The sequence below is a fragment of the Mercenaria mercenaria genome, chromosome 1, assembly GCF_021730395.1.
Source record: "Mercenaria mercenaria strain notata chromosome 1, MADL_Memer_1, whole genome shotgun sequence".
In the NCBI taxonomy this organism is placed as follows: domain Eukaryota; kingdom Metazoa; phylum Mollusca; class Bivalvia; order Venerida; family Veneridae; genus Mercenaria; species Mercenaria mercenaria.
Genome location: NC_069361.1, coordinates 53,706,492 through 53,850,670, shown reverse-complemented (window position 1 = coordinate 53,850,670; position 144,179 = coordinate 53,706,492). Strand labels below are relative to the sequence as shown.

The 144,179-nt window shown below is 34.7% G+C and overlaps 5 protein-coding genes and 2 long non-coding RNA genes across 8 annotated transcripts in view; 4 read left to right on the top strand and 3 right to left on the bottom strand.

Moving 5' to 3' along the window:
• LOC123537329 (signal recognition particle 54 kDa protein) overlaps positions 1-10,930 on the bottom strand; it is a gene marked incomplete at its 5' end in the record, with an annotated part of 17,150 nt that extends 6,220 nt beyond the window's left edge. The window contains 9 exons of the mRNA XM_053548018.1: positions 2,081-2,154; positions 2,863-2,949; positions 4,249-4,349; positions 5,204-5,352; positions 6,986-7,136; positions 7,575-7,699; positions 8,332-8,436; positions 9,448-9,532; positions 10,830-10,930. Of these exons, the coding sequence (XP_053403993.1) occupies positions 2,081-2,154; positions 2,863-2,949; positions 4,249-4,349; positions 5,204-5,352; positions 6,986-7,136; positions 7,575-7,699; positions 8,332-8,436; positions 9,448-9,532; positions 10,830-10,930 (978 nt within the window). The remainder of the gene's footprint in view (positions 1-2,080; positions 2,155-2,862; positions 2,950-4,248; positions 4,350-5,203; positions 5,353-6,985; positions 7,137-7,574; positions 7,700-8,331; positions 8,437-9,447; positions 9,533-10,829) is intronic.
• An 18,347-nt stretch (positions 10,931-29,277) lies between these two features.
• On the top strand, positions 29,278-33,360 carry LOC123537347 (cAMP-inducible prespore protein D7-like). Its single transcript, XM_045321036.2, has 3 exons — positions 29,278-29,782; positions 32,068-32,117; positions 32,473-33,360. The coding sequence occupies exon 3, from the start codon at positions 32,512-32,514 to the stop codon at positions 33,358-33,360; it is 849 nt and encodes a 282-aa protein (XP_045176971.2). The 5' UTR covers positions 29,278-29,782; positions 32,068-32,117; positions 32,473-32,511.
• A 6,773-nt stretch (positions 33,361-40,133) lies between these two features.
• Positions 40,134-74,185, top strand: LOC123537356 (heterogeneous nuclear ribonucleoprotein L-like). Of its 2 annotated transcripts, XM_053547991.1 has the most exons (19): positions 40,134-40,239; positions 44,541-44,701; positions 46,273-46,321; positions 48,514-48,552; positions 49,328-49,401; positions 49,811-49,898; positions 50,590-50,675; positions 51,304-51,400; positions 52,077-52,131; positions 58,333-58,410; positions 58,825-58,860; positions 64,403-64,578; positions 66,226-66,453; positions 67,127-67,248; positions 67,665-67,795; positions 68,325-68,398; positions 69,252-69,309; positions 71,081-71,179; positions 72,393-74,185. In XM_053547991.1, exons 1-19 carry the CDS (start codon positions 40,177-40,179, stop codon positions 72,452-72,454), a joined length of 1,776 nt encoding a protein of 591 aa, XP_053403966.1. In that variant the 5' UTR covers positions 40,134-40,176; the 3' UTR covers positions 72,455-74,185. The 2 variants fall into 2 exon arrangements, with proteins under 2 accessions (XP_053403966.1, XP_053403977.1); XM_053548002.1 differs by lacking the exon at positions 58,825-58,860.
• A 6,344-nt stretch (positions 74,186-80,529) lies between these two features.
• Positions 80,530-94,114, bottom strand: LOC123529030 (uncharacterized). The gene is made up of 2 exons (XR_006682071.2): positions 93,882-94,114; positions 80,530-89,520 (listed from the first exon to the last, which is right to left on the bottom strand). It is a non-coding gene; the product is annotated as an uncharacterized LOC123529030 (long non-coding RNA).
• Positions 94,115-103,124: 9,010 nt separating this feature from the next.
• On the top strand, positions 103,125-107,735 carry LOC128555223 (uncharacterized). Its single transcript, XR_008369889.1, has 3 exons — positions 103,125-103,220; positions 105,988-106,133; positions 107,502-107,735. It is a non-coding gene; the product is annotated as an uncharacterized LOC128555223 (long non-coding RNA).
• A 7,772-nt stretch (positions 107,736-115,507) lies between these two features.
• Positions 115,508-132,442, top strand: LOC123537380 (glia maturation factor beta-like). Its single transcript, XM_045321081.2, has 6 exons — positions 115,508-115,566; positions 116,852-116,948; positions 118,131-118,180; positions 124,143-124,275; positions 125,071-125,144; positions 126,365-132,442. The coding sequence occupies exons 1-6, from the start codon at positions 115,564-115,566 to the stop codon at positions 126,434-126,436; spliced, it is 429 nt and encodes a 142-aa protein (XP_045177016.2). The 5' UTR covers positions 115,508-115,563; the 3' UTR covers positions 126,437-132,442.
• Positions 132,443-141,542: 9,100 nt separating this feature from the next.
• LOC123537390 (uncharacterized) overlaps positions 141,543-144,179 on the bottom strand; it is a 7,892-nt gene continuing 5,255 nt past the window's right edge. Inside the window, exons 5-7 of the mRNA XM_045321091.2 lie at positions 143,926-144,179; positions 143,182-143,506; positions 141,543-142,943 (exon numbers count right to left, since the gene is read on the bottom strand). The exon at positions 143,926-144,179 is cut by the window's right edge and continues 1,020 nt beyond it. Coding sequence (XP_045177026.2) covers positions 142,639-142,943; positions 143,182-143,506; positions 143,926-144,179 — 884 coding nt within the window. The 3' untranslated portion in view covers positions 141,543-142,638. The remainder of the gene's footprint in view (positions 142,944-143,181; positions 143,507-143,925) is intronic.

Below are 144,179 nucleotides of genomic sequence, written 5' to 3'. Positions count from 1 at the left end.
CAAGTGTCTAAAGTTTCAAAGCCATATGTCAAATAGTCTTGACAAAACATGGATATATACGAAAACAGAACCAATTTCCAAGTTCAAAAAGGGCCATAATTCTGCCAAAAAAGATGACAGAGTTATGTACTCTTGCCTATTGATAGAGACTATAATACTGAACAAGATATAAAAGTTTCCAAGCCATATGTCAAACACTTTACACAAAATATAAACTGGTATGAAAAAATTAACCAAGATTTCTAAGTCAAAAAGGGGCAATAATTCAACCAAAATGCTTGATGGAGTTATGTACTCTTGCCTACAACTGGACATGGTGATGGTAAACAAGTGTTGAAAGTTTCAAAGCTTTATCTCAAAAGACTTTGTCAAAATATGAACTGGTACGAAAAACTTAACCAAGATTTCTAAGTCAAAAGGGGCCATAATTCAGTCAAAATGCTTGACAGAGTTATGTTCTCTTGCCTATAACTGGACATGGTGATGGTAAACAAGTGTTGAAAGTTTCAAAGCTTTATCTCAAAAGACTTTGTCAAAATGTGGACTGGTACGAAAAACTTAACCAGGGTGTGACGCCGACGCCGACGCCAACGCCGACGCCGTGGTGAGTAGGATAGCTCTACTTATTCTTCGAATAGTCGAGCTAAAAATTAGAGGTGTGCAAGTTTATATCATGATAAAGACTTATGCGAGTTTTCAACCATTTATATTAAATACTTTTTGAGCTAGGTGTGTCACAAGGTGAAAATGTACATTTTTGACTATTTCAGGGGCCATAACTCTAAAAATAGGGGGCGGACCCAAATGAAAAATAGGAGGTGCACAAGTTCATATCATGATTAAGACTCATGCAAGGTTTCATGAATCTATATCAAATACTTTTTGAGCTAGGCATGTCAGAAGGTGAAAATGTGCATTTTTGACTACTTCAGGGGCCATAACTCTGAAATTGGGGGCAGACCCAAATGAAAAATAGGAGGTGCGCATGTTCATATCATGATTAAGACTCATGCAAGGTTTCATGAATCTATATCAAATACTTTTTGAGCTAGGCGTGTCACAAGATGAAAATGTGTATTTTTGACTATTTCAGGGGCCATAACTCTGAAAATAGGGGTTGGAGCCAGATGAAAATTAGGAGGTGCGCAAGTTCATATCATGATTAAGACTCATGCAAGGTTTCATGAATCTATATCAAATACTTTTTGAGCTAGGCATGTCACAAGGTGAAAATGTGCATTTTTGACTATTTCAGGGGCCATAACTCTGAAAATAGAGGGCGGAGCCAGATGAAAAATAGGAGGTGCGCAAGTTCATATCATGATAAAGACTCATGCAAGGTTTCATGAATCTATATCAAATACTTTTTGAGCTAGGCGTGTCACAAGGTCAAAATGTGCATTTTTGACTATTTCAGGGGCCATAACTCTGAAAATAGGGGGTGGAGCCAGACGAAAAATAGGAGGTGCGCAAGTTCATATCATGATAAAGACTCATGCAAGGTTTCATCAATTTATATCAAATACTTTTTGAGCTAGGCGCGTCACGAACTTCGGACGGACGGACGGACGGACGGACGGACAGACGGACGGACGCACGGACAAGAGCAAATCTATATGCCCCCACCACTCATGGGGGGGCACAAAAATAGAGAAAATCTGTTTGTTTTAGTGAAAAATCAAATGTCAGATTACATCAATACTCAATTTGATGTTGTGTGTCAATGATATAAACTGTATGTTCTTTTCCATAACCTTGTCTTGCGACACAGATGAAAGAAGCAATAATACCAAGAAGTATTCATGCCTTAACAAGGAGCAGCATTTTCAAAAGAAAAATCATTCTCCTGAGTGTACGACTAAAGGTGTTGTTTATTAAGGTTTTAAGTTTGAATGTGAAGGTAATGAGGATAAAATTCATTTATACATAGGTCAGTTGTAGGTCTTGCCACAAGAATTGTTGAGTGTGCATATTAATTCAAATGTACCTGAAACGGCAAGATATCTTGTACAGACTGACAGACATTTCAATCCCTATATGCCCAGAGGCATAAAAATGAAGATGTCTTTAAAAAAATTACCATTATCTGACCGAATGGTCCCATCTTCATAATATTCTGGAACTGTTCATACATGTCTCTTAATGTGAAATGACCTGAAATATACATGTAATCCTTAGTAAAATAATAATGCACAACTACAAATTATATTTATAGTTTTCAAACACTCACATTTCAACCTGGAAAATTTTAAAGTGTAGCATATTTGAAGTTACATGAATCTATCCTACAACAAGCTTTTGAGTGATTACTGTGTAGTTGAAAAAGTTTAAGATTAAACATTTGCAAATTTTGTGACTTCAAAAATTCATAAAAAAATACAAGCCAGCCTTAATTTCACTGTTTGCCAAAACAAGGCAGCATAGATTTGGCTTTGGCAGTTCAATCTTCAGCAGTACATGAATATTTCCACTCGCAAAATGTCTTGATTCAACAGTTCACAGACTTTTTGACCAGCAAAATTGTCCATTTATACAGTACTGTCTTAGTTTATAAAGCAAAGCTCAAATAGCAACTTTCTAGCTATTAAAATAATGGAGGAAGACATGAAGGACACGCACTCAGTATAAACCATAGCCTTTCCTCATTCTAGCTGGATGACTTCCTCAAATGACATCAGAAGCAAGGCATGAACCTTACAGGTTAGGTGCAAGTGATTCAAACTCAGTGACTTGATCTTCTCTGGGAGTTCAAAGGCATTAAAAATCAGTGTTTGAGGCATACATTCTAAATAATGTGTAACCAAAGACAACACTATTACAGGAATTATGATTTACAGTACCTATCATTATAATGTTTCTCACCTTGTTTGATTTTCTTCATTAACTCTTCATTATCATCTAGTTTAAGTTCATTGACTTTGTCTATCAGCCCTTCTATATCTCCCATACCTGTAAAAACACAGAATTAAACAGTTTTACCTGAAATGATCAGAAACAATATACAGAAGTACTCCATTAAGGATTACTAGAAATTTCATAGCACATAGCCTGAGGTTTAAAGCAGCAAGGTAGAACTTGATATGGAATTCCATGGCATACTTTCCCTTTCAGGTAAGCAATTTGATTGTATCTGACATACTGAAGTGGTAAGAAAAGTATCAAGAAACACTTTTTTACAGTTAAGGTCTTCTAGAATCTTACAGCTTTGCATAAAATTTCTTTTATTCCATTAATATAATAGCACTTAGCATATTATGCTCTGAAGATCTGGATATAGACCAAAAACATTCCTACTGAAATCACTGCAACTGTCTATACCAAGAAGATTTAAACACAAGATAAAAATAAAATCTGCTTTCACATCAACAAACTTGGCAAAAACATGTAAAACTTCAATGATTCATGAAGAGACAGACATCAAACATATTGATTTCTTCAAAATAAAATTCTTTGACGTATACCGGTATATGAAAATATATTTTTAGAAAATTGAATTTTATTTTTTTTTATGGGTTTTATGTCAACACCAACACAATATAACATCATACTGCAACTTTTCAGCTATAATGGTTGAGGGAGGTTCCAAGTGCCTTTTTCTGCATGATTTCAGACACAGACACAAGGTTTGGACCTCCAACCTTCCACAAGTCGACTGGGAAGCTTCATCGTGTTAATAGATTCTGAAATCTATTCAATGTTTGGAACCAAACAGCAGCGAGGGGCAAGTGATTCAAAATCAGTGACATTAACCACTTGGCAGTAATTGTATTAGCGAAAATAAAATCATTTATTTACGATTTTTCTTGAAACAATGACTTGAAATTTTAGTCTATACAACTTTAATAAACTATTTCTCAAAATGGTGTTACAGTAGAAATTGCACTCATTTTCAACTGTATAACAATATAGCTAAAGACTGGTACTTATGACCACTACCCGTGCATTCCAAAATCAGTATGTGACAAAATACCATATTTTCTTTTAGATAATACTCATTGTTTTCCAATTCTTTGACAATTTTATTCTTTCCACATTTAGCAAATGGCTGACAAAACATTTTCAACGAGTTTTCGGTGAAATTCAAGCAGTGTCTTCTTCAAAATTCAGCATTTTAAGCTTTGTTATGATTTTACACATTTTCAAAGAGTTTTCAAAGACAATCATATTTTTCAAGGACTAAGGTTTGTGTGAACCCACTCCCAGTGCAAAGACTATGATGAAAAATAAAAACAAGCCTATGATTCATACCTAGAAGTTTGCTGACAAAAGGCTGCACTTTGAAAGGTTCAAAATCATCTGTATGTTCTCCTGTACCAATAAATATCACAGGGCTCTTTGTTGCTGCAACTCTGAAAAATATAATAATGAGTCGCGCCATGAGAAAATCAACATAGTGACTGCGACCAGCATGGATCCTGACCAGTCTGCGCATCTGCGCAGTCTGGTCAGGATCCATGCTGATCGCCAACGGTTTCTCTAATTGTAATTGGCTCTGAAAGCAAACAGCATGGATCCTGACCAGACTGCGCGGATGTTCTGGCTGGTCTGGATCCATGCTGGTCGCAAACGCACTATGTTGGTTTTCTCATGGTATGGCTCAATTATACAAATTATCAGTTACAGTAAACTGGAAATTTATTGCTTCGCTTTTATTCTGCACTTTAATGAACATTATAACATGGCTTGATTTTTTTGTCTGTTAAAGAAGGATGTCAAGGGTCAAGTATTATGTGAAGTACAATGGTTGACATACACATCTGTGAGAGACCATTATGTAGTGACATGGCTTACAACATAAAATAGACTCGTGACGTCCAATTCATTATTGCAAGGATGAATAAAGTTTGGAACATTTTTTTCTCACCTTGTTTTATATTTAACCTTCAGGCTAAAAAAGCTTTTGGTTCATTTCCTGCACATCTGAACAATGGCAAACGAGACAATAAACAACATATAGGCCTTGGTTATTTGGTAAGCAGCCTTACTGGCATGACTGGTAGCTGAATGTAAACCACAGGAAGGTCACAACTACAAACTTCCTCATGTAACGGCTATCCCAAAACACTGACTCAAGAGAGATTCAATTTTTTTAATTAATCACATATTATTTTCTTCAGGAACTTTTTACCTATGTAATACAGTGCTACAAAAGCATTTTCTACTGGTGATTTTTCTGTCATAAGAAAAATACAATTTAACTTACGCACTAAGCGCTCCACCACCTTTAGCATGACTGTCTAACTTTGTGATGATAACTGAACCAACATCTACTTTCTCCTTAAAGGCCTTAGCCTGAGCTTCACAAGCCTGTCCTATAGAGGCATCCATAACGAATATAACATTGTCTGGAGACTGAAATCAAAAATAAATTTTGATTAAAAGTTGATTTATTGGGATTTCATGCCATATTTACACATTTTTTTCAGTCCAGTAGTTGCTGTCAAGTAACCTAGTCAGAGTTCAATACCCTCTCCTCATACCCACACAGTCCACATAAAAGTAAAAGGTGGAAGACCAAACACTTCAAATGTACTATTTTTTGTCAAAGTGTTATCCAGAAAAACTTCTAATGTATTGTCTTCAGTCATATCATAGCAGACAACATCCACTTCAGACAACAGGAATGACCTCTAATTATAGAGTATTAACTGTTAATGTATAATGGCAGTGTTATAAATGAAACACTGGCATCAATGAGCATCCAATCCTTGACTTTTAGAAGAAATATGTGACTAAAAATGCTCATACTGTATGTTACAAGGTAGGTTGGATATTAAGTCATTCAGAAGTTGCTTCCCTTTGACCAATTCTTACATTTAGTAACCAGTCAAGCATTGCAATAAGTTCTCGCTGTTTTATGATTTTAGTCACATGACACCGCTTTTTCTTCAGTTGTCCGACATGTTTTCAAGGGGACAGGTTGATTTGTGTTATCAGGAATAATATATTGATTATGGAGGCCTTGAGGATTTTTTTAAGGTCAGGAAATGTTTTTGTTGTCTTGCAATTTATTTCTAAGACAAGTTGCAAATGAGCTGTGTTTACTTGCATTGTGTTTTTAATACTTTATTCATGTACAGGCATTGTTTACATGACTGATAAATTCTAAAATGGTGGCATATTTTAGCTTGTTTGCAGTAATTCTAAGAAATCACTGTTTCTATCCTATTGTACACCTTGTTTTGCAGCCTAATAAAACATGGTGGCAGTTGTCAGTAACAGTAACCATCTCACTGAAGGAGTGTATTTGTGTGTGTGTGTGTTTGACGCAAGAGCCCAATCCACAACTGGTATGTATTTTTGTATGTCAACTATGTGATATTGTTATCTTTTTCTTATTTCATGGGTTCTACTTATTTTATGTTAAATAACCATTGAGCCGGCCACTTGACAGGAAATACCAACATCCATTTGTTCTACATTGCTTGATGATTATTATGTTGAAGATGTTATGTATAATTATGATTGTATAGTTTTAAATTTATACATGTATGTAAATGATCTCTATGCAAAAGTATTTAGTGCATTTGTACTTATTTGATTTCAGAGCTTGAGAACAGAGAGATTAGCAGATCTACGATTATGAGTGAGATACGAAGTGAACTTGAGTACATGATCAGATGTCTACAGAACTTTACAATATGTGTTATTTATCAACTTATTTAGGCAGCCGCACCGAGATCATTTAATGATGGACATTAAATCATACAGTCGAACCCACCTCGCCTTTTACTTATTCCTTCAAGTTATATTTTAAAAGGCATTAAGAAGGCCAGGTAACATGTATCTAATCATTATTGATAACTGTGTGCAACTGTAACAATTATCCGACATGCTTATAACTTTCAACTTTTTCAAGAATGATTCAAAAGAGTTGACAAGTTCTGCTGACCGACTTCAATTGTTTTTTTTTTTCCAAATCCAAATGCTAACACATCACAATACAGACTGTGTAATTTCCAATTTACATAAATATGCTACATACTACTGTTGTATACACTTGTAACATTTCTTCAAAGAGAGAATCCTCCTGTTTGTGACGACCACTGGTGTCCACTATGATGATCTCAAAATTCTCCGACTTAAATTTGTCAACACCATCTTTAGCAATCTCAACTGGATCTATTTCAGTGTAACTGTAACAGAATGTAAAATGAACCTGTAGAAATTTGTAATATATCAAGGCATATTTGCTTCAATAATCAATTTTACAAATAAAATTTTACACAGAATTACACTGTACACATCTTAGCACATCCTATTTTTAAGTCCTGTTATTTTTTTCACATTTTATGTGCTGTTTTTCCCCCTGAGAATGTTTAACAAGCATATATTCACCAGAATTTCAATAATGTAGAAATTTTTATTGGCCAGGGCCTTAATGCATCTTTACAAAGGAACTTCCATTTCGAAAAAGTCCCCTCTTGCCCTCAATACACTGATGCTGATAATTTTTAATCAATCTACCATGTCTCTTTAGTAGTCAGAAAATAAATTACTTTGCAGTTTACAGCTGTAAGGCTGATAAATAGTTTGTAACAATTCAAGTGATAATATCACATATTCAATATTACCTTCCGTAATATGGTATTCTAGCCTTTGTTGCATTCTGTTTGAGCTGATCAAAGGCTCCGGCACGGAATGTATCGGCACAAATCAAACACGTCTTCCATCCTTTCTTCTGATAGTAATATGCAAGCTATAATATGATAAAATTTTGTTGTGAATATTTCAACATATCATACATATAATTTTGAAACAAGTATGCAATCACAAGCAACCACATTTTATATAGTATTTTGAACTGAAAAAAGCAGAAATTGAATGAAATTTATTTCCTTCTTTGTTAGGTCAAAAGTACACAATTCAAGTCTGAAGGCAAATTTCCAAAATGGAGGAGGACACTCAAAGGAACTCCTCCGACCACTTTTTCAGGAACAGGCCTTTCCAGATTACAGTACTGAATTACTAACTAGTATTAACTCAATATTTACTCAATAAATTGCATTCTGTTTGTTTGTTTTGGTTAAACGCCATTTTTCAACAGCATTTCAATTTAAGCAATGGCAGAAAGTTAACCTAACCAGTGTTCCTGGATTCTGTACCAGTATAAACCTTTTCTCCACAAGAAACTGTCAACTTCCCCACATGAATAAGATTGTAGACGAATGATTTCAGACACTATGTCTACGGAGAACACACGCCCCACCCAAGGATCGAACTCACAATCCGTATATCTGCGTTCTCCATATTGAGCTTAGCCAATAGGCAGCATTCTGTATCAACATTTCAAGAACATCAATAAACAACTATACCAACTGTCTGCAATACCTTTGTACATGTGGTAGTTTTACCGCTTCCTTGCAGACCCACAAACATGATAACATTGTTTCTACCTTTTGTTGGCTGCCATGCTTTTACCCCTGGATCAACAAGCTTAAAATGGACAAAGAACAGCATTAAATAAATCAGTTGCATAAAATGAATTAGTTTAAATGATGAAAACTACAAATTTACATAGAAATACATTGCAACTTTTAAAACTCTTTTTTTTTTCAAAATGAGGAATTATTATAAAAGTCATATTAATCAAATAAAATGGCATTTCAATTGTAAATTTTTAAGTGTCTACAACACATGTACGTCTCTGTAAAGGGTTAGACAGAATTGGAAGATAAGATTATAAGATGTAATGAAAGTCCACTGAACAGATCAGCTACTCACTCACATCTCTTTCAACAAAACGTAACAGTCATACTCTCAAAGTTTGTTAAACATGTATTTTAATAATTCAACAATGGCATTTGCCATTTGATGCATAACACACACCATAGTTCGACGCTCCAGAATAAGAAGAGCATAAGTGTTAGTTACGCCCTTTTATGAATTATACATTTTTTGAAACTACACACCAAGGGGCATAATTCTGTAAAAAAAAATGTTTGTGACAAACTGCTGTGTTGACCAAATTCACCAATAATAAAAGGGCATAAGTGAAAGGTTTTTCAGAATCACAGTAATAGAAGGGCGTATCTGCACTTAACTGTTTTACCAGGAAAGTCCACTTACGCCCTTAGAATTAGAAGGGCGTATCTGTCATAGAGAGTTTTTTCTTTTTGCCAAAAACTACGACTTTCCAGTTACGCCCTTCTATTCTGAGGCGTCGAGTTGTAAGAAAATGTTTCAAAGTAAATAATGTGTCTGGGATGTGTTATAAATGCTTTACACATTTATTTAAAGCCAGTTCTCACTTCTTGCATAATTTGTCATTATTTTATCATGCAAAGGTATTCAAACTTTTTGGTGAGTGCCTATCCATAACCTTTACCCTGCTAAATTTCCAAAATGGACTGGTTTATTATTCAACCTGATCTTGGTCTGCACTGGTCGTAAAGGCAAAATCACTTGCCGCTAACAGACTAAAGGTTCAGAAACATTGTATCATACCTTGACAAGTTCCTTGTAAACTGCTGACTGTATCATCCTCCTCTTGTTGAGACCCCCTGCCATCTCATCAAAGTCAATGATAGACCTTGAAAAAAAACAAAAACTAAACTTAGTATGCTTAGTGGACAGAAAACATTAAAACTCTGTAGTAATCAGAACTAGACAGCAGTGTGAACAGGAAAACTTTATGGCCATAACAATTTTCTTAGGCTTTTGCAAAATATTAGCAACAAGTTGAATTGTGATGCTAATAATCTCATTCTGGCGAATCCATGTCATTTTTTAAAGAGACAAGAGCTGTTTGTAAACAAATATGTCCCCCACCCAACCATGGCCTGGCGTAAGAATCTGAGTGTGGAATTTTCCGTCTTAGGCATTTTGTGACCTTGATAGGGATCATCTTCTATATTGCCCATAAACAACCATGCTATAAAGTTGATGACCATAATATCAACGAGTTAAAGATAATGATCAGAAACCATTTTAAGTTTCAAAGTCAATGTGACCATGACCTTCTACGTAATCTACCTACTGACCAACAAAACAATAGAGGTCATCCAGTGACCACAGACACTCGTCCTACAGTTCTACAGTCCTTAAGGTCAAAGCATTCTCCATTAATTGATCAGAAACTATTTTCAGTCTCACACACAGTTAATGTGACCTTTGACCTACTGTAACCCAAAACTATATAGGTCATGTACTACCACAGGAAATCATCATATATGATAATGAGTTTGACAACTATAGGTCATAGTGTCTGTTGTAATTAAATGGAAACTGAATGATGGACTGACAGAAGGACAGATCAATCAGCATAATATTTGCCCTATAAGACTGGAGACATGAGTCTGCTGGACATACAATATCACTAAACATATGAGCTGTCATTATTACAAACAACTATTACAAGCTAATTTAAACATAAACGCTTGAATTCCTGGGGAGAAATGGACAATCAGTTATGAAACAAGGCGGATAAACTAAGTTCTATTTGACCCTTGATACATCGAACACAACATTACCCAACTGATAAGACTAATCTCATCCACTTTAGTTAATACATAATTTATTTTAGGTTGATTGTGTAGGAAGTTCTACAACTTATATTAATCACTCTTGACACCTCATTCCTGATGGAATCCATCGCCACAAGGGTATGAGAGATGAGGCCAGTTTCCCTTTTAATGCTGAGCGCCAAGCAAGGGAGCTAATGGTACCATTTTTCAAGTCTTTGGTATTTTTTAAACAAAAAAATAGTCTCTAGTCCTGAACTTTTTCTGTGTATATACAAATAAATAAAACCTAAAATGCCATTCTTTAGTAACTTCGTGATCGTTGGGGACTTTAATTCTAAATTAGAGACACATTCAAAGATTTACCTGACATTTTCCCTCAATTGTTTAACAAGACGTACATTGACATCAGCTTCAAGCAATGCTGAACATATTTCTTTCAGCATGCCATTCAACACCTGAAAACATATAATATTAAATTATAACGAATATTTACAGTGCATCATCTGCTGCTGATTTAAGGTAACTTGACATGAACAACCAAGATGGCGTCACGAAATTGAGGTTGGTCACATTATTTACTTGTATAGACTATATACTGCTACAGAGGTCTAAAAATGCATTAAAATCATTTAATACACACATATACAATTGTAAAAATGCATTTAATTTATAAAATTATAAAATCAAATGTTCTGGAACTAACCATGAAAACTAGTCAATTTTTGTGCACATTTTGCAGAAAAGTTGTGTATCTAAACTGAAAAAAAATTATATCCTCATAACTTTGAATATGTCCTTCAGGTGTTCCACCTATAAACAAAAGAACTTATCCACTGAGTTTTATGCTATTTGCTCTGTAATTTCATCAGTAAATTATAAATTTCTATATTTTACACCCTAAAAAGTTGAAACCTGCCTGCAGTATGAGGGTCGTTAAAAAAATTTGAAGTACATGTAAGTTTACTTTGTCCGTATTTCTGAGACTTTACATCCTCACATATTAAGAGTTTTGAGTGATGTGTTCATTTCTTAGTAATTTTGCATTGTTTTTATTTTAATTTTATAAAATGTTTACAATATTTTCAATCGTGTCCTAGTTCAAATATGTTTGCTACTGTTTGAATAACCCTCAATGTCAAATCTTCACTGACTTGCATGGAAATCTCATGGAAAGTGTGGATCTTAGGCCATACTAAATTAATGTATGTTTAATGTAATTGATAAAGTACATTTTCTTGATTTTCTGTTGCCTCCCAAGAAATATAGAGCCAGTTTAGATGAGGATTTCTGCATTTGAACATGCAAGGGTCATAAAACATAATGTAATATACCCAAAATCAGCTATGTTTGGGTTCACTTTCCATTCATAGGACTGGGAGCGTTTTATGATAAACATATTTTTGGAATTGCATAGCCCCTTGTTACTGAATTTATTTGCAACAAAATATTGAAATTTATAATTTACTGATGAAATTACAGAGCAAATAGCATAAAACTCAGTGGATAAGTTCTTTTGTTAGGCCTAAATTAAAATTAAGTTTGTTTGACCTTTACCGACCCAGTATTTTTACAGTGGGTAGGTAGGTAGGTAAATAATTTTATTATTTTTTAGTTTTTTAAATGTTTGTTGTCTCAGTAATAAAGTCTATTTATTAATACCTATTGCTTGTAGATAATCTCTATGCTCTGTTAAATGTATGCTTGCAATATATAAACCCCTAGCCCTATTCATGCACACACAATATGGGCACAGACTTAATTTGCACATAAGGCAAAGTTCACCAAGTATCTTTCATGTCTACACTTTTTCTTTATATATATATCAAAAGTGTTTTCATGGTTGTTTTCACTACATCTTAAATGTACAAGCCCCATGTGGTTCTGAGACGATCTGTGTATGAAAAGAATTGGAACCACTGCCTTACCTTTGCATGATCTAATAGGGTCTTAACACTTGGTTTTGCAGTAACTCTGTGATTCCAGCAGGTATGCAAATTTTGATTCCATACCTCATGTTTTTATTTCCATGTAAATGAGATGTGGAACCAAAATTTGTAGTCCTGTTTGGCGCCATATAACCTATACTGTGTTGGTGCGCCGTAAAACCCAAATAAATAAATTAATTAAAAGTACAAAACAATATAGTCGTGAAACTATTGAATTACAGCTTATTTTCATCAAGTGTTTGATGCTTAATTCAATAGATAATAATTTTTTATGAGTTTTAGAAGGTTTTTACAATGGTTATGGCAGTATGCCAGTGATGATTTTTTAGCTTCAAGTTACTTGCACATTTTGGTCATGTTACTAAGAACAGAAACAAGATCGGGTTTTCCGACATCAGACATTTATTATGCCATTGTCCTGGCAAAAGAAGTATAAGATTTTTATAGCTCTTTGTTCTGGCATAACAAAATTAAAATATTTAAACTATCTAGCCTATAATATTTCAACACATTTACGCTCTTGTCAATTTCTTGAAATTCGAAAACTGAGATTTTCTCACTTCGAACAAATGCATTTCAAAACGATATCTGATTAAAGACATTTTGAAATCAACAATTAAGTCAGTTTATATTATATTTTCACAGATAATTAAATTTCCCACCACCCGCCTGTCAATTGCCGCAATATTGTCACTGTTATGAAAGCAGTTTTATGTACAAGCAAATTTCAAATATAATTTAACACATAATAGACAAATAATATTCTCATGTACACTATGTTTCCTTTGTTATCAATAATATTTGTTCTTCTTAAATTTCCTTTTCACAGCAGACCTTCTTTTTCACTGTATTTTTGTAATCTCAACCATCTAGTTGCTCTCTATAATGACTGCATCGATAGTATTAATAATCAAAGTCTAGCCCCTACCGTATTTTCCAAAAGTGTTAGGACTAGTTATTTTCACTTTCTCAAGACTTATTTCCCGAAAAATGATTATTTTGTAAAGGGTCCCAAAAATATGGACACAATAATCATAATCCACCCAATGTTGAAAGCGAAATAAAAGGCGTAAACGATTATCGGTAATTATTCTGTTGATAAACTTAGCCATTGTCCTTGTTTTCATCATCAATTAACATCCCCTTCGAAGAGCTAAAAGAAGTATGTCGGTATCATCTGAAGTGGAGATCAAAGCGGCGGTATAGTTGCCCGAGATTGTCATGGAATTACGTCATGTTTTCGCGCCATATGACACATCACTGTTTGATCGTACCGCTTCGGTTCTTTAAATTAATCAATAAAAAAGTTTCTTCTTTAATTTGTTAAAGCGAATTCAATATCCTGTATAAATTCACAGGTTAATGTGTCAAACGATAATTGTGGATATCCTACCTCTGTGAGCTATTTTGCCGCACTAACATAAATCTGTTTGCCAAAAATCGTTTTACGCCATGTTTTTAAAATTGCCATGGAGGTAATATAGAGATGGAGTGCGGACGAGATAATTGGTGATAATTTTTTATTATACCACATGTTGTTCCTTGCTGAGCTCCTTTCAGAATCCTATGAGATATATCACCACAGTCACTTAATTATCACCATTTCACATGTAATTAACATAATCCTTTGAACACACTGTGCGGCACCGCGGTTTTATCGTAAATCAGCAGATGCATCAAAATTTCAACAAAACGGAAGTTGTGGGTGACATATGCGCACGTGTCATATTTTGAAACTAATTAATACAAACAATGCGCACTGCTGGGGATTCATCGGTAGAGTAAATGTACTACTTCTTACAGCATGCGTTTCTGTGATATTATAACTCTTCAGATAACAGTGACTCATTAAAGTAAGCAATTACAGTTTTCTATGCAATCATTTTAAACTAAATTCTTTTAGATTTCCTAAAATTTCCTAAAAATTGTAGACATGCTAAATTAAAGTTAAGGTATCAAGTTTTCATTTACTGGGTATCAGAAACTTGAGCAGTTGTGAGCATTTTAAATAATGACCATGTTTTAGGCTGCATATTTTATATAACTGGTCTTGATTACAAGTTTATGTAAATCGTTCATATAACTTAAATTTTATTTATTTAAGTAGTTATTCAGTTACCAAACGCCTTCTTCGTGTATTTATCTCTACATCTATTTATTTATTCAAATTTAATTTATTTCGCAGATTTGAAGCTGGTGTAAAATCTCACGGTTAAAGTGGAACATTTTTCCGCAATTTTGTCGCACGATCTCGAGGTCAGTGCCTGTAAAGATGGACATGATTTTTTATTATTATTATTTTTTAAATATGTGCCTTGCATTTCACTTATTCGCCTAGAATGTACAAGCATATTGACAAGACCTGTTTTAATATCCATATACGCTCTGTACAGCTAAAATTGGATTTGTAGGTCAGTAATATTACGTTATAATCTCATTTATTATAAAGTGAATGTTCGTATTCATCTCTTTCTTGTCTTTACATTCTGGACATATCCAGGGACCCTCCGGTAAAGTTTCTGCTTTCAAATTGGCAAACGAATAGTGCCACCATTCAAATCCGCAGTTTACATGTTCGCAATTAATCATTTCTCTATCATTCGGGTGTTCACGTGGACAATATGGCTAGTCATTGTCAGAATCACTCCACAGTCCTGTTACTTGAATTAATGGAAAAGAAAATCCCTTCAAAATCTTAGTTTTCGTAATCATTATTTGCCACAAGTAACACTTACAATAAAGTCTTTCCAAAAAGATCAAATTCGATGTAAATCAATTATAATTGCAAGACCATGGGTGACATGAAAATGCGTGTATTTCGTCAACTTTAATTGCCAAGATGTCAATATTTCCAAAACAACGTCAGAATGTGTATTTGAAGCGTCAGGTAGTTACTAAACGGAAAATATCGGAACATCCTGATCTCATTATCGGACTATTACGACTGTTCATCGGGTCTCACTCGATAAACTCCGCAAGGAACAACATGATATACGATTAACATCTAGTTGCTACTGATTGACAGGTACTTATCAGAGGATAACAAAACCGCGGTGCCGCACAGTGTACCTTTGAAGTGCCTTCGTCCGCACTCCATCTCTATATTACCTCCATGAAATTGCTGACGCTTTTTCATTATTTAAGATTTTTTTATTCTGTTTTTTTTTTGTACTTTCTGGTCAAAAGTCTGAACTTTATGCCTATAGAATTTATCCTTTATTTACCCTTAGAAAGAAATAAATAATTAAGATCGCACTGTTTGAAATTTTACAAAGAACTAAATTTAAAATTGACCGTTTTTATAGAATTTTGCCTACATTCCTGTCGATATCTTATTAAAATCGTTATAGAATTCAAACTATATTACATCTTAAGCGGTGCTAAAAATATTGATGCGATAATAACAAAAAATGAATGCACTACGCGCGTTTTTTGTGTATGTGTAAACAAAAGTAACGTCGAGCGATGGAAATTAGATATTACGATAGGTCGCACGTGCTCGTGGAATGGAAAATTACCGGCATGACGTTTTGGTATACTTTACGTTTCGCGGGTAAATTAGATACTAGATTTGTAAAATTATGTCCTTTTGTCAGATTGCCTTCCGGTTATAAGCGGTTTGATGTCGTCTGCATCCTATGGCATTAGGCAACGATATCGGCAAAGTTGACACATTTTCGGAATACACAAGATAATAAACAGTCCGCTTTATCGATTTTCTACTAGCTGACCGCGGGTTACTTTCTCACTTGCCATAATTATCTATGCATTTGTTAAATAAAATAATCGCCAGTTTCAAGCACCAAAATCAGTTTTTCCCTCTCAGTGATAAGAAAATAAAAATATTTTTTTCTCTGGAATGCAATAAAATTATTTGAGTCGGGGCAATTTTATCGGGTCGGTAGGTAAAGGTCAAACAAACTTAATTTTATTTTAAGCCTTAATAGGTGGAGCACCTGAAGAACATATTCAAAGATATAAGGGTATAAATTATTTTCAGTTTGGATACACAACTTTTCTACAAAATATGCACAAAAAATGACTAGTTTTAGTGGTGAGTTTCAGAACATTTGATTTTTTAATTTTATTAAATTAAATTGCTTTTTTACAATTGTATAGTGTGTATTAAGATTTTAAGGCATCTTAGACGTATGCTAGCACGTATATCGGTCTATACGAGTAAATAATGTGACCAACCCTCAAGTGGCGTGACTCCTCGTGGTTGTTCCAAGTCAAGTGACCTTAAGAAAAAACCACAAAAGAACAGTGTTTTAGAATTTCCATATATGTTAAAAAGATTTGCTTTGTTGAATAACTTGTTTTGAAACTATGGTGTCTGATCATTCACCCTTATAATTAAATATATAAAATTTCCAGGTTTACTCATTATTTCTTAATAAGTCGGTCACTAGCTATAATAGCTTATGCTGTCCTTTATATGTACATCGACTTATTAAATTTGTACCTTGAGATAAAGGTTTTGATTTAACGCCTAGCATTTGCTTATAGGTACACTTGCCAGTAGGCAAGTAAAATTGAGTGAAATTATTTCATTCACCAGTCACTGCTCATGAACAAGTGATTACCCAGATGCCCAGAAAAAAAACCCTAGAGAATTGGCTAGGCTTACTGCGCGACCAGACCGCAGCTAGGGCATCATGTTACCAGACAGCTACGCTCTGCCTTAGATAGTCCTTGCATAGCAAAATGGCACAAAAATTCCGGGATGTAAGCAAGTCTGTTAAATGTTACCTCTTCTTATAATGGTTGCAATTGCTGAGTCCTGAGTGCTGAGGTGTTTTTCATACCTAGTCCGCTAAAACCATCTAGGTGTCTTTGAAACAAACGCGTTGAAACGAATGACCAGATGGTGGGTACTTCCACCTTTCTAAAAATAAATGTTGACAAGAACCAACGTGGAAATCGTTCAATTTCGAATTCTTATCGTATATACTACAAACTATTAGCATAAAATAATAAAAATATGTTTATATTTAGGAAATGTCAACAATTATACACATTTTTGTGAAAAAGTTGACAGCTGGCACATTAGGCGGTGTGGTGTTAAATTATACCAATTCAAAATCGTCCATATTAACCCAACGATCGTATTTACGATATTTGGTTCCAAAGAGTCTAAAATACCACAAAGAAAGCTGACCGCTATTATTATTTATTTTATTTTTTCATTTTATAAATGTCACATTATCTGAAATCGTAAATCTTATTTTTAATGGAAAATGTTTGAATATTATGCATAATATGTACGATAAAGCAAAATCGTGTGTAAAATATGAAAATAAGCCTTCAGATTTTTTGTAGGTATTTTATTACTCGGGCACGTTACTTTAAGGTGAAAATCTTTCACCTGTATTGTTCTCATCACTTAATGATCTTACACAGTTTATTTCCAACAAATATGGTGGTTTATATACATTTGCTGATGATGTGAAAAACCTATTAAATAACGAAAAATTTGGAAGTGTTTTTTTTTTTAGACTCGTTACTGCGCATTTATGCCGACGATACTGTCATTTCTGATGAGCTTCAGACTGCATTAAATACAATGCTTAAATACTGCAATAATTGGAATTTAAAAGAAAACTCTGCTAAAACAAAAGTTGTAATATTTGCTAGAGTCAGGTCCGGAGTCGTCTGGAATATACAACGCACTTTTCTTATTTATAATGAAAACTTAGAATAAGTACATGAGTTTTATTATCTTGGTATTCAATATGCGGATCAAGCAAAGTACTCCTAATTGTATGTTATATGGTGAACTTGAGATCACTCCAATATCTTTGCAAATAAAAAGTAGAATGGTTAACTACGTACTGGTGTAAACTGTTGAACAGTAAAGATGACAAGATTTGTAATGTTTTATATATATTCAATATATGTTAAATATAAATCTGAATTACAATGGCTATCTTTTGTTAAGAATACTTTAAAGTTGGAATGGCGATGTTCAGACTTTAAGCAAATGTTTAAGCTATCATATATTTAAGTCAAAATTTGTATTTGAAGAATATTTTAACATACTGCCATGGCAACTTTCTTCTGTTTGCTAAAGTTTTCTTAAATAAAATCATTAAGATGCCAATTGAGAAAGATCGTATTCTTTAAATTTAGATAGAAAACTTACGAGTATGTTTTTGCTGTGATGCATTGGGCCGGGCGTGATGTATTTCCAATACCTCTTTATATTAGCATAATTTTGTAAAAAACAGCTGACGTAAATTTATTAAACCAGTTTATTATAGGTTCCTAATAATTGAATTTTGTCGACTTATGAACAGTAGAAATAAAACATGTTTTAAGATTTTTTACATTATTTTGTAAAGAAATAAATACAACCTGCAAATAGTTTTGATAATGTTCTATCATTAGTTTTCTTCTCTAATGATGCATACATTTGTTGTTGTTGTTTTCATTGGTCAAGTTGTGGCTGTTTAGATGCTAGTCATTCTTCCAGGGATTTTGAACCTTTGCTAATTGCCTTGGTCCGAAATCCTTGAATATGGGAGAAAATATTATGATAACTTTGTAATTGTCACTCATTCTCCTGTTACTTTGTATAATTTTGTGTGTTCCGGTTACATGTTCACATTTTATATTATTTTGTATTTTGTATTTTATGTCACATGTTCTTATGAACCATGACAGTAGTAAATAAATCTGGATCTAAATTTTCTGTTCCGCCCCCCCCCTTTGTTACATTTCACATGGTTTTTCCTATTTTATGTCAGTATTAACTAAATCTTGAAAATCTTCTCCAGTAAACTCTGCTAACTATTACCTATTATTTTTGGTTTAATTGGTTAGACGTTTTAGTTGTATCTGGTGAAAATTGTGTTCTAAGTAATTGAAGTTGTATTGATAAAACCAGTCACTTTTACATACCAAGTCTTTTATTGTGATTATAGCTAATGTTACAATCTATTATAATAAGTCGTGCTTTTGAAAATAAGATCTTGAATAAAATAAAGCCTGATAGTTCCTGTATATTAATGACTGCAATATGCACATGTATGTAAACTTTTTGGGGATATTTTATGTATCTTAACAAAGAAAGAATAAATACACGTACGTATTAAATATCTTTAATTACCAAAACTATAATGCGGTTGCTTTACCCAATGAGCATGCCTATATCAGCTAGATATCGGCAAGTGGTCTGAATATCAAATAGATGTCTACCCAATATAAAAATATAAAACGACACCAATATTTTTTACCAATTAATTTGTTTACTGTTTTACTCTGCATTTGATTACCTGATACAATATTAGTATCGATTACCGGAACACCAGAACCCGAGTCTAGAGGTCATACCTGTAACCGGACCCTTAGCAATTGCCGAAGCATTTTTGTGTTTCGATACTTTATATTCAGTTTTCAACTTTCAAAACAGAAACGTATGTATCGCTTGTGATGTCATGCTAGACCATCTGTATATAGTAGCCTAAGATTGATTGATACGCCAGCACGTCAGTGCGAGAGGAACAACGTATCTCAAAGGATTCTGTAAATGTTACGACACGAAACAAACATACAATAGCATTATTCTAGCATAAAATTTTAAAAAGGCTTTTTAAAAAGATACATCCGACTCTTTACATTTATCTGATTGAACCGGCAAAATATATTCTTCATCAAATGAAACATTGTACTGCTCGGTATCCCCAGACTTAGTCAAAATTTAGATTCCAACAAACATAATATTTTCTGTGATTATGATTGATCAAATAAACAATTAATTCAGGTCTTCACGAAGTTCAATAACTGATTTACTAGATTCTATGACTGAAAGTGCAAATGTGTAGGAATTGAATCACGAGAGCGTAAGCCGAAGTTGTTTAATATCCAAGTGTCTTAACACTAAAACATGATATATCAAACAATAAACCACAAATAATGTATTGTTTATTTCAATTCTAACATGCTCATTGAAACACGTTGATAACATTTGTGCTGAACTAATAATCTATTGGTACTGAACTGGACGCCTTGCGGCTATTTGATGTCATACTTGACGTCATAATGTTATCCTACCCGTCTGCGCGCCAACCGTTGTTTATCTAAGAACATACATAATCCACTCTATATAACGTGATAGCGCGACACCACAAGATAACATGACACCAGATCGGACAACGCGACACTGGAGTTGTTGTTGTTTTTCAGTCGTTTTTTCAATTTTTCTATACACAGTGTGAATCAATTGAAAAACAGATTTCCTTACCATGTTTAAGGATGAAAGATGATCTAAAGGAATGCTTTCTGAATTAAATAGACCACCCAAATAATTCATACATTGGCTAATCACGGCCGGTTTTCATTGTTTTGGATATTGAACCGAGGATTTTTTTCGATTTCTGAAGCAACAGCTTGGCTACCCTCAATAAAAAAATCCAACTTCTCTCTCTTTTGGCCTTGCCTAACATATCCCGGCGATTATCTCCATTACTTTCGACAATTCGGGGTTAAGTCGGATGGGTAGACCCAAAAATGTTCTGTCTGACACCACATGAGTCCCTGGGAAGGGGTTCTTACTGACACGAATTTTTGATGATAAGATGTTCTGTCTGACACCAACATTTGATCATTCTGTTTTGCCTTTATTTCGCTCGAATTTACGCGTGTTTTCGGGTATAACGGGTCGTTATATTCATTTTTCTACTAAAGGTTTAGTTTATAATGTAGTATTTCACCATAATTCGGTCGAACATGTGCATTCGTGGCGTAGTTGAAAGTAGTATCATTTAAAAAATCCTTATTTTTTTATTTTTGGCACTTTTGCGTGTTAAAAACCTTACTTCGTGGGGCATATTTCATTCGAGAATGTATATACTTCAGTAAAATAGATAGGTTTCAGATTAAATATCTCGTGTTAATATGAGGAGGAAAACGAAAGGACTCGGGTCGTACTACTGCGCGACGCGTCAAACAACACGATCGAGAAAACGGTCAGTGGTCAATTACATAGCTGGTATACACAACCTTTAAATTTGAAAGGGAAATTTAGTACGAATTTAGGTGTAACGACACTAAATGTTTAGAGAAAGAAAACCGCCTAAAATGTAAGGGTAATGCACCTCGGAGGGGGTCTCAGGAGTCATATGTTAATAGGGATGTCCGGGTCAATATTCAGCACCCGCCCCACCTGAGCTCTGAAAGACCGATTCATATAATCTTGACCTATTCATATTTTGTCAATGGTTTAGTAACCACATGTATATGATATACAGAAGAAAAACGTACATTTCTAGAATACTCTATCACAGTTATATAATAATAGGTTACGTACATAATATAATAAAGTAGAGCAGATCAGTCGACCAAACCTTCATTCATTTCTTGTCAGAATTTAAGAAAGCCTTTCATTTAGATACTAAACACTGACCGTATAATGAATTGTGTCAAACAATATATGAATAGATCTTTCAGAGCGCAGGTGGGTGTGGTGTTGAGAGATACTGCCCTGGACAATCTACATCAATAAAAATTTTGACTCCTGCCGACCACTCCGTGGTGCACAACCACCTTAAATCATTAGGAGTTTTACTTTCTCTACACATTTATTGTCATGACACCTAAAATCGTGCTGAATGTCCTCTTGAACTGTAAAGGTTTTATACCAGAGTTCTAGTGTAAATTCGCTACAGTTTAGATCACATGCACTATACTTCCTAGAACTTCAACCCATCGAAACCATATATATAGTAAACTACAAATAATAAGCCGTCAAACTATGATATATATAGTAAACTACAAATAATAAGCCGTCAAACTATGAAAAGAAAAGGGGGTGCAGACAGATTTGTGGTGAAACGCCGCCCATTTTTAAGCCATGACCGTTCTCGGATCCTCTTTTGTTGACGGCGTCGCGCAGCAGTACCGGACCCTTCTTCCGTTTTCTCTCATCTTAGCCATATCACACTATATATAACCTGAAAATTTGTCAATCTTACTGAAAATACATTTTTCGAAATGCAAATAAGCCCCTTATTTTTACACGAAACACATGCCAAAATAAAAAAGTAAGGTTTTTTTTGGGTACTACTTTTCAATACACCACGGGAACGCACATGTTCGACCGAATTATGGTGAATTACTACATTATAAACTAAACCCTTAGTAGAAAATGAATTCAACGACCCGTTATACCCGAAAACACGCGTAAATTCGATAAAATACTGCAAACCGAGTGAAATAAAGGCAAAAAAGTTATGATCAAATGTTTCGACCGATTACGGGTGCGAATTACTATATTATTACTAAACCTTTAGTTAGAAAAATTATAATTTAAACAGACCCGTTATACTCGAATAACACGCTTAAATTGATAAAATACTGCAAACGAGCGAAATGAAGGCATCAGTATGATTTAGGGCGCTTTTGTTAGTAACAAACTCAGTTAGGTTGTCAAACGGGTTGCCCAAACTTTCGAATCTTGTTTTGTAAAACTGTTTTGATATGGAAAAGGTTTGTGTCATTTGTTTTAAAAAACCGCCTAAACCGGTTGGTCAAACCGTACCAAACTGCCTCGGAGGCGGTTTGTTCGGTTCGTTGTATCGGAAAATGTATTGCCTGTTCGAGAAAAAAATGGCGGACCGTGGGGACCGACAATGGGAAACGAGTAAGGAAAAAATAAAATAAGAATTTGTTCATTTCTGGAGAAAACCCGTGGTAATCTTTAAGCTCCGCCGAATTCATTGGTCAATAATTACTTCTTGGAGTAAAACAAAATTCTTTGATTGGGATGTATTAACAGCGTTATAATCAGTTATCTTACATGGTCGAATATTTCATGCATTACGTTCCAAGATTATTCGACCGCCGACAAGTCCAAAATCAATTATGTTATTAGTATAAAGTTTTAAGTTTATAGTAAGGTGTCTGTTTCTGAAGGATAACATACAAATGCAATATTTTGTATGTAATTAAATGTCTCTGGTTGCTAAGCAAGGGGAGAGGATTCACGTCTTGTAGTGTAAAGAAACACACTTACTTTTGTCAGAATTCTAGGTTTCAGTCCTAGCAAGAAGCCGTATGCACATGGACATAACTGTATTTCACATAAACATCATTAGTATATAAAATACATATTAATTATGCAAAGCTGTTCCCTAGTCTGACTAAATTTTATGAGCAAAATGAGTATTTTTTTATTTTTCATGCATACAAACTATTCATATCATTAACATTTTAATCTTCAAATTAAATTTTCATTTGTAGCTCACCTGACTTAAAGTTCAGGTGAAACTTTTAGTAGGTCTTTTGTTTCGTCGTCGCGTCCGTCCACCATTGAGTCTTGTGTTCAAGATTAGCGCGTTTCATTTCTTCATTTGATTTGAACCAAACTTGCCAAATAAACTTGTATATCTATTAGATCTCGGTTACTTCGAAAAACAGCCATATGCAAGATTGGTCTTGGAGTTATGCCCCTGAAATGGCTATACTCTGCACACTTGAGTTTGTGTTCATGATTGCGTTCCATTTCTTATTTGATTTGAACCAAACTGTGGCACGTAAACTTGTATCTCTATTAGATCTCGGTCACTTGCGAAAATTCAGCCATATTGCTCGATGGGTCTTGGAGTTATTGCCCCCTGAAATGGCTAAAATTGCAGATTTTAGCCTTGTGTTCATTGGATAGCGCTTTATTTATTTGCCATGTTCACCAAACTAGTTTTAACCTCACATCACCAAATTTCTAGAAAAATTTGTTCTAATTATGGCCCCAGGGTCAAAATTGGCCCCGCCCCAGGGATTACTTGTTTTATACATAGACTTGTAGAGGAAAATCTTTAAAAAAAAATTGTCTGAAAACTACAATGGCTAGAGTAAAGATAGTTGGTGTGTGTATGTCTAGTGGACCTCTACCAAGAATATTACAAATCGTGGCCCTGACAGTCAAATAGCCCCACCCTGGGGGACTGCTTGTTTTTCACTTAGGACTTATATTGGAAATCTTTAAAATTCTTTTGTCTGGAAACCTCCAATATCTAGGAGCTTAGTATTTGGTATGTAGCATTGTCATAGGGGGACACTCTACAATGATTATTCAAATCATAGACCTGGAGGGGCAAAATTGGCCCGCCCCAGGGGCTACTTTGTTTTACATAGATTTATGGAAAGGGAAATCTTGATAATTCTTTTTGTCTGAAATACATCGGCTAGAGTTTAGATATTTGGTGACTATTTCTTTATCTAGTTGACTCTACCAAGATACTTTCAATCATGGCCCTGGAGCAAGATGGTCCCTCGCCCCAGGGATACTTGTTTTTACATAGACTTATATAGAGGAAATACTCTTGATTTCAAAAATTCATAACAAAATAGAAGACATGATATTTTGAACCTGGTGAAAAAAAAAACATATTCTGATTTTTCACTAAAGGATTGCTGTGGTCGAGAGGTAGAGGGTGTGAGCCCAACTGGTTGGTCGAGCATATTATTGCACATTAATTCCTGTGAAACTGTTGAGCCAAATTTAAGGAAACTTTACAGGAATGATACTTGGGTGGTCCTCTTACCAAAATTGTTTCAAATAACTTTTTCAGTCATTTACTCGTTCTCCCTACATCCAGTAGAGCTCATTGGCTTGTCAGGTGAGCGACATGGGCCACTTGGCCATCTGTTTTTTTTTATCCTGACAAGATATTAATTGAAATAACTTGACTGACACTCTAGGCTGTTAAACAGCAGCTAAATGGCCGTAAAACATGCAAAAGTCATACATACGTGTGGAGGATTAATTTTCATGGTTTGCGTAGTTGTGTAATTAATTTCTAACAAGCCATAAATACCATCGTTTTTATTTCAAAAGGTGAATTGTATTTAAAACGTTCCTTATGAAATAACTATCGTTTTAGACAAGCAGTTATCAACAACAAAATAAAAATGACTATAAGTCTGGAAAAAGAGCGGATCCTTGTTGTTCAAAGTTGTACATCTAGTAACAATGTAACTTCGAAAAACAAGTTTGACAAGTTTGTTTCAATTGATAATCATTGTTCTCCTTAGTGATGGTGACTTTCCCCTGTGATACATGTTCTGGGGGTTGTTCTGACTGAGCTCCTAACTAAGCAGGTTTGTCGGCCTCTTCATTGCCTGCCAAGTCCACAATGGGATGGAATGCACTGAAGTGTACTTTGCAGGTTTTACCTCAGGTGCTCGCATTCTACTGGCTAGGCTGCGGAGCTTTATTGTTGATTAAGAGCTTCCATGACAGACAGTGCATCTGTAAAGGAAAGACGACTGAGGAAACCTTTCTTCTGCCGAGTTTTCATAATCATGGAGACGGCTTCATGAGTGCGTCAGTCTCTGCTTGAAATTGCTGTAGTGTTTTCTGTGGATGCGTTTAGTGTAGAGGATATTAATATCACGAAAATAACATTATAACTTATTAACATAAGTATCAATTATGTTTAATAATGTATATCCATGGTTTTCTCCACCACCTAATACAGTGAAATAAAAGTTCAAAGTATATGTATTATTATCACAGTCCGGGGTGTCATTTGGTTGCCATCCGGATTTGAATTACAATGCGTCATCAGTAAAAAATGTCAGAGGTTAAATTTGTCAACAATTTTTGAAGAATCTTCATTAATATTTATTTAAACATGTTTTTGTGAGGTAAGATAACTCGCTGGCCTAAATACAACTGCTTACTTAAATTCAGTCCAGCACCAGAAGTAAGAGTATATGTGCTTGGCTTGAAACCTTGAGTAGTAATTAACGTCATCTATTTTTTGCACATTAACTACATCAAAACTGTCAAACTTTGCTGTGTGTGTCTAAAACAAGGAAACGCAATGATTTCAATGTGGCGGTTATCCCTGTTACAAAAACATTAATCTCTAAATTTTCATCAAATTGATATAACAAACAAGTCGCTGGACTAGTGGATTACAGTTATTTGATTAATCTCAGTCTTAGTCTTTGTGGGCCGGCTTTGGTTAGGGTAGTTGATAGTTAAATTATTTGTCCTTCACTTTGCAGTGTGCTCGGAACCTTGCTTCAGGGTGTAGAATTCTTTCCATGTGTGGATTTGTTAGTAATCCAGCTGACTTAAAACGGACAGTGGCTTTACCTAGCTGCCCGCCCATGCCTTAAATAATGCATTGAAAGTTGATATATGACCTATAATTCTGTCAGTCTGACAGGAAACTTACAAAAAACTATCATTTGTATTCACTCAAGTGGTCTAATGTTCTCGAGTGCAAAAGGAAGATGACTCAACTGTCTATGCCCATAAATTAGCCTTGCTATGTTAAATTGTGCGGCACATGAGGAGTAGTATAGTAAGCTGCATGTTATTTAATATGTTTGGCTCTTTAGATACAAATCTGTCACATTTATCTCATTTAGGAAGAAATCTGTATCTGTATGTTTTTACAGTGTAGGGCCTGTTACAGCTTCGCACACTGGAGGGATGGCGCTTAATCGTGAAGAAGGGCAGACTTGAAGCCCTCTGTTGTCTCGGCGCGGACCACCCCTATCGTCCAGGGGTTCCATTCAATTATTGTTTTACACAAAAAATGTGTTTGTCAATGCTCAGATTTACAATGCCTACCACTAAAACCTCTGGTATTGTTTATTACTTGGTTGTTTCAACAATGTTTGACACATGGAAAATCACTATATGATTTTGCGCTGTTTGTCTTTTCGAGTTTACAGTTGTAGTAATCCGAAGGGTGTATAGCTGGCACCAGACCCCCGGCCACTTTGTAGAGAAATACAAGTCGACTGGTTCTTCTACATCCTGAAGTGGAGTTAGTTTGGAGAGATTCCTACCGGTTTGTGACCGATCTCTTTTTACTCTAGACATGTAGTCGCCGGTTAATAATATCTCGTGCCTGACGCTGGATAACGTTCTAACTTATTTAATATCGCCTTCTAAGTATGGATCCCAAAACGATAGCACTATATCCGAGAGGTGATCGTATTAAAGCTAAGTTAGGGCACTTTTTCTGCATTCTGATGGACAGTGGCGAATATGTTTACTGGGCCGGAGTAGAGCCAGGTCGAATTTGCCTTTTTTAGTAATTTTATCAATGTGCTTTAGTCCATAAAATAAAATTTAATCACTATTTTTCTAGATTCGTCATTTGTGCATACAAACCGCCTGTTGTTTCAAGAACTCATTTTTAACCGATAACCAGTTTAAGTTTACAGTATTTTATTACCAAACCAAACCTAAAACCCAAACGGATTTTTGCAAACAAAAGCGCCTAAATGGTGGTGTCAGGCAGAACATCCTATCATCAAAAATTGGTGTCTGTAAGATAACCTTCTAGGGAATCATGTGGTGTCAGACGACATTTTTGCGTCTACCCATCCGGACTTTAAACACCTTTCGTATTTTCGGAAGTAAATGAGATTTCGACGGGATATTTGGCAGCCAAAAGAAAGCTATGTTTGGGACTTTTTAATGTGGGTAATGCCAAGCGTTGTTGTTGCTTCAGGAAATGAGAAAAAATCCCCTCGCGTTCAATATCGAAACAATGAAAATCGGGCCGTGGATTAGCTATCGGTATGATTATTTGGTGGTCTTTTTTAATTCAGAAAGCATTCCTTTAGTTGCCTCTTTCTATCCTTGAAAAACAGGTTGTTAGGGATCTGTTTTCTCTTTGATTCACATTGTGTATAGAAAAAATGAAAATACTCTTACATCAAAACAACAACAAATTTCCCCTAGAGTGTCGCGTTGTTCCGATTGGTCTGTCACGTTATCTGGTTGTGACGCGCTATCACGCTATAGAGTGTGATAATCTGACTTCCGTCTTTGTTTAATTGACAAGTAAATCGAAGCATGTTAAAATGTGACATGCTTTGTATCGTTTTAATAAAATTATTCGTAATATTTTATGGAGCTCCAAGCCTAATAAATATGTAAATAACTCATTTGTGTATTAAGTAAAATGCTTATTCGGAATCAATTGCCTTACACATGATTGTACAGCCGTGAGACTTTCGCTTTGTATTTTGTATGAAATCATCAACCCTTTGATCGTGGTTTAAAAGACCAGTCCGTCATCCTAGTTTAGAAATTTAGTTAAAGTGAAAAACATTGTGATCATTTTTTCAAAGTATCGAACAAGGTCGGGAAGTCGAAATCAACATTCTGATCCCAAACTGATATGACCGGAACTGATGCTAATATATTTTGTACTTTCTTTGATAAGGCATTTATTTGCTTTATACCCTAATTCGCTGGTCTGTTTGAGCTCCGCTGCAGCTGCCTCGTCAAAGATGGTGGTTTTCCGGGTTTTTTCCTGGCCATTAGTGTCTGAAATGGTAGTCGGAACAAACACCCACAAAATATTTACTTATAACAAACTCTGAAACGTTTGGATACTTTGGATACTTGATTTGTTCATGTTACTCGAAACTATGTCGATCTAATAAAATACTGAACGGCTTAACAAAACTTTTTAAACTTCTCGTGATAGCATAATTGAAACCACACTCAAAGAAGGATGCAATAATTTGTTTCTGAACAGCTGAAGTGTTTTGATATAACAACAATGCAATTCTGTCTAAAACAGTAATGGAACTATTGTCTTATAAAATAGAATCAAACAGTTTTTATTTAGAATACTGTTAAGTTACTGTAGATTGCGTGACCAAATTCATCATAATCACAAAGACAAAGACCGACCGAATAATATAAACGTCGGATGGGATCTACCCGATTTCGGAATACAATCCGTTAGACTTATCGTTAAACAAAGCTTGATCATATCGGAATTCATCAAGAACCTTTTGTTTTAATTGGCAAGTGTATAAAAGAAATCCCGGTATATTTATTGTATACTTTACCAACAGCGGTTAGGTCAACCTTTTTGGTCATGCGATTTTGGTATCCATGTTCGGAAATTGCACGCTAGTTAGAACTAAAATGGAGGACTAAGAAGATGGGCGCGTGATTGTAGGAGTGTTTTGAACACTTTTACGGATTAATGTGAGTGAAAGTGTAGTTTTATTTTATCCAAGATTACGGCGCGACATTCTCTTTTTTCTCATTCTGACAAAAGAAAAAATATGAATCCCGAGGACGAAAATAGAATCCGCCAAAACTGGGATATCATAAAGCAAGAAATAAATACGGATGATTTTGTGAGGAAATTTATCAATTTAGGAGTATTCACTCCGGTAGAAGGGCAAGACATTTTAAATGGCGGGCCTGGTTCTCTTGAGGGTAAAAGGGCAAACGGTTTCTGGAGAAAGTGATACAGGGAGGCAATAAATGTTACCAGACTCTGTGCAATATTCTTTTGGAAAACAGCAACAACCCAAGGTACAAGACACTGGCAAAAGTTCTGGGTATTGACCAGGATCGTACTACGGATTCCGGTAATTGTTTATCTTATAATTAACTAAAACAGAATCTCTATTCAAACCTTTTACATTTAATGGTTTAGGGTTAGTCTGATTGTTGTTTTCAAAATCCCCTTCGGGAAAAAAGTAACATAAAAGTCCACTCGGAAATCACATGTATTTTTAACGTACGTACTCGAAAATATTACTATAGCTTTCACGATCATTACTCAGACAAAATGCAAATGTGGTATGCGTATATTTGAAATATTTAAAAAAAGATTTTTTAAGTGCGATCACAATAACAAAACGTAATCACTTGCAAGACATTTTAAGTTATCGTCTAAAAAATATCATCGTATTAAGATAGCATTGTGAGATAAAATTTTACATTTCTTATTTGTACCTGATGTATCTTTCTGCTGCATATTAGAAACAAATTTGTAATTCTTTCGTATAAAGGAAGGCATAAGACAGGCAACAAAAATTGAGTTTTGAGATTATTGTATATTATTTTGTCCCCTGCCCCCCCCCCCCCCCCCCTCCCACCTCTCTTTGTGTCTTTGTACTGTTGTGCCGGTAGGTCGATCGGCCGACCATTAATTATTGGTTTTCGATCAATAAAAGAAGAAGAAACATCATACGATGCTTGCCTGTTCGCATTTTCACGAAAATACTTAAGTATGTTAATTAACTCAAGTTTTCATTTTTCTTAAGCAAATTAACGTACTTAAGTCAATTAACAAACTTAAGTATTTTCGTGAAATTGTGGCCTGTACTCAGAGATGTCTTTGGCGTTGGTGGGTCAAAGGTTAAATTTACATTCACATCGGAACTAAAACGTTTCCCGGTCTATAAGTGGAGAACAGTATATACCGACTGTTATAAACTGACTGCAAGTGATGTCTGTGTGTGGCCAGTAGATGAGCCTTTTGCTTTCAGTCAAAGGTCAATGTACAGATGTTAAACATCTTAGGATGATTACACAGTAGATGATATCTATAGATTTTTGGATCATTAGATTTAATGTCAGTATCCAGATCACACGTAGCTCGTGGCTGAAAACAGCATGTTCTAATCTTTTACCTGCCCGAGGAGACCAATTTTCGATCGGGCCATATTTAAGTGTTTCAAAGGTGCCTACAATTTTTAAAGAAACTGAGATCAGGGACTACAAGGGTGTAGCTTTTGCGTCTTGTTTATTTTCTCATTTCTCTTTAATCTAAGATTTACTTTTGGGAGTAAGTGTGATGTAGTTCAAATGTCATCTTACCATATTAAACAATGAAATCTCCAGTTACTTTTAAGCAGACTTATTTGTGTGTTTGGCTCAATCCAAAAGGTTGATGTCGCAATGATTCAAGCACAGCAGAGGGTTAAAACGATTGCAATTTATCTGTAGAATGGACAGATCTTATTTTGTCACCGGGTCCATTCATTTACCATCTGTTAATTGATTTATATGGTAGCACTACCAAATATCCAAATATTCTGACATAAATTAAAGCAGGTCATATTGTTAAATAAAGATCAGTCATCAATTAATATTAACGTGGATAATGTGATTACAGAAAAACGAATGTTTTTTGTACTTTTCTGTAATATTTCATAAAGTTTGTATCAAACCTAAAGGTTGGTTCCATAATAAAATGCTGCGTTCTATAACTAGATAGCATCCATGGTTTCAGTTTTATTGCTTTTATTTCCATCAGCATGAAACAAAAAAATTCAAACCGGCTTTTTGGACTTCACTCTGAATAAATATGCGTAACATCTATATAATATTATTCTGGGCCAGATGTGCACAGACAATTTAAGAATTGAAACATCACAGTCGATTCAATGTTACGTGTACCTAAGCAAAAGCCATGAACTTAGTAACATCGCGGATAATGTGCTTTATAAAGGTACCCCTTTCTGTTTCTAACCAAAATAATGTTTCCGTCATTGCCCGTTCAGTCGTCACTTTACAGAAATAAAATTGTTTTATGGATAATTATATCGGGATATTCTTTGGTCCTCTCAAAATGCCTACATCAGTTATATTGATTTGATTCAATGATTTGATGGTGATATGCTTCTAAAAAAAAGGAAAAAAAGTCTATCCTGATAATTGTATGTTCCAGAGCAAATATCTAATCTATGGAGGTGTAATTCTAAAGAAATAACTGTTATGATTGTAAGAAAGACATATCATTCTAATCTAGGATATATGATATCAAAGAAATTACCATTTTACGTATGATGATATGATTTTAAGAACGTTTCTACTGTACCCATCGTGATGATAACCTTCTAAATAATTATTATTTTACCAACAGGTATCTCGGGATGTGGCTCACAACGACCTGCAACATCAGTCTCGGTCGCAGTAAGTGTTATATACCCACAATTATTTCTATTATCATGATGGCACACATCTATTCGAGGTTTGCTAACAGTGTATGTTTGATAATTGATACAATTTTTTTGTTCCCCATATTTCAAATTTTGAGAGAACTATTATGAATAAAAGAGGCCAACGCTAGCTGCCTAATTTCATATAATTAACGTTACTGAAAAAAGAATAGACCACACTTATATACCGGTATTACCGTAACCTTGTTCAGAGTCTGCTTAGATGAAGCTTTAAAGGAAAATAAGAAAAACATAACGCTTGTTAGAGACACATTCTTATCACTCACTTTGTTTTATACATATATATGTATACGTTTGTACATTTACAGAGTTCATTAAGTCTTAACCTTGGTGCATGCGCAGAAAATATGACTGGTGATCGTGTAGAGCGAATGGTGTCAGCACGGGCTCCATGGCGTGAGGAGTTACCAAGACACGAAGAGACAATGGACTCTACAGAAGAAGGTCAAGAAGAAAACAGACCCAGTACACCTGCTGATGCGGTACAAATGGCTGTAAAGAAAGCAAGTGATAGTAAAAGTGGTAATGTCGATATGGAAACATTAGAAAAGGAACTAGTTAGAATTGCCCCCACCATTGCTGATCTTTTCAGTAAAATACATACTCAGACAACAACAGTTGTCGGTCAAAGTGATGAAGAACTGAAAAAGATTAGAGACGATAATGACAGATTAAGAAAAACGAACAGAAGTCTTGTTGAAAAATTAAATTCATTTCAACAAAAGATCATTCAACTTCAGCTTGAAAATAAGAAACTCAGAGAAATAAGTGACAATGAAAAAGTTAAGCAAACCCAGCTTGACGAAAAATCAACAGAGCTAGAGAAATTAAAAGACAAACTCATTGAACAGAAACGGGCTCTTGAAGCCAAAGAAAAAGAATTAGATTCACAAATGAATAAATTGCAAAACGTTATCATCGATAACGAAGAGCAGAAATTTAAACTTGCAAATCTTGAGCAGCTGCATGAAGAAGGCTTGAGAGAATACGGAGAACAACAACAACAGATAGAAGAGCTCCAGAAAGATAAAGAACAACAGAGGGCACAAATCCAAGCACTGGAGGACAAACAAAGTATGAGCGAGCATATTGTCATCGTATGGAAGAGCGGTTTAATGTTGGATAACGTGGGGACCACCAAAAAAGACGAAGACAAGATTTGGACCGGCCAAGTCGTGGATGAACGGGAGGATTGACAAGTCTCACCATGCAAATGTTAAACTTCAGCCACAATTTCCAACTGACTTTACTTCTAATACGAAAGGTGGGAAGGGGTGGTCATTCTGATGTTTTTAGAAATAAAAACACATTTGCCTTCATATGCCAAAAGAAAAGATACGTGCTTACAAATTTGAACAAAAAATTAGCTGATATACTGAACAAAAAGGCTGTATTATAAAACATTACATTGTTAAAATGAATGAAACCGCTACAATTTTTACGCAAATTGCAATTTAAAAAGGCGGACATAGTAATGTATTGCTGAATGGTACGTTTGTGGCTTTGAATGTTTTTGCAATGCAGGCATGTGCTCTAAAAGAAACTTCCAACACAATATGGATATTTTGACAATATCTTTAATAATACAAATAATAGGTTTATTAAACTTCTCAGACATTTAGATAAACATGTTGTTAAATACTTATGAAATTTGCAACAAAATCAGATTTTGCAAAGATATCACTCCGTTCATTTTACGACCCTAAGTCATAAAAATAAAGACGAATGTTTCATTCTTATTCAACGAGAAAATATCAACTATAAATTTCCTGATATGTGGTAAAATAACAATCGAGTATGATAGTGTTATCATAACAATACTTTGATTTGCAATATTGTATTCGGCTCGCGCGCAGAATGTGATACGGTATGGCAAAATGCACGAGAGTCGAATCAAGGTACTGGGCTACTGTCACGTTTATTATGCGTTTACAATTTTTACCGTTATTCAAAACGGTGAACCTTTCGACGCACGGAAAGTCTCAACAGAAACTAGAAGACCCACAGTGAAATAAAGGCTGTATTTCAGACAGAAACTTGTCAGGTACATAATAAATGACAAGGTAAAGAAGTTATTTTCTTTGTGTCCAAACATGCCTCACTTATCACGAAGTTGGCTCATTCGTAAATGCTGGTCAGTTTTGTGCATTTATGATTGTGACTTTTTAAAATTTGGTTGAAGTGGTAAAATACAAACATGATAATGTAGCATTATTCGTTTCTGGTGAAATTTTCATATGCCATTAATAATTTATGTTTCTAAATGTGTGAGCAATTTCATACAGGTACTCCTAGTTTATATAAGGTATTGACAAAAATGTCGAGCGGGGATTACAAGTTTCGACTAGTGTATTTGAAAGCTTTGGGATTTAAGTATATATAGAATGTTTCTTCGGTTGAATATTATTTGTTTATAAACAACGAAGTTCCATTTTTACATCTTTATCAGATATTATTTCTTGTATGAATGTTTAGAGTATATGTTTATATTTTAGTGCACAAGTTAACATCTGATTTTTTTATTGAGCACATGCAAAAGACATGCTTTGTATCCAATATAATTAACACTGCTTGTGCGAAAATTTATAAATGGCATGCATGTTTGCAAATCGCTTTGCGTTTTATCTGATGTTTTATTTTTGATTTATGTAAGCTTGAACTTGGACGACAGTTCAATTACTGCCTAAACCATAGATTGTATCAATAATCATCCGGAACAATCACTCGTATCTCATAACCATTAAAGACAATACGACGCGGTATATATGCATGCAATTTAAAGCAATACAATCTGTCTTAGGATCTTGAAAAGTTATACTTTAAAGGTATGTAAATCATGCAAATATTTTCGTATTGTCTATAAAATACTCCTAATTATACAGAAAAAGACAAAGGATTTTGATCAAACCTAAACAACATTGTTTTTCATGTCATTGTCACGTATTTTTTACAATATAAACTTAGCAGTTTTGGATAAGTAAACCGTAATAAGATTTATTTGTAATGTTATCAAAATGTTTTGAGGATAGCATTAAACGCTTGTTGTCGATGTACTGTTGAACATAAGTAACTATACGTTAAGTTATTACCACAGAATTATAAAAAAAAACACACCAGCACTTGTAAAAGAAAACCCTATTTCCGGGTGGAGTGCTATTTTTATGTGGCTTTTCCTAGTAGACTTTTGTCTTTGTTTGGTTAAACCTCTTTCAGCAGCTTGGACAACTTGTTCCTGACCACTGTGGTTCGAAATCTTGCAAGTGATATAAAAGCCTTCATGCAAGGCAAGCAGGTTTGTGGAAGGTCAGAGATTCTATAAAGACACCAGCCGAGACTGACAATATGTCTTCCTCTATCTCTTATCAATAAAGCTAGAAAATCGGTTTATAACATTATATGTGTTGGCGTAACTTAAAAAACAAACATGCTAATTACACTCGCATTTTCGCCAGCGTTGTTGCATTGAACAGAATGACTTATGGCTTTATTTTGTTTCACATTTCGTCATCTGTGCACATGTTTTCTTGAATATTGATTAATTGTGTGCATGCCTTTCATTTATCTACAATTTTCTTTGAGTTAAAATTTAAAATTTATATTCATATTACAATGTCGTATTCATTGGTGGACTGTTGTGGCAAAATTTAGCGTACTTGTACCTTTACCTTTAAATTTAGTAAAAATATATAACTAAATTGGCATTGCAAAGAAAAAAAGAAGATACTTTCAGAACAGCATTGGTGGATTTAAGGGAATAATTTAAAATAATTTTCATAATGATATATCGCAGTTTGAGTTAAAGTTAGCCTACTGATTATACATTAAACGTTATTTTGTGATGACAGGTCATTTTGAATCTTATGTGCATTTGCCTGCAAATTTTTAATGGTTAAATATTTGAAATGACAACTACTTGTGCATATGTATATGTTACTTTTTCCTAATCAAAATTATTTGAAGGTGAGATAATTGTATAAATAATTTTGTTGGAAATAAAACAAAATTTATAAACTGTGTCTGTTGTTCATTCATTCATTCATTCATCTTTTTGTCTAAAAAGTATGATAATCATTCTATTCCGTTTGCTATCAGATAATTAAAAAAAACCACTAAATTTAACAATAAAAAAGTCATTCCTTTGAATAAACTTTACCTATCATGGATTCGAACAGAATTATGTAACATAATCTAATGGCAGAATATACTCGGACATTTTTTGGATCCGAAATCAGCATCCGCCGATTATTCATAATCAGGCGATGGATTCCTTTTTTATTTTTATGAAGCTGAACAATTGACAAGGTGTAGAAAAAACGAAAAATATCAACCTAAACATGTGTAAGTTTGCCAAATTTGTAAATCCACGGAATAATGAAATATATTAGCCGTTTATATATGTCATGACGTGCCGTCTTAGTAATAGAATTAACGTGTGATTCTTGGAAAAACAAGAGAGGTTTCAGTAATTTGTGGTAAGTGTGTCGATAATGCAACAACAGAATAAAAAAAGTGGAAACTGCATAGGTCACTCAATACGATAAAAATGAAAATGTTGTAGGCTCTGTTTGATGATCAGCGCCCACGCTCTCTAGTCAAAGGTTGAGGAGAACTCAACATTTACGCATGACGATTTTCAAGCTTTTAGATATATTGTGCTCTTAAAAATACATGCACCGATGTTTCATGATTTTGCCACAGTACCTGTGTAAGCTACTGTCTGAAATTATTGTTTTTGTCGTCGCATGAGTTTTTGGTGGAAAAAGACTATTTATGAATGTAGGTTTTAACTTAATTTAATTTTCGTACACGGGGATAATTTTGATCAAATATCGCCGGACTTTGTATGATTCCATTTTAATTGCTTAAGAACAAAAGGAAAATCCACCTCGAATTTATGGTGACCCCCCCCCACCCCACAACCAAAAAAAGAAAAAGAACTATTGCAGCCCGTGTATTTACAGATATAAACATACTAAATAGCTGATCTTCTTTATTTTGTTAAAGAGCACCCATACATTGACCCTTTTAGATATATGTAAACTGCATTTTATCAACAACATTATGAAAGCTGAATAAAACTCAAAAGAAATATGGGAGCCTTGTGTGATGCAAGAAGAATATTTTCAGTCAAACTTGACATAACATCTGCTAAAAATGAGACACCGATATTGTTGTGGTGGTGTATGCCATTAGTTTTTCCATAACAAAATTTATAATGCAATTATTTCATGATATAATTCAATGTAGACATGCCATGTGATTTCTGTAAAACAAAAAGGGATAATGCAGTGAATGAAATGTATAAGAAGATCCTTTGGAAGCAAGGAACGCAACCAGTCAAACATAATAGCAGGATCAGTTTGACAGAATCTGTTTATCAGAGGTAATGGACTGTGCAACACCCCTCACGCTCCTTAGCACCGGCTTAGGCGGAACTCTACTATCCATAAACATTGACTGCATGAACTCCATGATCCCAAAGGACCAGTTAATATAACAACACTGAGTCCAGGTACGGTGAGAAGTTTTACAGCCGCCACACAGCACTCGGAGACTGTTGTGATAGTTAATAAAACATACAAGAAGACTTTATGCAAAAATAAAAGGTAAGGATAGATTTCCCGGAAGAATATGACACCCCAAACAGATTGCTAAACGAATAGAACGCAACCAATTTAAAACGAAATAGTAGATACGATTCTGATTAAGTTGTTCATGAGGAGTGAAATGAAATTAGCAACCTCCTCACGCCCCCTAGCACCTGCCTTAAGCGGATCTCTATTGTTCATAATGTCTTGGAAAAATGCTTAAAGAGAGCAAAATCTGAGAACTGTTTGATCCGCCATTATGCGATATAGTGTCTGCAAGCAAGTCATATAAGTCAGAAACTGAAAGCTTGAACGCCTGGGTAGTTTTTTTACCATGTGTATGCTTTAAATTTATTTATTTGTTGGCACGGTGGAAAAGTGTCCCTTGTTAAGTGCGAGTAAAACAAATTAAAAGACCTTTTAGAAGACCCGCTAGTGGTTCCATCCATATATTGCAAATTCAAATATTTTGATATTCATTAAATGTTTTTGTGGTAGCCACACTTCGATTAACACTGAAAGAATCTTTCCAAAACAAAACACCCAAAGACCTAATACATTTTTTTCATATTTTTACTATCCTTTCTATTTTTATTTTTGTATCGTTAAATAAATGTTAGTTTGTAGATATATATACTTGTTATCCTATCAGTGGAAGTATACAATCAGGATGTTTTCGCACCCGAAAGTGTGCCTGATATCACCGTAAGTGTGTAAAATATATCGATATCAGACACACCAGCTCACACGAACGCTAATATCGGCCTCATGCTGCTCATAATTATGTTTGAAGTCAAATTTGAAACTATGCGCATAGCATACACATTCAACAGACTTGAGAGGAACATATCCACATATTATTTGAAAGTTTTGAATCATTCAAAAGTAGATAAATTAAGGAGCTTATAAAAACTACAAAAAACATTTAAATCTTATGACAATTAATTATAACATCTTTTTGGCAATAACCATATCATACAGTCCAAAAGACGGGCTATGACCAACTATGGTCGCGCATCTAGTGACACGTACTGACATATTAAGTCTTAAATTATAGCGCAAGACATATATTCCCAGTTAATAAAATCTTAATTGTGTATCAAATTACAAACATCTGGCTGCAATCCCCAATGATGGTTAGCTCATCCTCTTGACAAGAAAACCCACCATTTTTTTATTATTTAAAAAATAAATATTTTATGAAACTATCAAACTTTATTCCAGAATTGTTCTATTGCATAAACTGTGAATACAAAATGATACAGAATTAAATTTGTAAAACTGATATATCCCTGTTTCTCGTATTCTCAGGGTTTCTCATATTCTCGTTTTTGCCTTCAAGTTGTCAAATAATTTAACGTTTGTTATTTTCTAGACAGGAATGGTATAAAACTGACACACTGAAAATTTCAAGTGATTTGAACGCATATATATTGACGAAACTATCAGCATTTTACTCAATTTTCAAAAAAAATCCTTATTTTTTTCTGGTGGTGTTAGCAAATTTGCCATAAATTATTGATTGTGCAATTAATTGTCATATTTCTTGATGTATTTACTACAGAATATATCTTTTTATTACACAATGGTAATTTTAATGTTTTAAATTCTACAACTTATTTGTGATGAAAAGTCAAATCTAAATCCACGGGAATACGAGAAACTCTTGATCCATTTCTGCGGGTGAGGGTGGTATCAAATACAGTAACAAAATAATTAAATTTTATGACTCCATCTGAAAGACAAGTGAATTTTCTACAAAATAACACCCAAATGCTCTTTATGAAATGGTTAATCTGTTACTGGGAATAAAAACAACCCCTTAGGCCCCCGAAAATATGAGAAAACAGGATATAGACTATGAAAACTCAAATGCATAGCTTAAACATACTAGTATGCTGTAATATAAAAACATTTGGCTTGGAAAATAGTATACATAAAGTTTTTTTTTTGCTCTACACTGCTATTTTCCTTATTCTCTTTGCATTTTTTTTGTTTGTTTGCTGAACTGACATGACAGATTTATATGCTTAAAAGTAGGTAGCATTTTCATAATGAAATAATAAAATGGCAGAATTTGTCATGAATACTTAAGTCATACACCACCATTACAATCTGGAGTCTCATTTTTTAGCTTCTTTTCTTGTGCACATCAAACATTACTCCCACTTTTTCTTTGATTTTTATTAAGTACTGACAATATTCTTCAAGAAAATGTAAGTTACAGACATAATAAATGGGTCCTGATGTGTTTCTGCAGCCACATTTATATTGAATAAAGAATAACAAAGAACAGCTATTTGTGCGTTGATATAATTTGATTTTGGAAGATTTGCAGCACATGGTGTGAAAATTTAGAACATATTCTGTTCGATTAAATTCTAGAGTAATTTCAATCACTGCTACTAGAAACTAGAAAGAAACATGGCGTCAGGGTACGATGGACACTACATGAAAAGGCAAAAGACAGAAGATGGCGTGCGTGGTGTAAGTATTTGTTTTAAAAATCTGGCATAAGTATGCTCCTGTTCGCTGAATATTATATATACACGTGCGTTTGTCTTTTGCTCCCAAGCCATACAATGTCAAATTATGGGGTACAGGGGGAATAACTCGAAATCTGTACAAATTCGAAATTTTCATGACTGTTTATTCCTCGGATTGGGCACACCCTATAACGTGATAGCGCGACACCACCAGATCGGATAACGAGACACTCTGCGGAGTTTGTTGTCGATTAGAAGTAAGTATTTTCAATTTTTTCTTTACACAGTGTGAATCAATGAAAGGCAGACTCTTACCAGGTTTCGAGGATAGAAAGAGGCATCTAAAGGAATGTTTTCTGAATTAAAAAGACCACCAAATAATCATACAGATGGCTAATCCACGGCCAGATTTTCATTGTTTTGGATATTGAACCGAGGATTTTTTCTCATTTCTGAAGCAACAAGCTTGGCATTACCCTCAATAGAAAGCCAAACATTCTCTCTCTTTGTCTGCCAAAATAGCCCGGCGAAATCTCCATTACTTTCGAAAATACGAGGTGTTAAAGTCGGATGGGTAGACCAAAAATGTTCTGTCTGACACCACATAATTCCCAGGGAAGGTTCTTACTGACACCAACTTTTGAAGATTAGATGTTCTGTCTGACACCAGCATTTGATCATACTTTTTTTTGCCTTATTTCGCTCGGTTTGCAGTATTTTATCAAATTTACGCATGTTTTCGGGTATAACGGGTCGTTAAATTCATTTTTCTAATAAGGGTTTAGGTTATAGTGAAGAAATTCACCGTAATTCGGTCGAAAATGTGCATTCGTGGTGTTGTTGAAAGTAGTATACATAAAAAAAATACTTACTTTTTATTTTTGGCACTTTTGCGTGTAAAATTGGGGCTTATTTCATTCGCAGAATGTATTCAGTAAAATAAGACTGTGTGGAATATATAGATATATACAGAAATTATATGAAAACGGTTGAATTAGCCGCTATAACTATCGACCGCTATATAATTAGCACCCGCAACTTTACAATACTTCCGACGGGCCTGCAGATGATTTGTAATATTGAACATTGGCAATAACTTAACATTTTAACTAAGGTGTCTATATGAATATTGCCAGCTTCAATTCAAGCAAGTTGTTTTAATGTATCAAGGGCATGTATGCAATACGATAGTACATTCATTTTCGATTTTTTGAAAGCGTACCAAAGAGTAAGTTCTGGAGGAGAGAATGTCTTTAAATTTTCTGTACACAACCTTTGGACTATAAGATTTTTTTGATAATGGGTCTCCATTACTGTAAATAGCAACCTATCTGCCAGCCAGTCTTTTCAATTCAAATGTCTGGATTCCACCAACAGCACAATGAATCAAAATGACGCCTGAGACCCCCTCAAAATATATGTTCTACTTCTATATGAGCCGCGCCATGAGAAAACAAACATTATAAGTGGCTTTGCGACCAGCATGGATCCAGACCAGCATGCGCATCCGCGCAGTCTTGTCAGGATCCATGTTGTTCGCTTTCAAAGCCTATTGCAATTAGAGAAACTGTTAGCGAACAGCATGGATCCTGACAAGACTGCGCGGATGCGCATGCTGGTCTGGATCCATGCTGGTCGCAAAGCCACTATGTTGGTTTTCTCATGGTGCTCATATATCATATATATCTAGATACTAAAACATTGACAGAATATGAATAGGTCAACAATATATGAATAGGTCTTTCAGAGCTTGTTGAATATTGACTCTGACAATCCTATCAAGATATGACTCCTCCTACCCCACTCCGAGGTGCACAACCGTTAAATCATTCGGGATTTTACTTTCTCTTCACATTTATTGTCATGATACCTAAAATCGTGCTGAATGTTGTCTTGAACTGTAAAGGTTTTATACCAGGGTTCTATTGTAAATTCGCCATAGTTTAGATCCATGTACTACTATACTTTCTAGAACTTCAACCCATAGAAACCCATATAAATATAGTAAACTACAAATAATCAGCCGTCAAACTATGAAAAGAAAAGGTGGTGTAGACAGATTTGTGGTGGAACACCGCCAGATTGAAGCCACTGACCCTTTCTCGAATCGCATTGTTGATGGCGTCGCGCAGTAAACCACCCATTTTCGTTTTCTCTTATCATTTGCCATATACACGCGATATTTAACCTGAAACGCGTCTTATTTTACTGAAAATACATTCTGCGAATGAAATAAGCCCCCATTTTACACGCAAAAGTGCCAAAAATAAAAAAGTAAGGATTTTTTTATGTATACTACTTTCAACAACACCACGAAGGCACATTTTCGACCGAATTACGGTGAATTTCTACACTATAACCTAAACCCTTATTAGAAAAATGAATTTAACGACCCGTTATACCCGAAAACATTCGTAAATTCGATAAAATACTGCAAACCGAGCGAAATAAAGGCAAAAAAAGTATGATCAAATGCTGGTGTCAGACAGAACATCTAATCTTCAAAAGTTGGTGTCAGTAAGAACCTTCCCTGGGAATTATATGGTGTCAGACAGAACATTATTGGTCTACCCATCCGACTTTAACACCTCGTATTTTCGAAAGTAATGGAGATTTCGCCGGGATATTTGGCAGACAAAGAGAGAGAATGTTTGGCTTTTTATTGAGGGTAATGCCAAGCTTGTTGCTTCAGAAATGAGAAAAAATCCTCGGTTCAATATCCAAAACAATGAAAATCCGGCCGTGGATTAGCCATCTGTATGATTATTTGGTGGTCTTTTTAATTCAGAAAACATTCCTTTAGATGCCTCTTTCTATCCTCGAAACCTGGTAAGAGTCTGCTTTTCATTGATTCACATTGTGTAAAGAAAAAATTGAAAATACTTACTTCTAATCGACAACAAACTCCGCAGAGTGTCGCGTTATCCGATCTGGTGTCATGTTATCTGGTGGTGTCGCGCTATCACGTTATAGGGTGTGTTGGGGACAGGTCAGACAAGAGGTAAAATTAGCGGCGATACCAGCGTTCATCCGATTGGTTAAATTGTCTTCAGAAACGTATATAACCGAGAAACACCAATTAAATTGCGAGGATTCAAACTGGCAAAAAAAAAAAGAAAAAAGATTAATACAACAGTAACAGCATTTGGCAGACAGATTTCCAGGGCTCACGCTGTCAGTTGCCTTTTGCGATTATTTTATTTAAATGTAGAATATTTTTTCATTTTGGCGACAGGAACTGGCAATTTTTCAGGGCACTCATTTGGCCGTTTTTGGGGCCGAATATGGGCCCCATTCCTCTCTTAAAGAAAGTGGCTATTCTTAAGGTCCCATAGGAATAGCCTTGCAGTGAAAAGCCCGGAGATTTCTATTCGTACGGCAGTTTTGTATTACAATATATTGTACTGAAGTAACTGATATATTTTCAAACAATTTCAGAAATGACATGTAATCACATTTGGTCATTGTGTTACAAATAAAATGTCAGGTCTGAACTGATGCAAACATGTCAAGCTGATTTTCCTTACAGTACCGGAAAAGTAAAGAAGTTGGGTGAAATTTTATCAGTCAAATTAATTCAGTACGATGCAGGGGTTTTTTCTGGCCATTTTTATAGCCGTTAATTGGCTATATTCCCATTGCCAAAAAGTATTTTTGTATTTTTCCCAAAATTAGTACAAAAATTCCCAATCTACGTTCTGAAAAAAAAGTCAAAAGTGCACAAAAAGTGACCAAATTATGGACACTTTTGTAATGGGAGTATGTTAAAGAGCTTGTACAATGTGAAACAAGTGTATGAGAAAGTGCTTAAAACATGAACTTACTATATCCAGTGGGACTAAATATTTCCCAATTTGGAACATTTATGCGTCAAAATTCCCAATTTTGGGGTTAAAGGCTATGTTCCCAAATTAGCTAGAAAAAACCCTGCGATGTGTAACGCAAAACTGCCGTAGGATTTTTGTATGATCCGTAAGGGAGAGCCGTAGGAATAGACACCTGCAGGATTTTCACTAATCTTACGTGAGAGCCGTAAGAGTAACCTGTTAATTAAAAGATAGAATAAAAAGAACAGCTATTTAGTGTGTTGATAGTAATTTGATTTTGGAAGATTTGCAGCACATCGTGTGAAAAGTTAGAACATATTCTGTTCGATTAAATTCTAGAGTAATTTAAACCACAGATACTAGAAACTAGAAAGAAATATGGATTTTTTTTTTTTCTTATGAATAACTTCAGTTTACTCCTTCTGTTGCTGATGATTTTTCACTTAATTCTAAATGATAAGTTTTATACTTGCAGTATGAGGAATCGTATGAAAGGCAAGATCAGAGAACGGATGAACGAAATCGTCAAGACAGACACAGCCCTGATGTGTCCCCAGTTGTACATGTTCGAGGCCTGCCAGATCGGGTTATAGAAGACGATATTGTTGCTGCAGTTCAGCACTTTGGATCTGTTGCGTAATGAACTTTAAAATATTTTTTGTTTGCGGTTGCATTAAGTAACACACTGATTCTCACAAGTGAGCTTTTCTACATTGATATCAATCATGCACTTATAAGAACAATCTCTGACTAAAATATTTGATACTGACAACAACTCAGTCTCTGTATTCGGACAGTGGTAAGGTTGCTTGTATTCCGACTGTGGTAGAGTGGTTTTAAGGTTGCTGACTTCAGATCTCTTACCCCTGACACCTGTACGTTTAAATCTGAGACTTCTAGTTGGCTTTCTTAAGGTTTGTGCTATATGCATTTAAAGCCTAAAGGATCTGAACTGAGTCAAATCAAGACACCTGCACATAATGTTTTATTACAGGGGTTCCACTAGACCTGAAAACCCAAGAGTCCCAGGACCCTTGGGCCCAAATTTTGAAGGGTCCTTTTCCAAAATACAGGAGTCCTGTCCCAACACGTCCATATAATTGACCATATTTTTTATTTAGTAATACGTAGATCTTTACCTAAGAAAACAATAAACCCAAGATCATGTTACAGCATAATAAAAATGTCAGTTAAAGGTCATATATTGTAAACTAATATTTATCAAAATTCATGTTATTTTGATTAGGTTTTTCTTCTATGTTTCATTTAATTTTTAATAACAGAACAGTGCTATAACACTCTATAAAAATGTATCCAAAATGTACTGTCCGGATACTGGTACACTTTCGGAATGTCATCGGAAAGTAGTTTTTGCTCCGTTTACTTGGCCAACTAAGCTAAATCAGAGATAGTTCCTCAAATAATGATGCTACTTATCATTAAAAACTGCATTGAAAGTCAGTTTTTTTTAAGGAATTTTGGAAATATGCATATGACATCGGGTGTAATTAGACTCGTGAACGGACATTCTAAACTTATTTTTGCTTTCAAAATTTGTGAAGCTTCTTGTTGAAATTACGGTATGATAACTAAGCAGTGGTCTAATTTAAAGTTTGCATGAAAAAATCGTGCAGGGCACTTTTCACATGCTCGGTAATCAGCTGCTTACGATAATTTAATAATTGGCGCCTTTTTTGACTGTACACAGGATCAATACGCTTTATCAATTAATTCCAACCCTCATTGATTCTTGTTACCTATGTGCACTCGCCGTGACGTAACTTGCTGATAAAAAAAAAATCAGCGAGGCATGTCTACAGGAGAAAGGGCGGGATTTAGCAGATCAAAGGCAGGAGGGCATGACCGCGAGTGTTTATTTTGGAATACACGTGTCTATCGTGGAAATAGTTTTACTGAAGGAAATGTATGATAAGAGAAAGGATTATCAAAGGAAAATGCCCCTGGTCCCGAAGGACGCACAGGCAAGTATCATACCGGGTCCTTTGAACGTCTTTTGAAAATCTCCCGGGTCCGGACCTGGGGTCTCAGGTCAAATGGAACCCCTGTATTATTATTATTATATATATATATATATATATATATATATATGCACGAGATATTATATATAAATAAGTTTAGACAAAAGGATGGAGAAAATATTTTGTCTAGTAGTTATTAAGTGTAAAATAGATGTCATTCTGTTGCAGTTATGTCATTCTAATTCCAAGAAGGAACCAGGCACTTGTTGAATTTACAGTAAGTATCATAATATTGTCTTTCATATGAATGTCTTGGGTAAAAGAAAGGACTGTTACTGTACAGGCAGGATTTTGAAAACATAAGTTAGTAAAATTTAAGATACTGTTAGATTCACTCTGGAACTTTGACATCTTTAATCCTGATAGTGATAAGTTGTCAGTATTGACAAGTCTTTTGTAATTCTAAACAGGATTATATGAGTTTGATATTTCAATTTACAGTTAGGGCCTTTACAAATGGGAAAAATGTTGAAAAACAATCCATTTTGAGAAGTGTGAAAAAAGTGGGTTTTTTTGGTTTTTTTTAAATTAATGGTACTCAGGGTTCTCGGAAATGCCGAAATGGGAGTCCCTGGACGCACGTTTCTGCAGTGGGACGCAGGCATTAAGTCCATGAAAATTAATTGATTACATAAACCTACGAATACACAAGATTTGACTTGAGAGTTATTTATATGGGCGGAGTTACTCGCTTGTCACCGATAGCTGCGTATAGCCAATCAGCGTTGCCCGTTTCCACTACACCACGAGACAGGCAGCGTATGTATGATCAACTCAGTTATTACATGTGATTGTCTGCGTGATTGCATAGGTGACAACCTCTAATTGTAAACAACGGATTACGAAGTGTTTGAAGTAAAAACTCCCGATTGTTTTCTCACGTACTAATTACTAGGCAGAATTAAACAGAACAGAACAAAACTTTATTTCAAGAACTTATTAGCTTTGGGAGTCCCAGGACTGCAACTTGAAATTGATAGTGAGAACCAGGGTTTCAGAAATCTGCAAATTTATTGGTAGCCCATTGGGCTACCAAAATTTTAATCTGGTAGCCCGAACATTTAAGTTTATTTGGCAATGGCCATTTCGGTTTATTTACTATGTGCTTCTACACTACAGTGGATGGAATGATTAAATCATTAGAGGTTTCATAATTTTAGCCATGCGCACATTGTTATAAATTTTGTTGTCTTAAATAGCAATTATCATTACTTCTTTTTCTCATTTTAAAAAATAAAACTACATGTATTTAAACTGAGAAATATTATCAGGAGTACTCCAGATAGTTATTGCAACATGGCAATACAAAATCAATTTTTATAAACTTGCAAATTCCTTAGAGCTGTATGAATTGTAATTTATCTCAAAATTATTTAAAGTTGACTTAATAATTCTGTTTGATTCTATACATCTGTTAGTTTAATAAACGGACTAGAACCGCGTATATAACGTCTCTCAGTTTCTTGGCACTGTGTATTCACTTATCCGAATATATGTTTGTCCAAAATTATGTATACTTTCTGATATTTTGCTAAATCATGGTTGATTTTTTAAGCAAGTATTTAAATTGAAAAGCATAAACAATCAGTGTAAGCACTAAACTGCCTCAAAATCAAATATCTGTTCTTTCTGGTCGCTCGATAAATATTGAGGTCAGCGAAACCGAAAGTACACTTTGGCAGGTGGCGCTAAAATGACGTAATTTTAAGACTGGTTTGCATATTGTTTTAAACAAAACCGATCACCGACTTCAGTGTTATTGGACCAGTCTAAAATCACTCGTGCACATGTTTTTGTAACATTTGCCTGCGGGTACGATTAAACGGTTAATTGTTTGCTGATTGTGACAGTAGGTGGTAAGATAATTAAAGCCTCTGGCGTGTATCTCTTGATAAACAAGGGGATTATAGACAACTTTCAAAATTATATTTGAAGACTTAATTATTGATTTCCTGGCTACTCGATACGGAGTTTCAAGGTAGCCCGGCGGGCACGCTCTGAAAAAATTTAGTAGCCCGACAGAATTTTCTGGTAGCCCCCGGGCTGCGGACATGGGATTTCTGAAACCCTGGTGAGAACCCTGGGTACTTCTAAGAAGAAATTAGTTCAGTTGTGACTTAATTACTGGTAGTTCATGGCCAAGTTTCCATAGCTACAGTCTTGGCTGAATACAGCAAAATAAAAATTATTAAAAAATTGATAGTTTTTCTTTCTTTCCTTTTTTGGAATTTTAGCTTTAAAATTGGAAAAATAATATAATTTTGCTTTTTACAATTGGGTCTGACCATAATGTTATTTTAACTTAGCAACTCGGGATGCTTATTATTGAAATGTAAGAAAGGCACATGAGCATACATTTATTTAAGAAGTATGAATTTGTCATATTCTCTATTTTAATGTGTTTTTCAGGATGTGAAGGGGTCATCAGCTTGTGTTAACTTTGCTAATGTAAGTACATTTGTTTGCAGTACTGTTTATTAAATGTCTCTGCATGCATTGGACACAAATCCAAGGTAGGAAGAATGATACCTGGGGCCTTATGGCCTAGACCCATGTTCTTTAAACATTTTCAGATTCGGCCGAGTTCAATATTGAAACTTTATTTGTCATATATATCTTAATTGCATGTTTAAAAGAAACGTTCAAGTTGATAACTATTTTCAAGTGACTGTTCAGTAGTGATGGTCTGTCTCAGTTGAAATTTGTTCTTGAAGAGTTAGTAAAATTGAAAATTTCAAACTCGAACGCAGCTGAGACCAAAAAATGCTTTGTGAACGTGAGGCCTGGTGGTCAAAGTTACTGGCTTAATCACTTTCCCCACTCTTCTTGGGGCGTCTGTGGCCTTGTGGTCAAGGTTACTGATATTGAATCATTTTCCCCTCTCTGCTGGGGCCTGGTGGTCAAAGTTACTGACTCATTTTTCCCATTCTGTTGGAGACCTCCATTTCCAGGTGGTCAAGGTAACTGGCTGAAACATTTCCCCACACTACTTGGGGACTCCGTGGCCTGATGGTCTTTGTAACAGACTTTGAATCACTTTGCCCGCAGTGCTGCAAAGTTGTTAGAATCCTGTCATTTGAGGAAAGTTCCAGCTGGCTTAGTGAACTGATGATGGTTCTAGTTGCTGACATGTGTAACTTCATTACTTGTTGCAAACAACACATATTGACCACTCTGCAAGGTTAGGAAATGTACTGGTCAGTCACTCTCACTTTATTTTCAGGCCAATCAGCTGTTGATTAGAGGGCAACCAGCATACTTCAACTATTCTACCAGTCAGAGAATCCAGAGACCAAGGTCAGTATTTGTCAGACACTTAACATGTTTGCACAAGGCATGAAATGAAAACTAAACTTATATATATGTACTTTGTATGATTCATTATTAACTTGTGTGAATTTTATTTATGAATTTTTTAGAAGTCAAAGTAAGTTACTTGTTCCTTTAGTTACTGTTTCATTATATTAATTAAGATAATAACAGGATATCAGTCTTTATATTCAGATATTTTGCTTTTATATCTCAAATCTCAGTAATTATTTATGAAGGATCCATTCCTCTAAGTAGCTTCCAGAAACTAAACATCCCCTATGTTACAGCATTTTTAGTAAATCAGTGTGGTGAATAGGGTTGATATTTTTGTGTTTGGCAATGTCTTGTTTTTGGCAATATTTATTGAAATAATAATGTTTTGTGTCTATTTCAGTGATGTGGAGGTTGGAGGACAACCATTTGCCCCAGCTAACAAGATCCTTCTGTTCACAGTCCTGAATGCTAAATATCCAATAACTGTGGTAAGTTGAGAGGCATACATGTGTGAACATGCAATTCCTTTATATAGGTTTATCTTGTTTCTTTATTTGAGCCGCGCCATGAGAAAACCAACATAGTGCGTTTGTGAACAGCATGGATCCAGACCAGCCTGGGCATCCGCGCAGTCTGGTCAGGATCCATGCTGTTCACTTTCAAAGCCTATTGCAATTAGAGAATACGTTAACGAACAGCATGGATCCTGACTAGACTGCGCGGATGCGCCCGCTGGTCTGGATCCATGCTGGTCGCAAAGCCACTATGTTGGTTTTCTGATGGCACGGCTCATTTATTTAATAGGCACAACAAGAAGTATTAAAATTAACCAACTGGCATTTATAATTTTGAAACACAAAAGTTTTTTCAGAAAGGTTGAGTGGCATAAAATTTTTTATAGTTTTGAGATAAAAAGTTTTTCAGAAAGACCAAGGTGGTGTTTTATCAGTATTAAATAGAGGTTCTTACCTCATATTGCCCAGCTCAGCAATTTCAAATTCTAAATTGTTCAAAAAGGCAAAGACCTAAGCTCCTGCAACATACAACCCAATTTACTGGTAATACAGACTGCAGCTTCAGTGCTGATTAAAATTACTTAGAGTATATGTGTCCTATTGGCTAATTAATTTGTTATACGTGTATAGTTTTAAGATAACCATGTTTTATGAACTGTTACAGGATGTAATGCATACAATCTGCTCCCCACATGGCCGTGTTGAGAAAATCGTCATCTTCAAGAAACAGGCTGTCCAGTCCATGGTCCAGTATCCTTTATGACCGACACTTTTGTTTACTTGTGTACATGTTTTAGTGTGATTGTAAAGAAAATCTTTCTCTTGAGTGGTTTTTTTTTGTGTGGATAGGTGTTGTTTTTGCCTTATGGATGAATGGTTGCTTTTAACTTGATATCCAGCCATGTTAGTAAAACAAAGCTTCGCAGCTGTGTCCAATTCCTGTTTTTAAAGATGGAAGAAAAAAAAGAAAAAGAGATATTATTACAAGTCAGTGAATAATTGGAATACATGCATTTTCTCAGTAAGAAATATCAGATACGTGTTTGAATAGTAAGAAATTATAAAATTGGTAGAATTTCATTAAAAAAAAAATACAATAGAAAGAGAATAATTAAATTATTCTCTTTCTATTGTATTTTTTTTTTAATTAGTTCAAAGTATCTTTCACTTGTGAACCCCATGTCATACATTTTCACTTGTAGCTATGCAAGTCATGAAAATATTGCATCTTGTGTTTACTTGGTAAAAAAATTTTGGTCATTTTCTGAAATGAACGAATGACCTCGATTTCAGTAATATTTTGAACGTTAAAATTTAGATTTAGATAGATAGTTCTATTAAGGCTTGGAACCAGTAACTGACCTTGACTTTTTTAAAGATTTGAGAATGCTGAATCTGCAAAGAATGCTAGAGAACAGCTAAATGATTGTGACATTTACTCTGGTTGCTGCACCCTAAGGATTGAATATGCCAAGGTGAGTGACCATGACATTTACATTTAGTAGTGTGATTGTGACATTTACTCAGGTTGCTGTACTGTAAGGATTGAATATGCTATTAAAGATGAAAGACTGTGACATTTACACTCGATAGTACGATTGTGACATTTACTAACATTGCTGTACTGTAAGGATTGAATATGGCATGGTAAGTGACTGTGACATTTGTACTGGTTGCTGCTGAATATGACAAGGTAAATGACTCAGAAGATTAAATAAGCCAAGCTTGCATGATTGACAGTTATGCTAGCTAATGTGATATGTCATTTGCTATGATTGCTGAATCAGAATATTAAATAAGCCAGGTTAGCATGATTGACGTTTAAGCTACTTAATTAATATGCGATTGCAAGATTTTCTATGATTGCTGAATTAGAAGATTAAATAACACAAGGTAGCACAATTTGCATGTATGCTTAGCCAAGATAATGTGATAGGAATGCTTGCAGTGATAGTATATTGCTATTGTTGCAGAACCAGAGGGTTGATCTGACCAGGATAACATGATAGTGCCATTAAGTCCAGTTTCTAATCTGTGAATATTCCAAGATCTGATGATCATGCTATTTATTTGTGTAGCATTACCATTATGATTGAATATGTCTGATTTAAGTGAAAGATAAATTTATTTAAGAATATATTACCATTTCAGACGGATGAACTCCATGTTAGAGCCAATAACAATGAGAGCTGGGACTACACCATCCGTAAGTATCCTGTCCTAGCTGAAAACTCACTTTCAGATTGCTGTAAAATTCTAATAAATAATTTTAATTAAAAATTTTATTGTACTATGATAAAAAAAAAGAGAATATATTTTACCATTTTATATTGTCTGCACAATTTTATAATTAATTTAAAATGTTTGTTCGGTACAATTTTCTTTAGACATCTTCAAGTTTTTGAAAATGTAATACATTCCAAATATATTATAACATTTTGTAGTTTACTTTAATATGATTGCTTTATCTTGTTGATTTCTAAATTTTCCTTATGACATTACACTTCCTTGTTGCAGTTTTCATATATCTTCTTCAGATACATTATATATACATATTTTGTCCATTGACAGTATTCAGAAACCCTCTTCTCTGCATTTAGAAGTACACGTTTGTTTTTCCAAGCATTACATTCTAATTGTCTATCAAAAACAAAACATTATTAAAGTACAGAAGATATTTTCAGATTTACATCTCTTTTTATGTAAGATCTCTTGTACTGTTCTTCATTTTTGTAAAATTAAAACAAATTCACAAAATATCTTAAAATACAAAACAATAAATGTTCAAGTAAAACAAAAAACAATCAACTTATAAAAGAGTGTGTGATTCAGCACTTTATTTTTAGTACATTTGTCAAGTACAATTCTCCTGTTATTGATGCATTATGATTCTACAAGAAGAAGCGAAGGGAAAGGAAAGCCTGTTTTCCAATTTATTTCAGGACATTTTTTAACTCACACAGTCATGTGAAATATATTGCATATCACAATACATGTATAATATATTGTTATAATATATTGATATATATATTCCGTCTTGAGTGAGCTACTACTCGGTGCTACTAGACTTGTGAAAAATGTTTTTTTTTTATCTATTTCTTTGTATTGTACTGCATGATTTCATTCCATTTTGACATAGATATGTTACAGCACTTAGTCAGTAAAATACAGACGCATGCCAGGGGGCTTCCAAGGCTGAGTGGTTAAGGTCGCTGGCATCAAATCACTTACCCCTCAACACTGTAGGTTCCAAACCTTACTTGGGGTGTAGAATTCTTTCATGTTGGGAAGCCTTCAGACTGGCGTAAGAAATGTTGGTGGTTCTATGCAGGTTTGCAACCATTATGAAAAACTTGGGGTCTTCTTTCACCATGAAAAAACTCGAAAGTTACCATACAATGTATACTACATCTGTTTGACATTGAACCCAACAGAAAAAAAAAATTGTTTCATAAAAGACATTAATACCAAAGTTCTTTAGGATTCTTGTGATTAATATTCACGAATTTAGATTAAATGTCTGTTTTTCTTGTGATTAAATGTCACCTTATTGATAAATGTAATTTTTTGGCACATGAAATATCACTCTTCAAATGAAATCTTTGTCAGGTTCTGAAATGTCTCTTTTTGAGAGCAGTATTTTAATTTCTTTCTGTGTAATGCTTTAAACATAGACTCTTTGGCAGTGTAGTGAATTTACCTTCCTTTTTGACTCTTTAAATTGGTATTGTCTTTGATGCTTTCTTTTACAGTAGAAGACTGAATTTGCCAGTTTTGGCTTTGATATCTTAAACTATTTTATCTTAAAGTCCCATTCAAATTTCTATATTGCTTGCATTCTTATACTTTCAAGTAGTATGTTTTACACAGTCCTACAGCAACTAAAGATTTCTTTTCCTTGTTTAGTTGAACTATATTATCTCCATGCTTGTCACAACCATCATACAATTACCATTGTTCTTTTATCATATGAGCTTACACTGTTCACATACTAACATGTTTTGCATCTTACTAAGTCAGATACAAACTCAGCTTTCAGGAAATTGTGTTACCAAACAGGCATTTTATGTAGACATGCAGCATGGTAGAGCTGGTATTATTTAGCACAGACACATAAATTTATATATAACTTATTTTTTGATGCAAAGAAATATCAAAAGGGAAACTTCAAAGTAATATACTTTCTCATGTTTTACTCAGTATCATGAGAATACAATTTTTGTGTCTTTCACGGTACATTTGAGGTCTCCATGGTTGAGTGGTTAATGTTGCTGACTTCAAATCACTTGAAAATCTCTGAAACAGCTTTGAGACCTGACTTGGGGTTTAGAAATCTTCATGTAAGAAAGCCATCCAGCTGGCTTACAGAAAGCCAGTGGTTCTACCCTGGTGCCTGCCCATGCTTGAAACAAGGCCAGGAGAGGCGCTTAGCGATCTTTCTCAACTATAAGAAGCTGGAAAAAATTGTCATATGAGCTTCATTGTATCAGACTGCCTCTAAACCCAACAAAAACATTTGAAATTTTGTTGCCTGTAACATTCTTCAGAAGGCAGCTGTTTTGATATCCTACATATTCTCAGCTTATGTGATGATCACCACACATGAAACATCTGTACAACATCTGTGTCATTGTTGAGCGTATGATAGTTAACACATACCATGTTATTGTTGTGTCATGTCATGTTAACTTGTAATTCACATGTTGACATTTTTAAGGTGCATTTGATTTTCAGTTTTAACTATTTACTTAAAGATGTTTATACTGCAAAGCATTACACTATTGAATATATTACAAACATTTCTTTAAAATCCATTGTTAGGATCTGTCACAAGCACATGCCGTTTTTGATAAAAGTCCCTTCTTTCAAAAGGATGCAGTCACAAGAGGAAGTGCCATTTACCTGGTCAGTCATGTCTTTTCAACAGCATTAGATAATTTGACAAAACAACAACATGAATTGTCATCTTTTGGGTTGTTTAAGTTGCACAGAATTTCTTTGCAGTATAATAGTTGTATATATACATGTATTACAACCATGTCTTACTCTGTCATAGTTCTGTTTGTTTGGAAGGTCAAAAGTGAATAGATGTCTGAATATCTCTGTAAAAAAATATTCATCATTTTATGTTGTCTTTGTTTTGCAGTCTTGCATTTTTCCCCTCTGAAAGAAATTGAAGTCAACATCAAATCATGGAAACATACATATCTTCTACCCATATTTAAACATTCTTTATATATTTTCACTTGTCATGGAAAGTGGCATTGAAATAGATTTTGGATGTATCATTTCAATACAATACATTAACACACCAGAATATAAATGCAAGGCTGTTTCACATTTATGTAGATTTATTGCAATGCACACAATTTTATGACAGATCAGTTGCAAAAAAGTTAAGAAAAACATTGGTAAATGGTATCACGTGTAAATGGTATCACATTTACTTACAATGCACAGTTCGCTTCCATTTCAGGATAATCTGTTGTACAGTGAAAACCATTACTGTACTGTATTGTTCATTGATTTTAAGCTCATTGATATATATACACAGCAGTAGACAATGACAGCAAAATTACATTATGTTGTTATGAAGATCATGTTGTTAAGACAAAATCGTGAATGTAATAATGCACATATACTTTAGCAGTTACAATATCATTATGTTGTTCAGACAAACACGAGTACAAGAATATGATATATGTGTATACTAACAGTTAAAATATCATGTTGTTCAGACAAAGATAAGTATAAAATTCTTGTGTATTAGCAGTTACAGTAATATCATGTTCCGACAAAGAGGTCTGGCAAAATGTATTAACAGTTACAATTAAATTATGTTGTTCAGACAGGAACAAACACACAAATATATGTTTAATACTAGCAATTGCAATGATATTGTGTTGTTCAGACATCTATATCCATAGTTAAGTAACAAGGTTGTTCAGACATCTATATCCATAGTTACAGTAACAAGGTTGTTCAGACATCTATATCCATAGTTACAGTAACAAGGTTGTTCAGACAAAGATGTATGACAAATATTTTCACGGTTTCATGATCATCATGTTGTTCAGACAGAGATGAATATATAATACATGCATGTATATTATCAGTTACAAAACATCATGTTTTTCAGATATATATGTGTGAAAAATATATTAGAAGTTACTAAACAAAGATATGTGAATTATATATAAACAGTTACAATAACATCATGTTTTTCTAACAGGTACAATAACATTAGCCTGTTCAACATTGATGATCACAGAAACATAATGTTTATTAGCAGTTACCACAAACCATGCTGTTCAGACAAAAAGATGTGTGAAACATATACATGAAAACGAGCAGTTATCATAACATTTACTTTGTTCAGACAATAATATTTACATGTATTAGTAGTAAAAACATGCTGTTCAGAAAAAAAATTTGTACAGAAATAAACGGCAGACATATATGAGACAAAATATATACAGGCATTAGATCCATCAAGAAAATCAACAACACTCAGACATGGAGAAAAATCAATGAAAATACATGATCACAGTTGGAAGATTGTCATCACGGAAGGAATTCATTCACCACAAGTGATATATCACGTTTTTGCATCCAGCCATAGCATTTCTAGATAGACGGTATCCAGACATCTTGGTCCAACACAGGTGATATAAAACAGTTTGATTCTTACACAGGCGATGATGACATCATACTGAATATCCAGTCACACTGATTCTACATATGATATCTATATATATAATTCATATATTGCACACTCAATTGTGATATATACAATATACCACCCTGTTTACCAATACTAGAGATGATATGGAGCTGTATTGACCGGTGTATTATTGATTTATTACACTAAGAATATTTGATTCTGTAGATGATAGGAAAATGGTTGAATTAATTATGAAAAGGTGATGTAATGCAGTGTAAAACCGTACATTCTTATCTGCATAGGTGCTGTACATGTGCTATGAAAAGAGTGCTTGCAGACGTAAAGACTGTACACAAATTATCTGTAACTACGGTATTGATTCATAGCACAATATTTCATCCTTTCTTTTTCATCCTGCACCGCTAATATAGTTCAGAGTTGAATCTAGTCATTTAAAGCATATTGTCGTAATAAGTAATCACAGAAACCACTTGATTATGTCGGATTACTTGAAATTTTGGCCTAAAATTATTACAGTTCCCAGAGACAGCTTTCAGTCTTGGTCCTTGTTTTGATTTTTTAAACATTAATTTAAAAGATGTTTCAGAGCAAAATTTGAAATAAGTTTACAACAAGTTATGATTCTTCACAATTTAAGACAGTGTCTAACCAGTATCAAATACTTGCATTTGAAATCCAGAATTGCATTTGCAAAAACAATGACTTTGTATTTTAATATACTCTTTGAAAAACTAAACTTACTTACTATGACAAATTTCACAAAACAAGAATGCACAGTAAGTTTTCGAAATACTGAATCAAATATCACCAGTTCTGAATCACTTAAATTGACTTGATGAAAAATGTTGACAGAAGACATGAACTACCAAAATACAGGTTCTTGTGGGTGGGAAGGACTGCAGAAAATTAACATTAATTCACTACGTCTTGCAAAATTCCCAAAAGCACATGAACCTCAAGTGAACAGTTGAAAGGGCAGACACTGACATAATATACATCTTTGTTTTGTCCAAAGTAATATTACGCAGAGAAATATCTACACAGTAGAATCATATACTCAAGAAGGCAGACATCTGATGTGAACATTATCACCATAAAACACTCAGAATCAAAATGAAATCTGTATTCAGCTACATATCAAGGGATATGATTGAATAGACATATTTGATTGTTGTCCGCAGTTTATAACAGCAAGGAGGATCCTTGTGCCAAGGCTTTTGCGACTGTTGGCTCGGACATTCAACTAAAATTGCCTGCAAGAGGAAAATATGCAAATGGAACTAGCCAGACTCACCAACTGAACTGGACTTTGAACTATGGCTAGGGGTTTGAACTGGGCACAATATTCAATGGTTTGAAGTGGGAGTACTGTAAGATTTTGTCTGATATTATGTATGAATTTGTAAATTTTTGATTGTTTCAAACATGTTGTCATTAAATGTCTACTTAGAATTTGCGAAAAACTGTTTATTGCACCTGAAATGTTGCATAATTTATATGTTTAAGACTTTTTCGTATATTAAATTGTTACTGTAACTTACTGACACCACTCTACTGTATTTATGTATAATTATAACTTTTTACAACAGAATGCAGATTGCACTTATATTTCCCTAGATTTGCGATCTTTATTTAGGATGAAGATCAGGTGAATCTAGGGTCTAATTCTAGATCATGTTTATGTATGTAAAGTTAACATGGTAAATGTTCTGTCCATTTCAGCTCAGCAGGCTCCAACCCGCAAAAATCCACCACTTCTGGCAGATCCCAGATACACTGCTGCTCCAACACCTTACGACGGTAAATTTACTAATTTTAAAATACTGTTTCCATTTTATGTGTTAGATTGTGGCAGTACACTTTTATGTGAGATTGTGGCATTACACCTTTGTGTCATATAGTGGCATTATACTTTTGTGTCAGATTGTGACATTACACTTTTAAGTTTCATATTACAATCATGGATGTCTTGTGATTGCCGTTAGTCATTGATGATGTTGCTATTCGTAAGTTAATGACTGGCGTAAAACTTATATGAATGTCACCTAACATATATATTACTGTCATCTGGCTAGATTGCCATCTATTTTGTGTGAATATTTAACTTTTTTTTTGCTCTTGATGTCTCTCTTCTCTTTGTGAATTAAGTCTCTCTACTTTGTGTACTAAATTGAAATCTTAAGAAAAACAAATTACCTAACAAAGTAATTACAGACTCTACATACAATGGTGCCAAACCTTATTATGAAGGTGAGTTGATTTGTTGATTAATTTCGTCAGTTGGTTAATGACTGGTTCATTACTAGGACAGCCTCACTTTAATTGCTGTCACTTTTAAAAGTTTTGCTTTACATTAATGCCTACCACTGTTTCAGTTATCACTATTCAGTTACTAATTAAGTGCTTGTCTCTGTTTTCACTTGCCGTAAATGTCTGGATTGGCTTCTATAACACTGATTTCAGTGTCACCATATGTTCTGTTACTTGTTTCCATGCAGCTTTATTTAAATGTTCTGTTACTTGTTTCCATGCAGCTTTATTTAAATGTTGCGTTACTTGTTTTGATGTAGCTTTATTTAAATGTTCTGTTACTTGTTTCGATGTAGCTTTATTCAAATGTTCTGTTAATTGTTTCCATGCAGCTTTATTTAAATGTTCTGTTACTTGTTTCCATGCAGCTTTATTTAAATGTTCCGTTACTTGTTTTGATGTAGCTTTATTCAAATGTTCTGTTACTTGTTTCCATGCAGCTTTATTTAAATGTTCTGTTACTTGTTTCCATGCAGCTTTATTTAAATGTTCTGTTACTTGTTTCCATGACACTTAATTAAAATGTTCTGTTGCATATTTCCATGCCACATTATTTATCAAATTTTCTGTTTATTTGTTTTCATGCCACTTTTTTAAATGTTCTGTCACATGTTTCCATGCAACTTAATTTGAATGTTCTGTTACTTGTTTCCATGCTGCTTTATTTAACTGTTCGGTTACTTATTTCCATGCTGCTTTATTTAAATGTTCTGTTACTTTTTTCCATGCAGTTTTATTTAAAATTCTCTATGATCGTTTCAATATCACTTTATTATGCCCCCCTTTGAAAAAGGAGGGGTATATTGTTTTGCAGATGTCGGTCGGTAGGTCGGTCGGTCGGTCGGTCGGTCGGTCGGTCTGTCGGTCGGTCGGTCGGTCGGTCGGTCGGAATGTAGACCTATCCGTTTCCGGATGATAACTCAAGAACGCTTGGGCCTAGGATCATGAAAGTTGATAGGGAGGTTGGTCATCACCTGCAGATGACCCCTATTGATTTTGAGGTCTGTATGTCAAAGGTCAAGGTCACATTGAACCTGAATAGTAAAACGGTTTCTGGATGATAACTCAAGAACACTTGGGCCTAGGATCATGAAAGTTGATAGGGAGGTTGGTAATGACCAGCAGATGACCCCTATTGATTTTGAGGTCAGTATGTTAAAGGTCAAGGTCACAGTGACCCTGAACAGTAAAACGGTTTCCGGATGATAACTCAAGAACACTTGGGCCTAGGATCATGAAAGTTGATAGGGAGGTTGGTAATGACCAGCAGATGACCCCTATTGATTTTGAGGTCAGTATGTTAAAGGTCAAGGTCACAGTGACCCTGAACAGTAAAACAGTTTCTGGATGATAACTCAAGAACGCTTAGGCCTAGGGTCACAAAAGTTGATAGGGAGGTTGGTCATGACCAGCAGGTGACCCCTATTGATTTTGAGGTCAGTATGTCAAAGGTCAAGGTCACAGTGACCCTGAACAGTAAAACAGTTTCCGGATGATAACTCAAGAACGCTTGGGCTTAGTATCTGGAAAATTGATAGTTAGGTTGGCCATGACCAGCAGGTGACCCCTATTGATTTTGAGGTCAGTATGCCAAAGGTCAAGGTCACAGTGACCAGGAACAGTAAAATGGTTTCCAGGCAATAACTCAAGAACGCTTGGGCTTAGTATCTGGAAAATTGATAGTTAGGTTGGCCATGACCAGCAGATGACCCCTATTGATTTTGAGGTCAATAGGTCAAAGGTCAAGGTCACATTGGCCAGGAACAGTTAAATGGTTTCTGATCTTCTTGTCCAAAACCATAGGGCATAGGGCTTTGATATTTGGTATGTAGCAAAATCTAGTGGTCCTCTACCAAGATTGTTCAGATTATTTCCCTGGGGTCAAATATGGCCCCACCCCTAGGGTCACATGGTTTATATAGACTTATATAGGAAAAAAAATTGAAAAACCTCTTGTCCAAAACCACAGGGCTTTGATATTTTGTATATGACATCATCTAGTGATCCTCTACTAAGATTATTCAGATTATTCCCCTAGGGTCAAATATGGCTCCGCCCTGGGGGTCACATGGTTTACATATAATTATATAGGGAAAAACTTTGAAAATCTTCTTGTCCAAACCGCAAAGTCTATGGCTTTGGTATTTTGTAATGTAGCATCATTTAGTGGTTCTCTACCAAGTTTGTTCAAGTTATCCCTCTCGGGTCAAATATGGCCCTGCCTCAGAGGTCAAATGGTTCATATAGACTTATATAGGGAAAAACTTAGAATCTTCATGTCCATAACTTATATCATTCAAATTTGGACCACATGTATAGTTTTGAGTGGCAAGATGAACCTTGACATGAGTTGACCTTGATCTTGACCTAGTGACCTACTTTCACATTTCTGTACCTACAGCCTTCAAATTTGGACCACATGCATAGGTTTGTGTACTGAAAAAAACTTTGACCTTGTTATTGACCTAGTGACCTACTTTCACATTTTTGAAGGTACAGGTTTCAAATTTGGACCACATGCATAGTTTTTTGTTCCAAAATAAATTTGACCTTGATTTTGACCTAGTGACCTAGTTTCACATTTCTCAAGCTACAGCCTTCAAATTTGAACCACAAGCGTACTTTTGTGTACTGAAATGAACTTTGATCTTGAGATTGACCTAGTGACCTACTTTCACATTTCTGAAGGTACAGGCTTCAAATTTTGACCACTTGCATAGTTTTGTGTTCCGAAATAAAATTTGACCTTGATTTTGACCTAGTGACCTACTTTCACATTTCTCAAGCTACAGCCTTCAAATTTGAACCACATGCATAGTTTTGTGTACCGAAATGAAGATTGATCTTAACATTGACCTAGTGACCTACTTTCACATTTTTGAAGGTACAGGCTTCAAATTTGGACTGCATGCATATTTTTGTGTTCTGAATTGAAATTTTACATTGATTTTTTATCTATTACCTAATTTCACATTTCTCAAGCTACAGCCTCCAAATTTGAAGCACATGCATAGTTCTGTTTACCGAAATAAACTTTACCTTTAAATTGATCTAGTGACCTGCTTTCACATTTCTCAAGCCACCGCTTTCAAATTTGGACCACATACACATTGTTTTGTACCTAAATGAAATTTGACTTTGATTTTGACCTTGAGCTAGTCTTGAAATTTGGAACATTCAAAAATGGCTCAGTGGATGGCACCAAGATCAATCTGTAATCTCTTGTTAGGTTAATAGGTTAAAGGTCAAGGTCAGATTAAACCAGAATGGTAGTACTTTCGTTTACAGTAAGCATATAATTTCTGTTCCTTGTGCAATTACTAAATGCATCAAGGGGGGCATTTCGTGTTCGACGAGCTCTTGTTTAGATGTTATGTTACTTGTTATGTCTCCCACCACACAGTGGTGTGGGAGACATATTGATTTACTCCTGTCTGTGTTGTGTGTCTGTCTGTCACAAAGCTTGTCTGCACTCTAAGTCGAACATTTCTCATCCGATCTTCACCAAACTTGAACAAAATGTGTTTGCCAGTAAGTCCTCGGCCAAGTTCGATAACTAGCCAAATCAGCCCAGGCACTTCGGAATTATGGCCCTTGAATTACCGAAAAACGCTCAGATTTTAGGCGCATTCCTGGAGCCTGCAGCCAAAAGGACCCCTATACTACTTATGAGTAGTATAGGAGTCCTTTTGGCTCCAGGAATGTGCATGCAATCTGAGTAGTATAGGAGTCCTTTTGGCTTGATGAATGTGCATGTACTCTAGTAGGGTAAGTTCGATAATGAGCCAAATCGGTCAAGGCACTCCGGAGTTATGGCCTTTGAATTACCGAAAATCGGCCTTTTTACTCTTGTCCGTGCTCTAAGTCATTTCTCATCCGATCATCACCAAAATTGAACAAAATGTGTTTGACCATAAGTCCTTGGCCAAGTTCGATAACTAGCCAAATCGACCCAGGAATTATGGCCCTTGAATTACTGAAAATCGGCCTTTTTACTCTCGTCTGCGCTCTAAGTTGAACATTTCTCATCGCATCTTCACCAAACTTGAACCAAATGTTGTTGACCATAACTCCTCGGCCATGTTAATTAACTGGCCAGTTCCCTAGAGGCACTCCAGAATTATGGCCCTTGAATTACCCAAAATCGGCCTTTTTACACTTCAAAGGTATATTTATAGTGAGTAAACAGTATATAAAGATTGACTTGCTATTTAGATGATTAGGCAGTTGTGGGAGACATGCGCTTTTCTCAAAAGCAACTCTAGTTTCTACTCCACTTTATCAAAATGATCTGTAACTTTTTTTCATGCCACTTGACTTAAATGTCCTGTTACTTGTTCTCATGCCGCCTTATTTAAATGCTCTGTAATTTATTTCCATGTTTTATTTAAATGCTCTGTAATTTATTTCCATGTTTTATTTAAATGCTCTGTAATTTGTTTCCATGTTTTATTTAAATGTTCAGTTACTTGTTTCCATGCCACTGCATAATGACCTGCACCACCTTTTATGTCCTTCCCTTTAGTTAAACTACTTGACAATATTGACTTTCAGTTTACTTTTGTAACCAAACTCCCAGGATTAGCTCAGTATGTAGATCACAAGACTTTGGAAAAAAATTTATCACTGAGTTGAGTTCAGTCCTTTGGTAGGCAGAACTGATGTTCTTTATGATGATTTAACAGGAAACGTAATGCTTGAAGTCATTCATTCTCCATCTCTGATTCACATGGGGATGGAAGTTACTTGTGCAGAACAAAATAGAAGTGGTATAGTATCCACTGAGGAAACCTGGTTAGATGAACTTTTCGCCCTTACTGAAATGGTGTACCAAACTGTATATCTGCAGTTTTTACCATAAACTACTAGTCTGAAGCCCGCCCGCTTAGCTCAGTAGGTAGAGCGTTGGTCTACGGATCGCAGGGTCGTGAATTCGATCCCCGGGCTGGGCGTATGTTCTCCGTGACTATTTGATAAACGACGTGTCTGAAATCATTAGTCCTCCACCTCTGATTCATGTGGGGAAGTTGGCAGTTACTTGCGGAGAACAGGTTTGTACTGGTACAGAATCCAGGAACACTGGTTAGGTTAACTGCCCGCCGTTACATGACTGAAATACTGTTGAAAAACGGCGTTAAACCCAAAACAAACAAACAAAACTAGTGTGAAGCCAACAGAGGAAAAGTTACGATTGACCTTATGAAACTCACAAATGAAATCAGAATATTGCATAATCACGTACTACTAAACCATTAAAAATCATCGGGGGGTTTCTTTTTGTGGATTTCCTTGTTGGGTTAATCCGTGAACAAGTAGAATTCCCAGTTATTTTGTATTAAAAATTCATGAATTCACACTGACATGAAACAACCATTTTGGCAACAACCATGCGATTTCAGATCCGCAAGGATGTAACAAGTTAAAAAAAAGTGTAAAAAGAAAAATACTTAAAAGAGTACAGAAGTTATTATTTTCATTGTAGAGTTTGAGGAGTACCCGCAGCAAGGTCAGGTTGCACAAGGTCGACCAGGATATGGAGGACAGTATGGAGAGGGGGATGGGGGATATGATCAGGGCTTCCCTCAACAAGCAGGAAGGGGTATGGGTAGAGGCATGGCAGCTGGACAGAGAATGGCACCACAGCAGTATGGACAGGAGGTAATCATAGAAGCAGTACCCAGAGAAAACATATCATTGACTTTTGTTACAATTAAAACAAGGTATCTGCTTTCTATAACTATCATAGTTTCAAAATGTTTAAAATGTCTTGAACCAAATGAAAATTTATTCGCTACAAAATATGTTTCTTTTGTGTTGTACTGTGAGACAGTTCACTAGAGCATGGAAGGGAATGCCCAAGGAATGACATGCAGTTCAGGCAGTCCATAGCTGTTCTTCCTTACATTTTATTTGTTTGGAGGACTGGTTACCATTGAACACGCAAGTATTTTGCCCTTCCCCATTTAACTTCTAGTGAGCAGTGTTTTACTGTATAGTCAAACTTCGTTCGCTCGATCTTGATGGGTCAATAAAAATTTGTTCGAGTTAGCGGTAGTTTGAGCCATCGAAAAATATATATTATGAAAATATTTTGCCTGGACCTGATGACGAGATTGAGTAAGCAGTAGTGTACGAATTATCCGAGTTCGAGCGAAGTATGACTGTATATAGAAAGTTTACAAATGTATATATTTTTGGAAGGGTCTTTTAAATCTTTGAACAGATGAAACAAAACTAATCTTAGCATTTGTAACTGTGAAAAGAAATACAGTCTAACCTGTCTTAAGCAGCCAGCCAAGGGAAGCAGACAATTTGGCCGCTAAAGCCAGGTGACCGCTGACCGGAGGTGCAGCCAGTATATGTATTTTTCAGACTTCTGACCAGTCTATAGCCTTTAAGCCCGTTTCTTTTTGGGTTTTCCATTATTATTTTACCAGGATACAATGACGTGCATTTGCCTTCGCAATACGAATGGTCTTCTTAGCAATCTAAAACAGCGGCGTGTTTTCTTTACTACAAAAATTGTTACAGACAATTTTCCAACTTCAAAACAAGTTTGTTTACAATTTTCGCCATTTTGGTAAGGGAAGCTACTCTCGGCGCTTATTGTCTACGCTAAATCTAAGATTGCCGTTACGTTCCGTAAAAGATAGAGTGGTTTATATTTTTTTTCAAACACAATTAATTTCTTATAAATTTAATAGTATTTTGATGACAGAAGTATAAAAAATTCACAAATATTATGCTACTAATTAGTTATCGAGTATTATCTTTAACCGAGGTCAAACTGTGAACAACAAAATTGACACGAGGTGACAGTGTGACACGCTAATTACCGATAATTACTGGCCATTTGATCATAACAAAAGGGGATTACACCTTTGGTTATCAGGTTTAATTGAGAAGCTCATGTCATTTTGTCGTTCCTGTGGTGAAGTCCCGCGAAACTTAGCAACCACGTGCTTCTCAAAATCGGGTATCTTCGGCGATTATTGCCTAAAAATAATTGGTTTTGGAAGAAAAATGGCCGCTGAAAGGGGTCAAATACGGCGGTCGGGAGGCAATTTCGGTGGCCGCTGGCCGCGGACGGCAGGTGGCCGCTGAATAAAGTGATAAAATAGAGGAAAATCCGTCGGGGGCGTCATAAAATGGCCGCTGAACGGAGGTGACCGCTGATCGGAGGTGACCGTTAGTACAGGTTAGACTGTAGGTCTTTAAAAGGAATTAAATGTCTTGCACATCATTAATTGTTTAACAAGGCTTACTGTTGGGGTTTAATCAGTCATGTGTTTTCACTTATCATAGGCCCAGGTAGGCTTTGGACGTGGTGCTCCAGCGAGAGGACCACCATTGAGACAGGAGCCAACAGGGTATGGCATGCAGCAGCAAGGTGGTTACTCCGACCAGTCACAGATGATGCAGGGATCTGGGCCCCAGTCAGGTTCCGTTCTGATGATCTATGGACTTGATGCACAACAGATGAACTGTGACAGAGTGTTCAATATTCTCTGTTTGTACGGTAATGTTATCAGGGTAAGTAGAAGTACTTGATAAGCATGTCAGATAGATCAGTGCTTATTTTGCTAAGATTTAATGTGAAATCTTTTGTGGCTAATTTAAATGATTGTATCGATCCATGAGATTAAACTACATTTAACCCAAAATTTTAATATACTTTTACTTTTAAGTTTCCATTGAAGAGATAGACAGATTGAATAGTGGATGAAAAATAAAAGTCCTTATTAATAAATGTATTAATAAATAACAGTATTTCTCACATTTCATTGACATTTATTTATATATATACCGTAATTAAAACAAGTTAAGATGTTGCTTGCATGCATTTTCAGGATTAAGCTTTCCTGACCTACATATGACGGGTTAGGGTAATATCTGAAGTGCTTTAAAAATTCATATTCCACTTTTCTTTATAAATTTTACTTAGTTTTACTACAGGCATAGTAAGATATTTAGAGTTTGATGGTCAGATTCTTGATTAGACAATATTTATCATGTTTTCTTGACTTCACATATTTTCATCATGTGATTATCATGGCAAGTTTAAGTTGGTTAAAGGATCTCTTTCTGCGTCCTTCAAGTGACTGATTACAGCTTTATGTAAATAACTCTGTGCATTTATTTCATGAAGAGATACATGGATATCCCTTTAATATCATAAAGTTATTATAGCTTGGTTACTTTATAGATAAAGTTTTTGAAGTCTAAGGAAGGAGCAGCTATGGTACAGATGGGAGATGGTTTAGCTGTTGAGAGAGCTATGTATAACCTTAATGGCGTGGAACTGTTTGGAAAGAAATTGAATCTCACGTATGATAAAAGTTTTCTCTTCATCTGTGTTGAACAAATCAAGTTTCTTGTTCAAGGTTAAGGAAATGGGGACACTAGGACCAGACATGGGGACCAGGGGAAAAGTTATTTGATCTTTAAAATTGTAAAATGTGGTGTCCTATTCTATCCCTTTGTTCATTACACTTTTAATTATTTTTTTAAGAAATATGTAAAAGTTCTGCAGTAGAGGTTTTGCAAAAGTATAACGCAGCGCAATGAGCACATTTCTTGACATTAAGCTATTATATTACCTATGTATTTGCACTAAGGGTATTATAAACAATTGCACTGTATGAAATTTTTACACATCCATACAGAAAAATATTGATTATGCCAGCCTTGTATGTAATATGAACAAATGAAGATAGATAAGTAACAATGTCATGTATTTTTAGGTTGTCAAAGCAGCCATACCTGCAAGAAGTGAACAACCCACATGAGTTAAGTGATGGTTCATCGTCCTACAAAGACTGTCAGGGCAACAGAAACAACAGATTCTCTACACCCGAACAAGCTGGCAAAAATCATATCCTTTTATACTTGAGTGTGTGTAATGTGTGTGCGTGGATCCGATCTAAGCTCTGTTTTAGTTGCACGTGGTATCCATATGGGCGACTCCTCAAAAAAATTGTGATTTAATTTCACAGATTTATGCAACCCACAAAAATTAACTTAAAATTAAAATTACTTGGGCATAGTTTTGCTGATGTAACTTCTATAGTTGAGTCATTTCATGTTATTTAGAGGTTAAAAGTGTTGAAGGTTGAAGGTCATCTAATGTTTTTGATTTGGGATGTGTAGCCTGTAATATGAAAGTAAAAGTATATAAAAGGAGAGATTTTGATTTAGAGTACAATCATGATGTATATGTTTATATAAGTTACCGATTAAGAAATTTACAACACTACTTTAGCAAACCTGTGCAGTTGTAGTTGTGTACAGAACAAGAAATGTCAAACTTGTACTGAATATTCACTAGCTTCAAGTTACGGTGTTTCTTTAGCAGTGGTGCAATTTTCTAAACATGAATGATTATATTTCTTAACTTTTTTCAAGTATCACAGGTTCAACAGAAACATTGCATTATTTCAATGCTCCGCCCAAAATTGGTGAAGATGATATAAGACAGGTAGGATACACCATTCATTTATGCAAACTAAACTGCTTTTGATATTTTGTTCTTTTATAATTGTACATTTTATGAAATGCACAATTCATGAATTTATTGTCCGATATAAATTATGGCCGTTATCATCGGAATCATTTAAAATTTGTGGGCATGAAATTTCGTGGTTTTTGTAAATTTGGCTGTTTGTGGGAATATGAATTAATTGTTAACATAAAATGAATGGGACATTTACTTTTGTTTTGGTTTAATTTCACAGATTGACTCAAAAGTAGTCGCTCTTGAATATTAATGATTTTACATTATATTTTAAATACAAACTAGGGGCCTCCATGGCTGAGTGGCTACGTTTACTGACTCAGAATCACTCGTGGGTTTGAAACCTCACTTTGGCTGTATAATTCTAATTATGAGGAAGCAATTCAGCCGGCTTGCGGAAGGTCAGTGGTTATACCCAGGTTTTCCCGCAAGCCTGAAGCAATACACAAAATTAATGGGCACCTCAGAGGACCTGGGGTCTTCCTCCACCATCAAAAGCTGGAAAAGTTGCCATATGACCTACAACTCATACTGTGTGATGCTAAACTTATGCCCCTAGGTTTGACCCTACTAGCATGGGAGGGAGTGAACTGCCGGGCTTGCAGAATGTTGATGTTTCTGTTAAATGGCTGAATAGGATGAATGGAAGCAAAGATTGAAAACCATCTTGTAATAAATGTTAGCTGCTAGTTTTACTTAAGGTACATAAAAGCAAACAGAGACATATAAACAAAGTATGTAGTATGTTAAGACTGAAAGAAATTTCATAAATAGAAATACCACTAAGTTGGACCTGTTATATTTTTGTTGATTTCAGGTGTTTACTGACGTTGGTGCTGAAGAATTCATCAAAATCTTGCAGTTCCCCAGTAAAAGTACGATCATTTAATCATACTTTATGTTTTCACTCACTTACTTTTTAACAGCTTACCTATTTAAATCAGTGTATGAATGTACATGTATGCAAAATGAATTACACTGATTTATTCTCCTGGTAAAATCATTTCAAATTGCAGGGCACTCGTTTAGCCATTTTTGGGGCCGAATATGGGCCCCATTCCCCTCATAAAATAATACGTTTTTTTCCACTTTCTCGGAAGAAAATTCCCCTGATAATAGGTGGTTTGACACAACTACATATGAACTCTCTTTCAAGTTCTATCATAGTGCCTCTAAGGAAGGTTACTGCTGCAATATAGTTACAGTTAGTTAGAAATGACTGAAAACTGTATTAATAAGTGTGAAAAGTAGTAACATAAATATGGCTAAAAACTTCCCCTCTGTCTTAAAACGACGAAAAATTCCCCTTTGTGAGGGTATGGGTACCCAAAAGTTGTCTAGTGCCCTGAATTGAGTTTGTTTTGTGTTTTTAAAGTGTGTTTGTTGTAAAAATTGTGCTAGTGTTACTCTTATTGTTGTAGATACTGTGTTTTAACATTTATGTAGAAGGCCATATTGGAAATAAGTTGTATGTATACTATGTACTCTTAATATGTCACCTTCTTAAAATAAAGTTATTATTATTATTATTAGTGGGGGCTTCCGAGGTAGCTTTCAAATGACTTGCCTCTCACCATTGTAAGTTTGAGTCCTGCTGTTGTCATCATGTGAGGAAGCCTTCAAACTGGCATGCACAAGGTGCCTGAACTGATGTCCTTATGGGGTCTTGGAATCATTTTCTCTTGGTTTCCTTGAGTTGAAGCCCTGATCGGTCATGTGAGGTTACCATCAAGCTGGTTGTGCAGTGTCAGTAGTTTTACCTAGGTGCTTGTGAGTGCCTGTGCTAATGTCTGTATGGGCCTTGGAATCATTTGCCCCTCACCTTGGGTTTAAACCCTGTTCAGGTCGTCATGTGAGGATGCCATTCAGCTGCTTGGTGCAGTATTAGTGGTTCTGCCCAGGTGCCTTTGCATGTCTGAACTAACATCAGGAGGGGCATCTGAGGTCCCTTCACCATTAATGCTTAGAAAGTCAGCATATAGCCTGATGGTGTCTTACCAACTTTAAACCCAACAAAACAATCTGGCAAATAATGCTTTGTTGGAAGAGTGCAATACTTTCACTAGTTGCAAGTTTGATCCTCGGATGAGCAAAGTGTTTCTCTTTTATGCCTTTGAAGATTTAGTTTGAAGTCATTTGAGTTTTTTTAGACCTGCCCGCTTAGCTCAGTACGGAGATTTCAAATCTACGGATCACGCAGTCATGAGTTCAATCCACAGGCTAGGTGTATGTTCTTCTGGACAATTTGATGAAAGTCATCGTGTCTGAAATCATTTGTCCTCTACCTCCTATTCATGTGCAGAAGTTTCTCAGTTACTTGCAGAGGACAGGTTAATACTGAATCCAGGAAAACTGGTTAGGTTAAGTGCCTGCTATTACATAACTGAAAAACTGTTGAAAAGTGGCGCTAAACCCAAAACAAACAAGCAGTTGGGGAAAAAATCTAGTTCTGTTACAATGATCGAGGTTTATAAAATTTGAAATATTTTATAATTTTATCACAATCTTTTAAAACAAAATAAATTCATTTAATCCCTGTTTTGGATATATAGGTGAATGAAACAATAAGTTGTATATACATGGCATTATTCGTCTGTCCAAATTGTATTTAAAATAGAATTTCTTGCAAGTGATAACTATTTTCAGCTGAAAGAAGTTCAACAGGGTTGTTGGAATGGAGCACAAAGTCGGCAGCTTTGGAAGCCCTAGCTTTGGCTAATCATACAATGGTACCAAATCCAGCAGGTATGTTCTACATCACCTATAGCAGGCCTGGAGATCTTCAGGACTGGTCCTGATTTCAAGCTTTTGACTGCCAGAATTTCCCTAGTATATAATGATTGAAAATGGAGACGTCAGGCTTGAGAACATAAATTTTCATGTTTTACATTTTTGACTGAATCCCAGGCCTGCTGTAGGAAGCTCTTTCTGCTATAATAGTTTAAACATGTTCGTTTTACATCAGTCATAGAGAAATTTATCACAACTGTTTGTTAACTAGCTTAGTGATTGCTTCCCGGAGTAATGACTAGAGACGGACTAATAATGATAAAGGTAACCGACTTTGAATCTCTTGCCACTCTCTACTGTAGGTTTATAACAGAATTCTTTCATGTGAGGAAATCATCAAGCTGGCTTACAGAAGGTCTGTCTGTGGTTCTAACCTGGGGTCGCCTTTGCCTGAAATAGTGCTTGGAAGGGCACCTTGGGCCTTCCTCCACAGCAAAAAGCTGGAAATTCATCATACAACCTATAATTGTGTCGAAATAAACGGAATTCTGACCAGCATTCGCACCTTAGTAAGGGGGTCAATTAACAAGTTGTTCACACAACTCAAGGATGTTGCTTCAGTGTCGTTATGATTGGAGATCATTTTGCTTTGTAGAATTGATATTCCACAAAATGGTGCCATTTCTTGGAATAAATCTGCCACGGGTCTTTGTACTTCAGGGGAATTTTACACTTTATAGTGACTTTCATTTATCATGTATGTACTGGATTGGGGGAAGGGGGCCTCCTTTGTCAAGTGGTTAAGGTCACCGACTTCAAATCACTTGCCCATCACTGCTGTGGGTTCGAACCCTCGTTTGTTGTGTAGAATTCATTCATGTGATGTAGCCATTCGGCTGCCTTGTGGACGGTTGGTGGTACTGTGCAGCTGGGATCTTCCTCCACCATCAGAAACTGTAAAATCTCCACATGACCAATAATTGTGTCAAGTGTGACATTACACCCAACAAAAATATATACTGGATAAAACTCAGTGAATACCAGTGTTTGAAGTTCAAAATCAAGTACAGTTATGTAGCCAGAAAACTGTTCTTCCAGGGATCATAGTTGGATCTCTGGTATGTTACAATGACAGTTGTTAGCATTGCCCATGAGAAATTTACTACAATATCAACCTCTCTGATTGCTGTTGTTGGTATGGTAAATAATGAGCATTTGTATTTTACAGGTGGTAGACCGTACTCCCTGAAGCTGTGTTTCTCTCCAGGTAACATCAGAGACAGTCAGTAATGTGGTAACATCAGAGATACCCAATAATACATATATACATCAGCAAAGTTCACCAGTTCTGAAGGATTTGAAATTGACATATAGGAACTGTTTTAGTGTTGTCAAAAATACATACTACTGGACATTGTGTTAGTGAATAAATATTACTCGTTATGAAATCAGTTATGCCTTTATATATAATGAAATAAGGAAGTGTTTTGAATAGACAATATATTTCTTTCTGGAGATGGATTTGAAACAATGTCTTTTATTTCTGATGCATCTTAGTCCTAGAGCTTTTGACAGATGCACCAAAGAATTGAACTTTATTGCGGCTTTATTTTCTGTTTTACTTGATTTTATTACTTGGGATTGAAGATTGTTAGTCTGTTGTACCGTAATAGATTTTGATAAAAGTATCTTGAGAGGCAAATTTTTTAAAATATTTTTTTTGATAATTGTGTGTTTAAGAATATTGTATGCATTTTTTATTAATAAAGCTCAGACTTTTAGTTTTGATGTTTAACTACCATTAAAGATACGCAATATCATTGATAATATTTTGTGAAGGAACAATTGTGGGCTTGATTCATACAACACCGGGCTATCCTTATTATGTGATTGGTACACCCAAATGAGCTATTTGGCTTATCCGATTCAACATGACTGGCTGAAACAAGTACGAATTGGGTGAAATCGACTGCTGTTCTTTATATATTGATAAGTTTTTGTTAAATGGTAAAATCACTTATATTTAATAGTTTGCGAAAATAACTAAATTGTAAAACAGACTAAAAATTCAAATCAGAACTTCAGTTTTGAAAAATTTGGAGGAAGTTCTAAACATCTGGTACGGTACTTGTTTGAAGAATTGCAGATTTACATAAAGGAATTGCAATTTTAGAAAGTCACAAATTATTTTTGGAATAAAATGAAGAATTAAGTTATAAAAACTTTTGGAATTCATTTTCGGAATACTATAAATAAATTTAATTTGTATCAATAAATTGAAATTCTGGAATTGAATTAACAGAACTATTTTATTTTTTTATTTTTAATAGAAGAAACCATTGATTATTGTTAAAAACATTTTTTTAGTTTGTTTATTGACAAAGTAGAAAGTGACCACAAGGTTGGAGGTCACTGTTTTTTAAAGGTCACTGGTGAACAAGAAAAAAAAACAAAAAAAGATTTATCAGTTAAAAATCATTCAAAGTCACAAATGTTTCATACATGTATTCTGCTGCTTAAAAATCAAAATTGGTTTAAATATGTTGTAATTTTAGAGTAGGGAATGTCATGTTGTGTAAATAAAACTGGTGTTGTTTACCATTTGTGAAAGCATGGTATTGACTATTGTGTATATTTGAAAAAAAAAAGAAGAAAATTTAGGATAATTACAGTGCGGACAAATCATGGTGTGATAAAATAATAATGAACAAAAGTGTAAACTAGGTTATGTTTACGTTAGCTTAGAATTTGATAACTTTTTTTTTTCATATTCTTGAGTCACAAAAAATATCACTAATTCATCACCATGTCGTGCATTTTCTGTGTTTCAGTGCATTGTTAACAAAATTTTTACTTTCCTGTTGTCGTCATCAAAATCATGTATCATCTTTTGTGTTGTTTCTTTCTGTAGTATCATGAAATCTTATTAATAATAATTGTTTTACTATTCACATTAGAAATTGTAACATTTCATTGTGCAACCATGGACAAATTTCGGAAAATAAAAAAAATTCCTTTAAATGCTCTAGCTGTTTTTGTTATATGATAGGTTGAAGTACTGAGTTTCTTTAGTTTTAGTGGCTACCTGTTTAACTCAGAAGAATTTGAAAAGAGAGGTCACAGGTTTGATAACTGAACCAGGAGAATGTTGGTACGAAAATGGTAGAAGCCATTATGTCTGAAGTTGACTTGTGTCTGGAATTTATCAACATAAGTAGGAAATCAAAAAAGACTGGACAAATATTGTAGAAACAAATACTAGTGCTTCCACTGCCTTGAAAAGCATTTCTACTATAGTTCAGGTTTAATAACCTGAATGCATCTAACAAAGTTGAAATACTGAGAAACTTGTAACAGGGAATTATCTGAACTCGGAATATGGTTTTTAAATAAGAAAACGGGTGTTTTTGATTTTATTTTTTTCTTTTGATGTTATGTAACTTTCATTTGTATTGCCATTAAATGAAATAAAGCTTGACCATACCTTGTATTTTATTTGTTTTATTTATCACCATTTCATAATGGAAGACAGTAGATCTACGTTACAATTATGTCAAAACTGTAGCATTGTTAGGGGTCAGTCATCCACGGATGTCTCACTCGCACAGTATTGTATGATGACATCCACGGATGACTCAATAGCAGTTGAGTCATCCATGGATGACTAAGTTCAGCGAGTCATCCATGGATGTCATTTATTGTCTTATTTTAGAATTTTCCGATAAATAAGTCTTTCTTCCGTGCAAATATGCTAATTTTACTTTCAAACTTCGTCAAAACATGTAGATCAATTTTACGGTCGTTGATGACTCTGAACTTCTGTTAAATATCGAATTTTGTCAATAGAGTCTAGATCTAGCTCTTCTCTGAAAACTTATATCTAATTCCTGACACAAGTCTATATTTCTTATTTAGCTTTAGTTAATATACAGCTATGTTTTAAATTTTCCGCTTCTATATTTTAAGAAGTTTTTTTTTTTAAAGAATATTGTGCAACTGAACAATGAAATGCTACTACAAGAGAGAGCGCTCAAGTAATAGTGTATGACGAAATAGAAATGACGTCATCGTCTATGAGATATAATTACGTCATGTGGCCTCGTGTCTTTTTTGCACTTTAGATTATATAATTATCAAACGGCAGATTTCTTAATAAGCGGTTTTTAAGGTAAGATCGTTTGTCTACGGATCTCGGGTGTCGCGACTTCGAACCTCGGGTGGGGCCTATGTTCTCCGTGACTATTTGATGAACGACATTGTGTCTGATATCAGTAGTCCCACACCTCTGGCCGTTGTAATGAAGTATTTCGACCCCCATAGAATGATGACCCCCGGTCATAGTATTATGACCTCCAGATCATAGTACTATGACTCCACCAGTAGTAGTATACAATCAAAATGTTAACTATTGGCAATGGAGGGTATTAGAGTAGTAGATCTAGTAAAATTGTCCATTAGGTTTGGTGGGGATCACTTTTTAATAGATTATCGTCGAAAGTCTTTTTCGGAGCCGGTGTTTTACACGGAAAGAGTAACTTTTTTAAATGGAAAATGTCCGGGAATCGATATTGTACGAGTGTTCGAATGTAGTATTTTCGGCAGTGAGTAATTTACATGGAAGGAGTACCTTTTTCTATAGAATAATAACTGGGGTCGTTATTTCTGTGAGATTCGAAGGGAGTCATCATTAGGGTGTCAGTGTTTTACTTAGAAGGGTCAGTTTTTCTGTAGAATAATGACCGGGGGGTCATTATTCTATAACGTTTTCAAAGGGAGTCAGTTTTTTATAAGGGGAGTCAATATTTTACAGGAAAGGAGTCACATTTTCTATAGAATAATGGCCGGGGGATCGTTAATTTATGGGGGTCGAAATACTTCATTAGACCGTTACTTAACATAAAGATAAAAGGTTTGTACTGGTACAGAATCCATGAACACTGGTTAGGTTAACTGCCCGCCATTACCTGACTGAAATACTGTTGAAAAACGGCGTTAAATCCCAAACAAACCAACAAACTGAAATCCTGGCTACTGGTCAGAAGGGGTCTAAGGCAGACCAGGTTTAGGCCGGTTTTCCGGACCGATACCTAGTAATGGGTCTCGTAGATATTAAGTTAGGTTTTAAATTTGACACCTGTTATGACTTAAGAAGCTACAAAATGAATTATGAAAGTTATGTAGAGTCTACGAAATATTCTTCCATGTAAACATCAAAAACGTTCAGACTCGTGTTGTGTGTTTGTGTTACGTGACAGAGCTTATGTTAATTTTAAATGTCTTGCCGACTCAAAATAAATCTTATCTTATCTTATATTATCTTATCGTATCTTACTATATTAATAACCTGTCAAAACATCGACCCGGCTTTCATTATATTCTGTTCTAGCCTATGTTGACAGATCAATTAAAATGCACAACTTTACACTTTGGTTGCGTGTTTATAAAGCATTTATTATGTTAAAATTATTTTCCCGGCTGTGCAGTTACGGCTTCATCGTCGTCGTATTCATTATCCTCATCTTCGTCATCATCTTTTTAGCATAATCCTCATCATATGACAAAAGTAATTATAATGATTATCTTTTTATACTCCTCCGTGTTTATCCTGATTTTGAGTGCAGAGCCGTGAATTTATATCAAGTTGTTGCATGACGATCGTTATTCCTTGATCAGATATACAATACATGAATAAAAAGTATATATATATTTTTAAATCATTAATGCTATAGGACACAGATATTGTCTATTGCCCTAATTATTGACCCGGCACTAATAATATTTCCGGGGTTTTCTCTGTTTTCTCTGTTTTACGGAATATTTTTGTCCTAAAATAAAACCGATATGGTAGCTAGCTGTTCCACGTTACAACGTCAGGCCATTTTTATCACCGCCGAGGGGTATTGAAATGGCGTTGTCAGTCCGCCCGTCAGTTCGTCCGTATGCAGCCATTTCTCATTAACTACCTGGTAGAATTTTAACAAACTTGAAAAAAAAAAACATGAACTAACAATTTCCATACAGTAATTGCCCTTGATTTAATGAAAAATGTCCGACACCAGCCATTTCTCAGTAACTAGCAACTGGCAGAATTGCATCAAACTTGAAGTAAACATGAGCCAACCATGATTCTGTAATGACGCATTTTTTTTAATTTTTTTTTGATTGATCAATTTCTCTTACAGTTATTGTCCTTGATTTAATGAAAAATACACGTCTGCAGCCATTGCTCAGTATCAAGTTTGTAGAATTTCATGAAACTTGAAATAAATATGAACCAACATACTGTGATGATGCTCGTCATTTTCTTTTTTATTGGTCTATTTTCCATAGAGTAATTGCCCTTAAAATGTGTAAAAATCCACAGATTTATACATAACAAACCAACCAATTGGAAGAAATTCAATAAACTTCTTTGATTCTTCTCAAGAATATTTATTATAAACATGTGACGTTGTGTACCCATACCGGGTTGCCACATTGCCTTGGTCATGACATACCACCTCCCCATCCCACCCCCACTCCCCCCTCCCATTTTTTAAAACCTTCCATGAGTACTTATCAACATTCAAAGTTGTACCATTCTTTCATCTCACTCCTCCACCCAGTCATGCTCACCACCCCGATCGTGATTCTCCCGCCGCCCTCTAATTTGATTTTGAGTTATGAAATTATTTGCTTCTTTGTAACATTCTTAACTTTTTGCCAGACGGGGTTTTTTTTTTTGCCGTTCCTCACCACAAACACTTTCTGCGGGGGATACCAGTTCATCGAATTTGCTTGTTATTTTATTATTAACATCAGAATTAGAACTTGTCTAACCTTTTACACATGCTCTGGTATGGTGTAACACCTGTGCACGACGTTGTGCGCGTGTGTTGTATAATATTTTATAATAAGTAGATATCATTTTCTCAAAACGACTTATATTTCTGCGTTTGTAACATGCATTCTAGGCTCAAACATTATTGACTTACCACCCGGAAAGCGTTTGACTGTTCCTTATGCAAACTGATGAAATCGTAATTGGACCCAGTGTTATCGTAGAAATATTTTGGCATCAATTTTGCAGAAAGCATTCCTTAGATTTGAAAAATACATCAGCGTATATATAGAAAAGTAATTAGTTTCAACATTTATTTAAATTCAATGGCTGTGTCGGCAGCACTTTCTTCGGTGTACAACAATCTGATCAAAGCTGCACGAGAAAACGGAAATATAAATTAGTGTATCGGAAAGTTTAAGCTGATCAAATGTCAGTATCATCACACAACTATTTTACTGGTCTCCTCGGGTTAGTAAATAAACGAAAGTGAACACATAAAAATTATTTATTGCTGGTTTTCTTCCCTGTGTAATTTTTTCTTTATTGTGAATTAATCAGATTTATAAAATTCCTTGACTACTGGGTTCAATTTCACGCTACGGTGAAGTTTAAGCTAGTTAACAAAACGTTACGTACTTTTCCCACGTTTTCAACCAAGGGCACATTGGTTGTTTGTTAAAATTTATTTGCAGCATTTATTTTACTGTCTGTTGCATTATTACGTTTGGCTATTTGTCGTTTTTCAACTGTTTCATAAATACTTAAATAACAAAATTCACTTTGAATCTAGGCCCCACCCACTCCGCCCCGTTGATTGAGAAGTGACCTATACTCATCAAAGATGCACCCTACTATTCTGCCCGCAACATTAAGACTCCAAAACGCACCTGAGGCAACAATTTCATAACTGTTTTCCAAACTTCTTCCGAGGGGGAGAGCCTCCTACCCCCTCCTCAACATATGGAAACCGCTCTGTTACCTCAAATTGTTCATATCAAATGCCCTTGACTTTAAAAAGTCACCGCGTGCACGAGAATTCTTCTGAATGTGAGACTAGTTGTCAAAAGAAACCATAGACAACGTAAACATTTTCAAGTATTGGCATATGTAGAAATATTTAAATCCATCCAAAGTGAATGTGAATTTCAAAGCTAGATATTATCGACAAGAATTTTGACACTGTTTAACTGATTCACTCCACCTAGTAGCTGTTAACAACGTTTTCAAGTGACATGGGTTTAAGTATCACTGGTATCATTTTCTAGTATGTTTTTATTATTTTTTAAGACTACCTATTTATTGTTACAATTTGTACAAAAATGGAACTTTGGTTTTATAATCGAATTCTTGCTGTTCCTAGTTAATTTACCTCTGTAACAGAGTTGGACAATTTGGAAAATACTGACTTGCAGGCGGTAAAAGTTCCCATAGTTTGTCTTTTAAAACTTGTTAAAACTTTATTGCAGAAGATTTACTTCGGCAACAAACATATTTTTAGGAAGCTGCAAAATTTTAAACAGTCCCACAGAAGTCAGTGTTTATTTTTCAATGTTTGAGTTAGAATTCTGCCTCGTTAAACCCATTTACTTGACACAACCATGAAAGAAATTATATTATCTTGGATGACATCGCTGTAAATCCTGGACAAATGCAGGGACCAGTTTCAAAATGTTCCTACAAACATTTTAACACGAATACAATATGCGAAGTTATTGAATGCAGAACGTGAAATTGCATTTTTTCTGTGTACTACAGCGTTTACAATTTTTTCCCATAGAATTTTGTATCAATTACGCAGTTAAACCTGTTTTGAAAGTCTTTATATTATACAGTAATACGGCTAGAACTTGGTGTAAGTCATGATGAACCCACCATAAGTAGCAGTTTGCCAATAAGTTTTATTGTTGAGTACGCAAACTGAGGTGACCCAGTAATGATTGTGTCATTACTCTCTGCACGCGCCGTATTTTGTGACGTTTTGTTTGTGGCGCGACCACGATAGGTTCAGCATTCAAGGGCATGTCAGTCAAGTTTGAATTTTGGATTTTGATTGGTTATGCAATATATTGGAGTCCGGCTTCATCGTAGCATCATATTTCAAATCTCGGAAAAATATCATATTGGGTGGAGCTAAAATCAAAGCCCAAATTTATTCAGTGACATGACATTGAGCGTGGATAGAAAGAAACCATAATGGAATATAATCTGCGGTAAAGTAAAATGTAATCGGGCGGCTTACTTTTGATAAGGTTTATGTAGACTCTAGAGCAAACCAATTTTTTGAGAGTATGTCTGTATTCTATCTAGATCTTCAAGTTGTCTTATTATTATGTTCAAGGGCGGGAGCGTGGGAACTGTGACAAACTAAGCCTACTGTAGCTAAGGGAGAATGACTCCAAAAAAGAATACCACAATCTGCATATTAATTTTTCTGTATTACGTCTGAATTAACATATATGCGGATGTCTCTAAATTACTTTTGAATAACAGACTTGTTACAATCGCACTCTCTTCTGTAAAAAAATCGAACTAAAGTTTTAAAGAAGATATTGTTTTGTATTTATTGATTGACATTTAATATCGATAGCATATAACCCAACACAAGGCAATAAATATAATATCACAGCATATAAAAAATCATTTCTTTACATAGTTTTGAAAACAAATGTATACTGGTACTGATGATAAACCCGGACAGAAAATGAGGTTTTTTACCTGCATAACTTTTATTTCTGCAACTTGAAATCGATGGTCGGTATACAAATTTATGTAAGTCATTTATTTATACAAAATATTTACCAATTTTGTTTTTGTTTACACCAGTCGGTGTTGTAAGTGGAAACTGTACATACATGATGTGTTCAATTTTATAAATAACCGATTGCATTAATGCAATTGAATAGATCTATTTCTGAGGTGTTCGACTTTATCATCTGTCCAGGTTTTTCATCAGTACCAGTAAGTAAGATGCATACTTTTAATAAAACTGAAAAATCTTAGCCAGGTGTTATACTTAAGAAAAATCTAAAGAAATATGGACAACTCGTTAAGCTAAAAGCTTATTTCCATTGGAGTCCATGCTAATCTAATAAAAAAATCAGTGTAAGAAAGAAAAAATAATATAACAAATACATTAGGGTATAGTGGATTTTAGGGTACTGTATAGCGGATAGATTGATTTGATAAATTTTATATTTAGACTTGAATTATTGTATAAATTTTCATATCATTCTTTTACTGTCCTTCAAATAGACATTCTGACAAACATTTTAAATATTTGCTTGGTGTTTTATTTTTCATATGTAAAATAAAGCTATCCCCTATAGACTAAATCAGTGTATTTGTATACAGTGTATGTCAGTGAGATAGAAATTTAAAAAGCTGAATGTTTTTGAAAACAGAATACATTTTTATTTTGATTTTTATTAAAAAAGTCTTGAAAAGTTTGTTCAGAGGTGGATTTTAAACTAAAAATGGAAAAGATGACCAAAGCTATCCTGTACACCCTAAATCAGCTGGTATGTAAACAACTGAGTGGAGGGAAAAACACATGAATTTCTATGAAAAACGGACTGTTTTAAGAATAGATGTTTTCTGTCTGATATACTAAAAAAACTGTTATTGTCATTTCTGTGAAATGGAACCTAGGAAAAATTAGTTAGCTATCCACTATCCCCTAAAGCACTGTTTGGTACAACACAGGATTACTGCATTACTAAACATATTTCATAAAATTAAACACAATTAATACATTTTTGTTATCAACTTATCACAGATACATTTACCACATACAGACCAGTTATATACAAAATCACTTGTGTCCATCATATTTCTCTAGTTATCTACTTACATGGATGAAAATGCTACAAAACAGGTGTTGGTACATTTCAAAACTTTTCAAAAATTGCTTAACAAAATGTTAACAGCTGAAGTTAGAGCTTCCAAAATACAGCTATGTTTCAGGAAATATTTCGTTAATAGGAGCCCTACCTAGAGAAAATCACAACCAGAAAAATATTAAACAAAAATACTGTCAATAAGAGTGTTTGATTGTATGATTTTCTTCCAAATATAACATTTACGTTTCTTTTTTATATTGAAATTTAAAAGGGCCTTGGATCAGATATAATTTGATACCAGATAAGAGGATATGATATACTTAATTTTTATTATAAGTCGGCAATGCAAGAAAAGCTCTGATTGCTTTAGATTTGTCTACTGAATTGATTAAAAACAAGTACAATTAATATATATTTATTAAAAATGCTTTAGGGTGTAGAGGTCGGGTTGATGAATTTTGCATGTTTCATAATTATCATTCTTTTAATGGCATTATGATGTACATTTTAAATGTTTGCCTGTTCTTTTTTGCATATCTTCAAATGAAAATTTAAGCTATCTTTTCGTGAGCAAATCACTGTGTATTTTAAGAAAACCAGTGAATGAAAAATATTTCATAGAAATTTAAAGTTGAATGTGTTAAAATATTAATGGGAAAGCTATTCTCTACACCCTAAATCTGTTCATTTGTAAACAGTGGGATGAGAGAAGAAAGATAGGTATCTTTTATTCCCCCAATAATGGAGAGCACAACATAATTATATACAAGTATATGTACAATAATGCATAATGACAATAAATACAGCACTTACAATGCTTTTAATCATCACATCGATGTTATGCTGACGTCACGTCAACGTGATATCTAGCGCCATGTACGCATCAAGAAATAGCGCTTTCAAACTTCATGAAATATTTAACTTAATAGCATGTTTTAAACTAAATGTCGGGCGGCGCCCTCGTAAAATTATTATGCCTGATGTATAACCGCCATCGTGTATAAATAGTCATAAAGGACTGTTTTGCTATAAATTATTTCTTAAATGCAATTAATTAGCTTTAACAAAAACACACAAAAGTCTTATAGTTGGACTTATATTTAAATAGCTGAATGTTTTGAAGAGAAGAGCAGTTCTCTGTTTAGTGGTACAATATAATACGAATTGTCATTTATCCTGTCACTTGCAGTATTTTCGACCCGATATCAGGGTGCCTTATATCTTTCTTGATATAAGAAGAAGTTATTGCGATTTTTCAGTTGTAACCACATTACTGTGTTGGTGATGACCTCATTATATAAGTGACTTCATTACGAATATGACGTCCTTAAAACGGTTGTCCAACACTAATTTTTGTAAAATAAATTGCCAAATATCGGAAAATTAAGTAATGACAAGATAAATAGAATAATAGGTCAGTGCCTAAGATGGAGATAGGTTATCTGACTCGGCTCCGGACGTTATCAGGTTCGCCTTCGGCTCACCCGATAACCTCCTGCACATCACCAGATAAACTTTCTCCATCTACGGCACTAACCTATTATTCTCTATTTCTTAAAACTGGGATGCCAGAAAAATGATTAAGCTATGCGCTATGCCCTTAGGCACACTTACATTTAAGGATGTAGGAGTGAGCAAGAGAAGAAAAAGCAGGTCACCAAGCTTGTTTTGTTTTTTTAGGGCTCGTTAAAGCTCCTCTGTTTAGGCATTTCAGAAATCTTGTAAAATTGAGAATATGGTGGGACCTAACAATTTTTGAAACATAGTGACATTATGAGACAATTAAAAAATTTATGCGACATTTAGAAATTTCTATAGGACAGTAAAAATGTTGCGACTTTCATACTAGGAATTGGCACTGTGGTATGTATTTACTTTAGATTAAAGAAGCTCTTAATTAAATACAAGTGTACAATTGTAACAGTTTCACAGATTTAATGTCAGTAAAGTTCAAAGCAGTTTACATTTGATACTGGCTAATTCAGAGCTAGTTTACTCTACATTCCTGGTAGAAGAGAACAGTACTCCTTTATACCACTGATAATAATATTTAATGCAAGTTTTCCCAACAATGCTGTAATCATACACTGGATAACATTCTTAACCCATACCCTGCTAAACTTCTACAATGAGCTCAGCCATCTTTCAATTTGGACAATACCATTAACTGTGAAAAGGAGTGCTTACCAAAATATACTGACTGAATGGCAAACAGCATAGATCTTGATCAGACTGCAAGGATGTGCAGGCTGATCATGATCTACACTGGTCACTAAGGCAGAATCAGTTGGTTACCATTCTTTACATATGATTTGCACTATTGAATAGTTTCATCCTTTTGTATATAATACAATTTAGCCATGTGACACATGGCTCATCATACTTAAAACTTATGTGACATTTTTTAGCTCACCTGTCACAAAGTGACAAGGTGAGCTTTTGTGATTGCGCAGCGTCCGTCGTCCGTCCGTGCGTAAACTTTTGACTGTGACCACTCTAGAGGTCACATTTTTCACGGGATCTTTATGAAAGTTGTTCAGAATGTTCACCTTGATGATATCTAGGTCAAGTTTGAAACTTGGTCACGTGCGGTCAAAAACTAGGTCAGTAGGTCTAAAAATAGAAAAACCTTGTGACCTCTCTAGAGATCATATATTTCACAAAATCTTCATGAAAATTGCTCAGAATGTTCACCTTGATGATATCTAGGTCCAGTTTGAAAATGGGTCACGTGCTGTCAAAAACTAGGTCAGTAGGTCAAATAATAGAAAAACCTTGTGACCTCTCTAAAGGCCATATTTTTCATGGGATCTTTATGAAAGTTGGTCAGAATGTTCACCTTGATGGTATCTAGGTCAAGTTCGAAACTTATTTACATGCGGTCAAAAACTAGGTCAGTAGGTCTAAAAATAGAAAAACCTTGTGACCTCTCTAGAGGCCATATATTTCACAAGATCTTCATGAAAATTGGTATGAATGTTCATCTTGATGATATCTAGGTCAGGTTTGAAAGTGGGTCAGGTGCCATCAAAAACTAGGTCAGTAGGTCAAATAATAGAAGAACCTTGTGACCTCTCTAAAGGCCATATTTTTCATGGAATCTGTATGAAAGTTGGTCTGAATGTTCATCTTGATGATATCTAGACCAAGTTCGAAACTGGGTCACATGCGGTCAAAAACTAGGTCAGTAGGTTCAAAAAATAGAAAAACCTTGTGACCTCTCTAGAGGCCATACTTGTGAATGGATCTTCATAAAAATTGGTCAGAATGTTCATCTTGATGATATCTAGGTCAAGTTCCAAAGTGGGTCACATGTCATCAAAAAGTAGGTCAGTAGGTCAAGTAATGAAAAAATCTTGTGACCTCTCTAGAGGTCATATTTTTTATGGGATCTGTATGAAAGTTGGTATGAATGCTTATGTTGATGATATATAGGTCAGTTTTGAAACTGGGTCAACTGCAATCTAAAACTAGGTCGGTAGGTCTTACAATCGAAAAACCTTGTGACCTCTCTAGAGGCCATACCCTTGAATGGATCTTCATGAAAATTGGTCAGAATGTTCACCTTGTTGATATCTAGGTCAGGTTTGAAACTGGGTCACGTGCCTTCAAAAACTAGGTCAGTAGGTCAAATAATAAAAAAGCCTTGTGACCTCTTTAGAGGCCATACTTTTCATGGGATCTGTATGAAAGTTGGTCTGAATGTTCATCTTTATGATATCTAGGTCAAGTTTGAAACTGGGTCAACTGCGGTCAAAAACTAGGTCATTAGGTCTAAAATTTGAAAAATCTTATGACCTCTCTAGAGGCCATAGTTTTCAATGGATCTTCATGAAAATTGATCAGAATTTTTATCTTGATGATATCTAGGTCAAGCTCAAAACTGGGTCACGTGAGCTCAAAAACTAGGTCACTTTGTCAAATAATAAAAAAAAACAACGTCATACTCAAAACTGGGTCATGCGGGAACAGACGAGCGATTCAGGACCATCATGGTCTTCTTGTTATTATTATGTGAAAGGCATGATGATGTAAGCGTTTGTTAATCGTAAACATGCAGTCTACAATAATTATTGTAAGTATTATATATACAAAGAAAATCAGTTAAAGTGACCCTAAAATAAAGTTGAATTCAATATTGAATGTAAATTGAAAACCAATCAAGTGACAACTCTCTGTCCCTATATGGTCCGGAAACATGGTACTGTTAGACCTAAAAACAATATGAGTTCGGGTCTCGAAAAAGTACTTTACCTAATTTTAGAAGTAAACAAAATAGCTCTTCTGCTGGGATGAAAAATATTACAAAAGTCCAGTTGTTGGACGCTAGCCAGTTTACCAGGTAGGCATTTGTTTGCATAAAACAGGCTGGTAACATTACCCAATCGGGGCAGAAAAAGTGATAATTCTTGACAAGTAATGAAGATATTTCTTTCAAACTTGGTCCATTTATTAAGCATTACAACTTTGTTGCCTTCAGTTAAGTTAGAAATACTTCTTTTTTTTCAGTATTTTATGGTGCATAATTTTTAAAGTCCAAAAAGACTTTGTTTCAATGCAGTGTTTAAAACAGAAAAGGTTCAATGGCTTTCTATTACTCCAAACTTACGTGCCAATACCTTTATTCTTTATATTAAGTTTGACCTTGACCTTGACCTCATTTTGGACTTAGGTTGCTTTATATTGGCCATCTCTTGGTTAACCAAATGTTACCATTTCGTCTAGCATCTGATCAATACCCCTCACTAGAATGACTTGATACTAATGCAGTTGTAACCTGACCTCAGTCTGACCTTTAACTTGACCTCATTTTGGACTTGGGTTGCTTTGTATCAGAGCTCCAGATAAGCTGCGTATTTACGCAATTAAAATTGCAGAAAACCCAATTGAATTCATACAGTGTGCGTACTGAAACGCAATTAAAATTCTTAATACCCAATTCGTAAAAAATAGCTTGCGTATCGCATTTTCCTTATAACTAGAACGGGTGCGAGACTTTAACGCTAGATTTGACTGACTGGTTATACGTTACTGCAGAACAGGTTGCAATTTATCGGAAAAATAACAGGACCATTCAGTCGGCTGATCAGTGTTATCTGGACGCTTTGTAAACAATTTTACGCCGATAAAATGTAAAGAGGTTGCAGGAAAAAACATTGTTGCAGCACAAACAAACAAATTAGTGGGATATTTTGCTGTTCAACAATGACAGAAAATCTGTTTGTGACGATGTAGTGTCACCAATACTGGATGACATCTTTGGGAGAATGCATATTGCGGTGACCACATCGTTCGGGATATTGTGGATGAACTGATCTCAGACTGCATTAAAAGTGAAAAAGAAAACAACAGTATGAAACATTCATTTTAAATACATTTTTGTATTAAACATTGAAGGGCGCCATTAAAATACTTAGTCAGTCCTGTTTAATGATATATACCATGTATACTGTAAGCAAAAAAATACTCAATTGTTAGTGCGAGATTGGTAAAATACCCAACTGGTTTTAGCAAATACCCAATTACTTCTGAAAAGGCTGGGTAATGATATTATTTTTACCCAATTCAAATTTCCAATACCCAATTCAGACAAAAAGTGATGGGTAAATACCCAATTGCACCAAAAGCTTATCTGGAGCTCTGTTGTATTGACAAGGATGCCACCGGTGGCATCAAGCATTTATTGAACGCAGCTCCTTGTTTTAGAACTAATATTTCTCCATAATGTTGTAAGTAAAAGAAGAGTAATGTATATATTCATGTACTAGCGCAATAATTTAGAGCATTAGAAAGTCATTTAACCTTTCTTATGTCCCCGGCATCTACTGATGCCGGAGGCATATACAGTGGTCGCCCTGTCCGTCCGTCTGTTCGTTCGTCCGTCCGTACGTACGAGGTTAACCAAATGGGACCGTTTCGTCTAGCATCAATACCACTTGCAAGAATGAATTGGTACGAATACAGATGTAATTTGTGACCAAATTTCTTCAAACATCATCTGACCTCAGTTTGACCTTGACCTCATTTTGGATTTAGATTGCTTTATATGGGCCATCTCTTGGTTAACCAAATGGGATCGTTTTGTCTAGCATTAACACCGCTTACAAGAATGAATTGATACTAATGCAGATGTAACCTGTGACCATTCCTCATCTTCCAACATCACCTGACCTCAGTTTGACCTTGTCCTCATTTTGGACTTGGGCTGCTTTCTATCGTCAAGGTTGCCGCCGGGAGCATCAGGCGTTTATTGAATGCAGCTTCTTTAGAACCTTTTCTTTTGGACTTCAAAGATTATGCCTAAAAAAAATCTGAAAATGGTAAATAATTCTACCAAAACTGAATGCAGCCAATTTATTTTTATTCTTACTTTTATTGCATAGTGCGGCAGTTTTCCTTTGATCTTTGCAGTATGTTAAACATGGTAACACACATTAATACTACAAAATATGTGCTGATATTTTACAAAACTGTTACGATATATATCAACAGTACACAGAAATCTCTATAGAGTTTCATTAGAAAAAAAAGTGTTGCGATATATATCAGCACAGTAAAACTGTTCCGATATATATCGCATCACTTTTTCTCTATTGAAGTCCTATCAAGGGAGTATAATTTTTTCCTTTCAAAGAAAAGATGCTTTTAGCTCCAATTTACAGTTCACAGAGAAAGAATTATCAGAAACACCTACCGGTACATTTATAAAGTAAAAGAATAAATAAACTAGAATATTTCAAAAACTCGAAAATAAACTAGAATATTTCAAAAACTCGATAGTTATTGCCAAATTCCGAAATACATGAAATATATGAATTTCTGAGATTTCTCAATTTGATTTTTTTTACAAACAAAACAAGTTTTAGAATATGTTAGGCCAATGAAATGCAAAGATTTAAAACCAATGCAGAAATCTGTTGGATACTTTTATCTTGGGAAGACTTTTTTTAAAACAGAAGTTTTAGTGTTTTAGTCAGCGAGGTGCAGAAAGGGAATCAAAAGAGTAAAAATAATAATAAACAAATTTAAATGAAAATAATATATAAATTTTAATGATAAAACTATGCGATAAAACAGTTATAATATGTAATGCTCGTGTGTTACGAAGATATATCAGAGGTAGGGGTACATCTCGGTATTTTTCTCTGCACATATCTGTCTCGGCCTACCGGCCTCGACGGTATGTGCAGAGAAAAATACCCTCGATGTACCCCTAGCTCTGATATATCCTGGTAACACACTCTCACACATACTATAACTATTACGTATCATTTGTTATGCTTAATAAATGGACCAAGTTTGAAAGAAATATCATCATTATTTTTCAAGAAATATTACTTTTTATGTCATAAGCCAGATCACGCAATGTTACCTGTCTGTAAAACGGGAGAAAAGAAACAAACTTTTTTTTTTATTAAAACCCATATTTTGTTGATTTTGATTGATTTTGTTGACCTGTCACTATTCTTCTGCAAACTTTATTTTCCTTATTTCTTTCTTCAACTTCCTTATACACCTTGTCTTTGCTTGTTCAACATGTATGTTGCTGGTTGAGTATATTTTTCCATCTATTTTTATAATTATTTCGACACTTATTTCTTTTTCATTTTCCTGGTCTTGGCTCTGTCCCGTTTTTACTTTTTTGAGGAAATCCAGAATTCGTATGGGTACTTTTTTTGTGGTTACTTCCATGTCTGAAGTTAGAAAGCATATTAGTTGTGTTATACTTTGTTGATTAAATAAGCAGTTCTGGAGTAACTTTTGGGTGGGGTATGAATTAAAAAAAAAAAGAAGTCTTCAATCATGGTCGTTGAAATATTTTAAGCATATATTTTACACTAGTATGGCTGTATCATATAATTTTACGCAATATTTTAATGCCATTTTTAGCTCATCTGATTTTTTGAAAAAAAATGATGAGTTATTGTCATCACTTGAGCGGTTGTCGGTGTCGGCGTTGCCTGGTTAAGTTTTATGTTTAGGTCACCTTTTCTCCTAAACTATCAAAGCTATTGCTTTGAAACTTGGAATACTTGTTCACCATCATAAGCTGAACCTGTATAGCAAGAAACATAACTCCATCTTGCTTTTTGCAAGATTTATGGCCCCTTTTGTACTTAGAAAATATCAGATTTCTTGGTTAAGTTTTATGTTTAGGTCAACTTTTCTCCTAAACTATCAAAGCTATTGCTTTGAAACTTGGAATACTTGTTCACCATCATAAGCAGACCCTGTACATCAAGAAACATAACTCCATCTTGCTTTTTGCAAGATTTATTGCCCCTTTTGGACTTAGAAAATCAGTTTTCTTGGTTAAGTTTTATGTTTAGGTCAGCTTTTATCCTAAACTATCAAAGCTATTGCTTTAAAACTTGCAACACTTGTTCACCATCATAAGTTGACCCTGTACAGCAAGAAACATAACTCCATCCTGCTTTTTGCAAGATTTATGGCCCCTTTTGGACTTAGAAAATATCAGATTTCTTGGTTAAGTTTTATGTTTAGGTCAACTTTTTCTCTTAAACTATCAAAGCTATTGCTTTGAAACTTGCAACACTTGTTGACCATCATAAGCTGACCCTGTACAGCAAGCAACATAACTCCATCCTGCTTTTTGCAATAATTATTGCCCTTTTTGGACTTAGAAAATAATTTTCTTGGTTGAGTATTATGTTTAAGTCAACTTTTCTCACAAACTATCAAAGCTATTGCTTTAAAACTTGCAACAGTTTTTCACCATCGTAAGTGGACACTGAACATCAAGAAACATAACTCTAACCTGCTTTTTGCAAGAATGATGGCCCTTTTTAGACTTAGAAAATCATGGGTAGGACAATATTTCTATTACACAAAAAAAATCAGATGAGCGTCAGCACCCGCAAGGCGGTGCTCTTGTTGTTTTTGTCTTAAAAATGCTCGTGTATGGCATCAGTTTTCTATTGGCCTTGAAAACGCTGGAATATATGGATGCATAAATTTTATAAATGATTAAAATCTGTTCTGCTTTCAATTTATGGTGCTGTATGATTTTCCCATAGACTCCCATTATGAAATATTGTGTGAGGTCCCTATTTTTCAAGTCAGTGCAGCCAAAAATCAAGCACACGACCCTATATTTTTTATTTGCTTAATTTTCTAGGTATAATCTGAAGTTTTGAAAACTCAGTGTTTAATCAAATTCTTTAGCTCAGCTATTCTACTCACCCTGGCGTCGGTGTCGGCGTCGGCGTCACACCTTGGTTAAGTTTCTGCATGCAAGTACATACAGCCATCAATTAAAGGCATATAGCTTTGAAACTTACTTTTCCTTTTTCTAGGTCAATTACTAACCTCTCTGGGTCAAGTTCCATAACACTGACATGTATTTTGAGGAAAATATTCCCCCCTTTTGGACGTAGAAAATTTTGGTTAAAGTTACATGCATGTTACTATCTTCAAAACTAATGCAGATATTGAAATAAAACTTCAAGAGTCTTCGGGGTTATAAAACTAGTTGATAGCAGCAAGTCCCATAGCTCTGACCTTTATTTTGGCCAAATTATGCCCCCTTTTTAACTTAGAAAATTCTGGTTAAAGTTTTGCATGCAAGTACATACAGCTATTTTTAAAAGGCATATAGTTTTGAATCTTATTTTTTCTTTTTTTTAGATCAATTACCAACCTCACTGGGTCAAGTCCCATAACTCAGACATGTATTTTGAGCAAATTATGCCCCCTTTTGGACTTAGAAAATTTTGGTTGAAGTTTTACATGCAAGTTACTATCACCAAAACTAATGCAGATATTGAATTGAAACTTCACATGTGTCTTCAGCGTTATAAAACTAGTTGATAGCAGCAAGTCCCATAACTATGACCTTTATTTTGGCCAAATTATGCCCCATTTTGGACATAGAAAATTCTGGTTAAAGTTTTGCGTGCAAGTACATACAGCTATTTCTAACAGGCATACAGTTTTGAAACTTATTTTTTCTTTTTTTTTTTAGATCACTTACCAACCTCACTGGGTCAATTCCGATAACTCTGACATGTATTTTGAGCAAATTATGCCTCCTTTTGGACTTAGAAAATTTACATGCGAGTTTCTATCTCCAAAACTAATGCAGATATTGAATTGAAACTTCACATGTGTCTTCAGCGTTATAAAACTAGTTGATAGCAGCAAGTCCCATAACTCTGACCTTTATTTTGGCCAAATTATGCCCCCTTTTGGACTTGGAAAATTCTGGTAAAAGTTTTGTGTGCAAGTACATACAGCTATTTCTAACAGGCATATAGTTTTGAAAGTTATTTTTCTGTTTCTAGTTCAATTACCAACCTCACTGGGTCAGGTCCAATAACTCTTGACATGTATTTTGAGCAAATTATGCCCCCTTTTGGATTTAGAAAATTCTGGTTAGTTTAACATGCAAGTTAGCAGCAAGTCTTAAAACTGATATGCATTTTGGTCAAATTATGTCCCCTTTTGCACTTGAAACTCTTTTGCTATTTAACCTTTTTGGGTAATATTTTCCTGCTTGGCTGTCTTACAGACAGCTCTTGTTAATGTACTGATTACATTACAGACCTGCCGAAACTGGTTCTGGTCAGTTTTTGCTTTAACCGAAGACAGGGGTCAAATTTAGCAACATTTTCTACTAGCTAAAAGTAGCTATTGCCCTTTTTGTTCACTAGCTAAAATGAAAAGATACCGGCTAATGTTAAACAATAATATTTAATTACTTTATTAATATTTTGCTGGCCAAAACCTACTGATTAATCTCTGTAAGTAGCCAGTCACAAAAAAAATTATATTAGCTTAAAACAGCTAGTGCCTTTTTTAGCTTAAGTCAAATCCTTCCATGTTAACTTGATGCCAGCTGCAATCATGCATTATATCAGAGTTTTGTTGAACAATGAAATATCATTTATAAACATAAATGATAACATTCCTTTCATGCAGAAAATGTATATCTGCAGAACAAACTTTATTCAAGCTTTGAAGACATTTGTTTGATATATTATTGACTAGCTGAAATTAGCTAGTACATTCCAAGCCCACTAGCTATTCTCAAATTCCACTAGCATTTAGCTTGTATGCTTGTCTAAATTTGAACCCTGGAAGATTCCCGAGAAGATTGTACCAATCAAATTGATGCATCAATTTCCGTATGACTACGAGCCAATTACGTAAAGTATCGATATTGACCGACTGGTTACTATTAAATTTTATGCTATTCATGGACATTGCATTGTCGGAAAAGAATTAGAACCATTCGCACACTTGACCGATATAGAAAAACATGAAGATGCCAAAAAAAAAAAAAAAAAAACAGAATTATTCATCAAAATAAAACAACGCGTGGGAACTGGAATTTCCTTGGCTTATAATTAAAAGAAAACAACGGACCTAGTTTTGCTTTCTGCTAGTGCTAGCTATGCAGGAATTAACTTTTATGCACAACTGTTTTTCCGGTGCAGGTTCAAATCAAAAGTATATTTCAAATCAAATGTAGAATATGTAGATCAGTGAGACGTTTTGTCTGTATTAAACATTTAGGTCCATAGATACCGCAGCTGTAATAAAAACTCAAAACAGTTGTACTGACAATCAGTTATAAAATTTGCATTATCAATTTAATTTGTTATTTAGAAAAATAAATTTTCTTGTAGATCTGTCATGAAATTAACAAAAAGCAAGGCAAAAAAGAGTGGACATGGAATTCATATTAATGATCTCAGAAAGCACCAGAATGCATATTTTCATATATACATAAAAATTTCTTGGGGGCGGTTGGGGTTGGGACGGAAAGACTTCTCCTGCCCCTACCTCCATTTGATAAACGACATTGTGTCTGAAATCATTAGTCCTCCACCTCTGATAATTCATGTGGGGAAGTTGGCAGTTACTTGCGAGAACAGGTTTGTACTGGTACAGAACCCAGGAACACTGGTTAGGTTAACTGCCCGCCGTTACATGACTGAAATACTGTTGAAAAACGGCGTTAAACCCAAAACAAACAAACACTCCTTCATATTTTGGAAACTTGACCGGTATGTGATTATTATACTTTTACCTGCAAATTCCATTAATTCGATTGTCTCATCTGGATATATGTCTTCCGCCTCAGCCCAGTCAGCTACCTCTAGTTCCCTTACAAACAGGTTTTTCAGGTTCTCAGTGCAAATGTCTTTCTGCACTTGACGTGCCTGCTTAAGACCATTTGTGCCTATACTTCTTGATAGGTATGGTGTGCGGCACTTTTCAGAAATTCCCAATAGTCTTCTGAACAGCTGTAATTAATTTCAGGTATTTTGTTTATATCTTTAGTGTGCGACATTAACTTTTTAACACCGTAGCCAATGGAGCTACGGACTTCCAATTTTTTGTAGCCCGACAGAATTTTTCGTAGCCCCACTAATTTTTCGCTCAAGAATGAACAAGACTTTCATTCTAGTAATATTTAATTTCTTTCAATATACTGCTGTAGGTTGGTGAATATTGATATATTTCAGAAATTTGTATGAGTTTTTCAGAATTGATTTCAAAATCTGAAACAGTGTTCACAAAATTGTGCAGAAAGTCAAAGACACAGAGTCATGAAAAGAGATCTAAACAGCTTTGTAGACATGGTAGACAAGAAATAGCTTGGCAGTAGACTGACCAGGGGTCTCGCTAGGCCCATTATTTTTTTGGGAGAAGTCAATTATCCCTCAAACTGATTTAAGGAGAAGTTGGAAGACTCCATTAATTCTTATATTTCTACCTCGACGCTGTGAATTGATTCAATGACCACTCATTTTCTTAGTTACATCATTTTACCATACACATTTATACCAGGAAGGTCTAATACGGGGAGTAGAAACTCAGTATAAATCAATACATTTATCTGTATTATGCTGTCGTCCATACCTATAAATATCGACCAGTCGTTAGCGATCGATATTTTGTTTTCGCCGCTATCGATTAGCGTGTAATTAGCATATTACCTCATGTTAATCATGGAGCTATAACACTTATTGTTCAAAGGGTTTACCAGTCACATGTTAAGTGGCGATAATTAGATGATCAGAGATTGATCTAAAGGGATTCTGAAGCAAAAACAGCATGCGACTGCATGTGGTGATATGCTTAATTATTGTGAATTAACTGGCGGTCACTTCCCTGAAGAAATATTTTACCACGTAACTTCAAACCTTTATCAAAGGGTCGATTTTTGTTGGATTTGAATAAAAAAAAATGGAAAATAAGAGAAAGCTGACACTTTTATTAATCTTGTAGAGCCATAATTATAATTATTGTTTATAATGTCAGATTTCTACATACAGAAACAAACATTCTTCCTGAACGTAGGGAATGTTTCAAACGAAATTGTTGTTTAAACTCCAAAAATTAGTTTAATCTTAAAACTGATGTGTGAAAAATACAATGTATTTAAATTAAAATAACAGTATTGTTTTTAAAAAGGCCGACAACGAAGTTACATTTAGTATTCCGAACTTTTAGATAAAACTGCAGAAAATCATCTAGGTTTAACACGCATTTAAATGGTGAAGAACAGAGCAATATCATAAACAAATATTTTCAGGCAACAGTTTACAGTTTTGACTTGCTATTTCCATTAAAATATGTCCTCATTTTTTTGTTCTAAATACTCTGAATCAACAAGGCAAATATCATGTAAAAAAACGACATCTTTCTCTCTGGGTAAGACAAGTCTAGATTTAGCCATTTTCACAGGGCGAAAAGGAACATGAATGTAGATATTTTCCATTTAAAAACAGATGCAGGCAATAATTTCATGGCAGAACTTTTGTTTTCAACAAAAAAATCAGCAAATGCTTTCCCAGATTTTCACTGAAAGGACGAGTTAAACTGTAAGGCGTAAGTGTTTGAGTAATACCAGAATAACCTACGGCATACGCTTCGATTGGACGACAGCATAAGATAAGATAAATGCCGGTTTCCAGTCCCCGTATCAGATGTTCCAGTTTATACCAAGTCACCACTTGTATGAACAGTTTCTCATTCCAATAAAACTGAATTGAAGTAAACTGTGTCAAACCTATAAATACATACCGGTATTCAAATCAGTTCATCCATCAAAGTTAGTTTTACGAAGTTAATACTTTACATGTCGTTCTTTTACCATGGATACCAAATAATTGTGTCTATAATTCCAATTAATTGCATACGTAATTGACAATTCTTTAGTTTTCTTTACACTGACAGGACATTGGTTGTATTACACAGGGAATTACATGGAGGTTGCTTCAGTGTGATAAAATAGTTCTTGTTGTTGTTGTTTGTTTATTATTTTATTTATTTATTTCTTTTTAGCTCACCTGTCACAAAGTGACAAGGTGAGCTTTTGTGATCGCGCGGCGTGCGTCCGTAAACTTTTGCTTGTGACCACTCTAGAGGACACATTTTTATGCCCCCGAAGGGAGGCATATAGTTTTTGAACCGTCTGTCTGTCTGTCAATTTTCGTGTCCGGTCCATATCTTTGTCATCGATGGATGGATTTTCAAATAACTTGGCATGAATGTGTACCACAGTAAGACGACGTGCAGTGCGCAAGACCCAGGTCCGTAGCTCAAAGGTCAAGGTCACACTTAGACGTTAAAGATCATTTTTCATGATAGTGCATTGATGGGCATGTCCAGTCCATATCTTTGTCATTCATGCATGGATTTTAAAATAACTATGCATGAATGTGTGACACAGTAAGACGATGTGCCGCGTGCAAGACCCAGCTCCGTAGGTCAAAGGTCCTAAACTCTAACATCGGCCATAACTATTCATTCAAAGTGCAATCGGGGGCATGTGTCGTCCTACGGAGACAGCTCTTGTTCATGGGATCTTTATGAATGTTGGTCAGAATGTTCACCTTGATGATATCTAGGTCAAGTTCGAAACTGGGTCACATGCGATCAAAAACTAGTCAGTAGGTCTAACAATAAAAAAACCTTTTGACCTCTCTAGAGGCCATAATTTTCGATGGATCTTCATGAAAATTGGTCAGAATGTTCACCTTGATGATATCTAGGTCAAGTTTGAAACTGGGTCACGTGCCATCAAAAACTAGGTAAGAAGGTCTAAAAATGGTCCTCTTGTTTTCAGTTTAGAACATATTCTGAGCTTTCAGCAATGTCGCATCAGGCCGTCGTCGGATACATTCTGCCTTGAATGGGATGCTTTTATTCTGATTTGCTTTTCAGGTTTACAACGCAGGTCTGTGTTACTAAGAAACTATTTAACTGGGTTGGCCTCGTGCAGTTTACTTAATATGTATTTGTCCTGGTACCGACTGGAAACACAATTTGATGGTATTTGTATTTCAGTTTTGCTCGATTCATTGTACTTCATTCTTTAGATAGGACTTTTCCTGTTGGGACTTTTATTCATGTTTTTCTTTATGTTGTTTCTTCATAGTATTTATGTGTTTCAGTTCTTTTAAATGTGCATTTCAGATACTTTGTTGTCTGTGCTGAAAGAGGTTATCTGGTAATACTTATTTTAATATTCTTTTCACTATTTCAGCTAACCTATATATAGAAAATTATTCAGATGCAGTGTTTTAATGACAGAATTCCTGTAAAGTTCCTGAACCAGTTGATATAGGTGTTCCTGATCACACTTAGAACTACACACATACACACACACAGTTGTTTCCTAAGAAAGGCCGACACCGGTTCACAATCTTTCTTTTGTCATTTGCAGACGATGAATTCCATATGTCAGTAGGAATTAAGAATCGTACAACCAGTCAGCAGCTACCCATAAACCAGACCAACCTATTATATAATTAAATCGAGCAGGCAGAAGCTGTGATTCCCAGTGTAACACTACAGAATGACGGCTAGTTTTCGGTAAGCGATTTACATGTTCCACCGGTGCATTTCCCTCTAGTCCTAATGTCTTTAATCAGAACTGTAGCTGTGTCAGTAACTGCTTGACAGTCTCAGGGGTACCCTGACCTGTGTCTGGCTCCAGTTGGAGTTCATGACCTTTCGCACTTGCCTGTTCCCAAGGTGCGGATTGGCTTTGTATTTGACGTTTCAGGCATTGCTCGGCTTAGTCGAAGAAATAATTCATTTTAAGATAGGCTGTGATGTATTGATCAGAAGAAATAATTCATTTTAAGATAGGCTGTGATGTATTGATCTGGTTTACTTCCAGTAATTGTCATAAATATTATCATATTGGTCTTTGCTTGTGGGTTCTGGTCTTTCAATCATTAAAAGTTTTTCTGCAATTGTAGTGGGTAAATTATGCATTTTTGACTAAAAATTACATATTTTTTAAGTAAATACTCATTTTGATACATCATTTTTCAAAATAAATAAGCTTAAAGTTACATAAAACATACTATAAACATTAACTAGTGATATCACAGTTGATTTCATGAAAATCTGATTGAAATTTTCAGAATGAAGGCAAATTTTGTAATGTGCCTTTTTTCTTCAAAATTCCAGTTTCCGAGCCAATTTTTCCGCAAAGTACGTCTTATGTTTGAAATGTTTCTGCGGTACAGAATTTTCTTTGAAGTGAGAATGTCTTGTGTAACTTTTCTAGCAAAACCCTAAGTTACAAGATTTTATGGGGAAAATTTGGCTAAATTAAAAATTTGATAAGATTTTAAGTGTCGGCCCGGTATAGAAGTACTTCAGGGTCGTTGTATCCTAGAAAGTAGTTCTTTGAAATTTTGAAGTTTCCAATTTAACGCTATCCCTACTTTGACATGTTATATTCCAAATGTATTTATTGATACTGTGTACATTTTTTGTCATTTCTGATGTCTTTAACAGTTGTTTTGTGTGTTTTTCAGGATTACATTTCTGTGCGGAAGGATTAAAAAACTACACCAGACTGGTGGCCGTGACAGATGTCAGTGGGAAATTTAAACATGGACTAGACTGTCATTATGTTTTTGTCTATTTTCAGCTGTACTTTATTTATGTTGCAAGATTCTGAAGAGTACTCCATATTATTTTGGTTGAAGACTGTGGAACGAAGTGTCCTTTGAAATACACAGAAAGGCTTCAAATAATTGTTATCTAAAAATGACCTTATGATATTGCTCAAAATTCAGAGCTTTTAATTTGAAAGTTAAATTTTGTGCATTTTCTTTATCTTATAAATATTTTCAAACCGCTATGAAAGTGATCATTATTATTATTGTTATATTGAATGGTTTTCCGTATGTCGAGGGCTTAGAGCGAAACTCGTCTATCTGTATATAGAAATAGAAGCAGATAGACCAGTTTCGCTCTAAGCCCTCGATGTAAGATGATGGTAACTGATGTTTTTGGGAATACATAGTTTTTATGAGAGGTTACTTACCTAACAGCAGTTTAATTGTTATTCTAATATGGTTAACAATGCTTTAATCATCACAACGATGTTATGTTGACGTCCCGTCAACGTGACATTTAGCGCCATGTATGCATCACGAAATAACCCTTTCAAATTTCATGAAATAATTTACTTAAAAACATGTTTTAAACGAAATGTCACATTGCACAAATGTTTTGATTAATTTATACATAATACTGAATTAGTTATTCGCATTTCTAAATAATTCGCAATAATTTTCGTTCGAACTGAATTCTGCCGCAAGACGTATTAACGTTTCTGGTCCTGGCGCGTTTTAACAAATACCTACTATTTGCGCCCTACTTGCGCAAAGAAACAGTTCCATCATATTTGATATAATTTTTACCATAAAAAACATATGGGAATCGAAATAAATTATAGCAAAACAGTGCTTCATCACTATTTATACACTTACTGTATACCTATTTTTCAGTAAATGTTGATAATTTTTTACTTGTACAGAGCTTTTCGTCAGGAAATATGGAAAAGGTCTTTCAGATTGAAAACTCTATGCATAATAATTGTCCAGTTTGGGTGAAATATTCAATGGGAAGTAAATGTCGAAAGAGGAATTTAAATTTATCTCCCCTGAAACACTAACTAAAACATAACAGACTGTCCAACAGGATTTATTTAGACTTTTTAAATTCACTGGATGTCCATTTATCTGTTAAATGTACCCAGTAACAAATACACCAAACAAAAACAAAAAACAACAAATGATAGTGATGTTTTACTTACTGAACTCCTCCTTGTGAATTCTGTTGAGAACTTGAACAGTGCCCTTAGCATGTGTTTCCTGAACTTGCAGCCTTCAAGCTGAAACTGAGAATAAATTTTTTTATATAAACTAGGTTATTTTGAAAGTGTCACTGTTCATATGACAGTTTCATGCTTTATCAGTGTCAATTTAAGGTTAAATGGTAGGAATGGAGCAGTAGGCACCAAGTTGGGTTATTTTTTTAGATGTTTGTGTATATGATAAACAAACAGAAATTGCTTTGTTCATTTTTAGCTCGACTATTCAAAGAATAAGTAGAGCTAATATTCCTACTCACCACGGCGTCTCTGTCACAGCCTGGTTAAGTTCTTCGAACCAGTCCACATTTTGACAAAGTCTCGAGATAAAGCTTTGAAACTTTCAACACTTGTTTACCATCATCATATTCATCAGGGTTCCCATGGTCAGTGAAAAGTTTTTTTTTCTTTCAAGGTCAGGGAAAATACATTGGTCAGGGAAATTCGAAAATTTAGCAAAAGTCTGGGAAATTTGGAACCAGAAGTCAAATGCAAGAGAAAGTTTTGAAAAAGTGAAAAGAATGAAAATAAAAAGCAAAGGCAGTTTTTTTTCTTCTGGCTAAATCAAACATTTAAAAAAAAAATACAGTGTGATAAACAAAATTATTTTTAACTTTTAACAGAATTGAAGACTATGAATGGTGTGAACTGTTGCAAATTTATTTAATCATTTTACCATATAATTATTATTATACCAGATTTATATAATAATATAAGCCATAATAACTTTTCTGTTATGTTTGTATGGAAAAATTACTTAAGAAAACTTATTATCCTGTCACTTGCATTATTTTCGACCCGATATCAAGGTGCCGTATCTCTTTCTTGATATACCGTCAGTTGATCATGTGACCAGTGAATAAGTGATGTAGGGGCAGTTGATCATGTGACCTTATGATCGATATTGTTGTCATAAATTTTGCAACAAAACCATCATCATTGTGTTGGAAATGTCAAAACTAAGAAACATAAAATACAGTTTTCCACCAAACAAACAAAACGTACAGCCACAATTTTGTAAAGCCAATATGTAAACAACATTACATGAGTAACATTATATTGTTATGCCCCACTTCGCAGAAGGTGGGGTATATTGTTTTGCAAATGATGGTCGGTCGGTCGGAATGTAGACCAATCCGTTTCCGGATGATAACTCAAGAATGCTTGGGCCTAGGATCATGAAAGTTGATAGGGAGGTTGGTCATCACCAGCAGACGACTCCTATTGATTTTGAGGTCAGTATGTCAAATGTCAAGGTCACGTTGACCAGGAACAGTAAAATGGTTTCCGGGCAGTTACTCGAGAAGTCAGAAAAATTGATAGTTAGGTTGGTCATGATCATTGATTTTGAGGTAATTAGGTCAAAGGTCAAGGTCACATATGTGACCACATGCATACTTTAGTGCACTGAAAATAAAATGGCTTTGACATTGCCCTAGTGACCTACTTTCACATTTTTGAAGGTACAAGCTTCAAATTTGGACCACATGCAAAGTTTTGTGTTCCGAAATGAAATTTGACCTTGATTTTGACCTAGTGACCTACTTCCACATTTCTCAAGCTACAGCCTTCAAATTTGGACCACATGCATAGTTTTGTGTATCAAAAAAAAAATTTGACCTTGAAATTGACCTAGTGACCTACTTTCACATTTTTGAAGATACAGGCTTCAAATTTGGACCACATGTTTATTTTTATACGCCCGTTTGAAAAACGGGACGTATTATGGGAACGCCCCTGGCGGGCGGGCGGGCGGGCGGCGTCCACAGACCTTGTCCGGAGCATATCTTCTACATGCATGAAGGGATTTTGATGAAACTTGGCACAGTTGTTCACCATCATGAGACGGAGTGTCATGCGCAAGAACCAGGTCCCTAGGTCTAAGGTCAAGGTCACACTTAGAGGTCAAAGGTCAAATTCAAGAATGACTTTGTCCGGACCATATCTTCTTCATGCATAGAGGGATTTTGATGAAAGTTTGCACAATTGTTCATCATCATGAGGAGTGTCATGCGCAAGAACCAGATCCCTAGGTCTAAGGTCAAGGTCACACTTAGAGGTCAAAGGATACATGAATGAAAACTTTGTCCGGAGCATTTCTTCTTCATGCATAGAGGGATTTTGATATAACTTGGCACAAATGTTCACCACCATGAGGGGGAGTGTCATGCGCAAGAAACAGGTCTCTAGGTCTAAGGTCAAGGTCACACTTAGAGGTCAAAGGATACAAGAATGAAAACCTTGTCCGGAGCATTTCTTCTTCATGCATAGAGGGATTTTGATATAACTTGGCACAAATGTTCACCACCACGAGACGTAGTGTCATGCGCAAGAACCAGGTCCCTAGGTCTAAGGTCAAGGTCACACTTAGAGGCCAAAGGTCAGATACAAGAATGACTTTGTCCGAAGCATTTCTTCTCCATGCATGGAGGGATTTTGATGTAACTTGACACAATTATACACCATCATGAGACGAAGTGTCATGCGCAGTTCCCTTCTTTCGAATTACTTCCCTTTGTTGTTACTATAAATAGCTTATATTGTAACTTTTTCATTACTAGTCGTAGGGAAAAATCGAGACCACTTTTCTGTAGTACAACATGCATGCTACATCCAATTTTGAGGTGTATTTTGACCAGGATCAGCTTATGATGGTGAACAAGTGTTGCAAGTTTAAAAGTAATAGCTTTGATAGTTTATGAGGAAAGCTGACCTAAACATAAAACTTAACCAGGCAACACCAAAGCAGATCAAGTGATGACAGTAACTTTTTCTCTCTCAAAAAATCAGATGAGCTAAAAAGGATGGCCATAATGGGCTTAGATTGTAGATTTTATCAGTTTTAGTAGAGGGTCACAGATGGAAAGTTATAGACTACAGAAGGTTTACAGACAGTAAACAGAAAGCGCATGTCTCAAACAAGAGTGTGATGGAAGACAACTAATTTGAAAATTGGGATAAAAAGTGCATCTTGACCAGTAATTGTAAGGTACTGTATATAATTAATATGAAATTCAGCCCAAACTTTTTCAAGGCCATGTCATTGTCAAACCGAACCAAACAGAATTAATGATACAGGATGGAGATCTTAATGGTTTTCAATGTGAATATTATCAGCAATGAACAAAATTTGATTACATTGCAGACTGTCAGTATGGTTATCAAGAGAAGACGTCTTCACAATATCATCATTGATAAAATGCTTTGAATCATGTTCCAGAAAATCCAACATTACAGGTATATCTCGGACAGTTCTTACCAAAAAAAAAAAAAGAGTGTATTACAGTAGGTTTCTGTACAATTTCATTTTACATGTTGAAAGAGTTAAAGAAAACATAATAGGCAAAACAGTTCGGACAATTCTAACTTTGCGTCCTGTGTAGATCAAGATCAGCCAGCATATCCATGCAGTCTGATCAAGATCGGCACCTTCTGACAACCATTACCGTTTTAGTAAGCACACCTAAACAGTTTATGTCCAAATTGAAAGATGGCCAATTAATACCAGTAAAGGTATACAGTAACCTATCAAAATAGAAAACATGGAAACTCCACAGGTCGCTAACAAAACAAAAAAAATAAAAGGCTGTTTGATTGAGCCTACTTCCTTATGATCTACCGGTTGACATTTGAATGAATTGCAAATTTTAAGAATGAGTGAACTTTAAAGATTAATATAACAATTAGCAAAAATTATCATTGGATGCACTAACAAATACCGCTTGGACATAAAACTTCACTTAATTTGTTTGACACCATACCTTGAACTGATTTTCAATAACTTGCAAGCAGCAGGGTTTTAGGGAAAATACCACAATTTGTATTGCAATTTTAATGCGATAAATTGTCAAAATTTGGAAAGTGTAAAAAAATCAATGAAATTTTCAACATTATATCAACCTAATACCAATAAAATAACTACTTTCAAACTGAATTTCTTTCTGTTTGGAATGGCAATTTTTTGCTCCAGCCCAGGAAGAAAAGAGTACGTAATTAGGATTAGGTTGGAATATAGCCCCATGATACAGATGAAAAAAGTATTGGGTAGTTAACATAGAGAATTCATTGCCAGTAGTACAAAACTTTTACTCCTGAAGTAGCTGTGAACTTCCACTTCTGAATCTGGGGTGTAGGAGGAACCACGGAATTGTCAAGAACACTGTCACCTGATGATTGGATTCACAACTGCATAAACCCAGCATTTGGGCATTCGGCTTTTAGACTAAGCAGAACCTTAAGTTTCACAAAAAAAACATTATCCACCTTTAAAGAATGCATCTGGCAGAAAAACACTTCTATAGTTCATTAACTATAATTAAATTGATGTCCAGAGCCATTCCATATCTTAACTCGAGTCTATGAACTTTAGTTCATTTAACAAGACATTGCAAAATGTAAACAAGAGCCATGTTAGACATGGCTAATCCCCCCGCCGGGTATATTATAATTGAAGGCTAAAGTTCCTGGCAAGTTAGTGTCTGAAAGTATTAATTTTGGACAGTTGGCTATGATGTTTTTCTATATGGCTACTGTAAAAAGAAGGAATGGAAAGCTAACAGGGAACAAGAGTGCCAGAATGTCACAATATATACCCGTCGCAGCAAATTTCTTTACTCTAGCAGCTGTATTTGCAAATGGAATGTTAATTTTGTGGTTGTTTAGTAATCATTGTAAGTCTTTTGTTTTTTTTTTAAGTTCACAAAAAAACTCCTTACCAGGTAAAGATACCTTATATATAATAAAATACACCTAAACTTGGAGAGAAACATCTATGTTGTACCACAGAAAAGTGGTCTTGTTTTTTCCCTACAGTCAATTATAAAAATGTTACAATATCAGTTATTTATAGTAACAACTAAGGGAAGTTAATCTTAAAAAAAAAAAAAAAAAAAAAATTGCAAGTCCACACAAAAATCTTTATCAGGTAGAGATTAGTCAAACTACACCTCAAAACTGGATTTAGCATGCACGTTGTACTACAGAAAAGTGATCTTGATTTTTCCCTACGACTAGTAATGAAAAAGTTACAATAAAAGCTATTTAAAGTAACAACAAAGGGAAGTAATTCTAAAGAAGGGAACTGCGCATGACACTTTGTCTCATGATGGTGTATAAGTGTGCCAACTTACATCAAAATCCCTCCATGCATGAAGAAGAAATGCTTTGGACAAAGTCATTCTTGTATCTGACCTTTGGCCTCTAAGTGTGACCTTGACCTTAGACCTAGTGACCTGGATCTTGTGTATGACACTCCTTCTCATGGTGGTGAACATTTGTTCCAAGTTATATCAAAATCCCTCTATGCATGAAGAAGAAATTCTCCGAACAAGGTTTTCATTCTTCTATCCTTTTACCTCTAAGTGTGACCTTGACCTTAGACCTAGGGACCTGGTTCTTGCGCATGACACTCCACCTCATGGTGGTTAACATTTGTGCCAAGATATATCAAAATCCCTCCATGCATGAAGAAGATATGCTCCGGACAAATTTTTTTAAGAAAATATAATAAAGGGGAATAACTCAAAAAATAAGCAAGGTAGAGTTATTGTTCTTGCACACTGCACTTCCTCCCAATGTGTTCTATCAGTGTATGAAGTTTGAAGAAAATCCCTCCAGTACTTTTGGGATTATGCTCAGGACAAAATGTTTTAAGAAAATATGATAAAGGGGAATAACTCAAAAAATAGGCAAGGTAGAGTTATTGTTCTTGCACACTACACTTCCTCCTAATGTGTTCTATCATTGTATGAAGTTTGAAGAAAATCCCTCCAGTACTTTTGGAGTTATGCTCCGGACAAAGATCGTTGCGGACGGACGGACGGAGAGCATTTCTAATATCCCCTTCGCCTTTGGCGGGGGGATAAATTACAATTTGCATTATCACAAATATGCTTATTGTACCTTGGGGTGTAAGATAGGTTTTCCAGCACCGGTCACATCAACACACTTCTGGTTACATGCCTGTATGCTGAAATGAAACATGAACTTTAGTCTTAAATTGCAGGACTTTTGACCACAGAGGTTTATGACTTTGGTGATTGGATGAATCTCAACAATATGAGGAACCATTCGCAACCCCATGTATTTAAAATAATAAGAGACCAAAATGGAAAAGCAACAATCAAATACAAGAAATGGACAACTGACAAAGTAAGTACATTTATCAAGCTTGACGTCACGGTAATGTAATAAAGCCATTTAATAAAAATGATAATACACTAGACTAAATAAGTGTAATAAAACTTTGACGTTGTTTAGATTGACTTGTGCTTCTGAGGGATCTACTTTTCAGATTTTATTGCTTATAGTAAAAGGTCGAATTTTTTAAGTTTCAACATGAAAAGCAAAGCTGTGAACAAAAATAATATTACATTTGTGACTTTCCACATTGAATATATTAAACTCATTGAATAAAATTGACAAACACTTTTTCGTCAATGAAATTTAAGGACTTTTCCAGGACCTTGTCGCAATTTTCAAGGACCTCTGTACAACATATCGGGTTGTACGTTACGGTCAATTTTTCTAGACTCAGTGTAAAAATATAAGAAAAGAGGGCCATCATGGCCTGATATTGCTTAAAAATTTCGACTTAATAAATACTGGCTCTGCAAATTTTCTTTTTTTTCCCATTTTGTTTCCTTACTGTCCTCAAGCTTTTGTTTCTCAAGGAAACCTATAAATCATTTACTTGTCTAGCATGTTGTGAAGAATTAATCAACCCCTTCATATAAACTCCACCTCTGGTGCCACCTATATTTTTTGTAGCAATTAAATCATTTTCAGTCAAGTAGATGTTTGATCACTGAATTCAAGCGTGTCACTAATCACGGTTTTCACAAGGCTTGTTCTCTAAAAATAATTTGAATTTCACAGGGATTCTTAAAATTAGACACAAAAATGACCGATAGCCTAAAATTACTGTTTAAAAATTCAAGCATAGCTACCCATACATAGGCTCATCAACCACAAAAACATCTGTATTTTAGAAAAAGGAAATTGAAATGACATCCATGTCCGCCATTTTCCCATACCTTTACTGCTCTTTCGCCAAATTCTCAGTATTTTCACGGGAGTCAATTTTTAAAATTCACAGACTTTTCCCGGACAGCGTGGGAACACTGTTTATGTATCCCAGCAAAAAGACTCCGGCGGTTATACATTGTTAATAATTCACTCAGCCGCCCATGGTGTATAGTGATAAAGCATCATTTTGCTTTAAATTATTTCTTAAGTGAACTTTATTACTTATTACTTTTCTTACTTGAAATATAACTGCGACACTTGTCATTTTGCAACTATGAACAGCTTCATCCAATAAAACTTAGAGCGCAGCAATTTAGCAGGTAGGTAGGAAGACAGGAGACAAACATATCTTTAATTTTGGCCTAAAATAAAATCCTTTGGAAAATAGATATATATAGATGACACAAGAACAAAACTTAAATGAACAAAACTTAAATACGGTAACAATTATTAATTGCAAGGTGTAATTCTATTTTTTACCAACCAAAAAAGACATGGCAAAACTGTACAGGAAGCGAAGACTACCTCATAAAAGATGATCCAAAATCAGAAAGGCCAGTGAGTACCTTGCAACCAAACACAGAAAGAATGGACATAGACAGAATTAAAAAGGACTTAGAGGCAGTTGCAAGGTAAATACGTATTGGTTTAACCATTAATTTAAAAATAACAGTTCCATTTGATAGTGTTCTAGGGATCCAGATAATTGTTCATGCAATTAGTTTCTCACTTCTTGATTTTTCCGCAATTACTTTTCTCACTACGGTACCAAACTTTGATTTCAATTATTACTATTATTTTCTTTTTTGAAATTTTCAATTACTTTCTCCTTGCAAACAGTTTAACCTTTCACTTTTTTGTTGGAGGGAACATCTCTATTTAAGAAATAATATATCTCATCCAGTGATTTGTCGTTATATAAATCATTGTTTGGAGCTCAGATGCGAAGGAATTATATCACAAGCGCAGCCCGAGTGATATAATAATACGCATCTGAACGACAAACAATGATTTATTCAAGAGCAAATCACTGGATGAGATATATTATTTTGATTCTAACACGTTAAAAAGGATTTTTAAGTACATCCTTGACGACATTCATTAAATATTAGCCAGTTTTCAATCGGTTTCTTTTCTAGCGCGCTGCTATGCCGTTTGACGCCATGACGTAATTTATCCTGTCACTTGCAGTATTTTAGACCCGATATCAGAGTGCCGTATATCTTTCTTGATATACCGTCAGTTGATCATGTGACCAGTGATATACGGTCAGTTGATCATGTGAGCTTATGATCGATATTGTTGTCATAAGAAATTTTGCATTGAAACCATCACCACTGTGTTGGAAATGTGCGAACTAAGAAAATGAGTGGTCAAATAATGAGTTTTTATTCAAAAACGAAGAAGTTATTGCGATTTTGTCGGTGATTACGTCATTATATAAGTGACGTCATTACGAATATGATGTCATTACAACGGCTGTCACACACTTATTTTTGTAAAATAAATTACCAAATATCGGAAAATGAAGTAAATGACAAGATAAATAGAATAATAGGTTAGTGCCTAAGATGGACAAAGTTTATCTGGCTCGGCTCCGGACGTTATCAGGTACGCCTTCGGTTCACCCGATAACCTCCTCCACCTCGCCAGATGCACTTTCTCATCTACGGCACTAACCTATTATTCTCTATAACTCTGACGTCAGAACAGTGATTTGTTTTATTATAATTCACTGTTTTCTGCCTTCTTTGTTTAATAAGAAAATGAATCGGATCGTGTTAGAATATTTATTTAATACAGCTTGTTTTACCAATAGGCCGGTTTTCCATGACTGATGAAATTTTCTATTTCAATAATTTAGTCCACTATGTTTTACTGGCTCTTTCGGACCAGAATCAAGGAAATTAAATTTTTTGAATCTTCGATACAATTCCTTCTCTGATTTCTTCATTACTTTTTTTCCTTCTCGTCACAAAATTAATCATAAAAGGAAATGCGCTGTCAGTTCTTATTTTTGCTCATGCTCGCTTTCTTACTGCCGACGCCATATTCGCAGTTACTTAGAAGGGGAGATGATTCTAGCAAACTAGTAACGGCACGGTTCGGATAATATCGCTAACCTGCATTAGTGATGTAATCATAATTCAAAACCCTGACGAAATATTTCAGTGTAAACATAACGATCGGAAGATGGTTTCTTGGCATTTTTGGCAATTTCAGGGGTTTTAAAACAGAATGATATAAAAATTCAAATCGTTTTTTTAACAACATGTCTTGAATTTAATTTGTTATTCATGAAAATAATTCCATTATAACTTAAAGGATGCTTATGGGTGGTTTTCAAACTAATGAACCAAAAGTGTGACATAGGGATTAAAAATTTAAACTCATTTTTTATGGTGGTCACCTATTTTTATGATAGCAAATAGTGATGAAACGATGATCGAGTTAAATCGAATAATCGTCGCCGGCAGCCGCAGGTCGCCGACTATCGATGTTGGAGTTCTGAAATCGATGTCGCTAGCGCTTTTCGCGCAATTGATCCCTTTCCGTTCATTCCATATATCCGTTATTTTCATACATTTCGTTAATTAAACCGCAAGGGACGTCACTCTCACACGTTAAAATGGCAGAAAAAAGTGTCCAGGAAAAGTTTGGCCGACTGTGTGGGCTTATTTTGGCTTCGAAAAAACAAAACAAGGACCACCTATTAAAGAATACCTCAACATGCAATCTGTTATTTGCAAACTCTGCCGAAAATCATATGTGAACAAAGGTATCTTTTCGTACCCAAACTATTCGAACCCTTCGTAATTCGTATGGACTTTGTGAATTATTAAACAATGATCCCGATGTGCCTCTCTGTGTCTGTCAATTTGTCAACCTTATTTTGAAATAGTCTTGAACTGTCTTGTTTTATATTTATCTCATCAAGCCAACGAGATTGAAATTAAATTAACCAATTTCATACTTATAGAAATTTATAGTTAAAAGTAAAAATGCATTCCCTAAATACATTAAATGTATTCACCATGATCACTTGACACTTGTTATTGGTTTAATTTACTTGTCAAGAAAAGTATTTACTAGTACAATTTTAATAAACATCCCTAGTCCCAAGTCCCAAGTAATGATAAAAGCATAGTATATTTGTTTTATGAAATTATCTGAAATGTATTGACAGTATTGCCTAAGTGGAATCTATAATAAGAGTATAATTATAGGTAAGTCTGAATGCTTTTACTTTCGATTATATAATCGATTGTGAATCGAAATAGCTGTTCAGATTCGATTCGATTATCGATTTTGTTTTGAAACCGATTTTACAACACTAATAGCAAATACTTCCAAGTTGAAGGAAATAATGGTAGGAAAGTGTTGAGAAATGCCAATCAGAAAATATTTCAGCCTTTAATTCGAAAGTTCATTGAATTTCCAGTAAGATGGATGAAAAATGTTGCATGGTTTTATGACAAGGAAATATGTATAACAGTATTTTTTTCAACATAAATGATATGTAACGGGTGTATGTGTATGGTTTGAAACTTATTTAATCATGTTTGTGGATATTGGTTCTAAAACTGAACTGAATAAAAGTAAGGTGAGAGAGAAGAAAAAGCTTCATTATTTTGAAAACCACCCTTATCTGGAACCCCGGTGTTCAAAAAACACACTGAAATTCACAGGGCAGTCGGTCTGGCAATTGTGAGTTTTTTTACACGACTGGAATATTTTTAATACACTGGATAATCTGATCTTATAAAAGATTAGTATAGCCTATTTAGATAGAGAATATTAGGTTAGAGTCTGATAAATTTAAATTTATTAAGTGACTCTGAGAAAATATCAAAGTCGAGGCTCTGCGGAGACTTTTATATTTTTGTAGACAAACTTATTAAATTTAAATTTATAAGACAGTAACCTAATGTTCTATTTATCCTACCTTCTAATCTAAAATCATTCTTTAATTAAAGTTCAAAATTTACCTCCAACTAGATCCGAGTCTGTCTTAAAGGCTTTTCTTCAGGAAATTGGGAAGAGGCCTTGGCCTTTCAAATTGGGAAATTTATGTGCAATGATTATTTTGGGAAAAATTATCAACCGGAAGTAAACATTGAAAAACGAAGCAAATCCATCTCCCCTGAAACTAGGACTAGATAAAGCAAAATTTATCTGACCCCTTCATTTTTGCCTTTATTTTGCATGAAGGTAGGATAAAAAGAATTACATTAATTAAATCCCTTAATTTTTTCCCTATATATTTAGATGAAACAGTTTTCAGGCATTATGTTTTCATGCTGTAAAAACTCTCACCATAGGTACTTGGATTCAGTGTTGTTATATACCGAACACAACAAATGAAACTACCCAGCCACAAAAATAGTAGGAGCTTCAAGTAAGCCCTCTGCTTCAAATACACTTCTGATGTACTTTAAAGGTACTTCCAATCACACAGACCTGCTTCGCATTCAGTCCCGGAGACTTCAATTGTACTTCTGCCTCATACTTCCCCTGAAGTCTCTGGGGCCTTAATTGTGCTCCACTTTTGTGCATGGGACTTCAAGGAAGTACTAGGGGACTTCAATGATACTTTAGAATCTTTAACAAACAACTGAGGATTCAAGTGGAACTTCAAATATACTTTCTTAACTTTGAAAAATACCTGCATCTAAGGAACTTAAAATGTACTTCTGTGACTTTCTATTTTTAAACTGATTCCTTCATTTTATGTGCAGTGGTTTTTTATACTATGAAAGTGCTAAACTTTGTATATTTGTAATAAACAAAGTTGTATAGATATTTTGTCATGCTAATCTTAAAGCCCCAGTGCCACATAATGTAAATTTTACAGTTGATTTCAACTGGATTCTTTTTGCACTAAAAATAGTATCTGCATATTCTAGCTCGTGCTTTTTGACACTATCCTATACCCTCCTTAATTTTGTTATATCATTGAAAAAAATACCATTTACGTAATACTCAAAACACATATATGTAAATTACACAAGAATAGAATAATTCCATGTAAATGAAAGTCAGCTTTGTCCATTAGGGTTGACATCTGACAATTTCAGCCTCACTTTGTGTAAAGTGTAATAGTCCGTTTCTCAGTTTTTGCTAGAAAACAGGTTGTTTATTTCCAATACCAAGTCTGACAATTCTGATGTCACACACATATCCACAAGATATCAGTAGTGGCGGGGTACAGCTTACCATACTTGTACCATTTTAACCCTTGCACCGGTAGCATGGAGTTGGCCTAATGAAGCGGTTTTCATCTAGGGGTGAACTTGTCTGTTTCTTTCAATAGTTGTTCAAAATTTATAATGAGAGAGACTAGATGCCATAGAAGAAGTTGACCATGTATTTTCTGCAGATTAGTATAAGAATACAAAAAAATGTATTTAAACTGGAAATGAGTTAGTTAAGTACATAGGTACCATGGGGGACAAGTCTACTGGCAAGGACTGTACATAACCATTTATAGGAGGTACCAGGCACTGGCAACGGAAAGCATACATAAAATAGATCAAAAAAATTTCTGTGAGGACCAGAGCAAAGGTGGACACAGACCTTAAGGTTTGACTCTTGGTGCGTCTAGTTTATGGAGTCCAAACTACAATAACTGTCAAGTCAGTCACAGTTTTCATATTTTATTTTCTGCTCTGATCTTTTATTTACACAAGTCTTTAAGCATGTTCTATTAATTTTAAATTTCAAGCACCAAAGGCGTGATACAACCTCACGACCTCCAAGCTATTCGCAGAAATTACCTTCCCTGGCGTTCATTAGTTACTGTAATGCAAGGGGAAGTAATCGCCGTAGAGGTTGGCACGACCTCTTGATTGACAGTCAAGCGCCTAAAACCACTTCAAACTTTGACCAAGGTCTGTTTGAAAAACTTAACCTGGAGATATGTTGATTTTAAAAAACTTAACCGAAAAACTTACTAACACGCGTTAAGGCAGACAATGAGTGACAACCCCCTGCGAAATGTGACCATGTTCAACCATGGTTCAACATAGCCATTCCATGTTTGACCATGGTTGGACCAGAAATTTTGACATGGTTGACTATGGTCAAACAATGGTTGAAAAAAAGGCCACCATGGTCAACTGATGTAGACCATGGTTGAGATATGACTGACCATGGTCAACTTTGTTACCATGGTTAAAAATTACAACCATGGTTAAAAACAAACTGACACAGACATTATGTATGTAAACCATGGTTGGAAAGGATACAGACCATGGTCAGAAACAAAGATTTTTTACGCACTTAAAACAAGCAGAAAAAATATCTGGCATGAACTTTTCATAAAATTTATACTGAACAAAATTTCTAAACATCCACCTGCTTTGAGATAATTTTTATTGTAATAACTGTATGTGCAGATTTAAGCATGATCATATAAATGTTTAGCATACAAAAGCGTTAAAATTTTATCTCATGAACTGTACATATATATCTTGTGCCCCAAAGGCTGATTTGGGCCTGTGCTGTCATAGATACTGCTAGGACCCTTTTTTATGAGTAATCGTGTAATCCACTTTCTTTCGCTGAAGGACAGACGGAATTTCTGTTATCATAGCAACCAATAATTTTAGTCCGACTGAAAAAATAAAATGATGTGCATAATCTACATATCGTCCTGTAACTACACACCAAGTTTCATGAACCTAGCTTATGTACTTTTTTGAGTAATCGCATAATCCACTTCTTTTTCGCCGACGGACAGATGGACAGACGGAGGGTAAACCTATAGTTTCTTCCGGTTTCACGGTAGGGGACTAATTATAACCATATATATTGTCCGGTTATTTTCTGAAATACACTAATCAATACTAATTTGCTAGAGTACTCTTTTTTAATGAAAAGTATTTTATTGGTCTAACCACTGGACAGGGGGCATTCGTGTGGACTGTTTGTACCTTACTTAAACACACTTCTGGCTAGAATGTTTGGCATACATACAACATATACAGCATTGTCAATAGCTATATAGAAAAGTTTATCCATGATCACATGATATGAAGTGGAGCCGTGTAAAATGTGAGTAAACTTTTGAGTGCGTTGTTTAAAACAGTGACAAACTTGTGTTTTGACATAATAAATTTTTTTTATTCACATAAAACAAGACTCGTGTACAATTAGTCGGACTAGGGTTTGCCCATCTGTTAGGCAGCACCTGATTTCATATTATATTTGAGATAAAATAAACCAATAAACATTAGAATATCGAAAGCAACGTAACGTTTGTACAAATCAAAGAATACCAGTATTATCTTTTTGCTCGTCTGCACCCGCCATTTTGTTTATATTTCGTTGCTAGTGCGTCTAATGAGCCAGAGTAAGGCACCTGTCCCAAGCGTTCGCGAGATCACCCTGGTCTCACAATACTATTTTTTACATGCTTTTTAAATACGAAATATTATTCGCTTATGTATTTTCAGAAAATATATGTCTAAAGCAGAAATTTAACAATGAATAAATGGTTATAATGAAAGATAGGCACAATGGTTAAAGGATATAAGTTTTAAACAATTAAAATATTACGAAAATTGTAACAACACATGGCATGACCTCTCAAATTCGGAAGAAGTTAACACAAAATTAAAGAGAGTTAGTACATTCAACCAGATATGGCTCAAATCTGGAGGTTGCCACATACCCTAGAATTTTTGTTACCAGTAACAAATGTTCTATGTCTTCAACAGTTCAGACTGGTATGGCAGAGATTAATTAGCACCTTCCTTTTCATCATTTGAAGTTAAAGAACAGCACATGAATCATTTAAACAGCACCAAACAAGCATGCAAAACGCCGCTTCTTAGAATATATAAAATCTAGTTAAAGTTTCATGTTTCAATAAAATTTAAAGTTTCCTTGGTTGTAAAAAAACAAGAAGTGTTATTTAAAATTGACAATTTATTAAAAGTTATTTTAATATTAAGGAAATAAACGCATCTTACACGCATGTGTAGGACAAAGATACATCTAAGATCATTTTTGCTTGTCACTTAAAACATTTCCAAATGTGTAAATTAAAATACCGTGCATGTAGTTTATGACGTCATAAATTCGATGTCATGGTGCACACTTGTAGCTTGTCTTTTTCCTAGGGATATTCAAGACATTTTGAATATTTATTTTCTAGAAGATTCATTAATAACTGAATAACGTATATTGAAACATCATTTATAGGGCATATTTCTACTTCGTGTTTGTTTTAGATATTTATTTTTCAAAACAAGAAATTTAATGACAGCTGGTATTCAATGTTTAAACCCGAATAAAAAAAAAGAGCAAAAAACTGCTCACCCGATTAATTCTCTCCATCCACGGCACCAACCTATTATTATCTATTTATGTTTACATACAGGAAGATCTAATACGGGGAGAAGACATTCCATTGATCTGTGTTATCTTGTCCATAATTGTATAGTATAGTCGTTCCAGGTTCATGTGAGCTGGTAGTTGTGTGATATGAAAACAGACAAATGCTGCTTCCGGTTTACTTCCGTCTTCCGGTTTGAAACTGAAAGTAGAAATGGTAAAGAAAAACGGCGTTATTTCTCTTATTTTGAATGGACATTCGAATGTTTTCACCAAATTAACGACCTATTCTTGCACATCATTTACTTTTCCAACAGCTGATTCCTTAACGAAACAATGAAAACTAAATTAGGAAGCAACTTACTGTATATTTGCCAAACAAGCGCATAAATCTTAGTTACGCCCCTTACTTTGTTGAATGATTGATTGACATAGAACCTTCATATTGCTTTCTTCATCTTATTTGCTGTTTTCTCCACTGCCTAACACTTACGTCGAGCAAAGAATTAATACAGTGCTTTAGGGTATAGCGAATTTTAGGGTATAGCGGATATAGGTTGATAAATTTTGTATTTAGACTTGAATTATTTTATAAATTTTCATATCATTCTTTTACTGGCATGCAGACAGACATATTCTGACATACATTTTAAATGTTTGCTTGTTGTGTTATTTTTCATATGTCAACAAATGAAAATCGAGGCTATCCTCTACTGACTAAATCAGTGTGAATGTAAAAGGGCAGTGGCTAGGTTCCGGCTTCCTAGACCAAATGTCTACGTAGCCGGGTCCGGTTACCTAGACTAAAGGTCTAGGTAGCGGCTATATATACATAGTAACATATCGTATATGAACATGTAAGTCAAGGTAGCCAGCTCTTTAATAAACTGTATTTATAAAGGATCATTCCAAGTATGTACTGATCTTCTTAAATGTTTAAGCTGTTCCCCTTCTTGGTTTAGGTCAAGGAGGCTGACTTAGATCACTTGCCCTCACTGATCAATGTTGGTTTGAGCCTTGTTTTGGGCATAGAATTCTTCATGTGAGGAAGCCATCCAGCTGGTTTACAGATAGTCTATGGTTCTACTAAGTTGCCGGCCGGCTGTAAAATAATACCCAGACAAGCACCTGGGGTCTTCCTCCACCATCTAAAGCTGGAAAGATGCCATATGACCAATAATTAATTGTCTGTTGAACCCATTGCTGTTAAAGCCAACAAAAAAAAAAACTTGGTTTAATAGGCTATAAAATAAACAGTTTATCAAAGACACAGGTAATTTTAATGCCTTAGCTATCACACTGTTTCAGGTCACAATGTCTTAGCTAAGCTAAAAAGGATTGAAAGTTGGACATACTTTCATGATAGTAATAGTCTAAGAATCCATTACATGTAAGAAATGCTTTTTTAATATGATCTGTTTTTCTTGTTGTTTTTTTGTTGTTGTTGTTTTTTGTTGTTGTTTTTTTTTAAATAAAAATCTGAATCTTTGTGTTATTTTCAGGCACAAAATGTACAAGTGTGTGAAATCAGTAATGATGTTACCACAAAGCTGAAAAAATTTCGCTTCAGAAAAGAGAAAAATATTGCAGCATTATTGTGTAAAGTACTTTCCTTATATGACTTCATTTCACAATAACTTAATCATAAGACACAAATGTAATGTATAAATTTGAGAGAATTGAAGAAGAATGATAAAAGTTCTACACACAACATTGGGTAATAAGTAAAAAAAGAAGATAGATCCTTATCTTGCTAGTAAGAGTGCCAGATTTAAATTCTTGTGTCTGGAGTTTGAGCCCAACTTGGCAGTGTTTTTGGATGTCAGCTCGATCAAAACCATTAGTTCTAAGGCCTATAGACCTTCACCTTTTATGTGATGATGAAACTTGAAACTGGTAGTTCTTTGCAGAGGTGTATGTTCATACAGAATTGATGACAGTTTGCAGGAATATCAGTTTATATCAGTTTTTGAACTAAAAAAAAAACTATATGTTTACCGATACACATCAGTTTATTTAAGCCATCCTTTAACCCTTAGCCTGCTGGCGGCGATTGGTTTTGCCTTTGCGACCAGTGCAGACCAAGATCAGCCTGCACATCCATGCAGGCTGATCATGGTCTGCACTGTTCACTATTCAGTTAGTAAATTTTCAGTGAACACCCCTTCGAATAATAAATGGTATTGCCCAAACTCAATGATGGAACAGTCCATTTTAGAAATTTAGCAGGCTAAGGGTTAATTTCAGATCATGTGTAAGTGCTTATTAAGTTAGTTTATAAATGCTAGTTAATTTTTTTCATTGTAAGATTACTTTTAAGTTTAAACGATTTACGCTTGGGTCTACTTCCTGGGAATAATTCTGCTGATGAGACGGTATGTTCCAGGCTGGATTTGAACCCGAGAATGCTTCAACACATGTTTGAGAAACCTGTGTCATCTGCCCAATGCATGAAGGTTTTCACAAGTTAACCTTTAGCCTGCTGCCAGCAAGTGATTCTGCCTTTGCGACCAGTGCAGACCAAGATCAGCCTGCACATCCGTGCAGGCTGATCATGGTCTGCACTGTTCGCTATTCAGTTAATAAATTTTCAATAAACACCCCTTCAAATAATAAATGGTACTGCCCAAATTGAATGATGGGTCAGTCCATTTTAAGAATTTAGCAGGGTAAAGGTTAAGATTAAGTTCAATTTAACCTTTAATTTCTGACTATATAACTATTTTTACTGACATGGCGTTTTTTGGATAATGAACTTGTTTTTCTTGCTTTTATTTATAGTGAAAGTTGATACAAGCTCGCAGACAGTAATTGTGGATGAAGAATTTGAGGTACGAATTGAAGCATTTCTATACATAAAAAAAAAAGAGATTGGTTTGTGGTAGTTTGGCCACTTCCTTAAGTCCTGTTTGGATTGTCCTATGAAGAAACAAACGAGTTTTTATGCTGATTGTGGATCATTTGATCCAGGTGCCCATCTCTATCTTAAATGTTACCTGGATGGGACATCTGGGATCTTCCTTCATCCATAAAAGCTTCGATATTGAATACTGTCATAATTATGCACTTAACTGTGTCGGTGTGACTAAAATGCAACAAACAAACCTTTTCCTTAAAAATTTATTTACATGTATTTATAAAAATGTCTCACAAATTTACAGTTTTATGGATACTAGCTCATGTCTAAAACTATGTAACTGAAAAAAAGCAACATTGTAAAGTATGAGACGTCTTTAGGTTTCCTCCAAAGGGGAGATAGAAATAGACATCCTATTTGAAAATATTGATTAAAACAAGGATAGAATATATAAATAACACATATCAGTGAGGTTGTTATTGATACTGTCACAAACCTTGCCCTCAGCGATGTTCAAGATATCTTACTTGATTGTACTTCTCTTAAGGACATCTGTTCTTTTAAGTTCAGATGTACATGTTAAACAGCAAGACCTGGTGCCAAACCACTCAAAGACAATATTTCATTCCAGTTAAACTTCAAGCTCACATTTCAATTAACTGCATTTAATTTTAAAAGCTAAGCTTATTACAGTAAGCATATCCCATTCAAAATAAATTCATAAGTCAGGATCAAAGTATCATACATTTATTATGTACTCTTTAATTAAACATTAATTTTGTTTTCTGTTAAATTGATTTTGACAAAAGAAATTTTTTTTTTTTTTTTTTTTTTTTTTTTTGAACCACGTTTAAGGCCCGTTTATTCATCACAAAATTTACATTTACATTTCAATATATAACATATACAACATTAAAATATTCACATATTACATATAACATTCAAAGATTTTTTCCTACTTTTAACATTTATAACATTCAAAGATTAACATGTACATATCTTTTTCTAGAAAAACGTAGTTCAACCTTACTTTAAAAGGAAAAAGAAACCTCTTTAATAAGTACTATCAGGTTATTGAAACATACAAAAGAAGTACATAGAAAGAAGAAATGATTAAGCTGTATTGATTATTCTAAATAATTGAAAAACAATTTACTAATCTAATGGCAACAGATTATAATATTAAATGTTGATTAAGTATGTGGACTGACAATAAAAAGCTGTACAACTGCCCAGTTATCTCTTTCTATTTCTTTTATATTGGTGCTTCTGTATACTTGCCAGGCACAATTCAAATAACCTTTTAAACCATAAAAACTTGGTACAATCTCTTTTCTTTTACAAGCGAAAATATATTTCTTAATTTGTAAGAACAAAACGTAAAATTTTTCAATTCTTTTTTCACAATTTCCTATAATAAAGTCTTCTGCTCTTATTTGAACAGTTATTCCATTATTCAATCAAAGCCTTGAGATGTCTGGTGGTTGCGGGTTTTGCTAGGTTTATTTTCATTTTAAAGCCAATCTATAAATATACATGTATAAAAAACAAATACTAATATGCCTTGATCTAAGATAAACTCTGCCTGACCTTACATTGACAGCTGGAAGTCAGTGATGTAACCATGGGCTGGAATACCTAAATATTGACAAATCTTATATAATCTAAATGGCCAGTGTGAATGGATAGAGGATGAATAAGAAATGCTTGATCATTGATAATTCATCCGCATTGTTCATGAATGGGACTACTTTGTGTAGCACATGAACAAATTCCTTTAGTTGTGATTTGGAATCAAATAAAGATGCTACATGATTGTCAGAAATACACTTAACTTTGTTTGCGGGATAAACCCGCAACCAGTAAAACATTTTTCACTTCTTGCAATAAATTTTGAATACAAGTACAAGACCAGAACAGATGTATAATTGTTTCTTCCTCTTCTTTACAAAAAGTACAAAGATTATCAGTTACAATATTCATATGATATAATAAAGACTTAGTACCAATAATTCTGTGGAGTATTCGTAATTGTAACCACTGAATGTAAGAATCTCTTGTCATGAGAAATACAGATTTATAGGCATACTTCCATTCAATATTATTAAAACATTGGTTCCATTTAACTTGACTAGTAGGTATATCATTGTTTGCAATCAGTACATTATACACATGCTTATTTGCCATATTTGAAAATAAAACTTTTGAAACATAACAAGAGACAACAGGTCCATAGCAGCTACAATTACCACTTATTCTAATATTACATGTTCTTAAATAGGACTTTATAGTACTTTTTAAACCTTCATAAAATACAAAATTTAACCTTTTACCAATACACTGTTCTAAGTAAGATATATCTACAAATTCACCTGTGTCTGATATTAAATCTTTAACAAATCTAAAACCTCTATCAAACATACTTTTATCAAATACACCTTTGTTACTAATTTTAAAAACAGCTGTTATAAAATAATGGCATTGCAAGAAGTTCATCTACAGTTTCAACAGGCATCTTATCCATATAAGAGATAAAACTTCTTAACACATCACACCAGAATTTGTTTCCTAGCCTTTTCATTATATTTTCGCAATACAAATTTCCAAGATTAACAATTCTATGTAAGTCAAATATTGATTTTAACAACACATAACACTTTCCAGTTCCATTAAAAGCTTTTCTTATCCATGACATTTTCATACTATGTTCATATTTATAAATATCCACCATTTTTAGCCCTCCTTCTTCATAATTCTTGACAACAACAGAGCACTTTATTTTATATGGGCCATTCCATACAAAGTCATATAACAATTTGTTTAAATTATCCATAAATATGTTAGGTGGTGTTGGCAAAATTATAAACAAATTTGTAAAGAGAGGAACTAACAATGATTTTACAACAGTAATTTTTCCAATAGGAGTAAGTAATCTTCTGTTCCAGTAGGATATCATCCTTTTAACATTTTCTAACTTATCATTGAAATTAAGCATTATCATATTATCAAGATCTACATCAAAAATAATACCAAGTATTTTAAACCTTGTAGTACCCCAAGATAGTTTGTACTTTGTCTTTATAGATCGGGTACTGTATTTCATTGCACCTATCCAAATAACATTAGTCTTCTCAAAATTAACTTTTAGACCAGAATAAAATGAAAATTTATGTAGCATATCTAGGGTAGCACGTAAAGACTCTTCCGAGCCATCCAACAAGACAAAAGAAATTATTTGCTTCTTATTAACATCCTTAACTTTTTGCCGGATATATTTTTTTGCCATTCCTCACCACGAACCCTTTCGGCGGGGGATACCAGTTCATCGAATTTGCTTGTTATCCCCCGACGAAAGTCGGAGGGATATAGTTTTGGCGTTGTCCTTCCGTCCGTCCGTCCGGAGCCATATCTAGGAAATGGTTGGGAATATTTATTTAAAACTTCATATACATGTTCACCACAATGAGTTCTTGGGGCCCGTCAAGTTTCAGTCAGATTGCCCAAGTAACACCAAAGTTATGGCCCTTAGAAGTTTCTAGTGTTAACTATATAGGGTACTATAAATATGGCAATTTCTGCATCATAACTTTTGATATATTTGACCTAGAACTATGAAACTTAAACAGAATTTAGATCACCATAATGTGGTTGTGTACACACAATTTCATTTGGGTTTATTTGTAAATTAAGAGTTATTGCCCTTTAATTGTATAAAAATCCACATATTTGTACATAACAAACTTACCATTTTGTAGAATTTCATTAAATTTCTTTCATTCTTTTCCACGAACATTTATTGTAAACATGTGAAGTTGTGTACCCACACCTGGTCACCCCCTTACCTTGATCACAGACCTCCCTATCCCCCGACACCTCCCCCCCCCCCCCCCCCCAAAAAAAAAAAATATAAAAAAAAATCATTCCTTATTTTAGACTTTTTTCAAACAAACTTCATATACATGTTCACCACTATGAGGTTATGGGGCCCATCAAGTTTCAGACAGATTGCCCAAGTAACACCAGGGTTATGGCCCTTAGAAGTTTCTAGTGTTAACTATATAGGGTACTATAGATCTATAGATATGCCAATTTCTGCATCATAACTTTTGATATATTTGACCTAGAACTATGAAACTTTAACAGAATTTAGAGCACTATAATGTGGTTGTGCACAGACAATTTTGTACGGATTTCTTTTTGTAACTTCAGAGTTATTGCCCTTTAATTGTCTAAAAATCCACATATTTGTACATAACAAACTTACCATTTGGCAGAATTTCATTAAATTTCTTTCATTCTTTTCTGTGAACATTTATTATAAACATGTGAAGTTGCGCACCCACACCTGGTCACCCACTTGCCTTGGTCACACCCCCCCCCCCCCCAACCCCACTCCCCCACTCCCCCCACTCCCAATTTTTTTTTTTTTTTCATTTCTTATTTTAGATTTTTTTCAAACCTTCCAAGTTGTACTATTCCCCCACCTCACTTCTCCACCCAGTCATGCCCACCACTGATCAGGCATCCTCTGCGCTCTCCCCCCCCCCCCCCCCCCCCCCCCCCCACTCCATCTTCACCCTTTTACCTTTTTTTTTTTTTTCATTTTTAATTTTCAATCAATATTTATAATCAGCATGTGAAATTTTGTTTCCTCTCCCGTTCCCCTGCACCCCCACGCCCTAAAAAAATAAATATATACATATATCTATATATAGATATATATATTTCCATTCCTTTTTTTTTTTTTTTTTTTAAATGTTCAAACCTTCAACATGTTAAGTTGTGACTGCACAAACCTTGCCCTCAGCCATGTTCAAGATATCTTATCTGTGTTCTCTTAAGGACATCTGATCTTTTAAGTTCAAATGTACATGTAAAACAGCAACACCTGGTGCCAAACCACTCAAAGACAATATTTCATTCCAGTTAAACTTCAAGCTCACATTTCAATTAACTGCATTTAATTTTAAAAGCTAAGCTTATTACAGTAAGCATATCCCATTCAAAATAAATTCTTTAGTCCGGATCAAAGTATCATACATTTATTGTGTACTCTTTAATTAAACATTTGTTTTCTGTTAAATTGATTTTGACTAAAGAAATTATTTGCTTCTTCCTTAACTTTTTGCCGGATATATTTTTTTGGCTTTCCTCACCACAAACCCTTTCGGCGTCTCGATAGCCTAGTGGTAGAGCGTCCGCTTCGAGTGCGGGGTCGTGGGTTTGATCCCGTGCCGCGTCATACCAAAGACATGAAAAATGGTACCAGTAACTCCCTTGCTTGGCGCTCAGCGTTAAATTGGAAACTGGCCTCTTCTCTCATAACCTCATGGCGATGGATTCCATCAGGAATGAGATGTCGAGAGTGATTAATATAAGTTGTAGAACTTTAATTCACAATCGATCTAAAATAAATTAGTATAAACTATGAGTCGTGGGACTATTTTTGTCAAATTTGTGGTTGCATAAATCAGCAAAACTAAATCCCAACAAACAAGTAAAATAATTACTGTGTATTTCCATTCATTTAATCTTCAAGAGTTGAAATGCATAAATTCATACCCCCCTTTGAAATAGGCGTTTTTGCTAAAACCACAAAATGTCATGCGGGGCCTCCATGGCCGAGTGGTTAAGGTCGCTGACTTCAAACCACTTGCCCCTCATCGATGTGGGTTCGAGCCTCACTCGGGGCGTTGAATTCTTCATGTGAGGAAGCCATCCAGCTGGCTTACGGAAGGTCGGTGGTTCTACCCAGGTGCCCGCTCGTGATGAAATAATGCACAGAGGGGCACCTGGGGTCTTCCTCCACCATTGAAGCTGGAATGTCGCCATATGACCTATCATGTGTCGGTGCGACGTTAAATCCAGCATTTATTTTTTACAAAATGTCATGCCCGCAAAATTAAATAATTGCACAGTATTTATGTCTTTCTCAGGACACAAATATTGAAGACCTGCAAGGAGAATTACCAGAACATCAGCCAAGGTTTCTTGTTATAAGTTACGTGAGAGACCATGGTGATGGTAGAATATCATATCCGCTATGTTTTGTCTATATATGTCCAGCTGGTAAGTCATTTGAGCCGCGCCATGAGAAAACCAACATCAAACCGCAGTCTATTCAGGATCCATGCTGTTCGCTTCCAAAGCCTATTGCAATTAGAGAAACCGTTAGCGAACAGCATGGATCCTGACCAGACTGCGCAGATGCGCAGGCTGGTCTGGATCCATGCTGGTCGCAAATGCACTATGTTGGTTTTCTCATGGCACGGCTCATTTTTGTTTTTGTTCTTGTTGAAAAAAAAACAAAAAAACAAATAACAACAGATATCACACTGCAGTTGACAAGTTGTCTCGTGTATTAAAACCTAATAAAATAATGTAGGGAGACTTTTCGGAAATTATTTTTTTTTATCAAAAAATGATTACAAATAAGGGGGTTATGCCTTTAGAGCATCAGTAAGTTGATTTGTAACATCACTGGCCATGTTTAAAGCATAAAAAGTGCAGTTTTGCATCTTTTTGTTAAAAAGTTGAAAAAAATATTCTCCAAGGCCATAAAAACATTTAGGGTCGGGCCAAAAATTAAGGGTAGGTCGGGATACCGGAAACAAACAATTTTTTTTCCTACGCCTTATCAAACTCAGCTGAAAATGTTCTGTGAACATTGGGCCTGGTTTGTATGTGATAAGTTATTTGGAGAATATGCAGGACCTTCATTTTAATTTCATTCTAAAAAATATGGTTCCTATGGCAGGAGATTTGGCAAATTCTAGTAGGGGACTTAATTTGCTTGGAAATATTCTTGTTTTATGTGTTGATACACTCTTTTTGATGCCACTTACTATGAACATATGTTTCCAGGATGTAAAACAGAGTTAGCTATGATGTATGCAGGAACAAGAAACATTTTACAGAAAGAACTTGGCATAACAAAGGTAATAACAACCTTTAGCCTGCTAGCAGAAAGTGATTCTGCCTTTGCGACCAGTGCAGTCAAGATCAGCCTGCACGTCATCAATGCAGGCTGATCATGGTCTGCACTTTTTGCTATTCAGTCAGTAAAATTTCAGCGAACACCTCTTCGATAAACAAGTGGTACTGCCCAAATTGAAAGATGGACCAGAAATTTAGCAGGGTGAAGGTTAATAAACAAATTGCACAGGGCTGCTGGTGTGATATGGGATAAAGTTGTCATTCACTACTCAGGAACATTCAAGTACATTTATCATAGCAGGTGTCTGCTTTGTTGCCTGACCAAATTATTGGAAAACTTGTCTGTACAGGTGTTATTGAAACATATAACACGTGGGAGTTATTCAAATGGATATCACCTGGGCATCATTAAAATGAATATCACCCAGTCCGGTGTTATTCAGATGAATATCACCCAGTCCAGTGTTATTCAGATGAATATCACCCAGTCCAGTGTTATTCAGATGAATATCACCCAGTCCAGTGTTATTCAGATGAATATCACCCAGTCCGGTGTTATTCAAATGAATATCACCCGTATGTTATTCAAACGAATATCGTCAGAGCTGGTATCACAAAATTAATTTTAAAACAATGTTTGATGGGGCGTCTGGGGTCTTTCTCCACCATGAAAAGCCGGAAAGTCACCAAATGACCTTTAGTTGTGTCAATGTGACGTTAAACCCAACCAAAAAATAAAAATTATCATAGTATCATAGAATGCAAATAAGAATACTTTCAATATGTATAACATGCTTGTTTAGTACTGTAACAGGGTACTTTTGCTACATTTCCATTTAAGGTGACATAATTATAATGCGTTTCAGAAATTTTATGACGCACCTTCGGTATCTTTCCAAAAGTGTACAGGTTATATACTTCGTAAATATAATTAAAAAGATATATTTGAAGATTTTAGAAAGTAAAGTTTAAAAAAGCTTTATAAGCCGCCTAAAATGCATCTTTTCATTTTTTCAATATTAATGCCCCTTAGATAGAAAAGAGTTGGTTTTACCTTAGAATTTAGCATTTACTTCAGATTTATAACACATTGTTATTTTGTTACAGAAAATGAGAAACAGTCTTTAAAAATGCTTGTATACTGTTTCTTCAACTGACATGATTAAGAAAGTGTTTCAAATTTGGTTTCAGAGATATCTGTCCATTTTACTTTCTGTTTCAGGATTTTGAGTTGAGGGATACAGAAGACTTCACAGAGGAGTGGTTAAACGATAAACTGAGCTTCTTCAGATAGTGCAATATATTTTAACTGCCCTCACAGGCAACTAATATTAGTATCATATTTTATGACTGTGTAGTTATCCTTGGATAATACAGAGGTTGAAATTCCATATTTGTGCGGATAAGCATGCATGAGAGATAACTTTATTTCAGTAGGCGTCTGAGGTGTCACAATTCAGAACATGACAAACTCTTCACAAATTATAGGCTTCACAGATCACATGTTCAACCATACAGGTAAAAGCAGAGTTACAGGGTTTATTATTTGTAGAGTTACCTGTAGTGAGTAATGTGATTAGAATTATCGGTCAATTTTAGCAGACGCTTACTGTTATGTGAAGGGACTTACTACACTTACGCACACAGATGTGAAATTGCAACCTCTGGAAAAGTCTCGGGGTAACGGACCCATGATGACATTCGACAGTATCTGTTTGATTACGTTTTCTTCAAATGCTGTTTCAGCAATCTACAGCTGCATGGTTGCTAATGTGAACTTCATTAGCAGGTGGAGAATGCTGAAAAAGCATTAGGAGAGTATACGTAATCGAACGAAAATTGCCGAATGTCATTACGGGTCTATTACCTTAAATGTCCCTTTTTTATTCATTTTAGACATAATAATGAGCCGCGCCATGAGAAAACCAACATACTGCGTTTGTGACCAGCATCTGCGCATTCTGGTCAGGATCCATACTGTTCGCTTATGGTTTCTCTACTTGCAATAGGCTTTGAAAGCGAACAGCATGGATCCTAACCAGGCTGGTCTGGATCCATGCTGGTCGCAAACGCAGTATGTTGGTTTTCCTCGTGTCGCGGCTCAATTATATAAAATGTACACATTTCCTTAACTTCAGCTGTTCTTTGGCTCATCATATGTAATCTTTAACTATTACACCTTAATGCCTTATCAGGGATGATGTCGTTTCTGCATAGACCTGTTGAAATTATGTCACCCAGCATATATGAGAGATATATCAATTTTGTCATGCCTGTCTGTCAAAACAATTTGTCCAAACTACCTACTCTGAAAGAAATGTTTACATTTCTACCAAATTTTTCAGTATAGTTCATACAGTATCTAAGTTGTCACCACTTTCTGTATGAATGACTTTCCATGGAGTTATGGCATTTTAAAGATCATTTTGCAATTGCTTCTGTTGACACCAGTGAGAGCTGTATACTACATTTCAGCATATGTGAATAAAAAATATATAGGTCCATTTAATGTCATTTGAAGGACAGTTTGGTTTCGGTTTATTGAATGAAGAAAGCTTGGGCCTACAGCCATCAAACTTCATTAATCATTGGCTCATGTCAGTAGATGACCCATATCTTAGATAGGGTGAAAGCAGGTTAACATCTCTCAAAATTCATTGGATAATTGGCTGAAGTCAGTAGTTAGCCCCTATTGTTTAGGGGGTCAGCAACTCTATGGTCAAGGTCATATTGTCCTCAATACTGAAAACAGTTTCTGATAAAAAATTGGAGGCCACATGGTCTTACGTTACAAGTTCACAGTGGCCTTGACACTTAAATCTATTTTTTGTAATCAGTAAACTGAGAATATTTGGGCATACAGTCTTCATATTACACAGAATGAATGCCTATAGTCGAAAGCTGATAAGTAAAACTTTTGTGTCATCAGATCATAGGACAAGATCACAGCTTTCTCCAGATGGGAAAAACTCTTTTCCATACAAAACATTCCATAGAGTAGGTACACAGCACCAGTACATACTGACTAAAGGTTATGGTTAGGTTTAACCTAGCTTCAAAAATTTAATTGTGTTATACCTAACAGGGCCACAGTGACTTGGTAGCCTATGGAAAAGAGTGGCACCCTCTCCAGGTATACGTCTTATTTCATATTCATTGACCTTTACATTTTAATGAAGTGGTATGTGGAGACATATGCATTTACCAAAAGCCATCTCTAGTTTGCATTTATAACGTGTTTTGTAAAGGCTTTCTATGTTTTAGTTTCACAGTTTTCATTTTACTTTATTTCCATAAATACCTCGATAGTTTTTGGCATAATTATACAGTGAAACATTCCTTGCTTGAACATCTTGGACTAATTACACCAAATAGGAAGTGACTACTCGGTGTTACATGTGTCAGAAGTAGTCTAAAATGTAGTTCCATGTTGTTGATGAGATCTGGTATAAGGAGTCATATAAGGATGTGACAGTTATATTTTTGGCCTAGTTGTATTGCTTATTGTATTGAGAAAAGATCTAGACCACTTTCATTGTGAATTTTCAGGTTTTAGTTTTATTCATTGAGAAAATGTCTACATATGCATAATCGCTAAACAGCAAATTTCATGGGAGCATTTTCAGAGGGTGATGTTTTTCAGAACAGATTATTTTTCTTAAATGTAGAATATCATCTCAATATTTTTTCATTTTTGGTAAGAAGACGTGTTATACTAAATGGCTAATATGGTTTTTATATCATTGAAATGCTCAAAAGCACTGAAAATGAGGTCTCAAGATTTAATTGTTTATATGAAATAAAGAAGGAACTGAATTGGTGTAATGTAACCTTTACAAATAAATGTGGTCCCTGGCCATTTTCTTTATGTTTGCTATGTTTGAATCGCTGATAACCCTAGATAACTATACTTTTATGCTTTTTCCCTTGCGACTACGATTGATCAGTGTTTTACTATATTCTGAAATAACTTTTACTAGATGTTTTGATTAAAATGTGTATGGAAAAATTTCTTATTGGAGTCTATTATTTTTTGGCATAATGTAATCAGATGTCTACTTGCCAGATAATATGCCATGTTTTTGACTTTTGAAATAAGTGTTTTACAAGTGATTTAGCTTCGTGTAGGGATGAAAAGAGACCATATATACAAATAACAATAGAACAGTTTTACATAATGTAGACAAGTGGACAGGATTGAAAGCTAGTTTAAGTTTATTGAAATTTTCTCTACATTATTTTTTCGCTCAAATCTGGATAATTCGAGCACCATCCATTGCATTAGCTCATCGTCAGGACCCTGCAAAATCCCTGTCTAATGTTTGTTGCTTGATGACTGGAACTGCAGATAGCTCGACCAAATTTGCCAATCCAATCAAGTACTTACGAATGAAGTTTAAGTTTGACTGTATATGTACTAAGGTCCTTGTAAAATGCTTATAAGGTGCTTATTAAATGGATGTTAACGATGTTTTTTGAGGTCTAAAAGGTATCTACCAATAAGATATTTTGACTGTTAATGCTTTCATAAGGATCTGCAGAAAAGTTCTTAATGGGTATTCAAGTGCAAATTATTATTAATTTTTTTTTTTAAACGTTGGTATTGCAGAACTTTATTCTGCCCTTAGAAATGTAATGCTAATTATTTGCAGACATGCCTGTAAAACCATTTTTAATACCAAAGACAAAAAATCACAAATTGTTATCTATCAGGTTAAAATCTTTTTTTTTTTAATTTTGTTATTTCATTTTTTATCAATTTGTATAGTGGATTGAATTTATGCTTTCAGGCAGCACTGTGTTTAGTGGAAATATGTTAAAGATTTTGCTTATTCATATAGACGGCTATTGTTACAGTTTATGAATGTTCAGTTGTTTTCAAAATGACCTTTCCTGGCAAAGGTTACATGCAATGCCATATTGTTCCGCCTGCTTGGCTAGCTCATTAGAGAGAGCGCAAATCTATGGATGGCAGGGTAGTGAGTTAAATTCCTGGAGGAGGTGTATGTTCTCCATGATCATTTGATAAAAGACATTGTGTCTGAAATCATTTGTCCTTCACCTCTGATTTATGTGGAGAAGTTGACAGTTACTTCCAGAGAACAGGTTAATTACCTTCCCGCTGTTACATAACTGAAATACTGTTTGAAAAACAGTGCTAAACCCAAAATAAACACCCGAAAATAAAGCAGTGTTAAACCCAAAATGAACACCCCCAAATTTAAGGACTGATTATGAAATTTAAATTAATCTCTGTCGGAAAGTTCTCTTACTGTTTTATTCCCTTCTGTAACACATTTAATAGATTGTAATACCATAATACTTTAACACCCTAGACTTTCGCCAGTGTTCACATGAAGACGTTTGTAGCCCTGTCTGAAAGGTTGTTTTGAATCCAGTGATGTGTGGAACATGTTACTAATTCATTTAGCAATCATTTTATAATGTACACTAAATGCACAAATTGTATTTTTGTAATAAACGCTGTGTTTTGTTGGTGTTTAAGAAGATTTTTCCAGTGAAATATTAAGAAATTGGAGTGCTTTTTTTTCAAAGTATGTAATAGCCTTAAATCTATATGCCTTACGTTTTTTCCTTAATTTTAGGATGATTTAGGTAAGATGTAGTTGGAATATATGAGAAGCATTTTTAAGAGAAGAATGTCTCTGTGTTTTGTATATTTATTGTCTTCTGATGGGCCTATCAGTGATGAAATGAAGGCTGGTTCATTCTGCCGTGGTAACAATAAGATTTGTAAAAGTTATGAAAATGGTTCTGTAAACTTGTTCACTGTCTTAAGAATTATTTGAATAGTTAAAGTCAGAGGTAACATTTGACCTAGTTTCTAAGAATCGGTCAAATCAGTTACGTAGCACACCCACTTAAGCATTTATATTGTATGAACTGAAAATGTCATGTGACACTAGTCACCAGTGAGCCAAATCTAAAATTTAGTGTTTCATTGAAAAATGTAAAACTACTAGTATACATTTGATCTTCTTTTGATCACACTTAAATGAAATATTGCCTGAGTGTAGTCAGAGCATCCACAAAAGGCAAAACACTTTTTCTAAAGGATATTATCAACAAAGTTTCAGCAGATTTAGTATTTTAGTGGTTGAATGTTTTAGATTAAAATGTGGTGATAAAATATTACTGTATGAATGATGTAAAAAACATTACAGATTTGCATAATCTGTCCATATATGGCCCATTTTCTTGAAGGGACATGCCTCCAGTTTTTTCAATATTCAGTAATTGTAAATAAATCAAAATTAAAGTTGTCAGTGAGTGCTAGTCGGTATTTGTCTAAAAAAACATGTGTGTAGTCTGTTATGTATTCTGTTAAGTTCTCAAAAGAAAATAGCTCTTCTTTATATAAAACTGATGAAATATAGATTTATATTACATATTTTATAATATATGTAGGCATTTGTTTTTGTAATGATATTTTGTAGGTATGCCCTTTTAATAAGAAAACTGGCCTTTGAAAATATATGTTAATGTGATACATTATTTCTTGTAATGTTACAAAAAACAAATACTTTGATGTCTTTTAACTCTTACCCTGCTAAATTTCTGTAATGAATTTGTCCTTACAGTTTGGACAGTACCATTAACTGTTAAAAGGGAGGATTACCAAAAAGATACTGACTGAACGGTGAACAGTGCAGATCATGATCAGACTGCACAGATGTGCAGGCTGATCATGATCTGCACTGGTTGCAAAGGCACAATTAGTCGTGTCCAGCATGATAATTTTTAAGGATTAATAGGTGAATGTATTTTCAATTGTAGACAAGACTCTAAGATTATAAACGCAGCTTGCAGACTGGTCACAGAGTGCAAACGTTCCATTGGTCAATTTAGACCGGTCTCAGAGTGCAAATATTCCATTGGTCAATTTTAAGAAAGTGCACAGATACAACCGATTAGATGCTCTAATTGTGAGACTGGTTTACAAACTCAAGCTTAAAGCCACTCACGACTGCCCATGGATCTATTTGCATGTTCATACAGCTAAAATATGTATGTGTAATAACCTGGAGGTTTTCGTGTAAATATGTTACATATATGTTAATTATGCACACGTTTGGTTTTGAATCATGTGTTGAATCTGTACTTTGTGTAGATTCTGTTTTCCTAGTGTTTTAGTCAATCTATACTCTCGCTATACCTCTACAGTTTGGGACCATTCTTCAAATATTGCTTCAAAAGTGTTTTATCTTACAATTATCATATTATTTTCTGATACGAAAAATTGTTTACTTTCAGGAAATAAATTTCTGTTGAATCTGAACTGCTTTGTAAATTGTCTTTTTTAGCCTACCTGGACTAAGGGTTGCATCTTCCATTGTTGGCATTTTACTTTAAACACCTTCTTCTCATGAATTTTCACTAACATGCATAGACCACTCGATCTCAAGTTTGTTCAAACGGTGCCATTTGGCCCATATAAGGTTTAGTTTAATTTGTAGTCCTGTTTGGCGCCAAATAACCTATACTGTGTTGGTGCGTCGTAAAACCCAAATAAATATAGATAGATTTATTCGTGAATATATATGTCATGAATACAAATATTACAAAAATATCACATTATAAAAACCAACATTATTACAAAACATACATTCAATTATATCACAGAAATAGCTATGTCTTATATCTCAGAATGATATTAAAGAAGAATGGACTAGCTCTTTTATATAATAAATAAAATAAATTTTGTGACATATATATCACAGGATAACCCATAAAGTATTGCTACTTATTTCCAATGGGGTCCTTGTGAAAAATTATCAAGGTAAATATTGGCTGTATTAAATACAACATTGTTCTAAGAAAGACAACTCTTACTAGCATAAATGAAAATCTAAATCAAGAGTTACATGTATTTGTCTATCAAAGAAATCCCTGATTATTACAAGTATCACAGTTATATTCAATTATGACATACATTTCACAGAATAAATCAGGAAATATTGCACACATATTGATAAAATGATATCATACAACTAATAAAAGATAAAATCTGATTTTTCAGCACTTTTCGTACATTCAATGAGTTCCATTTTGACTTCTTTTTTAAAAGTATACTTGTTCTTTAAATTTTTTATGTTATTTGGAAGGCTATTCCAGTCATTTATAGCTTGAAAATAAAAAGTAGTCGATGTAAAACTGTCAACCTGAGGTACATGAAAGCTATTAACACTATGTCTACAATTATAAGAATGTTTCTTAGAGACAAGAGAGAAGTTATTGTGCAAATACGCTGGGCAACTATTATTAAAAATTTTATGAACATGATTGAGCCTGAGTTGTTTGACTCTGTTTTCAATATTAAGCCATCCAATATTACAAAAATCTGACACTTTCAAAGATCTCTTATAATCATAACCACAGATAAACCTGATAACTTTGTTTTGAGTCACTTGTAATCTATTTTTCAACTGTTTTGAAAATAAATAAATAAATTTAATAATATTTCATTACTCAATGGCATTCAATATATATGTATATATAGGTAGAGAGAGTTTATACGAACCAAACACCACCACAATATACCAGACTAATTACGACAAAGCGCCTAGCTGTACAATCGAGTGTGCATATAATATGCCACATCAAGTCCGCATTTTCTAGTATTACATATATTTCAAAATTTTCCAGGGACAGACCATACTGGTATTCAGATTTCACATCAGGTGTGTGGCATCATTTTTGATGTTAGTTTCATGTGACAGTGTTGTGTTTATCATGTTCTTCAATTATGACATTTTCAGTTTCACTCGAGCTAAAGAGCAAATTTATACCATTGATAATAGTTTAGGCTAGATTTTTATGTAATAAAAATACTTTCAGACTTGTATTGAGAAGCATGCACATGTTCTTTTGCAGAATAGTATTGTGCTCCTTTTATTTATTTATGCTGCAGAACCAGTGCATATTTCTTGATGAAAATCTAATAAGTTTAAACATAGAAATATTCAAATACCTTAGACCTTACAGGCTCATAATGCCTATATTCTATGAAATATGCAAATGTCTTGTACTTTAAAGGCACCCAGTGTCTACATACTGTAAAATATTCAAGTACCTTGGACCAGTCAAGCTCTTATTGTCTATTTACTGTAAACTACTGAAATAATTTTGACCTTAAAGGCTCACAGTGCCTATACTCAGTAAAATATGCAAATACCTTGGACCAGTCAAGCTCTTATTGTCTATTTACTGTAAAATACTGAAATAATTTTGACCTTAAAGGCTCTCAGTGCCTATACTCAGTAAAATATTCAAGTACCTTGGACCAGTCAAGCTCTTATTGTCTATTTACTGTAAAATACTGAAATAATTTTGACCTTAAAGGCTCTCAGTGCCTATACTTTGTAAAATATGCAAATACCTTGGACCAGTCAAGCTCTTATTGTCTATTTACTGTAAAATACTGAAATATTTTTGACCTTAAAGGCTCTCAGTGCCTATACTCAGTAAAATATGCAAATACCCATGGACCAGTCAAGCTCTTATTGTCTTACAGTAACTGTAAAATACTGAAATAACTTTGACAATAAAAGCTCTCAGTGCCTGTACTCAGTAAAATATGCAAATACCTTGGACCAGTCGAGCTCGTATTGTCTATTTACTGTAAAATACTGAAATAACTATGACTTTAAAGGCTCTCAGTGCTTATAATATTCAGTAAAATATGCAAATATCTTGGACCAAGTCAAGCTCTTACTATCGATTTACTGTAAAATACTTTTAAATAATTTAAAATGTGTTTTTAGCTCACCTGTCACATAGTGACAGGGTGAGCTTTTGTGATCACCCTTTGTCCGTCGTCCGTCCGTCCACAATTTCTTGTGAACAAGATAGAGACCACATTTTGCAAGCAATTTTGATCAAACTTGTACAAAACTTGTATTGGCATGATATCTCAGTTCCTTTCAAAAACTGGCCAGATCCCATCATGGGTTCTAGAGTTATTGCCCCTTAAAGGGCCAGAATTTGCTATTTTTGTGCATCAACAATTTCTTGTCTGCACGATAGTGGTTTCATTTATAATTTTATTTTAACCAAACTTGCACACAACTTGTATCACCATAAGATCACGGTTCTTTTCTTGAACTGGCCAGATCCCAATATGGGTTCCAGAGTTATGGCCCCTGAAAGGGCCAAAATTAGCTATTTTGACCTTGTCTGCACAATAGCAGCTTTATTTATGATTTGATTTTTACCAAGCTGGCACACAACTTGTATCACCATAAGATCTTGGTTCCTTTTTCGAACTGGCCAGATTCCATTATGGGTTCCAGAGTTATGGCCCCTGAAAGGGCCAGAATTAGCTATTTTGACCTTGTCTGCACAATAGCAGCTTCATTTATGACTTTGTTTTAACCAAACTTGCACACAACTTGTATCACTATAAGATCTTGGTTCCTTTCTTGGACTGGCGAGATTCCATTATGGGTTCCAGAGTAATGGCCCCTGAAAGGGCCAGAATTAGCTATTTTGACCTTGTCTGCACAATAGCAGCTTCATTTATGATTTGAATTTAATCAAACTTGCACAAAACTTGTGTCACCATAAGATCTTGGTTCCTTTCTTGAACCGGCCAGATCCCATAATGGGTTCCAGAGTAATGGCCCCTGAAAGGGCCAAAATTAGCTATTTTGACCTTGTCTGCACAATAGCAGCTTTATTTATGATTTGATTTTAACCAAACTTGCACACAACTTGTATCACCACAAGATCTTGCTTCCTTTCTTCAACTGGCCAGATCTCATCATGGGTTCCAGAGTTATGGTCCCTTAAAGGTCCAAAATTGGCTATTTTGGCTTTTGCAGCCATATAGAGACTTCATTTATGGTTTGATTTGATACAAACTTCCAAAATATCTTCAACAACAATAAATCTTGGATTCCATGACAAATCAGATCCAATCGTATGTTCCAGAGTTATTTTATATCTGATTACCTCCCCTGATTGTAATAAAAATGGATTTATATCAGTAAGTACTTATAGGACTTACTTGAAATTTCATTATTATTAGTTGGACTGAGACAATCAGGGTAGATAACTATGGACTGATTTTATGTCAAATTACCTCCCGTTATTTCAAATTAAAATTGGTATATCTCCATAACTAATGAAGATACTGATCTGAAATTTCATTTATGTCAACAGATTTATTTGGCAGATCCTTCTTTTGTTCACTTACAATATTTATTTTTTTAATTACTTCCCTTTTATGTTACTATAAATAGCTAATTTTTAGTAACTTTTTTATTATTTGCCATAGGGAAAAACCGAGACCACTTTTCTGTGGTACAACATGGATGGTACATCCAATTTTTAGGTGTATTTTGACATATCTATACCTTGTAAGAATTTTTTTCTTTTTGGTTAAATTTCTTCCCTTTGTTGTTCCTGTCCTTTGGACTTTAAGATATTTTTTCTGAGGACCTTCTTGTCCTCAAGTGCAATGATAACAGGTGAGCGAAATAGAGCCATCATGGCCCTCTTGTTGTAGTAGTACATTTTTGTTTCTACATATTATATGATTTTTTGCAACTAAAACAAAAGATAAATGGATATGCTTAAAAATATTGAATAAATAGTCTTTTGAATAAACATCTCTGTTCTGAATTATCTCCAATAATTTATTTGTTATGTTTTAGTTACGACCTTGTTGCACTAAGTTTTTTACCAAATTTCCACACGTTTCAGCGCAACCTGGTCGTAACTGGAAAACTTTCAAATAACTCCTCAGTGAACATTTTTTTTTGACATTTTTTTCCCATTGTATTGTAGTTATTACTGTTATTTGATAAAAATAATATAGATTGTATTGTTTTTCATTACATCATTTGAATACAAAACTTTTTTTTTTTGCTTCTCCTGTAAAAATGGTTTTCAAAAACTGAGTTACGTCCGTGTTGCACTGACCCATCGATTTGCGTATACTCAAGTCTCACAAATCAGCAGTGACGTTTTAGTCTTTTAACTGATTGGAACCAGAGAAGCTATATGAGCCGTGCCATGAGAAAACCAACATAGCGGCTTTGCGACCAGCATGGATCCAGACCAGCCTGCGCATCCCCGCAGTCTGGTCAGGATCCATGCTGTTCGCTAAAGGTTTCTTTAATTGCAATAGGCTTTGAAAGCGACCAGCATGGATCCTGATCAGACTGCGCGGATGCGCAGGCTGGTCTGGATCCATGCTGGTCGCAAAGCCATTATGTTGGTTTTCTCATGGCGTGGCTCATATATTCTCTCTCTGAAAGTTAACTTGATCTGAAGGATACTTATAGGTTATTATCTTTGTATCGGGAAATATGCACGAGTTCTTCAGCGGAAATATTGCGCGACTTTAGGAGCGCAATATTCTTCCGCGGAAGAACGAGTGCATATTTCCTGATGCAAAGATAATAACCTTTTTATTACATACACATCTACACGTATAAATATCATGTAAATATCATAAATATGTTCAACAGCTTGAATAGGATTGCCAATACTGAACTAAATAGAAAAAATAGTGCAACAACACACACTGAATTACGTCACGCACCCGATATGAAATTCAGGCGTTAGTATATGGAAAAATATTGACGTTTCCGGTACCAGTTTAACTTAACGGGGAATAGAAACGAGTATGTAATAAGATGCATTTATGGATATAGAGTGCAATATAAGGCGTATGATTAAATGTAATACAGATAGGAAAAAAAACATGATAAAATGCTCGGAACGTTTAATATCTTAAGTCATCCAAATTATTAAAACATATTTTCAAACTGTAATTGGTATATCTGTGGTAGCAAATAACGACAATCTGTATCTCCGTGTCTTCACCGCCTTTATGGAGGAGCCACTTTTTGTGCCTGTATCGTCCCACAACCACAAAATTAATATATATCCCACTGTCTATATATTAAAACTGAAAACCGGCTTATATCAGACGACTAGACTGATGCAGTTTTGTACTCGTTAAGGCTTTCTGTTTCTTAAATGTCTATAATTAACGTTCATTATGGAGGTTTAACAGCAGTCGTCTGCACTGGAATTCTAGATCTGACAGCTTTTCATAGTGGTTTTTATGCTACGCGTTCTACATATGTGCGTACAGTCAATAACAATGTTAATTTTGTCTGGATCAGTACATTCTTCATCCAGTTGCGACAGTTCATACTTTACCTTACTAATTATCGGTATTCGCGCTGCAGATAGCATTAACTTCAGTTTTACTGCAATTCTGTTTGCATCGTATGCTGACTTTGATGGTATTTGTACTAGTGGATGTGGGTTATTTGGCACCGTTTCACTACAGTTAATATTTTTCAAAGTTCTTGCTGATCTTGCTGCTTCTTGAATATCATGTGCCCAGTATCTATTTAATTTAAAGTAACAGTTTTTTTCCACAGGGTTGTCCACCAACTCTTCTGGGTTTCCAAGATCGTATTTACAAAATAATGTTCACACTTCAATGAACCAGCTTGCACTTGGCCCTTTACTGATTTAACACTGAGCTGACGTCAAGCTAATCGCTTTTCAACCGACTCCTCCGCCATTAAACAAGTTCAAAGCCTTTTTGGGGATTTGCGCTTCGACAGGAAGGTAGCCGCTCAAGATGTAAACTGCTGCATCTGATGAGTTTGTTGGTAAGGTGAGAAGTTGTTTAATTAGTCTCTTTTGGAACACTTCCAAGTTTTTCAATAAGACCTTTTCTATGTAATATGATTTCAAGACCGTATAATAAGATTGGTGTTACGTACACTTGGAGTATTTGCAGCTAGAGCAGATCCAGGTATGTATTTATGCAATCATTAAAACTTATTTTTAGGTTATGGTAAAAGGGAGATCACAAATGAGAAAATTATTGACACAATTAAGAAAACTATATTTATACCACTGACGTGACTTTGTCTACAGACAAAACTTCTAAGATTCCGAGAAAAGTGACCTATCTCTCAGTGTACGACATTATTTGTTTGACCAAAACGTTATACTTACAAACAGCTGATATAGTACATCACAGAATGCAATAGTAAAGGTGAACTGTTTTATCTCTAGTACTATGCCTATAGGGTTATCATGCAGTAACATACATTAAACGAGAAAAAATAGCCTCAGAAAAAGTCTATTATTTATGGTCATCTTCACATAAAGTTCCATCTGTGAAACTTCCAAGCATATCCTTTCAATAGTGTTTCAGGAGTTAGACACACAGGTTTTTTCTCTGTAATCTGTGTAGCAACACGTCAAAGGACCATAACTGTGGTAAAATAATTGCAGAAAAAAGTCCTTCCTTCATGGTCATCTGCACATCAAACTGTTCATCTTTTAAAGTCTGAAGCAAATCATGCTTATAGTATGGGCGAGTCGGACATACAATACTTTTCTCAATATTCTATAAAGCAAAACTATCAAAGCGTCAAAACTGGTAAAAATAATAGGGTCTTAACACTTGGTTTTGCAGTAACTCTGTGCTTCCAGCAGGTATGCAAATTTTGATTCCATACCTCATTTTTTTATTTCGATGTAAATGAGATGTGGAACCAAAATTTGTAGTCCTGTTTGGCGCCATATAACCTATACTGTGTTGATGCGCCGTAAAACCCAAATAAATAAATAAATAAAAATAATTACAGAAAAATTTCTTTCCTTTATGGTCATCTGCACATCTAGCAGATGCCATCATTGACATTCTGTGCCTTTGTCAGGAATTTCACAATGCCATTTAGCGCGTTTGCATTCATTTTTGGAAAAAGCCATATCTAATATACCACCAATTAAATGTTTTGAATTCAGGATTCATTAGTACTCTGTCGCTGCTTTGGTTTTCATAGCGCATGTTCATCCTTGTGATGAAAGATCAATACAGCAGTATTTTCAGATTCTGCAGAAATATTGTTATTAAGATGAGGGTACCAATATTAATTAAAATCTATAACATGGTAAGTCTATGTTAATGGCGTCTTTAAATTTTTGACATGATCATACCAAGGAAATAATACGGCAAAATGTGATAAGTTTTCTATGGAAAATGTCCTTTCAAACAATAAGACTTGTTAAATCATAGTCTTGTTGAAGACTTCAATGGACGTAATCAATATATTACTAATAATTAACTCCTTCCACAGGGCCACTTGGGTAGATCATAAGGTTACCCAATTTTATTTTCGTTAAGGCGTAAAAAAAAAATTGTTCGTTTCCGGTATCCCGACCTACCCTAATTTTTTGGCCCGACCCTAAATGTTTTTATGGCTTTGGAGAATAATTTTTTAAACTTTTTAACAAAAAGATGCAAAACTGCACTTTTTATTCTTTAAACATGGCCAGTGATGTTAGAAATCAACTTACTGATGCTTTAAAGGCATAACCCCCTTATTTATAATCTTTTTTGACAAAAAAATAATTTCTGAAAAGTCTCCCTTAATAAAAAAAATGTCCCCCCAAAAAAAATTTTCCGACCTACCTACCCTAATTTTTTTGAGCATGTTACCGGAAACAAAGAATTATTTTTTTAGGCCTAACAAGATGTAATTGTAATTGTTGTGTAAAGACATTTCCACGACAAGTGTTCGATGTTTATGTTAATTACCAATTTTATAAGATTCTGGGTCATGGTTATGTTCCATTTGAATTCAGTAAAATAAATTGAGGTTTTATTAGATATCTTATAACAGGGCTATACAAAAGTGTGCCACAGTAAGTAAATAAGAATGCTGCGTTTTCAAGTTAAGTGTATGCAGAATGGTTGACTTACTATACGCAGTGAAACTAAAACGAAATCGAAACTACAAACTTTAAGATAATTAAGTACCAGATAAACGATAACTCACTGATAATAAATGATAAATCACCCATAATAATAATAATATACTTTGTACTATAATCAAAAGTGACGTTTAAAAATCTGTATAACAACTTAAGTGTGATGGTTAGATAATGTTACTTATCTAACGACCCCAACGTAAAACAAACTCTTGTTAAGTAAGTCCAGCTTCATTTATTGAAATCATTAACTATTATTTCATCATGAAACGTAATATAAAAATATTCCAATTTAAATTTGTAGACTGAATCTCATCGCTAAATTATATGTATTTGACAAAAGTAGTTAGAGCAATGTACAAAATTTCTCTTTTCTTCGCTAAATTTCGGATAGTAAGTTGACAGAATCATTAGCTAAAGACCAAACTTGGCACACGTGTGTGTTCTTTAACTTTACATGTACTTCTGTAGAATAATATTTCTTCAGCAAGCGGTACTTTAGTTTTAATACATATTCTTTTGACCCTCATGCTGTCATGACAGCATGACTTTCTCAAATCATTATCTTGGAACTGGTAATTAGTGTATATACTTCAATCATCCCTGAGCTAAGACAATTCAAATACAGATATCTCGCTTTACTTCAAGTGTTCATACATCCTTATAAAACTACACGACACATATTGTAAGATACATGCAATTTATCGCCTACACCCACCCTCAAACAGAAAAAAAAAACAGCAAAAAAAGAAAAACTACATCAATAAACAAACCAATACAAAATGATAAAATCATGCTTATGTACATATGTATCAATTGTCATATTGTCTTTTAGAGATTAGTTTATGTTCTTAACATACACACTTCCCATCATTGCCAGATTAGGAGTTGGTAGTTTTCTTTACACACCGTTGAATTTTAACTAAATGATTGAAAACGTTCCGATACGTATAATTATAATGTCTCCAGAAATAGCGCAAATCTAGCTATTCGAAATAAAATCTAATTGCCTCCCTTTACTTGATAAAGTAACGTTATCATTTAAAGTATAAATACAGATTAATCTTATTTCAATAAACTTCTCAAATATGCAACTTCCAGTTGATAGACGAAATTTATTTATTTGTGCATGAAGTAAAACATTTAACCAACTAATATTAGGCTGGTAGTATGTGTTTTAACATTAGCCATACTTTCAGATAATAACTTTATACATTAAATGTAAGGTTTCCGCAATCGAACGAATTACAGTAAAAAAAATGATGATAAAAGCAAAATAGCGGCGACATCTTGTAACGCATCAGTACATCTAATGGTTGTGCATAACATGTCTCTGTGAAAAAAAAAATCTCAATACGTTCGAATATCAAACAAGCATCGAAAAAATTTATTCAATAAATGTCATCTATTTACTGATATTTTGAAATCTCGCCTAATCGAAAAAGCATGTTAAAGAGAGCTTATCATTTGAGAAAACTGAGCTGCTGTGTCCTTTTAAATTCATTACTAAACGTATTTAACTGTAACATATGTGCTATTTCTTCAAACTCACCCAATGTATAAAATCAGTATTTTACTTTTGAGGAAACTCTCTGTCAAATTTGGAAACGTATGCCGTAGTTGTATGTTAGCCTCATACTAAACAGCATAACTGGTCACACTATTACCCTGTCGTAATGTTATCACTCATACACCTTTTCCGCATAATCTTCAAGTCCCTTAAGTGCAAGGCCTGTCCCTTAATTTGGATGCTATAGCTGCGGTGTTCATACCAAGAAATTTTGCCGCGTCTAATAATGTTCTCGGCGTTGCTTCTTTGTCATATCTTTGTCTCCATGTTTCAAACAATTTAAAAATTGTTTCCCGTAATGCATGCAAGTTATCAATTCTTTTGACTTCAATGTCTTGGAATGTAAGTCCAAGCTCCAACATCAGGAAAGTGTACGATGAGCCTATGCAGTCACTTGCGAAGAGCAAGTCTTTGTTTCCAGGAGGCACACAATCCAACATACTGCAATTGAGACCTACAAGAAAAATGATATTATAGCATACATGTACCTTCACATGCGTTAATGTCATAGTTTGTAAAACGAATAAAATCTCCTATTAACTCTTTCTCATAAACAATATTTTAATTCGTTATCAGCAGAACTGCTTACAAAGAAGTTCCTTGCCAAGATTTGTACGTAATATTGCTAAATTCCTAAATATATAGTACTGTTAAAAATGGTATGTTCATTTCGACAAAGAAATACATATTACCGTAGTCTTCAGTATGTTCTATCTCTTTTTGCATGACATTTTGCAATGTTTTAATGTCATAATCTTTCCTTTTCGTTAGCAATTTCAGAAGAGTAGCCACAGTTTCTTCAGGAAACATTTCCTTCCATGTGCACAATAAGCTCAAGCGTTGCATATCGAAACTACTTTCCCATTCGCTCATTGCTCTGTCAGCTTGGACATTACCCTGTGGTAGTTTGAGTTTTGATGACAGGGATGTTGCATTTTCTCGTGAAAGATGTCTTGCCAAGCGTCCAAGGTCTTTATCACTTGGTCTGTTTTGATTTTTCTCCAGCCTACCTTCGCACTAATAAAAAAAAATATAATGTTAGTTTTTCTGTAGTTGTAGATAATAAAAAGTATCACTATATTTGTATATTCTAGACATTAATCGGGTGTCGTGTTCTTATCTGAAAAGAAAAAACACAACAAAAAACAAAATCTTTATTTTTTGCCAACAGACAGTTTTGGCTTTCTACAGAATTCTATTACTTACTACTCGTTTCTTTCATGTAAGAAAGCCTTTAAGTAGTCTTGTAGTCTGCATTCACCATTAAAGGGGCAAAGTTGTAATTTTGTTTTAACCGTGGGTGTGGCTTAAACAAGTAGTGAAAATAAACAAAATTGGAATTCTGCAATCTATTTAACTTCTACTCATTTCCATATATATCAAATGATAGTATCTTGCTGTAAATATTCTTTGATTTAAAATTAAGTATGCCTTACTGAGTACGGGCTCCAAGGTAAGATCTTGCTTATCTCACTCCAAGAAACAGCATGGACCTCATCTGCATCCGTACACATCACTTCATCTTCATCTATTGCTTTTTGTAGATCGACAAACGTTGAACGGTGCTTTGGACACTCGATTTCGATTATGTATTGAACATTGTCCTGTCTATATACACTCAGAATATGATCAATTTTGTTTTGAATGATATCCATTGCCTCTTTCAATTTATTGCTACCGGGCTCGTTGA

What these genes read in the sequence shown, in the direction of transcription:
- LOC123537347 (XM_045321036.2), top strand. Translation starts at nt 32,512, where the DNA reads ATGACTGGTGATCGTGTAGAGCGAATGGTGTCAGCACGGGCTCCATGG.
- LOC123537356 (XM_053547991.1), top strand. Translation starts at nt 40,177, where the DNA reads ATGGCGTCAGGGTACGATGGACACTACATGAAAAGGCAAAAGACAGAA. An exon ending in TGCCAAACCTTATTATGAAG is followed by an intron (nt 58,861 to 64,402) that starts GTGAGTTGATTT and finishes TTTTCATTGTAG; the next exon opens with AGTTTGAGGAGTACCCGCAG. An exon ending in TGTACGGTAATGTTATCAGG is followed by an intron (nt 66,454 to 67,126) that starts GTAAGTAGAAGT and finishes GTTACTTTATAG; the next exon opens with ATAAAGTTTTTGAAGTCTAA.
- LOC123537380 (XM_045321081.2), top strand. An exon ending in TTGTGGATGAAGAATTTGAG is followed by an intron (nt 118,181 to 124,142) that starts GTACGAATTGAA and finishes TGTCTTTCTCAG; the next exon opens with GACACAAATATTGAAGACCT. An exon ending in AAGAACTTGGCATAACAAAG is followed by an intron (nt 125,145 to 126,364) that starts GTAATAACAACC and finishes TTTCTGTTTCAG; the next exon opens with GATTTTGAGTTGAGGGATAC.